The 144,179-nt window shown below is 42.8% G+C and overlaps 2 protein-coding genes across 5 annotated transcripts; both read right to left on the minus strand.

The window, feature by feature from the left end:
• Positions 1-5,281: 5,281 nt before the first annotated feature.
• Positions 5,282-23,053, minus strand: LOC122638828. The gene is made up of 4 exons (XM_043831674.1): positions 22,860-23,053; positions 19,506-19,646; positions 5,798-6,493; positions 5,282-5,573 (listed from the first exon to the last, which is right to left on the minus strand). Exons 1-4 carry the CDS (start codon positions 23,051-23,053, stop codon positions 5,282-5,284), a joined length of 1,323 nt encoding a protein of 440 aa, XP_043687609.1.
• Positions 18,632-103,497, minus strand: LOC122640902 (probable sugar phosphate/phosphate translocator At1g06470). 4 transcript variants are annotated; one of them, XM_043834187.1, is made up of 13 exons: positions 103,096-103,497; positions 102,666-102,996; positions 102,400-102,569; positions 76,921-77,006; positions 76,271-76,320; positions 55,762-55,829; positions 50,775-50,875; positions 50,616-50,628; positions 49,962-50,146; positions 49,646-49,732; positions 48,641-48,735; positions 40,107-40,267; positions 18,632-19,100 (listed from the first exon to the last, which is right to left on the minus strand). In XM_043834187.1, the coding sequence occupies exons 1-12, from the start codon at positions 103,193-103,195 to the stop codon at positions 40,147-40,149; spliced, it is 1,407 nt and encodes a 468-aa protein (XP_043690122.1). In that variant the 5' UTR covers positions 103,196-103,497; the 3' UTR covers positions 18,632-19,100; positions 40,107-40,146. The 4 variants fall into 4 exon arrangements, with proteins under 4 accessions (XP_043690122.1, XP_043690120.1, XP_043690121.1 ...); XM_043834185.1 differs by adding an exon at positions 40,046-40,055 and having other exon boundaries at positions 18,632-19,114; positions 40,127-40,267; positions 102,666-103,497; XM_043834186.1 differs by having other exon boundaries at positions 18,632-19,120; positions 40,119-40,267; positions 102,666-103,497.
• Between the last annotated feature and the right edge of the window lie 40,682 nt (positions 103,498-144,179).

The following is a 144,179-nucleotide window of genomic DNA, read 5'->3' on the forward strand; positions in this document are numbered from 1 at the left end:
GAGCATCTAGGATTGGCTTGAAGATCCTTGGCTGCACCATTGGAGGTTCAGAAGTCAACCCTGCCCCTGACTGACTGAAATCTTGACTGAAGGACAGGAACCCCTGACATGGCATCCAAGCACACTGTGGAGTATCACTCTAGTGATTGAATTTGATGAAGAAACCCTGAGGATGTCTTCCTACGTGCCTGCAAGAATATGGATTGCAGATCCCTGCAGTTGCATGACCCACAACTTAATGTACTGCTTAGACTCCAAGTATTCTCTCTCCTCTCCATAAATGTGGGTTCCACACCTGAAAATGAGTGCAAAAGACCCTGAGTGACATGTGGGTGCAAGACCCTAGGCCTGGGTCAAACCCCTATGTAAGCCCACAGAGATATAGCCTTGCTGAATTCTCTGGGTGACGCAGACATCACCCAGAGACATCGCCCAGAGTGGGAAAATGCAGTTTTTCCATGAATTGATCTGTGGGGACCACCCATATTGGACATGGGCACCCTCCATAGGTTGAGGGAAGTCGAGGGACCACCTCATACCCTTGGATCACGTGGACCCCACCGGGTGCCCAAAATGAATGTGAATGCAATCAAAAATCCATTTTCAAAAGGGGCCTTAACAACCAAATAGACCCTAGTTATGGGTTGGGCTATAAATAGGTGTAACATGCATGGGGAGAGGATCCATGCACTGCCCATGATCAAAACCCTTAGAATCTCAGCCTGGTTCCGATTTTACAATCTTTGGGCAATGCACTGGGCGATGCAGACATCACCCAGAGACATCGCCCAGTGAATGAAATTTCACTAAAATGCTGATCTGACCTGGGGATCTTCAACCATAGGCCATAAATCAGTGTTGGGAGGTGGTAAATGACCAAAACACCCCTCCCCACATCTGTCCACATGAATGAACACCTCAGGTACCCAAGTAGGCCCCACAGGGCTTGGAAACCCTATCTGTGATGGTCCTGCAACACTGTCAAGTTGGGGATTGTACTGTGAGACTAATATAACCTAGGAACATGTACCACTATGATAAATGACCATTCTTCCCCTAGGCCACAATCTCTGGATGATGCACCGGGACATAGACCTTAGGCCCAGTGCAAGGCCCAGAGAATTCCAAGTGATGACCAATTGTACACCAAGTCAACCTAGTGAGCTTAGGTCAACCCTAGGACATCCAAAAATAGTTTGGAATATTGAATGACAAATTTTTGATTTATATCCAGGATTTGATCCCGCGCTCGAGGCCTATAGCCAGACTGCAGCCGAAACTAAATTTAGAACTGAGTTCATAGAACCAGACCCAGGTGAGTGAAATATTATCATGTATGTACGTGTAACAGTATTATTATGCCGACAATTAAATTCTTTAATTATATTGCTTGTTACTTAATTAAATTCAATTTCTTAAATATTACACATCGTGTGAATGATGATCAATTTTGCTTGAATATATCATGATGATGACTGTGAGAGGCCGGTGGTAGCCCGTAGTATGGGATACGGTTGACACCGCCCGACTCATACGATGCCATATAGACATGGGGTTAGAGTTTTGTCACCCGTGCTACGTACCCTTGCCAACAGGGGTTAAGGTGTTGGATGACTGTGAGGACTATCATAAAACCTCGGGCGATTACGTCGGGAAGCCTCTGCACAGCTGGGATGCCCCAGGGCAAATATGTCGGGAAGCCTAGGGCTACAGGCTTAGGAAGCACCACTAGGTGAATCATGGCTATATTCCCAAATAAAATTTATCCTCGAATTACACGTCGGGAAGCACCGAAAGGTGAAATTATGTTGAGTCGATTACCTCACTAGTTCAATCCAGAGGGCCGATCGGGCTGTCCTGGGTAGGGAGATGCTGGAGCCGGCTGGTTCTCTCCGACAACTCAATAGGTGTATCGCGGGAAGGGGTAACAAAGCCCACACCAGGGATACATGTATTGAGGATTGTAGTAGCACTAACCTACCTTAGTTGTATTGTTAGGTGGCTAATTAAATAATCTGGACTTGCGTATCATATAGGATCATGTGGATTGTGGTTGCATATGCATGCATGATGATATGTTTTACTCATGGGCTCAGTGGGGCTCACACTCTGTTATATATGTTTTTCTTTCTAGATGATTGTGCAAATAGATGCCACGATGGCATGGAGGCTCGCTACGAGGAGGAGAGCCCTCGTGATTATGATGCTATTGGTATGGACTCCGACGGAGGTCGTGCTGATGATGCGTGCGTTCTCAGTGGTCATTGATGAAGACCAGTGAGGGGTGCACTTGATGCTTTTTGTCTTGGGGACTCCTTTTTGCTTTTGATAGGAGTTTATCCCCGTTCCTGCTTTTGTTTAGTTTTTAGTCTTTTCTTCTTTTGGGGTTGAGTTATCTCGCCCTGTACATATATGTATTTCCCTTTTGCTTATGTATTTGTCAGCTTTTCTTTTCAGTTTGTGGGTGCAATGGGGAATGTATCAAACTCACTTATGTATATATATCATCATCATTCCCGTATAGCTACGCTTTCTCTTTCTTTGTTATAATTATAGATTATCTACAACACTCTGATCTTACTTGTAGTAATGTTACGAATGTGGGACCGTGAATGTATTAACTGCTTCTAGATCCATGGGATTTGGTGGATTGTCGTTATGCAATTCGGCTCACCTACCTAATCCTTCCAGGGGGTGGTTTGGGGTGTGACAGAGCTTGGTATCAAAGCGTGAGGCTCTTCTTACATTCACGAGATGTAGAATAGGTATAATAAGCTACCAACATTAATACATGTAATAAAGTAAAAGTTACGGGGGAGGTAGATGTAATTAAAAGGTAAAGATGCATAATTACATTAATATAAAGCAAACTGTGGCTGAGCCACTACAGGAGGTTTGATTGAAAGTACTACTTTCAATTCACATAAGCAGACAAAAAAAAAATAAAAATAAATAAATAAATATATACACCACGAACAAAAATAAATAAATAAAAAACTGCATAATCTAAAAAAAAAAAAGTGAGATAAAAGTCAGAACTACATAATGTCAAGATAGGCTGAACATGTGAAAGCTGGCTGGATGCTACTCTGTCGGTGGTAAATCACTCTAAGGAGGCTGAGACTGGCGTGAGTCAACACGGTAGAAGGTATCCCAGAAGTCTAGACGCTGCTCTATAGATACCACTCTACTCTCTAGAGATGAGAACCCTCGATCCATCCTGGTCTCCACATCAGTGAGCTGGGTGTTGAGGCCTTGGAACTAAGACATCACCTGTGACCACTCAGATGACTCTGACACATGCGAGCTAGTGGCACCTGTCTCCTCATACGGGGGCAAATCTATGAACTGTGTACCAACCCCCTCAAAGTCGCCCTCCTCTCTCTGCTCCTCTCTCTGCTCATCTCTCTGCTCATCTCCTTGCATCTCTCTCTGCTCATCACTCTGTTGCTCATCGCCCTGCATCTCCATCTAATCATCCTCCTCTGGGTCACTCCTTGGCTCCCCTGGCACTTTCATCTTCAAGATCGAGGTCTTGTTGATGGGCCTAGACCTATCTCTCTCCATATACTCACCGCCCATGGGAACCTAGAAGTGTCTGAAAACCGAAGTAAGGAACTTCTCATATGGAAGGCTCCCATCTGAAGGGTTTTGGGCATGGTATAACATAGCCTGAAGCAATAAGTATGGGAGGTTTATCACTGGACCCCCTTGCCTGCTCCCAATAGGCAATAGGTAATATAGGCTCTCAGCATAGAAATACTGCCTCTGTTTCTACCCTTCGGGTAGATGTTATATGAGACACATCTACTAATAACTCGGGCACTGGGTTTATAGGAAGCCTCAGATTTAGGAGTACTCTCAGAACCAGTCAATGCTTTCAAGACCCTCCTCCTGGTCTCCAAAGAGAACATATCAGAAATGTCAACCTTGGGCTTGTAGTAACATCTCTCACCAGTATCTGGCAGCCCTAGGATCCCTGCTAAGGTGGTAGTGGTCAGTCTAATGTCCACCCCCTTGACTCTACTCTCCAATCTAAACTCCTGTGCCCCAGATGGTACTAGGTTACAGTAAAAATATCGAACCAAGTTGGGATAACATGGTTCAGTAGGTGATAGCATAGAGGTCCAACCCAAAATGTTGAACCTAGTGAACAAATTGTACTGGTGAAAGTCATCCACCCGTACTACCCTCCCATTAACAATCTTAAGGGACCTAAACTTGCTCCAGTCCCTAGCATGCTCGTACCTAGAGAATAGGAACCAATCGAAATCCGGCTCCTAGGATGATGAATCTTCCCTAGGAGAAGTAGGTGGCACAGAAGAGGATGAGGAATGCTCACTCTCGAACCATAGCCTCTTGTGTGCTACGGATTTCCTTGCCATTCTGTGGCTAGTAGACATGAGGCTGCAAAGAGAGAAGAAAAGGAATAGTTAGGGCATGGGAAAGTGAGAAAACCCTAGCCAAAACAAGAAAAACAAAGAAAATGACCTAAAGTTAGGAAAATAGGTAAAGAATCTTACCTAAAGTTGCGTAGAACCGCGGGGGACCCGTGGAAGTGGGAGGAATTGGTGTGGAAAAGGTCACACTAAGCTCCAAAGCTTTGCCCTAGGTGTTTAGGGAACTTTAGAAAAGAAATGAAGTGAAATGGGGCCCTCTCGGACTGTTATATCTGAGCCCCGATTCTCTGGGCGATAGCACTGGGCGATGCATCTAACGCCCAGAGGCATCGCCCAGAGATTAAAATTTTGCTGTTTTTGCATAACAGCTTATGGAAACTTGGATTTTGCCTAAAAACACTTCAATAAACATAAAACACATGAATTTTTATAAATATTCATATAAAGGGAATAACATGTATAAAAAAAAAGGGAAAATTACACTGCCACCCCCTGAGGTTTGTATTAAATACAGAGCAATCCCCTGTGTTTCTAAATTATACAACCACACCCCCTAAGGTTTGGTTAGTTGTTACAGATAGCCCCACTCTGTTATATCATTCCCGTTAAGTGGTACTGTGTTGGTAATTCATGATTTAAAATGACTAATATACCCCTAATTCTTAATTTTTTCCTTTTTACTAATTTTACTCTTGAAACAAACTTAATGGGACCCACCATCCCTCCTCCTCCTTCTTCTTCTTCTTCTCTGCAACCCCACTGGCCCCACCACTTGCTGCAACTCAATCCCACCCGCCCTACCCCCCTGCAACCTAACAACACCACACCCCACCCTCCCTGATGATCAATTCAACTAACTACTACTATTGGTAGCAGAAGACTCAAAGTCTCTGCGAGATCTGCAGGTTCAGATTAAAGGTGAATTTTTGTTCCTCATCTTCTTCACCATCACGCATGGTCGAGAGCGGTGAGTTTTCGTTCCTCATCTTCTCCACCATCTCCGGCGGCATTTCCCTGATCGGCCTACACTCGTAGGTGTCATAATCCACTTCCCAGAGCCCCAGTCCATGCAAGTCCTCAGGTTCCCCCATTAGCCCCATTAGAACCAGCTGGTCATCAAAAACGGTGAGCGTTACTCCCTCCAGGAGTCCATAGACCCCCAATACGAGGAAACTGGAAAGCATTTAAATAATGTTGGAGAAAAAGCTAAAAAACAAGAGAGCCATTATACAAATAAAATACAAGAATATAAAATCCAAGGCGAAGGAATGATGAGAGTGAATAATGGGCAAATGAAAAAAATTTAAAAGAAAGGGTCGCGACAAGCGAGCCAGAACAACCAGAGGTAGGAGACCTGGCCATTTTTTTTTATTTTTATTTTTTTTTCTAGTGGTCACCTCTGCATGGAACCGAGGCGGTCCAGACTCGAAGGATCGGCGGTGGGTGCAGCGCCACAGGCGACGGAAAGCAGTTGAGTGAGGGTGGTCATGGCTCTGACCTGCATCTCTAAGGCTGCTATGTAATCTGTGGCTTCCTCGAGAAGATCAAGGAAGGGGAGTTTTCGGCATCCTGGAACTAAGCTTCCGAGGACATGCACCTTCCGTTGAACCGTTGGCAACCTCTTGTCTTTCTTCAAGGCAAGGATGCTAATCCCCCTTCGTCTCTTGGATCTACAGTTGTCGGGGATAGTTACTCTCTGCTTCCTCTTCTTCTTGAACTTCAATTTGAGTCTGTTTGTCAGGATTGCTCGACTCCATCTCATTCGCCCCTTGGCTGCTATGGCTAAGACCCTGTCTGCTGCTTCTCTCACGGCATGGCCCCCGCGCAGGATAGATTTCGCTGGACAAGGAGAATCAAAAGTGGAAGAAGAAGATGCTGGTGCTAGTGAAGGTGAAGGATTACGGCGAACTTGACGCAAAGCTTCGATGAGCTTGGAGGAATAAATCTGTTGTTCGGCAGGGGATTTCCATCTTGTCTGGTTCTGATTCTGGCTCGGATTCGAAGGTTTCTTCTTCCTCTTCTTTTTGGACTCTCGGGATCTCTCGGTGTTGGTTTCGGGATTCAAGATCAGGGGCAACGCCACACAAGTGGCACTTTCACATGGTGCCAATTCAAGTGGAAGGGATCGAAGGAGAAAGAGAATCTGGTGGAGTGGGACAAAGGTTGCAGTGGTGGTGGGGTGGTGGTTGAAGAAGAACAAGAAAGAAGAAGAAGAAGAAATAGTAGTGGGTCCCACTTTTTATGTTAAAAAAAAGTGTGTGCATAAATATTTAATAGTGTGTGCATAAATATTTAATATTATGTGCCCAATACTATGCATATATGAACTGAGTGGTGTGATGCTATGCAAAATTTGAACATAGATAATTGGTATGTTGTAATATGTATCTATGAGGCTTAGGGAGCGTAGATCTTACCATACCCACAGCCTAGGCCAGCCAAGAATAGGATTCAATAGGTTGTCCAGTCAAGTTGAACCCCTAGATGCTAAGATGCCTCGAGCCAACCCATTTGTTTTCCCTGCTCATGATTACTTAAATTCCTATAACCATGTACTCAATTCTTTTAATTAAGTATTTATAGTAACTTGATGCCTAGAACCTCTTCATGATAGGACCTACTATCTCAGTCAAGCCTGGAGACCCTAGCATCATGCGATACATTAGGCAACTAAGGAGAAGACTGATCAAGATACTTGAGATATGAGCTCGTGCCGAGAACCAATTAGTAGTTTACTTAGCTCTTGCGGATGCTAGTGAACCCGTGGATCGAGCTACCTATCTGTCATTGGCTGACGAAGTTAGGAGTGACATAGAACACCTGCATGTACCAAAATGTATGCTCGGGAAGAAGTTGGAACTACTTGCCTGCTAGATTCAGGTACATAATTAAAAGATTCCTTATGTAAAAGGAAAAAAAATTAATTAAAGTTTATTATTTAGTATCATGCATAGTGAAACACCGCATAAAATACCTAAAGAACAAAAATACAAGTAAAAGGGACTCTACAAAAAAAAAAAAAAAAAAAACAAATATAAAGAAAAAATATGCATAATAATACACCTTGTTGGTATGACTACAAAATTTTACTGGAACTGTGGAATAGGTATGTACATGTCGTAACTAGGAATTAATCTGTTGACCTCAAAAGGAAGTGTTGGATTATTGAGTGTGTTGCACTTTTCAGAAAAGCAACCATGGTCAACACAAGAAGTTCTTGAGGTGGTCATAAAGGAAAACGCCCTCGTGTTATACCGGAGGTTGAACTGCCAAATGGGACTGAGGCCCAAAATTTTGAAGCATCGGCTGCTTCATTAGGGGCACCAGCGGCAGCTCAAGCCACTGCTGTAGCACCTCAGCCGGGTATGGCAGCCGGTGAGGCGAGTGTCTTCATGACTACTATGATGCGGACCATGCAACAACAACAAGAATTGTTGGGACAGATGTCTACGGAGTTTGCAACCATGATGCATGAGCGTGCAGACCACCTCCACCACCTAACCGGCCCGTACTTTTCCCACCACCTGTGCCTCAACACTTGGCGAAAAACTCTACCACTAAGGTAATGGAGAGATTTAAGAAACTCCAACCACCTGCATTCTCCAGGTTAAATTCCGAGGCAATGCAGCCAGAACGGTGGATTAGTGCACTAGAGAAGGCATTCGATGTGCTTGAGTGTACAGATGCGCAAAAGCTGATATGTGAGGGTTATCAGCTACAGAATGAGGCTGAAGCTTGGTGGAAGGCTACTAAGCCAAATCTGGAAGCCACTCATCCGAATCCCACGTGGGAGCAATTTAAAGAAGTCTTTTTCATGAACTACTTCCCAGAGAGTTTTAGGGATAGGAAAGAAGCCGAGTTCTTTGCACTGGTGCAAGGAACCAAGTCAGTGTTAGATTATCAACAACGGTTTGAGGACCTGTTCCACTTCGCTCTAGAACACCTGAAAGGGGAAGTTAGCAAGATGAAGAAGTTTGAGAAAGGACTCAAACCCGAGATTGGGTCGGTACTGTCAATAATGGACATCCGGGATTATGCTCAGATGGTCGATAAGGCGAAGGCCATGGAAGACAGATTTAAAGAGAAGGAAAAAGAGAAGACTACGACGTCGCCTGGGTTAAACAAAAGGCCAAATAATTTTCAGACCTTTGGATGGCCAAACAAGGTTTTTCGCGGAACCTGCTCAAACCTCAATCTGACTCAGTACCATAGGCCACAAGTGGGTCAGAACCCTTTCTGCCCCACCTTTAATCGACCTACTCAACAGGCTACGAGTCAAGCGACAACGACAGCTTCACCAGCCCTACCAGCCACAAGTCAAGTGAGCCAAGCCTCGATACCAGCTGTTCGACCTTATAAGTGCTACGTGTGCAACAAAGAAGGGAATATGGCCAAGGAATGTAGATTGTGTGGGTACGGAAATAACTCGCCGAACCAGTCCTATGCTAGACATTTTCAGCCATAGGACAATCAGACGCGAGGAAAGGTGTTTACAATGACAAACGAAGAAGCTGAGGCGAACCCCGATGTATTGACAGGTAAGTCCACTGAACACTGCTAAGTTGTAGGGAATAATCAGTGTATATTCATAACTCAAGTTGTATACAAACCCTAGATACCCTGAATGTCTCAACCATCCCTACACGAGTACTATTCGACTCGGGCGCATCCCACTCTTTTGTTTCTACAACCTTTGCGAGTAGGATGAAAGGTCAACCGAGAGACATCGGGCATGACTTAGTAGTCAGCACACCGACGGGTAGTGTCGTGACCTTAAAAGAAGTCTCTGACCCCTATCAGGTGAGAATTTGTGGGAAGAATTTGACCGCACGGCTAATAAAGCTAGATATGAAGGACTTTGAAGTGATATTAGGCATGGATTGGCTATCTGTCTATGAAGCAAATGTCATGTGTGCGGAAAAGAAGATAATATTCAAGTTGGAAGATGGGTCAGTCTTTACCTATCAAAGTGAACCAAAGAGGAAACCCAGAAGGATAACTTTATCCGCCCTACAGGCGCGAAAGTTACTGGATGAAGGATGTCAAGGCTTTTTGGCCACAGTGATAGACACCGAGGCAAAGATAAAGCCCTTGGAGGAACTTGACGTCGTCAGAGAATTTCCTGATGTTTTTCCAGAAGATCTGACCCAACTACTGCCTGATCATGAGACGGAGTTTGCAATTGATCTCACCCCTAGTGCAGGACCAGTATCCAAAGCACCATATCGAATGGCACCTATTGAATTGAAGGAGTTGCAGGTTCAATTGTAAGACCTGCTGAAGAAAGGAGTTATACAACCCAGCGTGTCTCCTTGGGGAGCACCCGTGTTGTTCATAAAGAAGAAGGATGGTAGCATGCGGCTGTGTATCGACTACCGTTAGCTGAATAAGCTGACCATAAAGAATCTACACCTATTACCGCGCATTGATGACCTATTTGATCAGCTGCAAGGAGCGAGAGTTTTCTCCAAGATCGATCTTAGATCCGGGTACCATCAATTGAAGATCGATACGGACATTATGAATTCCTGGTCTTGCTGTTCGGGTTAACCAACGCCCTGGTAGCGTTCATGGACATGATGAATAGAGTATTCCATGACATGTTGGATAAGTTCATCATCGTATTTATTGACGACATTCTGGTATACTCCAAGAGTGAGGAAGAGCACACTCGGCACCTTACCTTCATGCTGCAACGATTGCGGGAACACCAGCTTTATGCCAAGTTCAGCAAATGTGAATTTTGGCTTCACTAGATCGAATTCCTGGGACGCATCTTCACCAAAGACGGCATTCAAGTGGACCCAGATAAAGTGCAAGCGGTTCTCGAGTGGGAGACATCAAAGAGTGCCACTGAGATCCGAAGTTTCTTAGGTTTGGCCGGATATTACAGCAGGTTCATCAAAAATTTCTCGCGAATTTCGGCACCCATGACAAAACTTATAAAGAAAGGCGCCAAGTTTGAGTGGAATGAAGCATGCGAGAAAAGCTTTCAGGAGTTAACAAACCGGTTGGTGACGGCTCCAATTTTAACCATTCCGAATGGAACTGGAGGAATGGTAGTATACACTGACGCATCCAGAACAGGATTGGGTGGCATCCTGATGCAGAAAGGTAAAGTAGTCACCTATGCCTCAAGACAATTGAAGGAACACGAAAAGAACTACCCCACTCATGACTTAGAATTGGCAGCGGTAGTCTTTGCATTGAAAATATGGCGACGTTACCTATACGTTGAAAAGAGTGAAATCTTCAGCGATCACAAAAGTTTGAAGTATTTCTTCACCCAAAAGGAGCTGAATATCAGACAGAGGCGATGGTTAGAACTGGTAAAGGATTATGATTGTGAGATCCAGTACCACCCCAGCAAGGCCAACGTTGTAGCGGATGCGTTAAACAGAAAATCTTAGATGGCATTCCTCGCTTCTTTGATCGTAAGCGAACAGTTGTTAGAGGAAGCTCGAAAGTTTGATCTAGAACTCGTGATCGAAGGAACAGCTATACAATTAGCAGGTATGGATCTACAGCCATCGATACGAGAAGAAGTAATTGCGAAGCAACCATTGGACCCCGAGTTGGCCAAGATTATTTGGGAAGTACAACAAGGAGTCCACAAGGACCCAGATTTTTCATTAGCCCATGATGGTGCATTGAAGTTTTGAGACAGGTTGTGCATGCTTGATGATTATGATGTCCAAGACCAAATCCTTAAAGAGGCGCACAACTCACACTATACAATTCACCCCGGAAGCACGAAGATGTACAAGGACTTGAAGAAGTACTACTGGTGGATTGGAATGAAAGAAACCATAGCAATATACATGTCTAAGTGCCTCACCTGTCAGCAAATTAAAGCGGAGAGACACCACTCCCTACACTTGAATGGAAGTGGGAAAGGATTACTATGGACTTCGTGACAAATCTACCCAACACCAGGAAGGGGATGAATGCGATATGGGTAATTGTAGATGGACTGACGAAGGCAGCTCACTTCGTACCAATCAAGATAAGTTATTCAATGGAGAAGCTTGCCCAACTATATATAGAAAATATAGTCCGCTTACACGGAGTGCCTGTCAGCATAGTATCTGATAAAGATACTCGATTTACTTCAAGGTTTTGGAGAAGTTTACAAAAAGCATTGGGATCTTAACTAAATCTTAGTACGGCTTTCCATCAGCAGACGGACGGATAATCAGAAAGAACTATCCAGACTCTGGAGGATATGCTCAGAGCCTGTGTCTTAGAAATGAGTGATAGTTGGGATGCCCACATACCCTTAGTGGAATTTGCATACAACAATAGCCACCACTCCACAATTGGCATGGCACCATTTGAAGCTCTCTATGGTCAGAAGTGTCGAATCCTACTATACTGGAATGAAGTTGGTGAACGGAGATATCTCGAGCCAGAGATGATACAAGCAACTTGTTACAAGTTGGATGTCATTAGAGAGAAAATCAAGGTGGCCCAATCAAGACAGAGTTATGCAGATCATCGAAGGAAGGACATTGAATTCAGTGTCGGAGAAAAAGTATTCCTTCGAGTGTCTCCAACAAAAGGGTTGCTACGTTTCAATAAGAAGGGTAAACTGAGCCCAAGGTTCATTTGTCCATATGAAATTTTTAACAAAGTGGGACCCGTAGCATACCGATTGGCATTACCGCCATCTTTGCAAGGTGTCCATGAAGTTTTCCATGTGTCGATGCTAAGAAAATACATCAACAACCCGACACATGTACTCTCAACTGAACCTGAACAGTTAGACATGGACATGACTTACGAAGAACAGCCTACGGAGATATTGGACAAAAAAGAGCATAATCTTCGTAACCGCACGGTTGCCTTCGTAAAGGTTCAATGGGGAAACAATCCCATAGAAGAAGCTTCTTGCGAACGTGAGGAAGAAATGAAAGAAAAATATCCCCAACTCTTTAAGTTACAAGATAAGCATATTTCGGGGACGAAATTTTTGTAAGGTGGGGAGAAATGTCAAACCCTGCCCCTGACTAACTGGAATCTTGACTGAAGGACAGGAACCCCTGACATGGCATCCAAGCACATTGTGGAGTATCACTCCAGTGATTGAATTTGATGAAGAAACCCTGAGGATGTTTTCCTACATACCTGTCAGAATATGGATTGCAGATCCCTGCAGTTGCATGGCCCATAGCATAATGTACTGCTTAGACTCCAGGTATTCTCTCTCCTCTCCATAAATGTGGGTTCCACACCTGAAAATGAGTGCAAAAGACCCTGGGTGACATGTGGGTGCAAGACCCTAGGCCTGGGTCAAACCCTTGTGCAAGCCCACAGAGATACAGCCTTGCTAAATTCTCTGGGCGATGTAGACATCACCCAGAGTGGGAAAATGCAATTTTTCCATGAATTGATCTGTGGGGACCACCCATATTGGACATGGGCACCCTCCATAGGTTGAGGGAAGTCTGAGGGACCACCTCATACCCTTGGATCACTGTGGACCCCACCTGGGTGCCCAGAATGACTGAGAATGCAGTCAAAAATGCATTTTCAAAAGGGGCCTTAACAGCCAAATAGACCCTAGTTATGGGCTAGGCTATAAATAGGTGTGCCTTAGGCTCATTTAGAGCTCTTGGCACTATTGAAACCATGGAGGGAAGGAGAAGAAAGAAAAGAGAGAAAAGAGGAGAAGAAGAAGGAAAGAGAAGGAGGAGGAAGAGAGCAGCCCTGTCTCCAAGGCCCTGATTTGAGCAGCCCTAGACCAGTGCAGGTATAAAATCCCTGCCCTTACCTGCTGCCCTACTGTTTACCATTCTTCTCCATGGATTTCTGTAGTTTTGATGCATTTCTGGCCATTGGCAGCCCAGAACAGCTGGGGGCTGCCATGGACCATCTCAGATCCAACATGCAAACATGATGCATGAAGGATCTGAGCATTTTATGGTATTTTGCATATCTGTTTTACATCTGGAACCGAAACCTGGGCTGTGCCAGGCTGCACTGCCCTATTACACTAAGAATAGGCAGTTTGGGGTCCAGATTGTGTGCCCTGGCTGCATGAAACCTAACCCTAGGTTGTAGCAGCCATAGATTGCTATTTTAGACATGAATCCAGCCTTGCATGTAGTCAAAACCTTGATTTGCAACCAAAGATATGCTGGGTTACTATTCACTAGGTTGTCTGGGCGGCTTCTGGTAGCCAAGTAGTGGGCCCAAGTGAAAATCCACAAGGACCAGTGCAAAGTATACCCCTGGGGGTCCAAGATGACCTAACATGCATGGGGAGAGGATCCATGTACTGCCCATGATCAAAAACCTTGGAATCTCAGCCTGATTCAGATTTTACAATCTCTGGTCGATGCAGACATCACCCAGAGACATCGCCCAGTGAATGAAATTTCACTGAAATGCTGATCTGACCTGGGGATCTTCAACCATAGGCCATAAATCAGTGTTGAGAGGTGGTAAATGACCAAAACACCCGTCCTCACATCTGTCCACATGAATGAACACCTCGGGTACCCAAGTGGGCCCCGCAGGGCTTGGAAACCCTGTCTGTGATGGTCCTACAACACTGCCAAGTTGGGGATTGTACTGTGAGACTAATATAACCTAGGAACATGTACCACTATGATAAATGACCATTCTGTCCCTAGGCCACAATCTCTGGATGATGCACAGGGACATAGGCCTAAGGCCCAGTGCAAGGCCCATAGAATTCCAAGTGATGACCAATTGTACACCGAGTCAACCCAGTGAGCTTAGGTCAACCCTAGGACATCCAAAAATAGTTTGGAATATTGAATGACCAATTTCTGATTTATAGCTAGGATTTGATCCCGCGCTCGAGGCCTACAGCTAGACTGCAACCGGAACTGAATTTACAACTGAGTTCATAGAACCAGACCTAGGTGAGTGAAATATTATTGTGTATGTACGTGTAACAGTATTATTATGCCGGTAATTAAATTCTTTAATTATATTGCTTGTTACTTAATTAAATTCAATTTCTCAAATATTACACATCGTGTGATTGTTGATCAATTTTGCTTGAATATATCATGATGACTGTGAATGTTAGACTAGACGCCATCGTCGGCTTGGAAATGAGGTTGATGGTAGCCCATAGTATGGGATACGGTTGACACCGCCCGACTTATACGATGCCATATAGACATAGGGTTAGAGTTTCATCACCCGTGCTACGCACCCTTGCCAACAGGGATTAAGGTGTTGGATGACTATGAGGACTACCGTAAAACCTCAGGCGTTTACGCCAGGAAGCCTCAGCACAGCTGGGATGCCCCAGGGCAAATATGCCGGGAAGCCTCGGGCTACAAGCTTGGGAAACACCACTAGGTGAATCATGGCTATATGCCCAAATAAAGTTTATCCTCGAATTACACGTCGGGAAGCACCGAAAGGTGAAATTATGTTGAGTCGGTTACCTCACTAGTTCAATCCAGAGGGCCAATCGGGCTGTCCTGGGTAGGGAGATGCTGGAGCCGGCTGGTTCTCTCCGATAACTCAATGGGTGTATCGCGGGAAGGGGTAACCAAGCCCACACCAGGGATACATATATTTTGGATTGTAGTAGCACTAACCTGCCTTAGCTGTATTGTTAGGTGGCTAATTAAATAATCTGGACTTGCATATCATATAGGATTATGTGGATTGTGGTTGCATATGCATGCATGATGATAAGTTTTACTCACGGGTTCAGTGGGGCTCATATTCTGTTATATATTTTTTTCTTTCTAGATGATTGTGTAGATAGATGCCATTGTGGCATGGAGGCTCGTTACGAGGAGGAGAGCCCTCGTGATTATGATGCTATTGGTATGGACTCCGACGAGGTCGTGCCGATGATGTGTGCGTTCTTAGTGGTCATTGATGAAGACTAGTGAGGAGTGCACTTGATGCTTTTTGTCTTGGGGACTCCTTTTTGCTTTTGATAGGAGTTTTTCCCCGTTCCTGGTTTTGTTTAGTTTTTAGTCTTTTCTTCTTTTGGGGTTGAGTTATCTCGCCCTGTACATATATGTATTTCCCTTTCGCTTATGTATTTGTCAGCTTTTCTTTTCAGTTTGTGGGTATAATGGGGAATGTATCACACTCACTTATGTATATATATCATCATCATTCCCGTATCGCTACGCTTTCTCTTTCTTTGTTATAATTGTAGATTATCTGCAACACTCTGATCTTACTTGTAGTAATGTTACGAATGTGGGACCGTGAATGCATTAACTGCTTCTAGATCCGTGGGATTTGGCGGATTGCCGTTATGCGATTCGACTCACCTACCTAATCCTCCCAGGGGATGGTTTGGGGTGTGACATCAGATCTGTTTGCTTGGAGTGCTCATCGGAGGAAGAACTATTATCTATTGGAGGAGCAACACTTGAGGTTCATCAGGTTAGCAATTTTACTTTAATTCCTGTTGTTTTATTATATTGATTATTCATGGGATGTGAAAGTAACCCAAATCGATTGTTTTCCGCTGTGCATTCGGGTGTGGGATGGATCCCTCGATCCATGAGATGGAATAGGGATGATTATTCTCTATGACATGGATCCCAATAAATTTATGGGACGTCAAAGAGATGAACTGGGCATTGGTTTGTCATACCAAACCCTAGTAGGGTTCCTACAGGGCACCATGGGCGACCATGGGTGACCCTAAAATTGAAAATAGGATGCCCAAGCCAGATTAGGGTGCTCTAGGGCAAACCTAGGGTTCCCTAGGGACAACCTTAGAGTTTCCTAAAATAGGAAACTCAAAGTATAATGTATATTGGTTTACCAAGGTGAACCGCAATGATCCCATGGACTGTAGGATCGACCTACAGGTCCTAGCTTCAAAGTCGAGGCTAATGTGACCCTAAAAAGCACTCATTACTAGCAATAATATAGTGATTTTGGGTAATAAACTAATAATTTTGGGTTAGCTCAAAGATTTTATTATTATTATTTTTTTGGTAAGAGGTTAGCTCAAAGATGGAAAAATAGAATATTTTGAATTTCCAGAGAAAAAATGAAGGATGAAAGAAGAAAGAAAGAACAAAATCGTTGGGTAGTGGCAAATATTGACTTTCTTCTTTAAGCCCGATTGAATTATAACTGTAATTTTGGATTTTTTTTTCCTTTCACAACAAAGGGCGTATCTAGTGCTCAAGGCTCCCACAACTGCGGGGTCTGTGAAGGGTCATAATGTTCGCATCCTTACCCCCACTTCACAGAGAGGCTGTTTCCCATCTCGAACACAAGACCACAAGGTTGTAATGGAGCAACTAAATGTTGGCATAGTCATGGGATTATCTCTTGGGTTCACAAGAATTGGAAAGGTCAAAGTTGAAATCTTTGATCACCTCCATGGTTGCCCATGGGAAACCAATTAGGGTTTGGTAAAAATTTTTTACCAAATCATCTATTTTCTTGTCCCATAAATTTATGGAAAACAAACAAAAAAAGAAACACATCTTTTTTCCATCCCATGGAAAGAGAACCATTCCATACCCGAATGCGTAGTGGAAAGAGATCGATTTGGGTTTCTTTCACATCCCATGGTTACCAAATAATTAATTAAAATTAATACATAAAATAAACTTCAAGATCTGCTAACCTGTAGAACATCAAATGTTGCTCCTCCAATTAATGGGTCTTCCCCTAACGAGCACTTCAAGAAATCTCTAACTTTGATCTCTTTGATGCAGTAGACGATTCGCAAGCCAAACCAAAACTTTTTCAAGAATAGGATCTAATCCAAAAACCTAGGGTTTCCAAAACCCTAAAAAGCCTCACAACTCAAGAGAACAAGAGAGCAAAGGAGAAGAGAGAGAGGAGAGAGATGAATTCCTAGGGGGAGGGGGGGGGGGAAATTCGCCTAAGCACAGCTGGTCGTCCCCCCCTTGGTAGGTTTAAATAGATCGCGCTCTAAAGAGCCCCTTCATTCCTAGTGAGAGTCTGACACTCTCTCCTGTTTGACTTAAAATCCTAATGGACTTTTAATTAGTAAAGAAGCAGAATCCAAAAGGAAAATAAAATAATTAAAATTTTAATCTATAATGGACCTTTAATTAAAAATTGCATCAAGCTCATTTAAAATTAAACAAATTAATTATTAATTAGCAAATCCCAGAAAATACCCCTACATAACAATTATGCACCAATCCTCCATTAAACAACATTATCATCATGGAATCTAGGACATATACACTAGTACTGCTAAACCCCATTCCATGGTACATATCCATATTAGAGCATCTGTGTACGTGATCGAAATTTGCAAAACACGATTAAATCATTTAATCAAAACATAAATATATTATATCTTTTTACGTGAAAATATGTTTCCCAAAAATCATTTACAAAATGGTACAGGATCCTGATTCTAATCCGACCATCCACAGACCAACTCCCCTCGGTGTTCCTCATTCGAATAGTGAAGACCATGTTGAATGACTCTTTCACTCACATAATATTTACACATTTCCAGAACACCGGCTTTAGTTCTCTTGAACCTCAGTCATTGGTGAACTAAAGAAATGCAGTGACAAGATCTTTTCAGGTGCTGGGTTTTGGAGATGCATGTCTATCCCAAACCTATATCTGGTAGTAATACATAAGGGAATCAACAAAATAAGATTCTTCGTCAATACACACTCATGTGCGTACTCATATGCATACCTCAACATCAACATTTCTAGACATACCCAATGCGATGACCATATGATAAAGGTGCCCAACCCAAACCCTAGTCGTCATTACCAATTTAAAGTATAGCTTATGGGCATACATTGCTCAAAAATTTTATATCACATATGATCATATTAAACCAAAATGTATGAAATGTTTAATGCAAAATAAACTGGGTCAAACCGGATTGAACCGGGTTTGATGGACACATATCCAACACCTAATCGTCGATACATAATGGATATGTATTAAAAGGTAAAACATCACATCTGAGGAAGTTTAAGTTGAAGAAAAACGCTATTCAGAAAGTTCTGAAAAAGGAGGGGAATTGAGGAATCGGCATATTACTCTGGGTAATTAGAAGAAGTTGGTCCTATGCTAATATTGCATGAATTAATAATAAAAAAACAAAACAGAGTTCACTGAAAGTTCCTAATCAAAGTCAATAGATTTCACATGACGCAGAAACCTTAACGATATAAACAAAAAACGGAACATGAAAAACAATCCGTTGTATACTATCGTTACCCTGTACATCCATGAATCTTTTTTAATAATACAGAAAAATGGGTTTGTACAGAAAAACCACAAGAATAAAATTCAATTGAATTCCTTTTCCCTTTTTGGTACTCACAATTACATTCATGTACATTTATATTTGATCAACTGCAACTTGAGACAATTTCCAATAACAAATGCGTGTCTTCTGCTCAAAATTTTCCAATGTAAGAGGCCAATTTGCTTGTGATTTCAAACCATGGAATCTTCCCATTTCCACCGATGGTCTCATTGAGAAACCATAAAATCATATTGATAAAGTTTACATGAGCTAATACAAATGACCTGGTCAGGATTGGTAGAAACTGCATTTCTGAGGTTGGCCAAACAGTATTACTTCTAACAATTTTCTCCATGAGAACGTTAGTTTAGTAATCATCCACGAGGAAATCTACATACCCATTTTCTTATCCCCAGCTTGTCTCAACTCATGAGGTGAAGAGCTTCAACCTGGACATTGATCCACTGCATAAAATATGCAGATACTGAGATTCATAAGCTGATGCAAGAAGCAGAACAAAAGTAGTTTTAAGTGGTACAAACCTACATAACTATGCCTTCAATTCCCTTTCTAGAAATATATACACAGTTTTGATGGACTTCATTACACCAAGAAGACCATTACTGGGGAGTCATTTATAAGCAACTCATGTGAGCAATGGGGGAATAGTATTTGCTCTTTATATTTTTCTAGAGAGCTGCCCCTTCATCAACCTTGACTATTTAAGCATCTAATAGCAGAATCAATAATAGTTATTCATAATATTATTCACATTTTATGTTTAGCTGTCCATAGAAACAAGATTCAATCACTCACAGGCTTAGAATCAGTGTAAATAAAGGAGCAGCATGTTCCATATAGGCACATGCCTGAGAGTAATGATGTAAGTTCCATTTCCAAACATATCAGAGAGGTCAGTATTAATAATAGCTTCAAAGTCTTCTTCTCTCCTCCTATCATACGGACCTCTTAGGACTCTCAGGACAGGTATTCCTGTCTTCCCCTTCAATCTTACAAAAGAAAGAAATCATAAATGAATTACAGAAACAACATACACCATTTCAGTGTATTTGTTTGAAAGACTAGCATAGTATTCTAGTTCTCATGATCTTCTGTTCATTTTTAAAATGCATACAATGTTTTATTTGTGTTCTAAAATCATTTTTTTCACTAGACCAACACTAGAATCAATTCCTTACCTTCTTCCATTTTCTCATTGAGTTTTGATTCAATATTAACTATGGTTTAAAATTTCTAGTATTAGTGGTTGATCAAAGGTTCATAGGGCTTTGGTGCCTTTACAAATGCTTTTATTGGTTCATAGAGCCAAGTTATTAAGCATACTGCAATGGATTTAACTAGGAAGGAATAGCAGAAAGAGTATTTGTGTTGCTGATCCTGAATAGGTAAGGCTTAGTTGAGTTGAGTTTAAATAACTCAGTAAAATTTCTGAAAGTTCTTTCTTTCCTTCTCTTTCATGTTATGGATCTATTTTCCATGTAAAAGGTGGAAAAGGATTTTTTCCTGTAAAATAGGATTTCCCATTGTTTGTTCCGACATAAAATTAAAAAAAAAAATGATATTAAAAAATATCAAAAATTTACATGAGTTGAGATTTTCATATAAATTTCATTTGAACGGAAAACATTATGTTCCTTAAAAAATGGTAACACTATATTTCTTTAATATTCAGAACCGGAAAATGAGGGTCACCAGCACACTGGAATGTTTAGGCAAAATAAATGTGTATGAACGTAGACAATAAGTATATGCTGCTTAGAAATCCTATCTAGACAATAAATTCTTAGCACACTGATTTTAGATCGTGGATGAATGACTCTGACTGTTCAAAAGAAGGCTCCTTAACACTTAGATACAGGATTGCACCCAAATGATAATTAATATGTATCAGACCTTAGGTGGACAGGATTCAAATTCACCTGGTCTAATTGGAGAGTTTCTGATTCTAGGATCTCATGTTCTCATGTAAGTTAGATTATGTTCTTGTGAATGATAGATGACTTTCTTCCTTTCCTGTTTCCCAGGCTAATTTCAAGCCTCTTGGCATATCGGATCACAGTCCTGCCATTATCACTATTAGCCCTTATGTATCATTTGGCCCAAAGCCATTTAAATTTTTTGACATGTGGGCCAGTCCTGGTGATTTTCTCTCTCTTGTTAGTCAGGTTTGGGCTGCTCCTACTAAGGAAAAATATTGTCCCCTCATTACCTTTGCTCAAAAATTAAAATCTGTTAAGCAAGCTCTTAAAAATTGGGACAAAGATAGCTTTGGTAATATTTCCCAGGTCGTTGAGGATTGTAGGTCCCCTCTTATTGATATTCAAACCAAGCTTCAAGATGATCTTCTCAATTCAGGCTTAGCTGAGGAGAGGACTTTTTCTTCTAGGTTAGGTATCCTTCTTAAGAAGGAATAGAGCTTTTACCAGCAGAAGTCTAGAATTAATTTGTTTACTTTTGAGGACTCTATCACAGCTTATTTCCTCAAGTCTATGAGGGCCAGACAGAGTCTTAAACCCATCCATAGTCTTAGAAACCATGAGGGCTCCTTATTTTTTTGACCTGGAAGGGATTAAATCTGCTTTTGTTTCTCATTTCTCTAATCAGTTTAATCCTTCCATCCTTGGACCCATTGATCCTATTCTGGAAGATATTATTTTCTCTAAGGTCCTTCCTGACCTTCAGAGGAATTCTTTCTTTTATTCCTACTGAAGACTTGAAGAGGAGATTTTTGCTGCTATCAAGTCTCATAAAGCTCCTAGTCTGGATGGCTTTAGCTACAGTTTCTTCCTTGTTGCCTGGGACATTGTTAAAGAGGATCTTGTTAAGGCAGTTTGCAGTGTTTTTCCAAAAAGAAAAAAAAATAAAAAATAAAAAAAAACATAAAGAAATAAGACAGCAACAACCCAGCTTTATCCCAACTAAATGGGGTTGGCTACATGGATCCTTGCCCTCCAATCAGCTCTATTTGAGGTCATACTTGATATACAGCCTAAAGATATGCATGTCTTTCCTCACCACTTCTCCTAAGGTCATTTTAGGTCTACCCTAGGCTCTTTTAGGTCCTTCAATATGAATCAAATCACTTGTCAGGATTGTTAACAGGAATAAAACTAGAGTAAAGCTTGGAGGCTTGGATGACTAATGATCACCCCAAGCTCCAATTTATATTAATGAGAATAGGGGACAGAATTACAAGTGATCAATGCGGGACTAAACCCACATACGAATAAAATAGCAACATAAGAATAAAACAGTAAAAAAAGGTCCAGAATACCCCCCACGGTATTCTGGCTCATATAATCCAACACTCCCCCTCAAGTTGGAGCATATATGCCGTGCCCGCTCAACTTGACTAATATAGGAAGAAACACTTTGCCACTTAGTCCCTTGGTGAACACATCAGCTAACTGATCAGCAAACTTCACAGAGGGAACACAAATGAGTCCGGCTTCAAGCTTCTCCTTGATGAAATGTCGGTCAACCTCAACATGCTTAGTACGATCATGTTGGACAGGGTTATGAGCAATGCTAATGGCAGCTTTATTATCACAATAAAGCATCATGGGAAGATGGACAGCAATACCAATATCCTGCAAGCATAAGAAGAAGCCCTAGGATTAAGACCTGTTTGGAGCCTTAGATTATTTTCCCATACTTGAGTTTTTTTAGTTTAATTGTAAACTTAAATTGAACCGGTTCAGACCATGGTCAATTTAAGTGATTTATTTCTATTGGCTGTTAGGTGATTTATTTATATTGGTTGTTAAGGAATCTTTTAAGTTGTTTAGCTTTTTATTTAAGTTGTCCCACCCCTCCACAATTTTTGTTGAGGGAGTGACTTGTTTTTGTAATAGGAGTCATCTTTGGGATTCAAATTCCTAGGCTGACTAGGTGTTAGGCCATTGGCCTCCAAATTATAAATAATACAATTTGTGGAAGGCTCCCCCACAATTCAGATTTCCAAAACTAAGTTTTCTGCTTACTGCCGCTGCCTTATCTAGGACTACATTAATAGCACAGAGTGAAGATCCAATTGCTGAACACACTCGACTCAGGCATACAACCACCATCGAAGCATATCACGATCAATTTGAAGAACTCGCAAATCGAACCGAAGGACTGCCAGAGACCTTCTTTATCAGCTGCTTCATCGGTGGATTGAAGGAGGAGATCTGCAAGGCAGTGCAGATGTTAGCACCAACTTCGATGGCTCGCAATCTGGTGTTGGCTCAACTTCAGGAAGAGGCAGTTGAAGTAATGACGCGAAAACCAAATCAGCTTCGTCCTCGAGTTCCAAGCACAGCGATGGTACCATACAAAACTGCAATTCCACCGAAACCGCCAAATTCATCAGGAGTTTTGATGAAAAGAATTTCGCCGACAAAGATGGCGGCATGACGATTGCCGAGCACAAGGCCTATGCTATAACTGCGATGAGAAATATGTTCAAGGGCACAGATGCATGAAACAACAGTTTTGTTTAATGATTGCAGATGAGGAAACACAGGATGAACCAGAGCAGCTGCCAGAATCACCTCAGGAAATACATGAGACCGAAGAACAGGAAGGTATGGATATTCACATTTCTGATTATGCTCCCTCTGGAGGCTGGATCCCAATTTTACAACATTATGAAGATAAAAGGATTTATAAAGAAGCAGATGATCACTATCCTGATCGACACGGGTAGTACTCACAACTTTGTGGATGTCAATATGGTTAAATTGTTGGGCTGCAAGGTGCAGGAAACAAAGCCTCTGTGGGTATCGGTAGCAGATGGGAGTAAGCTATGTAGTACTGCTAAATGTTCGGTGTTTGAGTGGGTAATGCAAGGCCAGTTGTTCCAAACAGAGATTGGTTTCCACTGGGCGGTTGTGATGTAGTGCTGGGAATCCAGTGGTTAACCACTCTTGGACCTGTTCTATGGGATTTCGAAAAGCTTGGAATTTATGCTTCACGGGAAGAAAATCACACTCAGGGGAAGAAACTGCTTCATTGCAACAGTTCACTGGTAAGGCCCTTGGCAAATTCCATCGAAAGACCAATCACGGTTTCATGGCTCAACTATGCTCTATTACCACTGAAATTCAAACTCCAAGTGTTCCTTCCCAACTACAGCCATTGTTGGACAAGTTTGAGGATGTATTTGAAGTACCTAAGGGTCTTCTCCTCACCGAACCCACGATCATCGGATTCCACTGAACAAAGGAAGCTCTTCAGTCAATGTGCGCCCTTATCGGTACCCATACATACAAAAGAATGAGATTGAAAAGATCAGGCAAGAGATGTTGTTATCCGGAGTGGTAAGGAAGAGTTTCAGTCCTTTCTCCTCGCCCGTGCTGCTGGTGCAGAAAAAGGATGGGTAATGGCGGTTTTGTATTGAGTACAGAGCCCTCAACCAAGCCACCATTAAGGATAAATTTCCAATCCCACTCATTGATGAGCTTCTAGATGAATTGAATGGCGCGCGAGTCTTCTCCAAACTGGACCTCAGATCAGAATATCATCAAATCCGAGTTCATGAGGATGACATCCCTAAGACGGCTTTCCGGACTCACCAAGGTCACTACGAGTTTGTGTTATGCCATTCGGCTTAACCAATGCTCTGGCGACATTTCAAAGCCTCATGAATTAGATTTTTCAACACTACTTGAGGAAATTTATCTTGGTTTTCTTTGACGATATCCTTGTCTACAGCTCATCTTGGGAAGAGCATACCCATCATCTCCACACAACCCTCACTATCCTCCGAACCCACAAGCCGCATGCCAAGCTCAGTAAATGCGACTTTGGTAAAAGTGAGATTGACTATTTGGGCCACATAGTCTCAGGCCATGGCGTGGCAGCCAATGGGTCCAAGATTGCAGCTATGGTTCAATGGCCCATTCCAAAATCAGGAATTGAGAAGCTTCTTGGGACTAACGGGGTATTATAGAAGGTTTGTCAAAGGGTATGGGAACATCAGCAAGCCCCTTACCCGGTTGCTTCAGAAGGATAATTTCACATGGAACCGTATGGCAGAGCAAGTCTTTGTCCACTTGAAACAGGCCATGAGTAGTACACCAGTGCTAGCCCTTCCAGATTTCTCTAAGACCTTTGTACTTGAGTGTGACACCAGTGGGGAAGGCATTGGGGTTGTTCTCATGCAAGACAATAGAGTCAATAGACCCACTGCTTTCCTTAGCAAAAGTGCAAAACCCTGTCCCCCAAGCATTTGGGTCTATCGACCTATGAGAAAAAAATGCTTGCCATACTCCACGCAGTCCACAAATGGCATCACTACTTGACTGGGTGCCATTTTGTGATAAAGACCGACCATCAAAGTCTGAAACACCTCTTGGAACAGCGGGTGAATACTCTCATTCAGCAGAAATGGCTCACCAAGCTCAAGGGATACGACTATGAAATTGGTTACAAGGGTGGCAAGGAAAATACAGTTGCAGATGCTCTTTCCCGTATTCCTAAAGTCGTCGGAGAATACCAGGCCATCTCACAAGTTATTCCCATATGGTTGTCCAAAAATTCAACTCAATTGGGTGGATGATGACAATGTACAGCAGGTGGTCTCCAAATTATCTACTGATCCAAGGGCTGTTCCAAATTATGAATGGCACAACGGGTCACTGCGCTATAAAGGACGATTGGTCATCGGTAAGACCGGAACCTGTTGTAATATGGGTACAAGGGTAGAACTATCATAGGGGTATTTTGGTCTTGTACTCTATTCTGGAATGTTTCTCTATTCTATGATATATAAAGCTGGCCTGTGTCACTTTGACACAAGTCATTCTCTCCCAATTCCCGTGATTTCATCATTGTATCGCCAAGAAAAATTCTAGGGATTCGCATCATGTTTGAAACAGCCGCCTCTCATATCGCCGCAGCACCACCACCACCACCACCGTAGCTCCACCACCACTTCCGCCTTCTCCCTTCTATCTCGCCTCTCTCCTTTTTTCCGCGAGACTACAGCCCCTCTTTCTCGCCTCCTCCTTCTCGTTTTTTTCCCCCTCCTCTTTTTTCTGCCTCACTTCTCTCTTTCTGCCACACCAAAGCAGCAACCGCAGTTTTTTTTCCTGCTTTCCTTTTTCCGCCTCCCTTGGTGGTGAGTTTATCCCACCAAGGGCTTGCTACTTCATCTGAATGGAGATAAATCCCCTTCTTTCGTGGGATTTTTTTTATGAGTTGCTTCGTTGAGTGAAGCCTTGGGATTAATTTTTTTTCTCTACGGCAATGTCGGACGAAGAAAATTCTGCTATCTCTTCTGGACAAGGGGGAACCTTCGTGCATCATGAGAAGGATTTCCCTAGTTTCCAGACAAACTCTATCAAACTGGATGGCAATAATTACCTCATGTGGTCGAGGTCTGTTTCACTTGTCGTTGGTTCCCGTGGTTTGAAAGGCCATCTGACGGGTACCGCTATTCGTCCAACTGCTGCAGGGAAGCCCCAGAATAAATGGGATCTTGATGAGTGCTTGGTGATGTTGTTTCTACTCAGCTCTATTGATCCAGCGATTTCTCAGAGTTATCTTTTGTTGGAGATTGCTACCAATGTCTGGAGTGTTGCCAAAAAAACCTATTCTAAGGTTGGTAATGCTGCTCAGTGCTACAAACTCCGTCAGAGGATACATAAGAAGGAACAGAAGGATCTTACTCTTAGCCAGTACTACAATGCCATGAGAGGTATCTAGCAAACCTTGGATTTCTACGGGAAGTTTACTGCTACGTGCCAGGCTGACACTATTGCTTAACGTCAATGGCAAGAAAAGCTTCGGGTGTATGATTTTTTGGCCGGACTGAACATGGAATATGATCCCATTCATGCCCATGTCTTGAATAGGGGTCCTTTTCATACTCTTGCCCCGGCAAATACTATTATTGCCTCTGAAAAAAGCCGACGTGAGGCTATGATCCACCATCCTACCATAGAGCGTGCTGCACTCTATACTGCTCCCTCTAAAGGAGCTTTGCCTCCCTCTACGGCTTCTTCTACTGTTCAGAACCGTGGTCCTGCTGCCCCATCTGGGCGACCTCCTATCAACTGTGACTATTGTGGGAAAGAGCGTCACACTAAGGATCGTTGTTGGAAGCTTCTTGGTCGTCCACCTGAGTCCCGTGTGCATGGTCAGCCCAAATCTGGAGGAAGTGCTGCCCATTAGTTCGTCTCTAGGGATGATTATTCCAGTACCACCAGTACACCTTTCTCTACCGATGAGATGACCCACCTGCGGAGTTTGATGTCAAGGCTGGAATCTACTACTTCAGCACCTTCGGCCAATGCGAGTGTTGCCTCTGCCACTACAGCTCCTTCCTCTGCTAGTCCTTCTATAGGTATTTCGTTTTGTGGTCAGAGCTCCTCTGTCAAGTCCACTTCTTGAATTATTGACTCCGACACTACTGATCACATGACAAGTTCTCCAAAGCATTTTTCCCAGTATTATCCATTAGCTGGTAATAATAAAGTTCGAGTCGCTAATGGATCCTTTTTTCCTATATCTGACAAGGGAGTTATAAACTGTTCACCTTCCCTTTCTTTATCTTCTGTTCTTTATGTCCCACATTTTTCTACTAACCTGTTATCCATTAGTAGCATCACATGTGAGCTCAATTGTAAAGTGACTTTCTTTCCTTCTCACTGTGTATTTCAGGACTTGGAAACGGGCAATACGATTGCATGTGGTAACATGGAAGGTGCCCTGTACCTGTTAGAGCAGCCCCCTACTGCACTATCTACCGTGGCTTTTCTCCCAGGATCTAGATCTAAAGCACTTGCTGATTTACATACGTGGCATCGTCGATTAGGACACCTACCGCTAATAACTTATACTAGCTTATTTCCTAGTTTTTCTAAAGATTGTAATTTGAACAATTTTCATTATGATGCTTGCATTTTTGCAAAGCAAACCAGATCTACCTACCCAGTGTCAGATAATCGGAGTTTAATTCCTTTTAGTTTAGTTCATTCTGATGTGTGGGGCCCTATCCGCGTGGTTTCTTCTTCTGGTTTTTGATGGTTTGTGACTTTTATTGATTGTTTGAGTCGTACAACTTGGGTTTATTTATTGCACCAAAAAAGTGATTTTTTTCAATTTTTCAGCACTTTCATCACATGGTTTCAACGCAGTTTGATGCTAAAATCAGAATCTTACAGTCTGATAATGGCACTGAATTCGGTTAGGGCATTTCAGTCTTATTTTTCTGCCCATGGGATTGTTCACCAGACTTCCTGTGTTGACACTCCACCTCAAAATGGAGTGGCAAAGAGGAAGAACCGACATCTCCTTAAAGTTGCTTAGTCTTTGATGTTTGCTATGAATGTCCCTGTTCGGTTTTGGGGAGATGCTGTCACCATGGCAGCCTTTCTTACTGATAGGATGCCATCTCGTGTCCTAAATAATAAGAGCCCCATTGAGACTCTTCTAGGTAGTGTCACTTTCCCTGTTTCACCTAAGGTTTTTGGCTGCGTTGCTTTTGTTCGGAATCATCATGGGCATGGAAAATTAGACCCCAGGGTTCTTTGGTGTATTTTTTTGGGATACTCAGCTAACCATAAAGGGTATAAATGTTACCCTTCTTCTCGAAAATTTTTTGTTTCTATGCATGTTCTTGAGGATGGGATTACTAGTCAGGAACAGCAAAGTGAGATTTCTGTTCAGGGGGAGTCTCCTACTGTACCTCAGCCAAATAATCAGCCAGGTAATGGAAAAAAGGTTTAGGGAGGTAAGTCACTACTGACATATGGCAGGAAGGAAAATCTTGACCAAGATAGGCCTACTACCATCTTTCCACTAAAATTGACTGCAGAGGTTCCAAGTTCTACTAACTCTGAACTCTCTAGTAAGCTTCCATCTGTTCCTCCTAATTATGATCCTACTCTTGACCTTCCTATTGCTACTAGGAAAGGTAGATGTAGTTGTACTCAGCACCCAATTTCAAATTTTGTTTCTTATGACTCATTATCTCCCACTTTTCAGACCTTTCTTGCTTTCGTGTCTTCTGTGTCTCTTCCTAACTCTTGGCAGGAGGCAGTGGCACATTTGGATTGGAAAGAAGCTATGAAGGAAGAGATGAGAGCCCTTGATAAAAATAACACGTGGGATTTGGTTCAGCTTCCACCGGGAAAGAGAGTTGTAGGGTGTAAATGGGTGTTTGCAGTTAAACATAAGGCTAATGGGAGCATTGAATGATATAAAGCTAGGCTGGTTGCTAGAGGCTCCACCCAGACTTATGGAATTGACTATCACGAGACGTTTGCTCCAATGGCCAAGATGAACACTGTGAGGGTTCTCCTGTCTTATGCAGTAAATCAAGGATGGAACTTATTTCAACTTGATGTAAAAAAATGCATTTTTGGCATAGAGGTCTACATGGATATTCCACCAGGATTTGATTCTCCAAAGACTCGGGGAAAGGTGTGTAAGCTCAACCGAGCTCTCTATGGGTCGAAGCAGTCTCCTCGGGCATGGTTTGGTAGGTTTTATATAGCAATGATCTCCATTGGGTTCAAACAGAACAATGTAGATCACACGCTATTTATTAGGACTACCAAACATGTGACTATGTTGATGATATAATCATCACTAGGAGCTGCCAGGAGGAGCTTGATTCTTTGAAAAAATTTATGGGCATTGAGTTTGAAATCAAAGACCTGGGGATTCTTAGGTACTTCTTGGGTATTGAGGTTGCCTACTCTAACAAAGGAATCTCATTATCTCAAAAAAAGTACACATTGGATCTATTGTCTGAGACAGGTGTGTTGGGATGCAAGCCAGTAGACACCCGTATTGAACCTAATTGTCACCTTCTGTTAAAGGAAGGAGAACCTGTGAATAAGGAGCAGTACCAGCGACTGGTAGGATGTTTGATTTACTTGTCCCACACTCGTCCAGACATTGCCTTTGCAGTAAGTCTGGTTAGCCAGTACATGCATGACCCTTGTTCTAGACACTTGGATGTTGTCTACAGAATTTTGAGCTATTTAAAAGTTGCTCCAGGAAAAGGTTTCTATTTCTCCCTATGGTCACATGAAAATTGAAACATATACAGATGCAGACTGGGCTGGATCACCTGATGACATGTGTTCTACTTCTGGCTACTGCACTTATGTTGGGGGAATCTTGTCACCTGGAGAAGCAAGAAGCAAACTGTTGTGGCTCGTTCTAGTGCCAAGACCAAGTTTCAGGCTATGGCCCAGGGTATATGTGAGGCCATTTGGCTCTAAGGTTTATTGCAAGATCTTGGAATTGAGGTTGAGATGCCTATGTGGTTGTACTCTAATAGCAAAGCAGTAATCAGCATAGCTCATAATCCTGTACATCATGATCGAACAAAGCATGTGGAGATAGATCGTCACTTTATCAAGGAGAAACTTGATAGTGGTCAGATGTGCATTACATTCGTTCCTTCAGATGATCAGCTTGCAGATGTTCTTACCAAAGGGTTGAGTCCTAGGTTATTTGTTTCTATTGTTAGCAAGTTGGGCATGATAGATATATAAGCTCCAACTTAAGGGGGAGTGTTGTAATATGGGTACAAGGGTATCATAGGGGTATTTTGGTCTTGTACTGTATTCTGGAATGTTCCTCTATTCTATTATAAATAAAGCTGGCCTTGTCACTTTGACACAAGTCATTCTCTCCCAATTCCCGAGATTTCATCAAAACCCTTCGCCATACCCTGCTTCACAGCTTCTACTCTGATGGGTTTGGAGGCCATTCCAGCATCAGGGTACCGACAATAGGATTAGCCAGTACTTCTACTGGCCTAGACTTCCACTAGATGTGAAGCAATTTGTTGAAGAATGTGACACCTACCAGCACAATAAGATTGAAACGGTACCCTATCCCGGCCTCTTGCAACCTCTCCCCATTCCCAGCAGAGGGTGGAGTGACCATGGTTCAAGATTTCGCGAAATATAGCCAATATATCGGCATAGTTCGGAAATCTCGACACTATCGTGACGAAATGGCCATACAAAATGAAAAAAAGCACAAATTTCGGCGAAATTTCAAGATATTTCGGGATATTTCGTGATATTTTGGGATATTTCGGGATTTACATGGCAATTGTGGATGACTACACTCGTTTATTCTCTGAAACTATACCGTGGTCCACGTATGCCCTTCAGACAGAGAGCAATGGACATGGACTCCAACAGAGCATGAGTGGGGTCGATCCAGGAAGGCATAGCAATTATTACTAGGATTTGTTTTATGACATGTGAGTCTTGTGAGTTGTAGGTTGTGACTTTGTGTATTGACTATTGAGTATCGAACTAATGACTTTTATGGAGTTTCTTTAATGGAGTTTATGAGTTGACTTATGAACTTATGCACTTATGACTTTATGAGATTAAAGTTTAAACTAAAGGCTACATTTGACTTTACTTTAGTTTCATTACTTTGCTTAAATTTGTTATTATGTCTTTTAGTACTTATACAATGTGTATTTAACTATTTATACATCAGGGTCCGACCGTATACTATCAATCAAGGGTGCAAACCCAAAACACCACTTTGAGTTCACTTTTTTGCAATATGAAGGTTTAAATGTGTTTATTTAGCTTAAATAATGGTGTACATGAAGTATTAGGCCTTAATATGGACAAAAATCCACCGAGATGGACTGCCGAAATATGGCAGAAAAAATACCATATTTCGGCGAAATTTCAGTAAATTTCGGAAATCTCGACCTGCCTGAAATGGCGAGATGAGATGAGATCTTGAATTTATAATCGGACTTCCAAAGTCCTCGAGGAAGGAGGTCATCTTCGTGGTGGTTGACCGTTTTATGAAATATGCTCATTTCATGATCCTTGCCCATCCTTACACAGCAACCACCATCGCACAAGCCTTCTTTGACAATGTTTTCAAACTCCATGGGTTACCGACCTCCATTGTTAGTGACCACGATGCCATATTCACCAGCAAATTTTGGGAGGAGCTGTTCAAGTTGCAGGACACTTCGCTTCACCTAAGTTCTGCCTTTCACCCCCAATCCAATGGTCAGACAGAGATCCTTAACAAGTGCTATGCGAATTATCTCCGTTGTATGACGGGCGATCGACCCAAATGCTGGACCCAGTGGTTAGCTCTTGCTAAATTATGGTATAATACAACATTCCATTCCACCATCAAAATGTCACCTTTTGAGGCCCTGTATGGCCACAAAGCCCAACCCTTAGCTATGGGCACAACAACTCCTCCCTTTGTCGCAGAAGTGGCCGCTCACCTACAAGACCGCACGATCATGTTACAAGTGCTAATAAACAATTTGGACCAGGCCCGTAACAGGATGAAGCATTTCACCGATCACCACCGAACTGAAAGGGTGTTTCAGGTGGGTGATTGGGTTTACTTGCATTTGCAGCCATATTGTTAGACAACCCTCGCTCTGTGCCGAGATTTCAAGCTTGCACCTAGTTTCTATGGCCCCTATCAGATCCTAGAGAAGCTCGGAGATGTCGCCTACAAACTTCAGCTGCCGCCAACTTCCAAGATTCACCCCATATTTCATGTCTCTCTCCTCAAACGCAAATTGGGCTGCACCCCCGTTCCGTTTTCAACCCTACCATATATGGGTAACGAGGACCAACTTCTCATGGAACCGGTGGCAGTACTCAATTGGCGCATGGTTAATCGTGGCAACAAAGCGGTAACCCAGTCGCTGGTGTAGTGGATGAATGCGGTTCATGAGGATGCGACTTGGATCGATTAGCAGGAGCTAAAGGCTAGCTATCCCACTTTCAACCCTTGAGAACAAGGGTTTCGAAGGGAAGGGGAATGTCAGGATCCCTGAGTAATGGCCTAACTCGATCCACCAGTGGACTACTCAACAGGATGATGGGCTTAGCCGAGACCTTAATGGGCTTCTACCAAATAGTTCATCTTTTTCTTCCCGCTTATTTCATAACTGATTCTGTTAGAATGGGCAATGCCCTGATGTAACCACCCCTATACAATAGGGGGGAAATTGTAGTCCGGGCAACAAATTGGAATATAAGTCTGTTTTGGAGGATTCTTCCCCAGAAGGAAGACCATCAGATTGTTTGAAATCTCTTGATTCCTAACATCACTCCTCCATATTGGAGCATCCAAAGGCCTCCGTTGAACATGGCCATGCCACCGTAACTGACTTTCTTGTAGATTATCATGTATCGGAATTACTCCCAAATCAGCTTTGTTGAAAGTTTAGGGGTATTTTATCTTACAATTTGGGTTTTTGGGTTTCTATGTTATTTTCTTTTCTTTTTGTCCTTTCATGTAATTCTGGGATAATTAGGGGGTTAGGGATAATATCAAAACCCCAAACCAACTTCTTGTTTGGTGTTTTTATTATTAATACAAGGGGAGAGAGCCTCCTACGATAGAAAATACATTTACCTATTGCATGCTGCTCTCTCCCACCTTGCGGCTTGCTTCTCTTCTCCTTCTTCTCTCCTTCTTATCTTGATTTGTTTACCCAGATTCTGGTTTGTAACATGGCATCAGAGCATTGGTAAACAAGTCAAGATTTTTTTTTCATCTCTTCTGCTGATTGGTTCTTTGTTCTAAGGTGTGTGGTGTTCAGCCACCTCTTACTGCTCGTGATTATGTGTTAGGCCTCCCCGTATGATGAATGGAGTGCTCTTATTGTGTCTTCTTGATGGTGATCTGTTGGTGAATTGAAGATCTAAGTCTCTTCAGTGTTGTTTCTTCCTCTAGCAAAATTGACAAGGGGCCTCAGGTTTTTTGAATTTGAGACCGACATTGTTTTCTTCTGTTCTTAGTTGCTGCTGTTGGGTCCAAGGTTGCCAGTGGTTGTTCTACTATGGTTGCTGGCCCTTCGTTCTTCATTGGTGATGTTACTCTAAAACCCTGCCCATATCGATTTTGCCTTGTCCTTTGTTATTGGTTTGTTGGGTTGACCGATGCTGGTCCATTGTTCAATCTTGCCTTAATTCCTGCGATTTCACCTGCTTCTTTGAGGCCCTTACATTGCTGATTTGAGACTTTAGTTGTGGTGCTGCTTTTAGTTTATTGATTTGTTTTTTTTTTTAAAAACCCTGATGGTGGATCGATTTCTCTGAGGCTTAGTCTTTTGGCCTCCTTGCTGTGGTGGTTATTTCTGCCCTATTTTGGGTTGTTGATTGAAGTTTTTTTTTTTTTTTTTTTTTTTGCTGTGGTGGTTGTTACTGCTGGTTCCCGAGGGTTGTTCTTCGGTATTCTTCCTTGTCGATTGGGGTTGTTTTCTAAAGCCCTGAAACCTAATCGATAGGTCTGTTGGGTACTCAGTTGTTGGCACCTTGTTGCTGATTGTTACTAAGTTGAGTTTATGTCATGGCTGAAGACAATTCTACTACTATTACTACTGCTGCCCCATCTCATTCTGACACACTGAATGTTACTATTACTTCTATCAAGCTTAAAGGGAGTTCCAATTACTTCCAATGGGTACAGGCGTAAAAGTTTATATTATGGCCAGAGATAAGTTAAAATAAATTACCTTCGACTCTCCTGCATCTGATGATAGTACATACAGTGAGTGGCAGAAAGAGAATGCCATCACACTCATATGGTTATGAAATAGTATGGAGCCAGATATTGCTGCCAACGTTCTGTTCCACCCTACTGCCAAAGGTGTTTGGGATGATCTCCAGGACACAAACTCTCAAGAGAAGAATATGAACCGTATCTACGATTTATATGAAAAATTATTTCAGCTCCAGCAGTCCAATAAGCCTCTCCAAGACAATTACAGCTCCTTTAAAGGGTTGGTTGAAGAATTGAATGTTTTTCAGCCCCTCACTGCTGATATAGATAAACTCAAGGCTCAGCATAATGAATTCTTTGTGTCCAAGTTCCTTGCTGGTCTGAACACCGATCTAAAGGCTGTCAAGGGCCATATACTTGCTGGTGAGACAGTACCTACTCTTGCGGACACTTTCTCTCATCTCCAGCATGTTACTTCCTGTGAAACATGACTCCTCTCCCAAGGATAACTCTGTTTTTACTATCAGTCGTGGTCGTGGCCGTGGCTTAGGAGGACGTCGTGGTGGTGGTGGCCGAGGTTCTAGTCGACAGTTTGGTGACAAATCTAATCGGAAGTGCACTCATTATGGCAAATCTGGTCATATTGTTGATTACTGTTGGGACAAGCATGGCAAGCAAGATTGGGCAAACCAGTCAGCCAATCATGCAGTGTCTGATGGTGGTACTGATGGTGCTTCCACTGGTGATTCTCTACCGGGGGTTCGAAGACAGGTGGCAGCTCTTCTACAACTCCTCACCGTGATGATATCTCTCAGATATCATGGCGTTTACAAAGTCTGGAGGCATCCAGTAATACATCCTCGGGGCACTCATCCTCCTCTGCTACTCTAGCTCATGCAGGTACACCTGCTTTCTTTACCACTACTTCTCCACCCTGGATCATTGACTCTGGGGCTTCTGCTCATATGACTAGTAAGTCATCATTATTTACATCTTTTTCCAATACTAACCACTCTTCATCTATCATACTTGCAAATGGTTCTTCTACCTCTGCGTCTGAAATGGTATAGTATGTCCTACTTCCTCCCTTAATCTCTCCTCTGTATTGCATGTTCCTGAATTACCATTGAAATCTTCTTTCTGCGAGTCAACTTAGTAAAGCTTTACATTGTTCTATAACCTACCCATCGTGTTTTTCAGGATTTTCACAAAAAGAAGACGATTAGTGGAGGGTGTGAAAGGAAGGATTATACTATCTCCACGGTGGTGGTGCTACTTTTGCTGTTGCTGCTTCTGTTGGTGGTTTGACTCCTTTCAAGTGACACTGTCGGTTAGGTCATCTGTCTTTAGCTAGGTTAAAGTTGTTATTTCCTTCGTTTAAGTCCTTATCTAGATTAAAATGTGAAGCCTGTGAGTTGGTAAAACATCATCGTGTGTCCTTCCCTACTCGTTCTGTGGCTCGTAGTCCATCTTTATTTTCTCTAGTCCATTCGGACATTTGGGGTCCTTGTCGTGTCAAGAATAAGCATGGGTTTACATGATTGTATAGGTGGTGGAACGTAAAAATAGACATCTTCTCGAGGTAGCACATACTATAATGTTTCATATGCATGTTCCAAAGCAGTTTTGGTATGAGCGAGTACTAACCGCTTGTTATTTGATTAATCGCATGCCTTTATCTATTCTTGCCGATAAGTACCCATTTTCTGTTGTCTTTCCCGGTCTGTCTTCTTTTAGGGCCTGCATTATAACACTTCTGTTTCTTAGCCATGTTTCTATTCCAGAAATGACTTTTTTGTGATTCTGTTACTGGGCCAAATTTCTGGGCAAAAAAAGGTGTTTGCTAACACATAATATTTTGTATTCTGGGCCAGAAAAGAAACAAAAATGCGTTTGTTATGTACAATCATCTCTGTTTCTAGAACTTGTATAAAATTTCAATTATGCCATTAAATTACCAAAAATTTGGTGAAGGTGGTGGTGGAGGTAGAGGTGGTGGCGGTGGCGGTGGTGGTGGTGGTGGTGGTGGTGGTGGTAGTGGTAGTGGTAGTGGTGTAGAGGAGGTGGTGGCGGCGGAGTTGTAGTGGTGGTGGAGGTAGTGATGGCGGTGCTGGCGGAGGTGGTGGTGGTGGTGGTGGAGATGGTGGTGGCAATGGTGGAGGTGGAGGTGGAGGTGGTGGTGATGGTGGCAGTGGTGGTGGTAGTGGTGGTGGTGGTGGTGGTGGCGATGGAGGTGGCAGTAGCGGTGGAAGGAGGTGACGATAACGGTGGTGGAGGTGGTGGGGGTGACGGTGGTGGTGGTTGAAGTTGCATTGGAGATGGTGTTTTATTTTGAACATGAAATTACTGCTTTGCCCATCAAATTAACCATGTGATCAGTAAAGAGCAACTCTCCCCTTAATTTTTCCTTTTATTTCTGGGAAGTGGAGCTTCTTTTTTTCTATTTCTCAGCAACTTTTTTGTCTCAATTCATTCCTAGGAACAAAAAAATGAACCGGTATTAACAAACGGATTTCTCTTATTTTTATGTTCCCAGGAACAAAAAAACAAAGAAATAAAGAAACAAAAGTGTTATCATGTAGGCCCTTAGTTTACCGCCACGTGTTTTTGGATGTGTCTATTTTGTGTAAAAGTTACACATCCCCTCTAATAAGCTTTCACCGTGATCCACTAAATGCGTTTTCCTCAGATATTCTTGTACCCAAAAAGGGTATAAGTGTTATGATCCTATGTCCCACAAGTATTTTGTGAGTGCTGATGTCACCTTCTTTGAGGGAAGTTCTTACTTTCCTCCGTCTCCCACTATTTCTGGGGATGAGTGGACCGTTGTTGCTCCTCCTCCTGTTCCTTCCTTCGTTTCCTTTTCGGATCCAACACTATTACAGGTCTATCAGTGCCGAGACAAGACACTGCAACAGGCTGAGATTCCTACTGTTCCAACCGTTTCTCCACCTCTACTAGTTTCTTCCTCTGGTGACGATCCATCTACTTCGTCTGATGGCTTACCGATCTCCTTGCGTAAAGGTACATGTTAATGTACCTAACGGGCCAATGCGGTGTACCCTATTGATCGGTATGCTTCCGTCTCCCACTTACCCTCGTCCAATTTTGCCTTATCTTTATCTACTACCACTATCCCCAACAATTATATTGAGGCTCTTCATCTTCCAGGTTGGAAAAAATGTCATGGATGCGGAAATGGATGCCCTCTTAACCCGTAACACCTGGAGTTTAGTTAACCTGCCTCCTGGTAAGGACTTAGTTAAGTGTCGTTGGGTTTACACTATTAAATACCTACCTGATGGCTCTATTGAGTGGCTCAAGGCACGTCTGATTGCCAAGGGTTATACATAGACTTATGATGTTGATTACTTCGAGACTTTCTCTCTTGTTGCTCGGCTCAACTTTGTTCGGTTACTTATTTCTCTGGCTGTTAACTACGATTGGTCGCTATTTCAGCTGGACATTAAGAATGCATTTTTGTATGGTGATCTCCATGAGGAGATTTATATGGAGCAACCTCTAGGGTATGTTGCTTAAGATCGGGTTTGCAAATTGTGAAAGGCAATCTATGTCTCAAACAGTCGCTCGCCCAGAGCTTGGTTTGAAAAGTTCAGTGACATCGTGGTGTCTTGTAGGTTCTCACAATGCTACTCTGACCATTATGTATTCCTTCAACGATGTAGTGGTAAACTAGTTGTCTTGGTTGTTTATGTAGATGCCAATTCAATTAAGAATCAACTCTACAGGCATGATCTTAAACATGGTCAATAAATTCAGATTCAAGTAACAAATCACAGCAACCAATCATGACCAATCTTGAGGCTATGCAGAATTCTCCAAAAAACCCAGCTCGAGTAAACTGTTCTGCTGGATTTCCAGTCAGCAGGAACGGCAGTAGCTTCTCCACCCCTTTGGCACCAATCAATCATGGACTTCAGCCTATTATTCTTATGGATTTAAGTATCGCACCGTATCATCTCATAACGGCCGATAAGTAGCGGTATCACAGAATATCGATACGATACAATGAGATACGTCTCTTTTTTTTTGAAAAAAAATGGTATCGATCAGTATCGCATAGTATCGCCGATACAGCGCAATAAATTGTGATACATTGCAATACTATGCACATTAAAAGGCACATGTGACTTTAGAATTGTGATTCCAGAAACCAAAAAGCATCAACGACACCTGGATGGACAAGTTTTCACCCAAAACTTCAATTTTGTGACATCTTCTTTCAAATTTCATGTTTGGGGCTTTGATTCCTTGCTGAAAAACAATCCAATCAGGGAAACAAATTGCACTTTGGTTGAATCATGGAAACAAACTCCAATATTGCTTATTTATATTGTTTTTTGCTCCAAAAGAGTATTTCGATGTGTATCTTGACCATTTCCATGCGTATCTATAGCGTGCGATACGTATCTCTGATACGATACGATACGTCTCTTAAAATCACTCCCTCGATACGATACGCGATACTGATACTTTAAACCTTGATTATTTCTCCTTCGAATAATCTTCAACAGGTCTTCAAATTTCAGAATAGAATCTCACACAGAAATTGATTGAAAACAAAGAAAAGATAGAAGATGGAAGAAGATAGGATGGGTCGATTCTCTCACTCTTCCCTTGGGCCTCTTATCCTCTCACAGCATAAGCATGTCAACCCAATTGCATCTCACAGCCATTAATGGTTTCAAACCAAACTCAGCAAATTTATTTCTCTCAAAATTGTCATGGCTGTTTCAGCCTTTGCTCTTTATTTATAAACTTCAATTTGATTACATCAAAGGGGCCTTCCTTGTGTGGAAAGGAATCCCTCACAAATTGAAATTTATCCTAAATAGAAACTACTTACAAGGTATCCCAATCCCAATCTAATTAACAAACTAAAGAGTCCTGGAAAAGGAAACTACTACAACAACAACATCTCAGCCTTATCCCAACTAATAGGGGTCGGCTACATGGATTCTTGCCCTCCAATCAGCTCTATTCGAGGTCATACTTGATACAAGGGCTAAGCTATGCATGTCTTTCCTCACCACTTCTCCCGAGGCTACACAAGAAACCTATAAAATAGAAAGTGATCTTTAGCTAATAAACCCCTACACAAGGGATTATATCTTCCCTAAAATATAGGACCATGCAAGCTGGGAAAAGATCTTCCAAGCCTTCTCCCCTTATTCTCCATAGGAGTAAATAGGACCCACTCGTAATCTGGAAAAATCTTCCTTCAAGCTGCTGGTCGATAGCTAAACTTGGTCAGAGTATATGCTGGCTCGATGAGGTTGAACAAACCCAGAGTATGGACTAAATACATGCTGGCTCGATGGACTTAATTAAACCAGTAACATGGGCCAAGTATGAACCAAATTTGAAGCCCACTCGATGGACATTGTTAGCTATATGGCCAGAATACCGTGGGGGTATTCTGGTCCTCTTTCTTTTGTTATTTTATTTATTTCGTACATGTGGTTTAGTCCCACATTGCTAATGTACAATTGTTTCATTCTTCATTATGATTATAAATAAAGATGTGCTTGGGATGACTAAATCATCCAAGCCTTTCCCTAATTTAAGTCTCTCTACAGACATGTACTGCATCAGTTGGCCCAACCCTAGAGTTATCCTCCCTATGACGAATTTCTATCAACAGCCAAAAAAACAAAAGGAATCAAGATCCTGATATATCATGAATTGCAAGGGGCACAGTTATAAGGGAAAAATTAAGGACAAAGTTTTCCTCCACTCATAGAGGACAGTTCACCCATCATCCTAGGGTTCATAAACCCCTCCTAGGGTAGTATGTTCCAAAATACCCTCCTGAATCCTGATACCTATTCCCGCCCTCTTCTGCCCCTTGGGGGTGGAGGGAAACTCGGTCTAAAAATTAAAATAACAAGAAGGCTTCAAAATTCAGTTTTTGCAATTCCAGATGTTCATTTAAGGAAATATCATGCAAGACTTACATAAGCTCGTACAATTTGATCAAGGTGATCACAACAGAAATCAAGCGTCATCATCTTGATCTTCCATCTCCTCCAGGATAATATATCTTGCAGCAACATTGTTTGAGACAGACCCTGCTTCATCGTTTTCACCTTCTTGGTGCTTCTGTAGCTTTTGGTATCTGAAAATGACAAATGACACACACAGGCACATGAGACATCTCAGTCCTGTATTAGGGTAGCATCTTTAAGCCAAAAAATAGAGCACATTTTCAGAGAATTAAAGCAACTAAATGGTTAAATAATTATCCAAACATTCGGTATAAATACTTGAGAATGCTACTTGGTAATTATATAATTCAGCTCATGTTGATCTTTTCTGGTTTTTACATTCCTTATTCTTCTGCTTACTACCAAGGTTTGATGCCACTTGAACCTGTTATAGTTTTACAGTTTTAGAGACTTAAAAAGTTCAGCTTGACTAGGATCAATATGTTAAATAAACAAGGGCAGGAAAAGAATACTTGTGAGATTAAATATTCAATCTATCAAACAACCTGGAAGAGCTGAGCTACAAGGTCTATGCAATTGGCTGAGCCACTTAATGCTCATCTACTATCTAAAACACATGGGGAACTTCTACAGAGAAGATTTGCAGATCCAAAGATGATAATACGGGGCCTGCAATTTTTCTTTTTCTTTGGGTGTGTGTCTTTGTGTGTGTGTGTGAATAACAGAGGGCTCCGAAAATTTGTCCAGTAACTTAAAGGTTCAAAGTTAACATGATTTGATTGCATCAACGAAATTTCACGCGAAGAAGTGGCATCTACAGCTTCGAATGCAATCAGGGTATTCATCATCTAACAAATGTTAAAAAACGTAAGTAACCACTATCATGCTAATCAAGAACAGCAGAACCTCATAAACCTCAATGGATTCATCAAAACCTTAAAGTATTATTCTAGTACCACAGTAGCTGGACTCGAGACTAGCATATTTATAGTTTCAATTAAACAAACATATAGAGATGCAGAGAGGAATTTTTCCCTACCAAAAATTACCCTCTAGATCTCGAATACTGCAAGCAAAAAATCAGAATACAAAGTTTGCCCATAAACCAACTGCGACACATTATTGGTTAAAAAGGACAAATTTTCCACTGGGAAGGAAAACACAATTTCTTTGGTAAAATATGATTTCATATGTTACAATAATCAAGGGTAGTCTTGGATGTCACAGTGCATCTTGATAGCCCTGTTCCTAGTGAAGTGTTAAAATATGTGTTTGTAAGGGCAGATAGATCTTTTTACCTTTGTTTATTTTAGTTTTTCATTATGTTGGTTTATGTAGGGGCAATTCTGTACTAACAGTATTTGTTATTTTAATATAAATACAGTTATGACTGGCCTGCGATAGAACATTCTGTTCTACAGCAGGTCCCTTCCTCCATTGGGGTTTGTGTGGACTCCTGTTCTCTTTTCTTTTTCTTCTTCTTCTGCCTCTAGTCTGACTAACTAAGTTCCTGATATTATAACATGGTATCAGAGCGATCTTAATCAGATTGGAGTTTCCCCTCGATTTTCTGCTGATCTTTTTTTCCGATTTCCCCTTCTGGTGTGCAGCCAACCATGGCTGCTCCTATTATGTTTTAAATCCACTCCTATCAATAATTAATGGAGTGATTTTATTACTATCTACCTGCTCCTAGTTGCTGATTGGATGACTGCATCAACCACAATCCATGTTGCAAGGATCGATCTCAAGAGAAAACCCTGACAACTGTCGATCTCATATGGGAAGCTGGTTGTTGAAGCTCTGTCTTTGCACTAATTCTGATGGTCGATTGCTACTGCACTGTCCTAGTTTTGCAGCATATTTGAAAGCCCTGCTTTTCTTCTCCAAAGCCCTTACATCGATTTCCTTTCTTGTTGGCTGGCTTCCCCTGGTTGTGTGTTGCTGGTTGGTTACTGCTTGTTGACTGGCTTCTCTGCTGCAGACTGCAATTTTTTGATACTTTGAAGGTTGGTTTATTGCTGCTATTCCATTCCTTCTATCCTGAGTCGATTGCTGCCCCTTGGCTCAGCTTGTCTTCATTATCCATTCCTGAAGTGTGGGTTATACTATGGCTGATTCGAAGACTCTCCATGATACCTCCATTAAATTAAAGGGTAATTCCAACTATTTGCTTTGGGCACAAACTGTCTGTGTCTACATTATAGCTAAGGACAAACTTAGCTACATTACTTCTAATCCTCCACCATCCAATTCTAAGGATTACAGTACCTGGATGAAGGAGAATGCTATTATCTTGATTTGGTTATGGAACAGCATGGAGCCAGATATTGCTGCCAACGTCATGCTCCACACCACTGCCAAGGGAAATTGGGATGACCTAAAGGAGACATACTCTCAAGAGAAGAGTATGACCCGTATCTTTGACCTCTATGAGAAGTTATTCCAATTTTGGCAATCCAATAAATGTCTTCAGGAGTATTACAGTGCTTTAAAGGGCATGATGGATGAATTAAATGTGTTCCAGCTGCTTACTACTAATATTGAGAAGTTGAAGGCCCAAAGGAATGAGTTTTTTGTATCCAAGTTCTTGGCTGGTTTGAATCCTAGTTTGAAGAATGTCAAAGGGCATCTACTTGCTGGTGAGTCTGTCCCTACTTTGAATGACACCTACTCTAGGCTGCAGCGTTGTTTCCCCTAGTTCCAAACTTGACACCAATCCCAAGGAAAATTTTGTTTTTACTACATCTAAAGGCCGTGGTTTAGGGGGAGGACGAGGATTTGGTGGTCGTGGTTCTTGTGGACAGCATATGACAAGGCTGCCCCCAGCTGTGTTCTTATTGTGGGAAGACTAATCATACTATTGACACTTGCTGGTCCAAACATGGGAAGCCTGAATGGGCTCAAAACTTAGCCAATCGTGCAGCTCCTAAAGATGGTTCTGATTTTATTACACCTAGCGACACTAAATCTGGTTCAGGAGTGGGAGATTTATCCACTAATATTCGTGATGAGATGCAGCAGCTGAAGCGCCGTATCAAGAGTCTTGAGTCACCCACTTCCACTTCTAGGTCATCCACCTCCGCTACCACATTGGCCCATGCAGGTACACCTGCTGCCTTCTTTTCCACTACTTCCACACCCTAGATCATAGATTCGGAGGTTTCCGCTCACATGACTGGTAAGTCTTCCATTTTTAGATCTAGTTCATCTAACTCTCACACTCCTCCTGTTGTTGTGGCCAATGGCTCCTCCACCCTTGTTACTGGGCATGCCACTATTGTCTTAATTCTTACCTCTCCCTTTGCTATGTTACACGCTCCTCAATTTCCATTAAGTCTCCTTTTTGTCAGTCAACTTACTAAAAATTTAAACTGCTCAGTAACTTTCTTCACTTCTCACTGTATTTTTTTAGGATTTTCACACGAGGAAGACGATTGGTGGAGGGTGTGAGAAAGATGGACTATATCATCTGAATGTTGCTGCTCCATCTGCTTCAGCTGCTGCTACTACTATTGGTGGAGAGCCCTTTTCAATGGCATTGCAGGCTTGGACATTTATCCTTGTTTCGATTAAAGATTTTATTTCCGTAGTTTAAATCTTTAGATAGGTTAGAGTGTAAGGGTTGCGAGTTGGGTAAGCATCATCGTCCTACTTATCCCTCTCGTTTTATGCCCCGTAGTATGTCCTTATTTTCTTTATCACATAGCGATGTGTAGGGTCCTTGTCGTGCAAGTAATAGACATGGTTTTTGATATTTTTTCACTTTTGTAGATGACCATTTCCGAACTGCATGGTTGTATCTTTTGAAGGATCGGTCTGAATTTTTACATGTATTTCAAAGTTTTTGCAATGAAATAAAGACTCAGTTTAATATTTCTATTAAAATTTTTCAGTCTGATAATGCGTTAGAATTTGTACAAACTGAGATATCTTCTTTTTGTGTCATTAACGGAATGATTCATCAAACTAGTTGTTCCTATACGCCTCAACCAAATGGGGTAGCAGAACGGAAAAATAGGCATTTACTTGAGGTTGCTTGGGCTCTCATGCTACATATGCAAGTATCCAAACATTTTTGGTGTGATGCAGTTCTTACTGCTTGTTTCTTGATTAACTAGATGCCTTCGTCTGTCATTGCTGATAAATCTCCATTTTCGATTTTATTTCCTGGTGTTTCGATTTTCAGCCTGCCTCCTCAAGTTTTCAGGTGTGTCTGCTTTGTTCATAACCTTCACCTTCCTGGTAATAAATTGGACCCTCGATCAACCAAATGCATATTTTTGGGTTACTCTCGACCTCAAAAGGGATATAGGTGTTATGACCCTCTGACTCGCAGGTAGTTTGTTAGTACGGATGTAATCATCTTTGAAGGTACATCTTATTTTTCTGATCAACCTACCGTGCCTAGTGATCCATTAGCTGTGTCTGACTCTCCTCCTATTCCTGCTGTTGTCCCCATATCCACTTCTCCACTACAGGTGTCTCGGCGTAAGAGGCACATTGAGCAGCTCCATACAGATATTACTGGTCCCTCTACATCGCTTCCTGTACCGTCCTCAACCTTTGATGGAGATCCAACCTTACCTACTCTTCCTGACTTACTAGCTGATCTAGATCCTGATGACTTACCTATTGCCACTCGGAAAGGTAAATGCTTATGTACTAAAAAATCTTTAGTTGTCCATTGAGCAATTTGTTTCTGTATCTCATCTTCCATCCTGCCATCTTAGTCTTGCTACTTCCTTGTCCACTTATACCATTCCTTGCACCCACACTGAGACTCTTGCTATCCCTGCTTGGAAGCAAGCCATGGATGTGGAAATGGATGTCTTATTGACTTGCCATACATGGGAGTTGGTGGATTTACCTCCTGGTAAAGACCTGGTCAGTGCTGGTGGGTGTACACTATTAAGTATCATTCTGATGAATCTGTTTAGCGGCAAAAAGCCCGCCTTGTTACTAAGGGATACACCAAGACCTATGGGGTTGACTATTTTGAGACCTTCTCTCCTGTGGCTAGGCTGAATTCTGTTCACATCATTATTTCTATGGCTGTAAATTTTGATTGCCCCTTGTACCAGTTGGACATTAAAAATGCTTTTCTTTATGGTGACTTACTCGAAGAGGTCTATATGGAGCATCCTCCCTAGTATGTTGCTCAGGGGGAGAATAGTGGGCGTGTGTGTAGAGTGCACAAGGCCATTTATGGGCTGAAACAACCTCCCCGAGCATGGTTTGAGAAGTTGAGTTCCATTGTGATTGGTTTCGTGTTTCTCAATGCTTCTCAAACCATTCTGTTTTTGTTCACCGCCAAGGAGAGAAATTGGTCATTCTTGTTGTTTATGTTGATGACATCATTGTGTTAGGAAATGATGAGAGTGGGATCAAGGAGGTGAAAAATTATTTGCAGAAGCATTTTCAGATTAAAGATTTGGGCCAACTTCACTACTTCCTTGGGATTGAGGTTATCAGAAGTAAAAAGGGAATCACTCTGTCCCAAAGAAAGTATGCGTTAGACCTCTTGACCGAAACTGTTATGCTTGCTGCAAAACCAGTTGATATTCCTATGGATCCTAATCACAAGTTTGGCTCTGATGGTGGTAAGGGTCTTAAGGACGTTCACTCCTACAGAAATTTAGTTGGGAAGTTGTTATATTTGACAGTCACTAGACCAGACATATCTTATATTGTTGGGGTTCTCAGCCAGTTTATGCATTCCCCTTATAAGTCTCATTGGGATGCAGCCAATCGGGTTCTTCGGTATTTGAAGGGAACCCCCGGGAAGGGGCTGATTTATCGCCTAAATAAACATATGGAGCTTGTTGCCTACTTAGATGCAGATTAGGCAGGTTCGGCCAGCAACCGTCGATCTACTACAGGTTATTGTACGTTTGTTGGAGGAAATCTGGTTACGGGGCGAAGCAAGAAACAGACCTATTGGATTATATGGGCCAGAATACCGTGGGGGGGTATTCTAGACCTATTTTTACTGTTTTATTCTTATGTTTTTTTATGGGTTCAGTCCCACATTGATTACTTGTAATTTTGTCCCCTATTCTCATTAATATAAATTATGAGCTTGGGGTGATCATTAATCATCCAAGCCTCCAAGCTTTACTCTAGTTTTATTCTTATTAACAAAACCACAGTTGCCAGATCCAATGCTAAAGCAGAGTATAGAGATATGGCCCATACCACTGCGGAGTTGATGTGGATACTTGAGATGGGGTTTCCAGTTCAAACCTTATGAACATGTTTTGTGACAACCAAGTAGCATAGTTGTCAAAGCGTCGCCTAGACGCCACCTAGGCGTCCAGGCGCCTTGGTTGCCTACTTGGTGTCGCCTTGATTTTTTTACCCTCTCCATCACCTTGGGCCGCCTAACCGCCATGACAACTATGCCAGGCAGCCATCTATATTGTAGTAATCCCGTCTTTCATGAGACGACTAAGCATATAGAGGTGGATTGTCACTTTGTTCGCAGCACCGTCTTGAAGAAATTGGTTGAGACACCGTTTGTCACTTCATCTGATCAGATTGTTGATGTGTTCACAAAGTCCTTATTTGCTCCTAGTTTTCGGTCTTGTTGTAACAAGCTATATATGCTCCAGCTTAAGGGGGAGTGTTAAAATATGTGTTTATAAGGGCAGATAGGTCTTTTTAGCTTTGTTTATTTTAGCTTTTCATTACGTCGGTTTATGTAGGGGCAATTCTGTCCTAACAGTATTAGTTGTTTTAATATAAATATAGCTGTGACTGGCCTGTGATAGAGCATTCTGTTCTACCGCAGGTCCCTTCCTCCATTGGGGTTTGCGTACTCCTCTTCTCTTCTCTTCTCTTCTCTTCTCTTCTTTCTTCTTCTTTTTCTGCCTCTAGTCTGATTAACTAAGTTCCTGATATTACAACATGAAGGATTTGAAGTTTCTTTTGCCATGAATTTTGGTTCTTCTCATTGGGTCCCTGATAGAATGGAACCTATCATTGAAAATATTTTGCTTATGCTAATGATTTCATTACGCTGGGAAAGAAAAGCTAGGTGTTATCATCTCAAACATTGCAATAGTTGTGACACCCCATAAGTTTTATCCAGAAACCACTATATATAAGAAATGATTTCTAATTACATGACATAGTTCTATTGCCTGCTAAGTTGTATAAGTTGCGGCCACCATGCTAATCAAGAACAGAAAAGCTTCCTATAAACAGGAATTGAACACATCAAGACCCACAAAGTATCCATAGTTGTCGCTTGACATCGAGGTGGAGTCAAGGTGCCCAAGGGCAATGTCGTATTTGCCACGTTTGCCCATTCTGAATGTGTCTTCTTCTTCCTATTTTAACCCTTTTATCCCTAGATCTGGTCAACAAGCCCTGACACTCCAGCCTATTGGAAAGCCATGGGCAGCAGCAGTCATCTTGTCGCCTAGGGCATCACCTTAAGAACTACAAAAGTATTATTTTAGTGTGACAACAGCAGGCATTGGGACCTTGATAGTTTGTACTTTTAATTCAACACACATGAAAGTATGAAGATGAATATTTCCCTACCAAAGCATTACATTCCCTGAAGCAAACTCAAAAAGACAGAGGTACAAAGTTGACTCAGAAACTAGTTGACAGGTTTTCTTTTCAAATAGCAAGAGTTTTTAAACAGGTCCTTAAAATGGTTTTATATTTTAGAAGCAGCATGGTCAGTTTTTGGTCAGTAAGGAAAAGCGAGGGGACTTGCTTTCCTTCAAACAAAAGAATTGACTACATTTTGTATCACTTTTCTGTCAATACATAGTGGTATCTATCATTGAGAATCTTGTGCTAATGCTAACAAATACAATAAGGTGGGAAAGAAAGTATCCTAATGTCTTTCAATAAAGTGAAAGCTACAAGGTATTGTTATCTTACATATTGCAATTGGACCCTATATCCCTATATCCCTATCTAAAAAAGAGACCTAATTACATGATCTACATGACAGTTGCATTCCACTTCCACCCCCCCAATTCCCTTTCCGCCTGAAAAGCTAAGGATAAAGTAGTAACAAATAAGGCATGGCATTGACACTTGTTCACTCCATAGTTATCAAGGCGTCGCCATGGCGTCCAGACTCCTTGGTCGCCTTGGACGCCTTGGGCGCCATGGCGGGCGCCTTGCTGCCATGGCGGTGTCGCCTTGCTTTTTTACCCTCTAAAACGCCATGGTCGTCTTCCCGCCTTGATAACTATGGTTCACTCTTAATAAAACAGATCAGCATTCACAAGCTGAGAGCTGTGCCAGCAGAGTAACCTGTCCAATTTATAGTCCAAGCACCCGTGAGCACAATGTAAATAACGTCAAGATAGCTTTCCAAGATATTTTCTGAAATTGGTAAGTATTTGATGGACTGGACTCTTGCTACCAAAAAGTTCAAGGTAGTACACAAGTTGTAATTGCTTATTGGTTTATGTAGTTGTCGAATTCTAGTAAAGAAATAAAATGAGGTTCTGTTATTGCAGATAAAAAAGAAAAAAATATTTAGCATAGCGATTTGTGAGATGATAACTTACTTGAACCAGTTGAATAAACTAACACCAACCATGATTGTAACGAGTCCAATCCCTTTCAACCAGGTAAACTGATTGTGGAAATAAAACACTGCAACCTGAAAGTGCAATAATGAGAAATAGGAAGATTAGTTTCCTAGTAGAGAGAATCTTCCTTCGTTACTAGGTGGATACCACTCCTCTCAAAATTGATCCAAGAAAAGTACCCAGAATAAAACTTAACTGTTCTTGCTTCATTATAAGTAAAACACCATCATCACCACCACCACACCCCCCCACCCCCAAAAAAAAAAATTGATTATCCCCTAGTCACCCTACATCAGGTATTGGGAGGCATTTATAATTAATTGTGATAAAAGACAGAATTTGAGAGAATACTTGAATGATCGATGAGATCAGTCAAGCCTTATATTTATAATATGAGGTAGTACAACCAAAAGACAAAAATAGCCCTAGCATAACCAACATAGCTAGGAATACATGAAGAAATAAAAATAAAGCTGTAAAAGACCAGAATACCCCCACGGTATTCTGGTGCACCTTATTTAACACTCCCCCTCAAGTTGGAGGCTTGGAGCAAAAAAGTCACTCATGCCCAACTTGACTAAACTAGGATGAAAGACCTTTCCAGGCAGTCCCTTGGTGAACATATCAGCAAGCTGATGAGCAGACTTCACGTAAGGAACACAAATAAGGCCTTCTTCTAATTTTTCCTTGATGAAATGCCTATCAACCTCAACATGCTTGGTTCGAGCATGCTGTACCGGATTATGTGCAATGCTAATCAGATCTGCTCTGATACAATGTGGGTTTGGTGAATATGACTTGTGCCTAATGGGACATAGGCCAAATTTATTTATAATATGGAGGAGAACATCTAGAATGAGTACAAGACCAAAATACCCCTATAAGACAATTCTACCCTTGTACCCATATTACAACAATAAAAACTGCCAGCACATTGTAGAACATCAAAAAGCATGAAAATAACTAAAAGACAAGTCATACCAAGATGGTAACAGCCTCTTTAACAACCCCTGCAATCGTTACAGTCACTGCACTGGTTACTGAGACAAGTATATATTCTGTCAAAACCTGCAAAAGGAAGACAGGGAATGTACAGCAAAGAACTTAAGAGATAAGCTTTAAAGATGATACAGTATCACCCTGAGGGCAGAAATTTTAAAATGAGTTTTCAAAATGATAAAACCCATTAATAATCTGCAGAAACTCCAGAACTGTAAATTATACTTATCCAAATCATGGTGGTTAACATTCAGTCACTCACAATAGGAGGAAAAGAATACCAACACCAAACTATTACCATAAAATAGGCAAGGGTTCCACCAAAAAGCATTAGCAAGGTGCTCCGAAGAACATGCCATGAATTATTGAAGTAATTATTCTTTTTGAACTCATCCCAGGGATCCATTACAAGAGAGAGTAGAGCAGTTGATACAGCCATAACTGGAGTCACATAGCTCATCAACGTAAGGGGATTCTTTAAACCTGAAATACCCAAATAGAAGCCACTTATGAATTTTTCCTGTTGAAATTACATTCTACTGAATGTACAATTTGTGAAAAAAAGGGCGTACCCAGTGCACGAGGCTCCTGCCACTGCGGGGTGGGGAGGGTCATAATGTATGCAGCCTTACCCCTGTTTTCACAGAGAGGCTGTTTCCAGACTCGAACCCTTGACTACTTGGTCACAATGGAGCAACCTTACCATTGCACCAAGGCCCGCCCTCTTGAATGTACATTTTTTAATTAATAAAAAAATATTAAAGAGAGTTCATATTATCCTTTGATAACAAAAGGTCCAGTCTGAGTTGAAAATTGTGAAAACTAGATTTCCACAGACATGCGTTCACAATGGTGAACCAATAGGCACATGCATGCATCACCCAGTACTTTCCTTTCAAGAGTCATTGAACATGTATAACGGACATTAAAGGATGCAGAATCAACTGCTTACCATAGGCCTCTCTCTTCATGCCGAATTTCAATTAGTAGTGAGCACAGACACAATGAAATGTCAGGTTCCATACCAAAACATGAAATAGAGAAAATGATAAAATCTGACAGGGATATTTGAGATTAGAGAGATGGATGGAGAGAGCCGGAACATTGATACCTGCAAAAGAATCTGAGTCATGGACCATCGAAAGCCAGACATAACAGCAGCAAGCATGACAAAAATGAAACCCCATAGTTCAAATTCTGTCTCCCTTGCAACTGCCAGATAAATTTGAGTCAGTCAAGCCACATCAACAAGGCAATGAAGGTATCAGGCATGCTTGATAAGCACATCAAGTAGGCTTTTAGAATAAATCAGCAACAATAAGGAAAGAATTCATCTATCCAGACAGCATGCAAATTAACATAAACTAGGCACAAAACATGTAGCACAACTGAAGCAGTACTTTATGGTTCAGAGTGGGAAAAAAAAAAGATGATCTATCTAATCTGGTAACACGTAACAACTTCAACGCTGCCAGAACAAAAAATTAGAAGAAAAGAGAGCAAACAAAAACAGGAAGGTGAGAGAGGAGGACAATCGAGAAGGCTTCTTCTCAATAAGAAAGTGTATATGATCAAGATTGTGAACACTCTTGCTCTGAGTATCACATCATTTGTAGGATTCTATACTCTAACGATAGACTTCAAGAGTAAAAAAAAACAGTGTCCTTCATATGCCAGGAGTTTACATACGAAATGATAAAAGCCAAGTGCCAAAGACAGTTCAAGAAAATTCCAATGAAGAAAACAGAATCTGAAGTTGAAATACCACAAGAAGGAAGTGGAGATTCAATTCAAATTTGTCAGAACAACTTTACTAGTTTCATATTTCTTTTCTTTAAGAATGAAAACTCTAAAAGAGTTTGATTTTCAACATATCTGGAGTGGGAAGAAACAAAACATCAAAAGGAAATTTGATACAAGGTTTTCACCACAAGGAAAGAGTATGGCCTTTAATCTTTTTGAAGGAATATAAATGGGTATAATGGAGGGGGGACAGAAACTGGTTTACCACGGAACTCATAGTTTGATCATTGTATACACCATTGGAACCACCTTCCCCCCCCCCCCCTGGTGAATTAGAGGATGTTGTAATGCCCTTCAATGCACTTCCAAGACTTGTACGAGACACTAACAGACTTACCCAACTACCATATTACGTACACAAAAAATAAAGACACATTATTTCTCTCTTTTTAGAAGGTAAACCTCTTATCTAGCAGAATTAGTAAACTGGAACACTGGGAGTTTATTCCCAGGTAGAGCCCCAACAGAGCAGTAAAAGTCGAACTGAACACCCCCCCAACATACAATAAACAACGGATGGAATGGCTTAAGAACTAAGCCCATTGGGCTTATATAGAATATCTCCTTGCCCTACCTGTCAGGTGGGTATATTTAAAGGCAAAAAGATTCCAGCATGCCCTCACCGGAAGTAGATCAGCATGCAATGTGTTTTTTGCCACGTGGAAGGGGGATCTGGAAATCGAACTATTGAATGTAGAGAAAATAATGTGGATTGGCCACATGTCAAATTAGAGATCAAATCTCATATGTAGTCCTATACCCTCCCATGTATTTCCACGCACAAAACTGTAGTCCCTTGGTAATCCTTGATTTTTTCAATACCTTGTTTTTCCACTTGGCAAACTCAGATCGGAGTGAAACTTGACAAGTGAACAGAGGAACTTGGGGTCCACCTATACACAAAATATCAGCCCCACCCGAACTGCCACATGGATGTGCTATTCAACTTCTAGCTCCGGGTGAAGGCGTGCCGAGCCCCCCCCCCCCCCCCCTCCGCCCTCCCACATATTTAAAGTATTTGTTCAGATATTGGATGGTAATTTGGCCAGATTTTGGTTCACAGATTCATCATATTCCAGTTTTGAGTTATCTTTGTGTTTAAAGGGTTCTTCTAGGTGTCACAATGCCTAGTGAAGTATAACGCTTCACTATTTTCCACTTGGCATTACATGGGTTAGTCATGTGATAGAGGATCCCACATACATCTCAATGGTCAAATTTTAGCCCAAAAAAAGGGAAGTGGCTCAAACTCTAAATCAAGGTTTTAATAAAAATATCTAAATGCCATCCAATGGAAATGAATAAAAGAGCGTCCCAGTGGACGACGATCCCACTACTACAGGGTCTGGGAAATGAACATAGAATATAAAATGGCATCTTTTGTAATTTTAGCTACTTCAGCTACTCATTAGGATTTTGATTGTTTATTACTCTTTTATGGTGGCCCAGTTGAAAGCACGCCTACTGAGAAAGACTCCACAAGTATCCCAATGGATTATTTGATCCATATTGATGCAATGCGGCCAGATGAAGACGACTGGCGGGTACTAAATTAAGGAGGAGTAAATGATGGAGACTAAAAAAACGATTTAAGGTGGCATTGTCCACGGAGAAACCACCACAAAGCCAAGTCACTATGGTATCTCCTACTACAGGTATGGCGCTAGCTAAGCTTGTAATTACTGTAGCTCCCCAAAAGCTCATCTAACCCAATAACCTGTTTTAACTTCATGTTAATCATTTTGATATGTTGCTGCTAGTCCATCTTCATAACTTTGCCCTAGGATATTACCTTTAGTCCAACCTACCCAACCAGCCCTTGTAGGACCCCTAGTCCCTAGTGTTTCCCCTACATCACTAAGTCTCTCTTCATAGAGTTTCCACCATTATCTACCATGACCAGTCAATCAGGAGTAAACAAACCTAAGCTTCCGCCCCTCTGTTGGGTTGTACCAGTCAAAATATTCCTCTAGAGAATCCAACCAATCAAGGAAGAATAATAGATCCCTCTGGCCTCTATCCAGCATAGTAAGGAACTTCTGACTTCATCTTCCTTGAATTAACATCAACCCAGATAGGAGGTGATAGGCTCTGATACAAAATAATGTAGAAGCTAGTTCAACTAAGAACCACTCTATAGTAGGATCGATGATACGCAAATAGTAGGTTTCAGCAACAATGATCTCTAGTTGAATGATGAACAAATCAGTAGTATTTTCCAGTTTATAGATCTTCTAAACAGCCGCAACAATGAAGCTATGATTGTATCTTAGATGAAGATTAACTCATAGCACAATATTATAGAAAGTAAGAACAAAACAGAACAATAGAGAAGGGGAAGAAGAATGTATAGTTTGGATCTCACTCTCTCCCTTGGGCTTCCTTCTTCATTTAAGGCCTATGGACCCACAATATTGTTCATGTGGACAATACCTTGTGAACAGTAATTCGGGTACTGATCATGTGAACAAGAACTTTTTTTCTAAATTCTATATTTGTCCTGTTGTTCATGCTTTGATCTACATCAATCACAAGTTAGGAGAAGATTGTGGTCAATCCCCTATTGATGCAGGGAAGTACCAAAGACTAGTTGGGAAGCTGATCTATCCCTCTGACTCGCCCAATATCACCTACGCAGTTGGGGTAGTGAGTTAGTTTATGCATGCATCCAAGAGTGGGCACTTGGATGTTTATACCGCACGCATCCTCAAGAACTTGAAGTCTACCCCAGGAAAAGGGGTATTACATGCCTGGCACAACCATTTGAGGATAGAAGGCTACACTGATGTTGATTGGGCTGGTTTAGTTTCAGACAGACGGTCAACATCAGGCTATTGTACATTTGTGGGTAGCAACCTGGTCATATGGAGGAGCAATAAAACGCTTATTGTGGCTCGATCAAGTGCAAAGGCAGAATTAAGGGCTATGGCTCATGGAGTATGTGAACTCCTATAGTTGAAAAGTTGGTCCAAGAATTGGGATTTGATACTAAGGCAGGCACCTATGCGGCTCTATTATGATAACAAGGCTGCTATAAATATAGCTCACATTCTCGTGCAACAAAGCATATTGAGTGGACCTACATTTCATTAAGGAGAAGATTGACTCTAGCTATTTGCACCCCATTTGTGAGGACAGGCGACCAGTTGGCAGATATCTTCACCAAAGGGCTTATCTCTCACTAGTTCAGTACACTTCTATGAAAGCTAGGAATGTATGGCATTTATTCTCCAGCTTGTGGGGGAGTATTAGAGTTTATGTACTAAGTGTACTTTGGGTTCTAGTTTATTATTTTGTATTGTGTTTTTAACTTTTTACCTCCCTTCGCTATCTTATGTTAGCATGGGGGGAATGTATGTAATTTCCCCTTATAAGGCAAGTAAGTGAATCACTATAGGGGAGAGAAATCTACTCTCCTCAAGCAATTACCGCCATTTTATTTAGATGATTTAACAGCATCACCTTCTTTTATGTGAAAAGCAAGGGATTCAATCCCCTCCCTCCTCCCTTTTATGTGCCAAGAACAGGTACTCCATCCTTCATAATGGTTTCTCTCTCTACAGACAATCTTCTCCACCAGGCCTAAGTTTATTCTCCACCTCCGTGGGCATACACTAGCGTCGGAACCCTGAACTCAGAGATATCAACAGGTTCGTGTGATGGAATGTGTTAAGGGTTGAGTTACCCATCGTTCCACATTTCATACATTTAGAAAGCATTTGGGTTATTAAAAGTATAATTACAAAATTTACGCCAAATATGAGTGGGTGTGAAGAGAAGTAAGGATACAATTTTATTATGATACCTTAAGAGGTGTCAACCAGACAAACTCTTTATTTTATAACAAATTTTAATTTCAAATGTACAAGTCATTTAGCCAGCATTTAATGATCATTGATACAAAAAAACAATGGTTATAGTACTAAAAAGAAAGCAAGATTAGATTATAATGTTTCTTTAACTTGACATACCCCTGAAAAAAAAAGGATGTTACATAACTACAATATGAATTAAGTGTGTTATATACAACAACCTCGTTAAACCTCAGAAGTTATTGACACACACTGGGGATATAGGAGAAAACATGCACGCACACCAGATAATATTTATTGTACTAAGTAATAAAGCAAAAAGTAAGAGGGGAAAAAGGTTATTTATAATATTTTTATTTTAATACCATAATATCAAGAATTACTATAGCTTCCAAACCAAAACAAGAGGCATTTATTGAATGGAAAATTAAAGTTAGAAATAACCAATATGGAATAAATGAATGCAATGAAGGAGAAAAAAACCTGTCAATAGAATTCCAAAGGAGATGATTAATATAATGCCAAGAAGTTTGATGCTTGGAGTCTCCAGCCTACAAAATAAAATTGCATTTTTATATAACATGAAGCTAAATAAATGGATAAAAAAACGGGGTGTGACCAGAACCATTACTTGCAAGTATCTTGATGGTCAAAAATTCAGTAAATCTTTTAACCTCCCAATTCCTCACTCCTCCCAATCTTTTAAAGAAAGTTTCCATTATATATAACTCATCAAGATCAACAACAACAACTCAGCCTTATCCCAACTAAATGGGGTCGGATAAACAAATCGTTTCAAAAAAATAAAATAAGATTGTAATTAGCAATGGGAAATATCTTGAATCTAGGGTTGCAGGTGTTATACCCGCAGCCAAGACACTAATATTATATTATAATCCCATGTGTCTTGTAGATGGAGCTGAAGTCTATGCCAGTGAGTTGTTTGCGAGGGTCGTCAAACCGACCCACAAGATCATCGATCAATTCACGGGATTGGCAGCCGAGGATAGATTCCTCAACCGGGAGTGGGGAAAGTTTGTCGATGATGATTTCACCGACTACCATCCTAGTAGAAGTCCTGGGAGCGAGGAGTTCCGAAGGGAGCACCCGGTGTCTTGTCACATCGACACTTCATGCCCTAGTGAAGTAAGCATCGAGGTGAGAAAGCTCTTTGGGATCTGCGAAGACACACCTTGATGGGCGAGCAGACTACACAAAGGTGAGCTTTCAATCCGTATATATCATGTATACATGCATCCTTTGAAATCCTTGAAGTGTGGGCCAAGGACCGGAAGTGTTTGTAGTCTAAACAACCCTTTTTAGCATGGACGGTTTTTCATGTGGATGCAACTGCTGTCAAAACTGCCCTTGCAACCGCCCAGGCTAAAAATGCCCTAAGTGATGTGTATCTCGATAGAACCCACTTGCCTCGTGAATTATGCAAAAGTTTGGTGTTCCCGTACACTGTGGACCCCATCCACAACTTTCCTTTTTATGTGGGGTCATGTTGGTGGGCCCACAATACTCAGCTTAAACTTTAAATGAGTTTTGACTTTTATAACCTAACCAAACAGACCCTAACTAACCCTGAGTCTATAAATAGAAAGTTCTGGCCATTCACTGGCCTTTACTTCAGTCCACCTACCAGAATCGTGGGAGAGAAAGAAGGAAGAGAGAGAAGTAGAGGAGAGACCTTGGAGGTTTATTTACAGCAACTCTATATCTCTACCCCAACTCACTTTCATCAATCTGAAAACCCAATTCTTTAATAGGATATCATGCTCAACCTTTGCCCTTCCTCAATTTCTTAACAGTTCCAGCAGCACTGTTCTCTCCTTCTCTCAATCTTTAGGTAATTCTTCATCATTCTAAAATCCCAGCAACACAGATCCATCACATAGCATTTACAAATGCACCTACCATTTCCCAATTCTTTCTAGTCCTTGATAAGTTCACTTGAACCCTTCTTGAATCATAGTGACCTCTTGAAATTCAATGATTCAGGAACCAAGAAAATCATTGACCTCTCTTAATCATGTTGTCCAGCAGTCCCTGTTCCCTTTTTCTTTCTTTTATCTTCCCATCCTTCTTACTGTCTTCTTCTTTTCTTTCAATCCCTTCTTTCAAATCAGAACTCTAGCAACATAAAGCCCAGTTCTCCTTTCAATTTAGGAATCCAGCAGCAAACCCTTTTAAAATCTGAACTCCAGCTTCCTCTACTTCCTTCTTCTTTTTCTTCTTTCTTCTATAAGTTCCAGCAACTCCAACAACACATCTGAACTTCAGCTTCTCATCCTCTTCCTTTCTTCTTATTTTTCCTCTTCTTTTTCTTCTTTCTTTCTTCTTTTTCTCCAGTCCAGAATCGGTTCTGGTTTGTGAGTATCTAATCCCCTTTCTTTTATTCAATCATACCCTTATATCTAATTTCCTAATCGTTCACTTAAACCCATGTCTAATTACTGATTTATTAACTAATCAAACATATAACTCACTCAATTAACATTAACCACCAATCTAATTAATTAAACTACCTTATCATAGTCAAACCTCTATCCCAACTCAAGACACCTATTCCCCTTATGTGGCTGAAGTCCCAAGCCACCTCCTACTTCCCATGCTAGGTGGTTGGGCCGACTTTGCCACCACCTCCTTCTCCTTGTGGCTGCCACATATCAGCCACCTCCTCCTCTTAACCATGTGGCTGCTCCTCTTTGAATCTCCATAATCCAAACAAACCAATAGTTATCCATATTTGAACCACTTGGTTCAGCCAGACCAAACCAGACCAGACCAGACCAGATCAAGCCAAACCAAACCAAACCAAACCACCTCCTACTTGACTATTCACACCTACTTCACTATTCACTTAGTGTATTATACAATTACAAACTATATGTTATATCAATCATATATATACACATACATACACCATAGTATATTATATAATATAAAACTGGAGAGCCCTCCACCTTTGCCTCCCAACCCAAGCCTTCCTTATTCACCGTCACATCCATGTTTCCCCTACCTGCTCCCTTTGCTGGAACGGTCTTGAAGACATCCCCCACCTCTTCTTTGACTGCCCTTTCACCCCTACCATCTGGAAAAAAAGCCCTTTCATCCATTTGGCACCGTAGCAGAAGACCCCTCCCATTTGGTAGAGAATGGCCCTGGATGGCTAAGTCCTTCTCAAGGACTTCGATCTGTGACACCATCGGCAAGCTGATCTTTGGAGCTGCTCTACACCACATCTGGATGGAGCGTAACATTAGGAGATGGACTTCCAACTCTCGATCTTTCGATCTAATTTGGAAAGCCATCTCCTTTGATGTCTTTTCCAAGCTCAGCCTTATCCCTCTTCGCGCTATCAGAGACACCCCTAGGAATAGGCACATTGCAGTCTTTATTGTCTTGATCTGGCCTCTCTTTTTATTTCCACCTCTGTGTAGGTAGGCTTTTGTTTTCTCCCCTCCCCCCTTTCCTCCCTTGTATATTCCTTTCTCTTTCTCCCTGCCCCCCCGGGGTAAGGTAATACATATTTATTCACCCAAAAAAATAAAAAACTCATAATTCATATAACTTATATTAAAAATATTAAAATAATGCTCTTCATTTTTTTTTTAGTAGAAAAAAAAATAATTCTCTTCACATTATAATAATCTAGAACATTACACAATCCACTAATATAATACTAAAATAGAATATCAAGCAATAAAATACTCATAATTATTCAAATACTATTATAATATTCATAAAAGCATTAGAATATTATTGTTACACCCCCATCCCAAAAAAAAGATAAAATACAATAAAAGGGGGGTATGATTAGGATGACACGTGTCACCCCACACCGCCAAGATCTCGATGCAGTGGCTCGAATCACAGTCAACTCAATACAACTCATATGTACATCAGAGTGCGGGAAGAAATACATTTACAATAAAAGTAAATGTAGATGCAAAAGAATGGAAGCGTTTACAGTAATAAAAGCGTTCAAAAGTCTATGTGATAGACAAATAATATATTACATCCTTTCTCAAGAGGTTAAATAAAACTAAGAACAACAGTAATTATTAGAGAGTTTATACTATACAAATGATGAAACTAAAAAGGAATAAAGAAATAAGTGTCTCGATCCAAGTGCCCCATTGGCACAGTCATCAACATCCAATCAACATCATAGATATAAGTCACCGATTGTACGTCAACAACACTGAGCAAAACATATCCCAGAGAAAGAGTCACAAAGATTTCCACCAAAACATCACCTGCAACGCATCTAAAAAGGTTGTGCAAAGAGGGGTAAGCTCCATTGAGCCCAGTGAGGGGATGGGGAACATGCAAACAATAACACATAGTCCATGATGCATGAATTAATTAACAATATTAGCCACCTAGCAAACATGTCTAAGTCACTAGGTTCTTACTACTGCAAAAACTTGGGAAACATCATGGATCACTTATCTTATCACCACGATGAAACCCCAATAACCAATGATCATCCCTGACTTGGCCTCGTATCACTCCTCAAGCACACAGGGAGCCTTAGTTACCCAACACCTATACCCCTGTTGGTAAGGGTTGTAGCAAGGGGAACGTAACTATTACACCCGCGCCCGAAATTATTATTTAATAATGTTTTCTCTCTCGTCACGTGTAGATTCTGCTGTCGTGTATGCTGGTGAGCTGTATTCGTTTGTGGTCAAACCTAGTCACAAGATCATTGACCACATCACGGGTCTGCCTATGGAGGAGAGGTTCCTAAACCGACAGTGGGGAAGATTTATCGATGGTGATTTCGTCGATCATCCTCCCAGCACGAGTCCGCAAAGTGAGGAGTATCGAAAGGCTTACCCTGTGTCCCGGCAGTTAGATACCTCCTTTGGAGATGAACTTAGTATTCCGATCGGGAAGTTGTTCGGGATCACGAAGGGCATGTCGTGACGATCCAGGGGTAAGATTTAATCTTGTAAATAATACTGAGTCTTACTCTAGTCGACCCCGAAGCGTGGGTCAAAGCCCAACCCTTTTCCCTTATGTTTCTGCCCTTACAGCAGCAACGGACGCACGAACATACTCAATAGCACTGCATCCGATCGTTAGTCCGCCCGTGCTGTCTCAGGGTTTTGTGTGTTTTCTTGGTGAGGGACCCACACCTCGCACCTCAGACACTTTAGTTCAGCCTCCTGGACGAGGGTGGCCTCATCCTTGTCTCTCCTTGGGTTGTAGGTTGCCTTTGGGTGGACCCATAGGCTAAGTAAACCTTTTTAATAAGTTTTAACTCTTTAAGCCTTAAACCAAACAAGCCCTAAGGTGGGAGATTAGTATTAAACCTAAGACTTAATCTCTCAAACCCATTCACTTCTCTACCTACTCAAACCGTGGAGCTGAAATAGCATTGAAGGCTTGGAGAAGAAGGGACTTGAGAGGCTGTGGAGGTGGTGAACATCGATTGGTTCAACCTTAAGGTAATGACTTCACCTACCTCTTCCTCTCTTCCATTCCTAGGTTTGGAAATCCTATGAGGATCGATCCCAAGCATGAGGGTTCTCTTGAGAGTTCTTGGAACCTCATTGATTTCTCCCTTTTGAACCTCTATTCCCCCTCTTTAGTGCATTTATGATTTTTGAATGACCCTATGCGGTTTAAGCATTCTAAACCTAGCATAGGTTTGAAAGAAACCTTGGGAATGGATCTAAATCCATAAAACCCTAGGTGATTCTCGTTGGACTTCTTATGGTAGACCTCCAACGAAGGTTTGAGCTCACCTTCTCTACCCCAAAACCCTACTGGGTTCATAAATGAAGGGCTGGAGGTGCTGCTCTTCTCTGCTGAGCAAAAGAGGAGCAGTGGATGAACGACCAGACTCATTGTCGTGTATCCGTTCATTAGTCCGTTCAGCCTATTACGGCTTTCCCCTTGGGCGGAGTTACGAGCGGACCCACCTAAGATGAATCCGCTCGAAACCCAGAATCCTAAATTGTTCTCTGGCGTGTCTCAGGGTTGGGACGGATCTGCGAGCGGACTCACTTTCCGCATCTGCCCGTGAGTCCATTCCATATATTTTTTGGGCAAGGCCTGGGCGGATCCATGACCGGATTCACCCGTCTGGCTCCGTTCCTTCATCCGTTCCTGCTGTCTTGGCCCAAATCACATTCTTTTGTTGGATCTTTTGTGGAACCCATCTATACACTCCTAACATTATTTCCACGCATTCTCAGACATTGGATTATATACGGGGTTGCGTGCACCTGACCAAACTTCACCAAACAACAATCAAACAATCAGTGAGTGGGCTTTGGGTGATGTTTGGGATTGGCATATACATCTATAGGAATGCATTTATTAAATTTAAATATTGATTTCCATGTTTATACTCATTCTTAAAATATTACATCTTGCATATGAAATCTGTGATTACGAATTGATGACATGTGAGCATGATGTTTTATGTTGTGATATTGAATTTCGGTGCCGATCATGCTGGTACCGGAACCCCATTACTTTTATATAAATATAACGATTCCATGATTGCCATCCTGGTCTGTATGCGTCGTGCCGTGCTAGTACCCGGGTACTGGATGGAGTGGTACGTCGATGCACCCGGAATACCTCTTGGGACGATAGGAATTGTATATAGTATAACTGTGGTTAGGATGCTTGTTCCCTATGCTACGACCCTTGCCAACAGGGGGTTAGGTGTTGGATAGTCTGAGCACCTGTGGTCTGTGGAGGTGGGAGAGGCCAGGACAGGGGTAGTGATGGCTATCGGGGTCTGCCACTAGGTGGTCATGATGGCTTCTACCGGCGCAGGTCCCTAGTGATAATTGAGGTTTCACTGGGGCGATAGGATAAATGACCCTCAGTGTCTCCCGAGTTATCACAGTAGCATACGCCATGACTTAGATTACTTGCTAGGTGGAAAATATGAATTTAACATTTCATGCATCATAGACTATTTGTGATTGTTTGTATGTGCACTCCCCTTTCCCCTCACTGGCTCAATGGAGCTAACCCTCTGTGTACACAACTTTTAAGATTTTGATGCAGGTAATGGTTATTTGGCTGGCCTGGATGTACAGCCTACAGATTATGATGGTATTAGTGTAGAGGAACCTAGTTACGTGTCAGAGGAACACGGCAATGGTTGCCCTTGCGATGATTGTGCCTATGGGCACTGATACTTTCAAGGATATCTCCCTATCTTTTGATTCTTTTGGGGCGTCGAGCTTGTTATGAACCCTTTTTGTATTAATTTATTATAGTTTTGAGTAGTTATGTCGTAGTCAGCCAGCGCCAATACTATTATTATGTTATCACCTAGATGGCTGAACATATTGTAACTACTTATGTAATTAATGCTTCCGCTTATCATGACTCTGATAGTTATTGGAATTGTATTTCCTTTTTACTCAATGTAATTATTGGGTGGGGCTTTGGGTGTTTATCAGGCGCCAGGACACTGTGTCGTTGATCCTGGTAGGTTTGGGGTGACGTGTGCATCCTAATCACCCTCTTGACTGTGCTTGTGGCATAAGCTCGGGATAGGGGCGTGACAGCGTGGTATCAGAGCATGATGCTCTGCACTGGACCTGATTTACCAAGGCCTCTCGATTTACTCTACACCATATGGTCTAATTAAAAGCTTGTAACAGGCATAATTGGAATGTGTGTATAACATAGGAAGAAGACTAGCTAGGGAGTAACACGGAAACATAGCACATAATAGGAGAACATGGGAGTTAATGGAATATATATATATATATATGTTAATTTTAGTCCTACGCTCCAGCCAGTTTTGCTTTAAACCCCGGTAGAGGCAAGCAAACTACAAAAAGGATCCCAAAATAGAAAGTTAAGTTGCTAGCCAGTAGGACTATATATATACACATGATCATAAAAGAAATAAAAGAGAAACAAAATAGAAATATTGTTCATAGACTTCCTCCATACACACAGGAGCTAAGATCAGAAAGGGCCAACAGAACTTCATCTGACTTGGGGTCTAGTCCCCCATTCCACCATCATCCTCCTCCTCGTCATCACCACCATCATAGTAGAGGTATGCATTGATGTCATGAATGTCTTTCTCCATCCTCTCCAAGCGATGGTTGTATGATATAAATTGCCCATGGACACCTGCAAAGCCATCTAACATGTCTGAATTTAGCCGGGTCATGTTGAGGTTCATCTGGTTCAGGGTACCCAGAATTGCACTCATCTCTGAAGTCCCGGAACTGGAGGCACCGGCAGCGTACTGTATGGGCTCTTCTTCCTCATCATCATCACTAGCCTCTCCACCTATAGGAACCACCGGCTCCCCATCACTATTGGTGGTGACAGCAATCTTCATGCGAGCTAGGGAGTTTTTCCCAAAGGGCTCCTTAAAGCTTTCACAAGGTGGCTCATCATTTAGGTCAATCTGAAAGTGTTGGAAGATGCGGGTTAGAAGCCTCCCGTAAGGAAGAGTTTTCTCAATCCTGGATTTGAAAAGTACCTGCTCCATGTGCTTGATAATGGCAAAAGGGAGACTAAACTGCTGTCCCCGATACAGACAATACCCTAGAGTGGCGGCCATAAGAGAAGGCTCAGTAGCATGACCCTTTACCGGCATTAGGTTTGATTTGACTATCATAGTCAAAATCCTTTGGGAATAGCCAAACTTGGTCATGTTCACCCGACTTTTGTATTTATTTTTGGTCATGGTCTCGTATAGGTGTTCATACTCAGCCAAGGACATACAAGACAAGGGATCCCTGGCAGGTCGGTGATATACTCGGGTACCCATAGAGCTGATTCCTAAAATTGCCCCCAACTCCACCTTATTGAAGGTGATGTGGAACCCCTTCACAAAGGAATGTATCCTGAGCATTTCTATGTTTTCTTGCTCCACTGTTAAATTGGCATAGAAATGCCCAATCATCCTGGAATAGTAGTATCGGGGTAGAACCAACATGTTAGATCACCCTAGGTACTCAAACCTTGGTCCTACCTTAAAGGCCGCTAGTTCTTCAACGATGGCATCCCTACTTGTCTCGATCTTTCGTTTCCACAATACCTGAGTGTATAAAGCTTCGGCCTCTACAGACACGAAGAGGGTGGCATCGAAGGGTACTGGGTCTAGGGCCGGTGCTGGTGCTGCAGCAACTGTTGGAGCCTTGCTACTCCTTGTTTTGGGAGCCATCTTTTCTCACCTAAACACTTTGCACATGAACCAAAATAAGGAACAATGTGAGAGAAACTGTGACAATGTCAATAAAATAGAGAGATTTAAGGGCAATGTACGTAAATGCAACCAAGAAATTAGATATTCCTCCTTAGAGACAAATAGAAAATCATCCCAAATTTAAAAAAAAAAAAAAAAAGGGAAATGGCAACACTCTATGAGGAATTGAAATTTCTATGCGCCCAACCTATGTAAGGTAGGGAGAATAGATATCAAGTTCCATGCCTTAAAGACCAAACCATCAAAACAAATGGGAAAAATCGGTTTTTGGAAGGATTTGGCTAACCCTAGCCCAAATCAATGGGAATATATATGATTAGACATGTTGACCATGGATTGGTAGCAAATAGAACAAGAACATGATGCCTTTATATATTCACAATCAACCCAACACAATATAGGAGCATAAGGATGAAGAACTTAAACAAAAACCCTAGAAAAGAACTCCACAAATCCAAGAAGTTCAAAATGGGACAAGGAAGTTCATACCTTGAGATTGGGAGAGTGAAATTTGAAGTGGAAGGAGCCAAATCCACGATTTGAGGGCAAGAAGTGTGGGGCGGACGAAGCTTGGACACCCTTGTTCTACTCTTCCACTCCTAACCTCTCCTTCAAAATATATGAAAATGAATGGGGCGGTTTCAGTTTTTGTTAAAATCTGTCGAGCGGACGCATGACCGGAGTCACTTATCGTGAATCCGCTCGTGAAACCGCTGAGCCTTTAGACTCTGACCTTTCATCTTCTGCGCTGAGTGGACGAACGGACAGAACCACGACATAAGGATCCGCCCATTGATCCGTTCGACCCCTTCCCTCTCAGCCTTTGAACACCCTAAGAACGGATGAAGGAGCGGACTCACGTTCCGCATCCGCTCGTAAGGTCGGCCCAGTTTAAATTTTCGACCGGACTCACGACCGGACTCAGGGGAAATGATCTGCTCGTGGATCCGCTCGTGTTCTAAAGAGCCATTGGCCTATATTTTGGGCTTAGCCTCCTCCTTAGGACTCTTTTGCCTCCGTGTATTGGGACACATAACTTCGTATGTAATTTTATGGCTTTCCTCTAAATTGTGTTTATCCCTCTTGCTTGTACTAACATGTGAAGCATCTAATGAAATCAGGTGCTGAAACATGGTCAATACTCGCAACCGGAATCGTTCCCCTCCTAGGGATGACGTCGGTGATGTTTCTGAGGAAGGTTTGCCTGCACCTCCTCCGGTGAACACAAATGCCGATGTTGCAACACTCTTGGGAAACATTCTTCGTGATATGCGGAGAGAACAGCGAGATTCCCAAAATGAGCAGCGCACTTTTATGCGTGATGTGACTGCCCAGGTTCAAAATGCTGGTAGGGAAGGACCAAGGGTACCACCCCAGGTACATGGAGTCCCAAATCCTCCGGCTAATGCTACTCCTATCATCCCTCCCCCTGGGCTGGCTGCTAATGAAATTCCGGCAGCATAAGCGAACCAAGATCCACCTCCCCCTCCTCCGGCTGCCCTACCAATTAGAAATGTAATACCAGAATGGGTTGATGCCTCCAAACTCTCCGAGAGATTTTGAAAGCACCATCCTCCCACTTTTTATGAGCTGGTCCATGACTCAATGTTCCCAGCTACTTGGCTTAGGGATATTGAGAGAATCTTTGAAGTACTACAGTGCAATGATCTCGAGAAGATCCGGTGTGCTACTTTTCAACTCCGAGGCGACGTTGATGTATGGTGGCATTCCTTGAAGGAACATTTTTGGGCAAGATATCCCAATGCTACTTGGAATCAATTTAAGGAAGCTTTTCTCGAGAACTACTTTCCAAGAAACTTTCGGGAAAAGAAGGAAATTGAATTCATGAACCTCAACCAAGGATCTAAATCAATCCTTGAGTATCAGCAACTCTTTGAGGAGTACTTCTATTTTGCTCCGACTCATTTGAAGACTGAGGATGTGAAAGCAAGACGGTTCAAAAGAGGACTTAGACCCAGTCTGAGCACTGTAGTGGTGTTGCATAAGTACCCGACCTATGCTGAGGTGGTTGAAGCTGCCAAACTGGTAGAAGACCAACAGAGGGAGAATTATCGGGCCATCCAGGCAAGCAAGAGGCCGATATCATCCCATGACTCTAAGGGACTTGGCAAGTTCCAAAGAAGGGGATCTTATACCAATGCGGCTCCAATTCAATTCCGCAGGCCTGATTCAACTCAAGTGCCTAAACCTGTACCTGCTTCTCACTATGGGGCACAGACTCTCATATGTTACAACTGCAAGGAGTCTGGGCATATGGCCAAGGATTGTCCTCAATCACAATAATCGGGTTCATGGCCGGTAGCGACTTCCAAACCCTCCCCTGCAAGAACTCCTGGTCATCCACTTGCTCCTGGTCCCGTGAGCAAGACTCAGGGACGAGTCTATTCTGTCACCCATGAGGAAGCCCAGTCTGATCCTGATGTTATCACAGGTACTACACCTAACCACCCTAGTCAAATTTATTGATTTTGGTTCACCATATTTGGCTATTCGGTGTCTGTCAGGCATGATTTCTGTGTGCTCCTTAACTGCTTATGTATTATTTGATTCGGGGGCGTCACACACACTCCTTTATATCTCCCTCCTTTGCCGATAAGTTACCTATTGAACCGGTCTTACTGGAGCAAAGGTTAATGGTTAGTACGCCGACCGGAAGCAAGGTTGAGTTGGATCGATCTTTTCATTCTTGCCCTATTCGAGTGAGTGACCACGGACTCGAAGCCAGTTTGATCATCCTAGACATTAAAGATTTTGATGTGATTCTGGGAATGGACTGGCTATCCACGCATGGGGCTAGTCTGATTTGTGCAAAAAGGAAGATACTTTTCAGGACAGGAGAGGAAAGTGAGTTTACGTTTATAGGTAATAAAAGTAAGAAACCCAAGAACCCAATCATATCAGCTCTCCAGGTACAGAAGCTCTTAGCCCAAGGCTGTCAATATTACTTAGCCTCAGTAGTGGACATTGAAGCAAAGGTTACACCGATGGAAGAAATAAGTGTGGTAAGGGATTTCCCTGACGTCTTTCCAGAAGACCTTACACGCTTACCCCCGGATAGAGAGATAGAATTTATGATCGATCTGATACCCGGTGCGGCTCCGGTGTCTAAAGCGCCGTACAGAATGGCCCCATCTGAACTGAAAGAACTTCAAGGACAGCTTAATGATCTACTGAAGAAGGGTTTTATTAGGCCAAGTGCTTCCCTGTGGGGTGCACCTGTTCTATTTGTGAAGAAGAAGGATGGTAGTATGCGCCTGTGCATTGACTACCGTGAACTCAACAAGCTGACAATTAAGAATCGATACCCATTACCTCGGATCGATGATTTGTTTGACCAATTGCAAGGTGCTAGGCTTTTCTCTAAAATTGATCTCCGCTCGGGGTACCACCAGCTGAAGATCAAAGACAGTGACATCAGCAAGACCGCGTTTAGATCGCGATATGGTCATTATGAATTCTTGGTTATGTCTTTCGGGATAACCAACGCCCCAGCAGCTTTTATGGAGTTAATGAACAGGGTGTTTCATGATGTATTGGACAAATATGTTATTGTGTTTATTGATGACATCCTGGTCTACTCAAAGAGTGAAGAAGAGCACGATGACCATCTTCGATTTGTACTTCAGCGGTTGAGAGAAAAGAAATTATACGCAAAGTTCAGTAAGTGTGAGTTCTGGCTACAACAAGTGGCTTTCCTGGGCCATTTGGTATCTGCAAAGGGTATTGAAGTTGACCCCAGCAAGGTACAGTCGGTAGTTGATTGGGAGACACCTAAGAATGTGCCAGACATTCGTAGTTTTCTTTGTCTGGCCGCTTACTATAGGGGATTTATCGAGAATTTTTAAAAAATCTCTGCTCCTATGACTCGATTGACCCGAAAGGGAGTGAAATTCGAGTGGTCGGATGAATGTGAAAAGAATTTCCAGGATCTGAAGCAGCGACTGATCTCTGCTCCAGTACTTACTATACCAAATGGTACTGGAGGAATGGTAGTCTACTGTGATGCGTCAAAGTCGGGACTCGGTTGTGTGTTAATGCAAGGTGATAAAGATGTAGCCTACGCTTCTCGTCAATTGAAGGAATATGAGAGGAATTATCCAACTCATGATCTAGAGTTGGCAGCCGTGGTCTTCGCTCTGAAGATCTGGAGACACTACTTGTATGGAGAGAAAAGTGAGATTTACAGTGACCATAAAAGCCTCAAATATTTCTTTACTCAAAAGGAACTTAATATGAGATAAAGGCGTTGGTTGGAGCTCATGAAGGATTATGACTGTACTATTCATTACTACCCAGGCAAAGCAAATGTCGTACCAGACGCTCTCAGTCGAAAATCACAAACCTTATCTATCGCATCTCTAGCTGTCAGCAAGGAGCTGATAGAAGAAGCTAGAAAGATGGATTTGGAATTGTTGGTAGAGGGTGTTAATCTATCTTTGGCATCTTTAACAGTGCAATCAATTTTGGTTGACAAGATTAAAGCAGCTCAGGCTTCAGATGAACATTGTAAGGAAATTATTGAAGCTATCCAGGGCGACACACAGCGTGATCTGGACTTCACATTGACGGATGGTAATGTCCTCATGTTTAGAGATCGTCTATGTGTTCCCAAGGACGATCAGCTAAGAAAGGAAGTGTTGCTAGAGGCACATGAATCCCCTTACTCGATTCACCCAGGTAATACTAAGATGTACAGGGACCTGAAAGGACATTATTGATGGAGCGGGATGAAGAGGGATGTATCAGAATATGTAGCCCGGTGCCTCACTTGCCAACAAGTGAAGGCAGATAAACAACGTCCCCATGGACTATTGCAGTCATTACCTGTGCCGGAATGGAAACGGGAGCACGTGACTATGAACTTTGTCACCGGATTACCTCATACACCTAGGCGTGTTGATGCAATATAGGTCATCATGGACAGATTGACAAAGATAGCACATTTTATCCCCATCAAAGTTACCTACTCTATGGATAGATTGGACCGTTTGTACAATGATAACGTGGTTCGCCTACATGGAGTTCCAGTCAGCATTATCTCAGATCGGGACCCCAGGTTCACTTCCAAATTCTGGGGCGGGTTCCAAAGATCTATGGGTACTTTGTTGAGCTTTAGCACTGCCTTTCATCCTCAAACAGACGGTCAGTCGGAAAGGACAATACAAACATTGGAGGACATGCTTCGGGCTTGCGCCATTGATATGCAGGGTAGCTGGGATGAACACATTTCACTTATCGAGTTTGCCTATAACAACAGTTACCAAGCTACTATTGGGATGGCACCCTTTGAGGCACAGTATGGAAGGAAGTGCCGGACTCCCTTGTATTGGGGCGAAGTAGGTGAGCGGCGCATTCTTGGGCCGGAACTGATACAAGCAACTTGTGAAAAAGTAGATTTGATCCGGGAGAGAATTAAAGCTGCCCAGTCTAGGCAGAAGGGCTATGCCGATCAACGGCGAAAGGATCTAGAGTTCCTTGTTGGTGACAAGGCATTTCTCAAGGTGTCGCCTACAAAAGGCGTAATGCGGTTCAGTAAGAAGGGTAAACTAAGCCCGAGGTATATTGGGCCTTACGAGATTCTTGCAAAGGTTGGACCGGTGGCATATCGGTTAGCACTCCCACCATCTCTCGACGGCGTACACGACGTCTTTCACATATCTATGTTGCGGAAGTATGTACATGACCCCAGCCATATCCTGTCTAAGGATCCACCAGAGTTGGCGGCAGACATGTCATATAAGGAACAGCCCGAGAAAATCCTAGATAGTAAGGTAGTGAATCTCCGCAACCGACCTATTCATTATGTGAAGGTAAAGTGGCGCAATCACACGGAAGAAGAAGCCTCTTGGGAAGCCGAGGTGGAAATGCGAGTGAAATACCCTTCCCTGGGATTTCTACAAGGTACGACAATTTCGAGGACGAAATTCTTGTAAGGTGGGGAGGATGTTACACCCACGCATAGAATTATTATTTAATACTGTTTTCTGTCTCATGACGTGTAGATTATGCTGCCGTGTATACTGGTGAGCTGTATTCGCTTGTGGTCAAACCTAGTTACAAGATCATTGACCACATCACGGGTCTGCCTGTGGAGGAGAGGTTCCTAAACCGGTAGTGGGGAAGATTTATCGATGGTGATTTCGTCGATCATCCTCCCAGCGCGAGTCCACAAAGTGAGGAGTATCGAAAGGCTTACCCTGTGTCCCCGCAGTTAGATACCTCCTTTGGAGATGAGCTTAGTACTGTGATCGGGAAGTTGTTCGGAATCACGAAGGGCATGTCCTGACGATCCAGGGGTAAGATTTAATCTTGTAAATAATACTGAGTCTTACTCTAGTCGACCCCGAAGTGTGGGTCAAAGCCCGACACTTTTCCCTTATGTTTCTGCCCTTACAGCAGCAACGGACGCACGAACGGACTCAACAGCACTGCATCTTATCATTAGTCCGCCCATACTGTCTCAGGGTTTTGTGTGTTTTCTTGGTGAGGGACCCACACCTCACACCTCGGACACTTTAGCTCAGCCTCCTGAACGAGGGTGGCCTCATCCTTGTCTCTCCTTGGGTTGTAGGTTGCCTTTGGGTGGACCCATAGGCTAAGTAAACCTTTTTAATGAGTTTTAACTCTTTAAGCCTTAAACCAAACAAGCCCTAAGGTGGGAGATTAGTATTAAACCTAAGACTTAATCTCTCAAACCCATTCACTTCTCTACCTACTCAAACCGTAGAGCTGAGGGAGCATTGAAGGCTTGGAGAAGAAGGGGCTTGAGAGGCTGTGGAGATGGTGAACATCGATTGGTTCAACCTTAAGGTAATGACCTCACCTACCTCTTCCTCTCTTCCATTCCTAGGTTTGGAAATCCTATGAGGATCGATCCCAAGCATGAGGGTTCTCTTGAGAGTTCTTGGAACCTCATTGATTTCTCCCTTTTGAACCTCTATTCCCCCTCTTTAGTGCATTTATGACTTTTGAATGACCCTATGCTGTTCAAGCATTCTAAACCTAGCATAGGTTTGAAAGAAACCTTGGGAATGAATCTAAATCCATGACACCCTAGGTGATTCTCGTTGGACTTCGTGTGGTAGACCTCCAACGAAGGTCTAAGCTCACCTTCTCTACCCCAAAACCCTACTGGGTTCATAAATGAAGGGCTGGAGGTGTTACTCTTCTCTGCTGAGCAAAAGAGGAGCAGCGGACGAACGACCGGACTCACTATCGTGTATCCGTTTGTTAGTCCGTTCAGCCTATTACGGCTTTCCCCTTGGGCGGAGTTACGAGCGGACCCACCTAAAATGAATCTGCTCGAAACCCAGAATCCTAAATTGTTCTTGGGCGTGTCTCAGGCTTGGGACGGATTTACGAGCGGACTCACGTTCCTCATCCACTCGTGAGTCCGTTCCATATATTTTCTGGGCATGGCCTGGGTGGATCCACGACCAGATTCACCCGTCTGGCTCCATTCCTGCTGTCTTGGCCCAAATCACATTCTTTTATTGGGATCTTTTGTGGAACCCATCTATATACTCCTAACATTATTTCCAGGCATTCTCAAACATTGGATTATATACGGGGTTGCGTGCACCAGACCTCACCAAACAACAATCAAACAATCGGTGAGTGGGCTTTGGGTGATGTTTGGGATTGGCATATACATCTATAGGAATGCATTTATTAAATTTAAATATTGATTTCCATGTTTATACTCATTCTTGAAATATTACATCTTGCATGTGAAATCTGTGATTACGAATTAATGAAATGTGAGCATGATGTTTTATATTGTGATATTGGATTTTGGTGCCAGTCACGCTGGTACCGGAACCCCATTACTTTTATATAAATATAACGATTCCATGATTGCCATCCTGGTCTGTATGCGCCGTGCAGTGCTGGTACCCGGGTACTAGATGGAATGGGACGTTGATGCACCCAGAATACCTCTCGGGACAATAGAAATTGCATATAGTATAACTGTGGTTAGGATGCTTGTTCCTTATGCTACGACCCTTGCTAACAGGGGTTTAGGTGTTGGATAGTCTGAGCACCTGTGGTCTGTGGAGGTGGGAGAGGCCAGGACAGGGGTAGTAATGGCTATCGGGGTCTGCCACTGGGTGGTCATGATGACTTCTTCCAACACAGGTCCCGAGTAATAATTGAGGTTTCACTGGGGCGATAGGATAAGTGACTCTCAATGTCTCCCGAGTTATCACAATAGCATACGCCATGACTTAGATTGCTTGCTAGGTGGAAAATATGAATTTAACATTTCATGCATCATAGACTATTTGTGATTGTTTGTATGTGCACTCCCCTTTCCCCTCACTGGCTCAGTGGAGCTAATCCCCTGTGTACACAATTTTTTAGATTTTGATGCAGGTAATGGTTATTTGGCTGGCCTGGATGTACAGCCTACAGATTATGATTGTATTAGTGTAGAGGAACCTGGTTAGGTGTCGGAGGAACACGACGACGGTTGCCCTTGCGATGATTGTGCCTATGGGCACTGATACTTTCAGGGATATCTCCCTATCTTTTGATTCTTTTGGGGCGTCGAGCCCGTTATGAACCCTTTTTGTATTAATTTATTATAGTTTTCAGTAGTTAGGTCATGGTCAGCCAACGCCAGTACTATTATTATGTTATCACCTAGATGGCTGAACATATTGTAACTACTTATATAATTAATTCTTTCGCTTATCATGACTGATAGATATTGGAATTGTATTTCCTTTTTACTCAATGTAATTATTGGGTGTGGCTTTGGGTGTTTATTAGGTGCCAGGACACTGTGTCGTTGATCCTAGTAGGTTTTGGGTGACGTGTGCATCCTAATCACCCTCTTGACTGTGCTTGTGGCATATGCTCGGGATAGGGGCGTGACAGTAACCCTAACCATACTATATGAACTATCGTGTCAAGAGGTATTCCATGTGCATCAACGTCCCATATCATCCAGTACCCGGGTACCAGCACAACACGGCGCACGACAAACCATATAATAGCACTAACCATATGATGCAATATGATACTATCGTATCGAGAGGTATTCCAGGTGCATCAACGTCCCATACCATCTATCACCAGGGTACCAGCACGACACGGTGGATGACAGACCAATTATAAACATGATAAAGACATTAACAAGCCACATTCATAACGCATACATTCGTAATTTCCACAAACATAGTTATAATAATGCAAGAATGAGTATGCATGAAAAATGGCATACAAGCATAACATAATGCAAAACACTCCCAAATTAAATCAAATCCACACCCACTCACCTATTAGGTCGCGAATTCGTTTATTAGGGTTCATCGTCGATCAATGTATGATAAGCCTCACCGTAAGAGTAATGGTGCCTAAAGAAGCGTAACAAAGTGAGTTAGGTGAGGTAAGAGGAGTCTCAAAGTCTAGGCTTAAAGGTAACACAATAGAGTTTAGGTGGACTCTTGAGTGAAGGCACAGTGCCTGGGTCCACCCCGGGCAAAATACTCTAAAACCCAAGAACTGGACTCTTGGGTGGATCCTGGCCTGAGTCCATCTGCAGGCAGAGAAGGGGTGGACTCTGGTTGTGGTTTCTGGTCTGAGTCCACCACTGGGTCCAGCTGCAGGCAGAGAAGGGGTGAACTCTGGTTGTGGTTTCTGGTCTAAGTCCACCACAGGGTCCAGCACCCTGCAGAATCCGAAATGCACCACATGCAAGCTCCCAAACTCGATTTCTCTTGGGTTTCAGCCCACAAGGACTCGGGGAAAAGGTCTATAAGCCACCTAGGGTCATAATACCCTACCCTTATCATAGGGTTGCTGGGTTCAAAGGATAATTTCATCAAAACCCCAAATCTAGGGTTTCTCCACCAAGAACCCTAGATCCAAAAATTAAGATCCAGAAAAGGGAAGAGAATAGACTCAAGGCTAGCTTCAAGCCTCCAAGTAGGGAGGATACTAACCCAAAAACATCCTTGGGTTCCAAATGGAACCCTAGGTTCAAAACCCCCAACCTAAATGGCTTCATCTACAAACCCAAAAAGAAATTAAAGAAGAGAGAAAGAGAGAGAGAGAGAGAGAGAGATATACTCAAGGACCTACCTTGTCCAAGCAATAACTCCTAGGTAGAGTGGTTGCATAAGCCCAAGGATCTTCACTTCCTTCCTCCTCTTTTCTTCTTCCTCCCCTTTCCTTTCTCTTTTTCCTCTCTTTTCCTTTCTCTCCTCACCTCCACGGTTTTGCTAGGTTAGATGAGTTATGACCACTTAATGGTCATAACCCCAAGTGTAATAGCTAGTTAGTGGGTGCTTAGTGAATAGGTGAGTGGATAGATAGAATAACATTAAAGGCTTAGTGAGTGGATCTTTGATTAATCCACAAAACTCCAAAACCCTCAATTAGACTCTAGTGGGTCCCTAAGATATTTTAAGACCCCACACTAAAATATAAAAAGAGATAGTGGGGCCCACGACACCTTACCCACAATAAATCTTATGGCAAGTGTGGACTCACCCCCGTGGGTCCAGCTCAGGGTCCAATCCTGCATAAATAGGGTAAACCTAAGGTAATAAACTCCGGGCTTTGGCCCACCTTTTGAGGGTTAAGGGAGCACGTACACATGATATTTAAGGATTAAATGCTCACCTTCACGCGGTCACATCACCCATCACATCGAAATTCCACCCTTTTATTCCAGTTATCTCCTTAACTGTCATGACCCAAAGTCACAAGTGTTGACCGTTGGCAGCGCCGCAACATCTACCAATGAAAGTTCAAGGTGGCCCGAAGAATTAAGGTGTAGTTTGGGTGCGGGTATAACATTCCAGGACACCTAATATAAAAATAAAATATTCATGACCTGCATATGAGGTGTTACACATGTGGCTTCGACCGGGGCGGGCCCAAGGTAACAATTGAGGTTTCATCGTGGTGATAAGATAAGTGATCCGCGATGTTCCCCGAGTTGTTGCAGTAACATGAACCTAATGACTTAGATTGATTGGTAGGTGGCTAATTAAGTAATGAATCCATGCATCATAGACTATATGTTATTGTTTGTATATTCCCCATCCTCTCACTGGGCTCAGTGGAGCTTACCCATCTTTGTGTACACCATTTAGATGTGATTGCAAATGACGGATATGTGGCGAACCTTGAGATTCATTCTTCGGAGTATGACTCCGTTGTTTTTAAGACCCAGAGTTAGTGATTGAGGATCATGGCGACGGGTGCCCTTGTGATGATTGTGCCTACGGGGCATATTGATTCGAGGAGTTGCTCCTCTTTTGACTTACTTCTTTGTTCATATTTTTTTATGTATACACTTGTACTGTTATACATATTATTGAGTATTTATTAAATGGTCAGTCGAGATAAGCTGTAATAACTGTACTAGTTATCACTTAGACGATTGAACATTTTGTAACTATTATTAAACGCTTCCGCAACTTCCTTTATTGATGAAATGTAATATTTCTTCGTTCCGCACTTTGACATTTATGAGATTTATATGTTTGTTTGATTGTGATTCAAGCCACTGCATTCGAGATCCTAGTGATGTTGTAGGATGACATGTGTCGTCCTAGTCATACCCCGAGTTTATTATTATTTTATCTCTTCTTGAGATGGGGGTGTGACAGCAAGTCCCATACATGGGCTGGGGGGGCCCTATAATTAACAGTGTCTCTCATGTAGTGAAACTTTCATATGACATGGTTTGCAAATGGGATTTGTAGTAAATTCAATGGACAAGGAACTCACCTGAATGCAAAGGCAAATAGGAGGAGAAAAATAGGAGATGCAGATTTACACTGCAAAAAAGAGATTGAATTTAAGTTTTAAATAGAGTAGGAAATACATGAAATACAAAGTCTCATTTTCCATTAGTGCAAAAAGAGAACATTATAGACAATAGATACGTTATAATTTAGAGATACATTAAATGTAAAAAAAAAACACACACACACACACAAAATCTCATTTTCTATTGGGATTTTCTTATTGACACCTTTGTAACCTTACTTTTTTGCCCTTTTGGTATGACATACAATTTTTTTCAAATGAGGGTAATAGTATCATTTAAAATGCGTACCCGAAAAATATGCATGACAATGACACCTTTTGATAATGTCATAATGATATGTCACTTTCAATTTAATGTTGAAACCCCTTTTATACCCCCATCTTAAAAACCTTTTGAGAATAAGACAATGGACAATTAAATGGTGTCAAGTTCTAAATACACCTATAGATGTGTCATTCAGAAACTCCCTTTTCTATTAGTACAAAATGAAAAAAACATAAACAATAAATACATTTTAAATTACACAATGAAAATATAAAGTCCCATTTAAAACGAAAAGGACAATGAATCATTACACACCAAAAAAAAGGAAGGATGAACAACAAACCATAGTTGCAAATGTAACAGAGATGAAAACAAGAGAAGCATTGCTCAGGTTTATATCCAGTGCAGTCCCAAGAGCTGTTGGCACAACTGTGAAAGGCAAAGTCCATCTGTGGCATTAGTTGTTAGAGAAGTTAATAAAATAAGGAGCATTTGAATTTTTTTCGTGGCCAAAAAGTAAGAAGAAATATAGGAAATTAATTGTGATGTTGATAAAAAGAACAAAAAGTCCAGCAGCAAACCAGGCCATCAAACTGGACCAAGAATAGATTAATAGGCTTAATTTGAGTGCCCAATGGGTTGTATGGGCCATGGGCTTTATATTTTTGGGTTTACTATTGTAATGGCCCAATTCTATAAGCCCAAAAGGGATTTAAGTCATATAAGTGAAAGTAGTTAGTTTCTATATTGTAATGTTTTAGAATAGCTTCTATTCTGAGGAGAAACTTAAAGTTATAAGGGATTCTCCCTACCATACATAGGGGTTTCCTATTTTTCTTGTTTCCATGAAGTTATAAATTGTTGGAATATGTAATCCAGAATATCGTGGGGGTATTTTGGTCCGTTTGGGGTTAGTTTATTTATTATGTTATTAGGTACAGTCGACTATGTGGGTTTTAGTCCCACAACGCCTATTTTAGTCCCTTTGTAACTTTCCCCTCTATTATAAATAGAGGGGCTTACCTATCAATGAATCTAAGTCATTCCGTTTTCTCAATAGTCTTCTTCCATCTTTTCTCCTCTCTGAAGTTACTGGTTAGGGTTTTCTACATGGTATCAAAGCTAGGCAACTAGTGACTAATTCTCTTTAAGATTGCCGGTTTGAGAGTCGTTTCAAGGTTCTCTAATCTATGGAGAAACCCTAGTTCAGAGAAAGCAAAGAAGAACTAGGGTTTCCTACTTGTTTCATTCTTGTTTATTTATTTGGAAATCGTGTGTCAGTTTGTTCTGTTGATTGTTGCTGCTGCCCACTTGAATCGATCCCTGGTTCTCGATTTCCTCTTGTGGCTGGTTCTCAGTATTGATACCTTTGGCGGTGTAGCTGATTTGTTTTTCTCATTACGTGAAGGTCTTGTTTTCCTTGCTGGTTTACTTTATTTGACTCTCGTTTTCTAGCAGAAGCTACAGAACCACTATCATCTGTGTTAGATATATGGGCCAGAATACCGTGGGGGCTATTCTGGACTTTTTTCCCTTTATTTCCCTTTGTTTATTTATTTGGTGTGTATGTGGTTTAGTCCCACATTGTTTATGTACATATTTTTCTTCTTTTATTACTCTTATAAATAAAGAGGTGCTTGGGATGAATTGATCATCCAAGCCTTTCCCTAATTTTAAATCTCTCTACATGGTATCAGAGCAGATTTCGAATTAGGGACCAACCCCATCAATTTTTTTTCTCTCCTTCTCTTCTCCATCGTTTTCCCCCTTCTCTCCTTGATTCTCTCCTTGGTTCTCCCTCTTCCCTAAGGGCAGCACTACAAGAGGTGGTCGTATGACCTAGTTGCTGCCCCTCCCAACCTCTTTTTTCTGTTTTCCATGATTTAATCCCTGCTCAATAGCTGCTGGACCCTACCTGCTGTATTGAAGTCTTCAAGGTTTTTTCGAAGATCAACCCCTACCATTATTGCAGGCTGTTCTTCACTTATTGGAGCTTCTTCAGCACCCTCTCCAGCATCTATTCAGCATATCTTCTCCTTCATTGAAGACCTCCACTCCCAATCGATCTCCATCTTCAGGGTTTTTTCCAAAACCCTAACAATTGTCGACTTTGGGTGTGGGGCTGCTTGTTGCTGCTGCACTTTGGTTCTGCTTCTGCAGGACTGATTCTACACTTATAAGGACACACTCGACTGCAATTTGGGCTTCCACAGTTCAGTTTTGAAGACCTCTTTGAGATCGATACACCATCACAAGGTTTTTTCAAAAACCCTGACATCTATCGATCTTGGGGCTGCTGCTGCCTATTGGACCTGAATTTCTGCAGGTTATTTTCTCAATTATAAAGGGTCAATCGACTTCAGTTGCAGCCATTTATCTGCCGTTTTGTCCCTCTCTTGTCCCTTTATCGATTTCCACAATTCAGGGTTTTTCCAAAACCCTGACAATATCGATATAGGGTTCTTCCTGTGCTGCTGGTTCTGATTTTTGGAGAGGTGGTTCAGCCTTTAATTTGAGGATAATATTGGACTTATTTGCTGCCAGTATGGGTGATTCGATTAATTCTTCAACTACTTCAGATCAGTCACTTAATGATGGTCACAATAAGACAGACTACCACAGCTTCCCACCAAAACCTATTAAACTTGATGGCTCGAATTACCTCCTATGGTCCAGATCTGCCTCCTTTGCTATTGCAGGCCGTGGTCTCACCAGCCATATTAATGGCACTTGTGTTATGCCCACAGAACAAGGACCTGCTCAGGAAAAGTGGCTTGCCAATAATGGTGTTCTCATGTCTTATCTGATAGGCTCTATGACTTCAGATTTACAGCATAACTTTCTTCTTCTGGACAATGCCTCCCAGATTTGGGCTGCGTGCAAGGAAACATATGGGCAGCTTGGCAATGATGCCCAAGTATATGAACTCCAGAAGAAGGTCCTTCACACCACTCAGGGAGACCTTTCAGTTTCAAAATACTATGCTACTCTCCACAGTCTATGGCAACAGTTGGACCATTTCTCTGACTTCTACCCTACTACAGTGGCTGATATTGCTTCCCATAAGAAGCACGTGGACAAGATCAGAGTATATGATTTTTTGGCTGGCTTAAATGTGGAGTATGATCAAATCCGTGTTCAGGTGTTGGGTCATAAGCCTTTTCTCACACTTGAACAATCTTATGCATTGGTGTCTTCTGAGGAGAACCGGAGGGCTGCCATGTTACACCCTCCTATTACTGACAGATCAGCTCTCAAGGCTGCTGCCCCTGCCATTCCTGCCCCTAGTGGCACTGCTTCTCTTGGTGATTCTACTACAGGGACTATTGTTTGTGAGCATTGTCACAAACCCTATCACACCAAAGAAAAGTGTTGGAAACTTCATGGGAAACCGGCTGATTTTGAAGCTAAAAGGGCTACTAAGACAAAGACCAAGACAAAGACTAAGGCCCATCAGACTGAGACTGATACTACAGCCCCTGCTACTGACACTGGTCTATCCCAGGATGATCTATAGGCACTCCTACGTATGCTAAGGTCTTCCGCTGCTGCTGCCTCTACTAAATCAGCTACTGCCAATTCCTCTGCTCCTTCAGGTTCACACTTTGCCCGGTCAGGTATTCCATTTGGAGGTCATTATGCTTTTGTAGCTTCCCATCCTTGGATCGTAGATTCTGGAGCTACAGATCATATGACCGGCTCCTCTAGTTTGTTTCACAGATATTCTCCCACTTCTGGGAAAGACAAGGTCAAGGTGGCTGATGGTTCTCTTTCATCCATATCTGGAAAGGGAATCATCAACTGCACTTCCTCTCTTCCCTTGTCTTCTGTTTTGCACATTCCTAACTTTACTACTAACCTTCTTTCCATTAGTAGTAGTACTCGTGATCTTAACTGCAAAGTCACTTTCTTTCCTTCTCATTGTGTGTTTCAAGATCTGGACTCTGGGAAGACAATTGGATTGGGTAAAGTGCACGGTGGGCTATACCTGCTTGATGACGGTCGCTTCTCTCCACCACCATTGCCTGCTCCACCACACCAGAACTCCATAGTCTCTTCTGAACTCTACCAGTGGCACTCTAGGTTAGGTCACCCCCCTTTAGGAATTTTAGCTCATTTATTTCCTAGTTTGTCACCCTTCGTACTAAGGATGATTTTTTTTGTGAGGCTTGTGTTCTGGTTGGCCAGAACACGTATCAAGTATCCCATTTCTAATAAAAGGAGTTCTTTTTGTTTTAATTTGGTGCATTCTGATGTTTGGGGCCCTAGTTGTAAACCATCTATTTCTGGCCATCGTTGGTTTGTCTCTTTCATTGATTGTCATTCTAGGCATACCTGGGTGTATCTTTTACACACAAAAAATCAAGTTTTTTCATGTTTTCAGCATTTTCATAAAATGATTCAAACTCAGTTCCAGGCCACTCTCAAAGTCTTGAGAAGTGATAATGGAACAGAGTATACAAAATCACAATTTCAAAAATATTTGGCTGATCATGGCATTCTTCATCAAACTAGTTATGTTGATACCCCTGCCCAGAATGGTGTGGCAGAAAGGAAAAATCGTCACTTGTTAGAGATGGCCAGGGCTTTGATGTTTGCGAGGAATGTCCCATCTCAATATTGGGGGGATGCAGATCTCACTGCCGCCTATCTCATCAATAGGCTGCCTTCTAGGGTTCTTAACTCTCGTAGCCCCTCTGATGTTTTAATGGGACATTCCTCATTTATTGTGCCTCCCAAGGTGTTTGGTTGTGTATGTTATGCTAGGGATACTAGATCTCCTGGAAAACTTAAACCTAAGGGCCTTTGTTGTATTTTCTTGGGTTATTCTCCGACCCAGAAGGGTTATAAATGTTACCATCCCCCTTTCCGATGTACCATGGTTAGTATGGATGTTATTTTTCATGAGTCCCTTTCTTACTATTCTTCGCCACCTCTTCAGGGGGAGAGTTCTAGTGAAGATGTGCCTTTTGAGCTTCCTCTACCGGAGGCTCCTCAGGCTGCCCAGCCTACTTTACCTCCAACCCTGGCTACTGTCCAGCCTTCTTTAACACCCACGGCTGCTGCCCAGCCACTTTGGATGACCAACATCCTCTGGCTGTTCCTCCCTCACCTGATGGGAATCCTTTACAAGGGGAGACCATAGAAAATAGTGTTGCTAATGTTCCTATCCAGGAGGAGCTGACCCCAGTCCAGAGAACTATTGGTGAATTTCAGAAGAGAATTGACAACTCCAACATCATCACCTATACAAGGGGCAGATCCAACAGAGGGCAGTTGCAACCCACTTTAGCACAAATACCCATCCAATTGCCGGCTCCAGACCCGGATCCTTCATCTCTTGGTAATCCCTCCTCTTCCGACCTACCTATTGCTCATCGCAAAGGTACTAGGACTTGCACTTTACATCCCATATCTCGCTTTGTTTCTTATAGCTCTCTTTCTCCTTCTTTTTCGTGCTTTTGTATCTTTTCTTTCTTCTGTCTCTATTCCTAAAACTTGGCAGGAAGCATATACAGATGGAAAGTGGAAGGCAGCAATGTTGGAAGAGATGAGAGCACTACAAAAAAATAATACGTGGGATCTTGTGGCTCTTCCTCCAGGGAACAAATCAGTGGGATGTAAATGGGTCTTCGTGGTTAAACAGAAAGCTGATGGTTCAGTGGATCGGTATAAGGCACGTCTGATTGCAAAGGGGTTCACTCAGACTTATGGAATTGACTATCAAGAGACCTTTGCACCTGTGGCAAAACTCAACACTATCAGAGTGTTATTATCTTGTGTTGCAAATCTTGGGTGGGATCTTCAGCAGTTAGATGTAAAGAATGCTTTCCTCCATGGGGAGCTTGAGGAGGAGGTGTATATGGACATTCCACCAGGCTTCTCTGATGACAGGACTAGGGGCAGGGTCTGTAAGTTGAAATGTGCTCTCTATGGGCTGAAGCAATCCCCTAGGGCCTGGTTTGGCAAATTTCATAAGGCTATGATTTCAGCAGGTTATAAGCACAGCAATGCTGATCACACCTTGTTCATCAGACGAGTTGGTGACAAGGTTACTCTTCTCATAGTCTATGTGGATGATATCGTGGTGACTGGTAATGATGGTGCTGCTATCAGGGATCTAAAGCTTCTCCTTAGCCGTGAGTTTGAGGTCAAAGATCTAGGCCCTCCAAAATATTTTCTAGGGATAAAAGTTGCTCGCTCTTCAAAGGGCATCTTTCTTTCTCAAAGAAAATATGTCCTTGATCTATTGACTGAGACAGGGCTGCTAGGTTGTCATCCTTCAGATACTCCTATAGATGCTACTACAAAACTTAAGGAGAAAGAGGGTGAACCTGTTGACAAGGGTGGTTATCAGCGGTTGGTGGTCAAACTGATCTACCTTTCCCACACAAGACCTGATATTGCAATTGTTGTAAATATGGTGAGCCAGTTCATGCATGATCCCTATTCCTCTCATATGGATGCAGTCCGTCGTATTTTGAGGTATTTGAAGTCTGCTCCAGGAAAGGAAATCCTCTTATCTCCCAATGGTCACCTCAAGATTGAAGCTTATACTGATGCCGATTGGGCTGGTTCTACTGACAGGAAGTCTATCTCTGGCTATTGTTCCTTTGTGGGTGGGAACCTTGTCACATGGCGTAGCAAAAAGCAGAATGTTGTGGCAAGGTCCAGTGCTGAAGCCTAGTTTCGTGCGATGGCCCAAGGCATTTGTGAACTTCTATGGCTTAAAGGATTATTACAGGATATTGGTGTTGCTGTCCATCTTCCTATGAACAATAAGGCTGCCATTAGCATTGCTCATAACCCTGTCCAGCATGATAGCACTAAGCATGTAGAAGTTGACCGACATTTCATCAAAGAAAAGCTTGAAGCCGGCCTCATTTGTGTTCCTTTTGTGAAGACTACTGATCAACTTGCTGATGTGTTCACTAAAGGACCGAGTAACAAGTTGTTTCATCCTATCTTAGTCAAGTTGGGCATGCATGATATATATGCTCCAACTTGAGGGGGAGCATTAGATATATGGGTCAGAATACCGTGGGGGGTATTCTGGACTTTTTTCCCTTTATTTGCCTTTGTTTATTTATTTGTTGTGTATGTGGTTTAGTCCCACATTGCTTATGTACATATTTTTCTTCTTTTATTACTCTTATAAATAAAGAGGTGCTTGGGGTGAATTGATCATCCAAGCCTTTCCCTAATTTTAAATCTCTCTACAATCTGCTGCTAATCAATACTAGAGGATGATACTCTATTTTTTTTTGGGAGATTTTTCTTCCCATTGATTTCTGGTTTCCACCATGTTTGGCCAGCAGATCTGTTCCAACTATTGAGGCATCATTTCCCTCTATAAGAAAGTCACTCGGCTGGTATTTGGGGTCCATCTGACCCCCTGATATTTGGTGGTGCAAAATCACTTATGTTTTTTACTCTCGGCTGGTGTTTTTGGAAGATTTTCTCTGGTTTGATGCCCACTGCTGCTGTATTTGTTGATGATGTATGCTGCTGGTTTATGGTTTATGATCTCCCTGGTCTTCGGGTTGCTGCTATCTACTCAATCTACTGATAGATGGTATCTGCCCTAATCAATTTACTGATATATGTCCTTGTCGATGAATCTATCATGAGAATGGGTTTTTATGGTTCCACAATCACCACCTGGTATAGTAAGGAAGAAGAAATATTCTCCTTGTTCTCGTGCACTGGTTGTTACAGGTTGCAGATCACCGCCTCCGCCCGATCTTTTTCTCAGTTGCAAGGAGGAGAGTTTTGGAGTTGTGGCTGGGTTTCGTAAGGTTGAAGTCGATGAGCTGCCGCTGCCGCTGGTTCCTCTTCTTCCCTGGTTTCCGCTGCTGTTTGGAGCCTTGAGGTTGAAGACGATGGGCTTCTCCTTATTCAGGGATCATTCTCCCCTGTTAGCCTATTTGGTATTTAATGCTTCTATTACCCTACCTTAATTATTACCCATCCTTTTCATGTCTATTTACAACTTGCCATTTAGAGTTTGCTCCTTCCAAGTATGTCCCCCATCTATAACTCTAATTCCCTACATGACCCATTACTTTCCTATTTACCAAGGGCCCCTTGCAAAATTCTGGTTATTTACGGAATTGCCATTACTTTTTAATACATTCCCCTATTTGACTACCCAATTGATCCTTGAAAATTCTGGTTTATTACTAGTTTGCCCTTTGGCTTGGATTGTATTTAAAAGTGGATTTCCACCAAATTTAAGCCATGCCATCCTTTTTTCCAACACCGTTCCCTTTCAATAATTCTAATTCCCTCCATATCCCATACATTTGGCATATACCCAAAACCCCTTTGGAAGTTAATGGTATGGCTTTAATTTGCCATTTCTCCTTTTCCATTACCCTTAACACCTCTTGGAAAATTCTGGAATATTATGTTTTTGCTCTATCTCTTCCATCATCTCTGTTATGTCCATGTGTACTACACGTGAGGGGGGATTATGTACAGTACACCTGCAAACATTGTAGAAGCAGAACTTGTAGGAACACTTGGTGCAAAACATAGAAGATCAGAGTTTTCACCATTGCCAATGGGTATCTACTTTGTTATTGGGTTGAGTTTGCCGTAAGGGGGAGATTGAAGTATTGAAGAGTACTGAAGATATTTGGTTGTTGCCTATTTGAGGACTTTCAGTTGCGTTGATAAGTTTTTTTTTTTCACTGCCTGATTCAGTTTATTTTCGCTGCTTGCTGCTCTAGTTATTTAACTTCAAGATTCTATGTCACTATGACAATCTGAGATTCATCACTGGATAGCTATTGAAGATCGTTGAAAGCTACCTTTTTAGAAAAACATTCCAGTCCCGGGTTGCTGATCAAGTCTGTCCAGGTTTTGAAGATCAATTTTTCAAGTTCTTGAAGGTTTATTTGGGAGCTACATTCATCTGTCAAGCTGGATTCTGCTGCAACTTAGTTCTTTCCCATTTTGTTCAAGTTGGGCATTAGAACCTCGTATGCGCCAACTTGAGGGGGAGTGTTAGCATTATTAGGAGTTCTTTTTTCTTTAGTTCAAGCTGGATCTTCTTTCTTTACTCATTTGTATAATCCTACTTGAGGGGGAGTGTTGGAATATGTAATCCAGAATACCATGGGGGTATTCTGGTCCTTTTGGGGTTAGTTTATTTATTATGTTATTAGGTACAGTCGACCATGTGGGTTTTAGTCCCACATCGCCTATTTTAGTCCTGTAGAATACCTAGGACCTGTAACCAGTAACCTTAGAGTGGAGAAAAGAGAGAAGAAAGAAGAAGAGAAGAGTAGCTGCAAGGGGAGGAGCCGTATGTGTTAGTTTGCTTCCTCCCTCAAGTATCTTATTTATAATAAAACCATTACAATCATAAAAGGAAAAGGAAACTAAACCTAATCTAAAATAGGTAGCTAACTTAGACTAGGAAACTGACTCCTAACTCCTAACAATTAAGACATAAAACAATAAAGGAAACCATAATGGACTCAACCACAATAGGGACACTCCCCTTATCGTGGTACACTTCTCAACAAGTCCCTTTGTAACTTTCCCCTCTATTATAAATAGAGGGGCTTACCTATCAATGAATCTAAGTCATTCCGTTCTCTCAATAGTCTTCTTCCATCTTCTCTTCTCTCTTTTCTCCTCTCTGAAGTTACTGGTTAGGGTTTTCTACATAAATAAAGAGTAGGGGATCATACCCACTACCATTGATTTGAGAAATAATTTAACCTTGAGCTTGTAAGTTCCGTGAAAGACGGAGCATGGTTTTGTGGGATTCAAAAGTGCTCCATTATATGATGCAGTAGGAAAACCTTGGTGGGATGCCGTCTCTACAGTAGGTGAGACACCTACATATCCTTCTTCCTTCTTCTTCTCCTTGTTTCTGTTTTATTGCTACTGCAAGCTTGATCTCTGTGGAGCTGCCTGGTACCTGTCGTAGTAGCTGTGATCATTGTCTACTGTATTGTTGTGAAAGGAACTATTACTGTAAGGCCAGGTATTACTACACTAAACCCAAGTAGGATCACAATTACAGCCAAATATAGGTACTGGTTTCTGACCTATAATGGTAACAGAAAACTAAATTCAGACCTATAAACAGTAGATTATAATGACCTTTGAACTCCCAACAGTATCCCCCCAATACATGTTAAATAAGCCCAACTACAGGTAAACTAGGCAGCAGCCTATTACCCCTATCGCTGGTTCAAAACGGAACCTGTATTCCAGATTTAAACTTCAGTTTAAATAATACAGCAACAGTCAATGGATTAGGAAAGTTGCCATCGAATGGAGGAATTGCAAGTAGGAATCAGACCTCCAAATATCAGCTTCAGTTGATGGCTGATTCTGTATCTTCTGAACTTTCCTAATTTAGCACCCAATAGGAGAATTCTGATAACAGTCACAACAGGTTGTCAATCAACCTCAAACTCAGGTCGAGTGGAGGGATGCTGGTGTGGATTGATGCTCCAAAAACAAGCCACAACTGAGGCCTAGAAGCTGAGATAACGCAGGGTAATGAAAATAGAAACTACGTTCCAAAATATTAACTTAGTGAATATAGCCAGTTCAGAATCAGAGAATGAGAATGATGTGACTTGTCATAAATGACAGAGGTCTACTCTTATTTATAATGAGAATTACAAACCAAGGGGTAAAAAAATAATAAAACCCTAAATAATCTAAGGTAAAGAGATAATATTCCAATCCCACGGTTCTCAACACTCCCCCTCAAGTTGATGCAAATATATCAAACATGCCCAACTTGAAGACTAATGGGTGGAACACTTTACCATTCAAGCCCTTGGTGAAGACATCAGCTAGTTGATTATCAGAACTAACAATGGAATGCAAATGACTTCTTGTTCAAGCTTCTCTTTGATGAAGTGTCGGTCAATCTCAACATACTTTGTTTTGTCATGCTCGACAGGATTGTGAGCGATACTGATGGCAGCCTTGTTGTCACAGTAGAGATGCATAGGATCTTCAAAGTCAACATCCAAATCACTCAATAATCCCTTGAACCACATGAGTTCATAGATTCCTTGAGCCATAGCACAGAATTCGGCTTCCGCACTGGAGCCAGAGACTACAAACTGCCTCATGCTACGCCAAGTGACAAGAATCCCCCCAAGGAAGGAGCAATAACCAGAGGTGGATCGCCTATCATCAATGGATCCAGCCCAATCGACATCTATGAACATTTCCAGCCTTAGGTTCCCGTTGTTGGAGAAGAGAATTCCTTTCCCAGGGGCAGATTTTAAATACCTCAGTATACGATGCACTGCCTCAAGGTGATATGTCCTAGGATCATGGAGAAATCTACTAATGATGCCTATAGCGTAGGCAATATCAGGTCTAGTGTGTGACAGGTAACTCAGTCTTCCAACGAGTCTCTAGTATTGCCCGCGGTCAACAAGATCATCCATGTCACTACACATCTGATGGTTAACCTCAATAGGAGAATCTAAAGTCTTGCAACCCAATATGCCGGTTTCCTGGAGAAGGTCCAAAACATACTTCTGCTGGGAGATTAAGATGCCCTTTTCAGACCTTGCAACTTCTATTCTAAGAAAAAATCGAAGGGATCCCAGATCCTTAGTTTCAAATTCCTTTGCTACTAGAGACTTTAGATGAGAAATTTCATCATTGCTATTCTCTGTGATCACTATATCGTCAACATACACGATAAGGGCAGTAATCTGAGTTCCATCTCTCTTCACAAACAAGGTATGGTCCGCTTGACTCTGGCAATAACCAAACTTCTGCATGGCTTTCAAGAAACGACTGAACCAGGTTCTAGGGGACTGCTTGAGACTATATAGGGACTTTTTTAGCTTGCAAACATGACCAGCAGAAGATGGGAATGAAAAACCAGGAGGCAGGTCCATGTAGACGACTTCTTCAAGATCCCCATTCCAAAAGGCAATTTTGACATCCAACTGTTGCAAATCCCAACCCAAATTAGCAACATAGAATGGTAAAGCTCTCACCAAATTCATCTTTGCTACAGGAGCAAAGGTTTCTTGGTAGTCGATCCCATAGGTTTGGGTGAAGCCTTTTGCAACCAAATGTGCTTTGTATCTTTCAACAGTGCCATCTGTTTTATGCTTGACTGTAAATACCCATTTGCATATAACCAACTTCTTCCCTTCAGGCCGAGGAACAAGTTCTCAAGTACAGTTTTTATCCAAGGCTTGCATTTCTTCTAGCATGGCAGCCTTCCATTTTGGATCTTTGATGGCTTCTTTCCAATCCTATGGAATCGACATAGAAGACAAGGACGAAACAAAACCCGATAGGAAGGAGAAAAGAATTATAAGAGACAAAGTGGGAAATGGGATGTTGTGTGCAAGAACGAACGTCTTTTCTAAGGGCAATAGGACGGTCGTCACATAGAGCAGGATCTGACACGGAGTATATTCTCAACCCAAAAAGAAACTTCTCAATCATAGTTGTCACGGCAGTTAGGTGACCCAAGGCGTTGGAGAGGGTAAAAATCAAGGTGGCACCAAGCAGGCGACAAAGGCGTCCAAGGCGCCCGCCTAGGCGACCAAGTCGACCAAAGCGCTTGGACGCCTAGGCGACGCTTTGACTCAATACACACAAAAAAATTCCAGCGAGTGGGCAACCATAGAAACCTTGAAGGAAACCAACTCACATACACCCTTCATGATTTAGTTTCACTCCATGACAACATATAAGTTCCAAATGATGTAACTCATCATACAACGTATTTCGAGCAAAATGTAGGGCAAAAAACAAATCTGACGGTAACTGGCAGCTTGGAGGAGGATGAGTTGTGCTCCACAACCTCACCCCTTTAGTAATCAAAGCCTTGGGGAATTCTAGCAAGCTTCAAATACCATAACTCATCAACAGCAACCATCTATTAGCACAACTACATCACCCACAGCAGAAAAAGGCCCAACAATCCAGACAATGGCGGTAAAACTGGGTAGCAGACTTTGGAGTTGTAGAAGGAAATGGTGTAAAGAAACATAATATAACTCTCCAAAGCAGTCAATAGGTCCAACATAATATAACTCTCCAACAAAAAAGACCATTCAGCATATCGCGCAGACTTTTATGCAAAACAGGGGCTGAAAAATGAACCTGGCGGTACCTGTGAGACTGAGGGAGAATCGATTATGCTCCCATTTGAAAGCATATCAGCAACCAAGGCTCTAGGGACTTAAAAGAGAACTCCTGGGCAATTCTAGAGGACTAGGCCACACTCAAAATAGTGGCCTGATGAGAGAGAAATCCAAACTTGAAAGAGAAGCTGGCGGTAACACTGTGGAGGCTTTTCTGCTCTTAAATTCATCTTCACAGCTCCAAATCTTGCTCCATTAGGACATGTAAATGATGAAGAGACTCTATTAAGTCTTCTAAGAGTATTATCTTACATTGGTACATCCTACTTCGGATCCCTCTACTTTTATAGGGTTCCAAAGAGAGGTGAAAAAGAAGTAGAAGCTTGGTCGACTCTCTCCCCTATTTGATTCACTAATATAAAATAGTAATTACAACCACCTCCTAAGAAGGTAAAAGGTAAAACAAGAAAAAATACAACACAAGAAAATAAGATACGAAACTAGTACCCAAACTACCCTTATTACATAACTCTAACAATAAGGTATATATTGCAGCATACTAAAATATTGTAGCATAGTAAATAATGTTAGCAAAGGGGGGAAATAAAAAAAAATAACACTTGGGAGCGCCTTGTCGCCTAAGCGCTTAGACACCCCTCCACCGTCTTGGGTTGCCTTGCCGCCTTGACAACTATGCCATGGATACCTTCACTTTCCAAACTAGAGTTCATTTGCCCAATGGAAAGAATTCTTCCCTATTCATAGTTGAAGGGCATGGTGAAAGTCCAGTTTAAAAATCAGTGGTAGATATGTTGTCGACAACTAGTGAAATCATCATTAATTCTGATGGTGATATTTTCGTTGAGTTCTCTATTTGCACTTATTTCGATGGGCACAATGTCACCTGTTTCAACGCTCCTAAAAATGCCATTATAGTGGCTCAATCATGGTTTGAAGTTCGACAAGGTGTTCTCGATCCTAAATTTATGGACACTAAAGCCCTCTCATCTACATCAAACTATTGTCTTGAAAGGGCTGGAACGTGATAGCTCTTTAAAGCCGATCGAGAAAACATCAACGGTGCAGCCACAAAGGAATTGGAAGAGGTTTAAGAAGACGAAGAACTTGCTGTTTTACTGACCTTACTGAGGAAGTCCAATCCCTTCGAGCAAAAAACGAGCTTGTGAGATCCTATTACGACGAAAGTTGCTCCATATCATGAGTTCGTTCTTCCTCACATGTTTCAAGACACGGACTTTCAGTCGAAGCTTCATATTTTGGATTTTGTTCAAGTTGCAAACAAGAAGTTCCAAGCACCCATCATAGTGTTCTCATTCTTAACTTCCTACAAAACTTGGGAGGGTGAGTTTTTTTTTAACCAAGGGGGAATTGATGCAGTAGTGGTTAGGGAAACAGTATTCTGCCAGAAAGAAGAAAGAAAACCAGTTCTTGTGAGTTGGGTTGGTCTGGTTCAATTCTGAACCAGTTCTCTGATTTACACTTTGCTTAAGTACTGTTCATGCAGATTCTGTCTGGATTTTATTTTCTTATTCTTATGATTATATTTTAATAGTTAGGCTGGATTAGGTTATTATAAATCCAATCTTGTTTAGGTCAGTCCCCTTTTAGTCGCTTTGCATTTTGATTTGCTTCTATTCTTGAGTAGTTTCCATTTTAAATTTTATAATCAATTTAGGAAACCTCCATACAGTTTGCGATTGGAAATTGGGTCAATCTTTGTTTATATTTTTTATTTACTGATTTGAGTCTTTATAAAGTTATGTAGGCCTATGGCCAAACCGAACGATCGTTAATGGAATGAGTTACGGTTTAGTTTTAAGCGAAGGTTGGTGCCTCTCCTTTCTCTCTCTTCTCTCCCTTTTCTCCTCTCATTTTCTTCTAAAGTACTGTTCACAGGTACTGGTCACAATCCCGGAACAGCCCCTTATCTTCTTTCTTTTTTTTCTTATTCTCTCTCTTATGCCACCACAGGTAGATCCTTCTTTTGATCTAAATTATTTGTTATCAGAGGGGAACGAGTATGATCCAGATGTTTGAATAATTTTAAGACTAAAATAACCCAAGTAAATGGTTCCATCCCTCCGAAGTGGACAAATAGTGCACATCTTGGGCTGAAAAAAGAGGACAAGCTCAAATTCTATGGAAACTGTTAGAGTTGTGCTTAGCCACAGGAGCAAATGTCTCCTGATAGTCAATCCCATAGACTTGACTATACCACTTGGCCACCAACCTTGCTTTGTATCTCTCAACACTCAACAGTACCATCAGATTTATACTTGATTGTATAGACCCATCTGCATCTAACTGAGACACGTCCCTTGGGAAAATCCACCAATTACCAAGTACCATTTTTTTCAAGGACCATCATCTCCTCAGACATAGCTTGTCTCCACTTTGGGTCAGACATAGCATCAGTAACATTCCTGGGAATAGAAGTTGTAGAGAGAGCAATAATAAAGGCAAGACCTGTAGGAGAAAGAGCATCATAGGAAACAAACTGGGCTATAGGATTAGTACAAGCTCTTTTCCCTTTTCCAACAGCAATAGGAAGGTCTAAATCAGATGGAGGAGAAAGGATATCACCTGATTGAGGAGAATGAATCTCGGGATGTGGATCAAGATTCAAAGAGGACTCTTGGTAGGTCTTCTTTCCTTCATTATGCAAGTCTTCACGTCTCTTGTATTTATTGTGGTAATCCTTCTCCTTACCACTGTTAACCAAATCTATATTCACATCCACATCCACAGCTCTGTGCTTTCCAATGTCAAGCATAAAGGGAGAGATAGGTAGAGGATAATGAAGAAAATCAGCAGCCTGTTCATTTCCATAATTCTCCCCCTGAAGAGGATGCTGAGATGGTGCAAAGAAAGGGACAGACTCAAGGAAAGTGACATCTTTGGAGATTATGCACATGCGAGAAGATGGGTGATAACACTTGTAACCTTTGGTTGTAGAAGAGTATCCAAGAAAGAAATACTTGAGAGCTTTGGGATCAAGTTTAGTACGATATAATTTGTTAACATGCACATAACAAACACAGCCAAAGACTTTAGGAGGAAGAAAGAAAGCAAAAACCTGTGGAGATAAGATTTCTAAGGGTGATTTAAAATCAAGAAGTTTGGTAGACATGCAATTAATGAGAAAGGAAGCAGCGAGAAAAGCTGCACACCAGAAGGTCTTGGGAACATGCATGCAAACAAGAGACTACGGGTGACCTCCAATAAGCAACCCCATTTTGTTGGGGTGTGTCAATACACGCAAGCTGATGGATAATGCCAGTATTAATAAAGGCGGCTTGGAGGCCACCAAACATGTATTCTCCTCCTTTATCAGACCGAACAATTTTGATAAAAGTATCAAACTGAGTAAGAATCATCTGATAAAAATTCTGAAAGGCATCACAAACATCACTTTTATGTTTCATAAGCACAGTCCAAGTAGCACGAGAAAAATCATCAACAAATGATACAAAGTAACGATAGCCAAATAAAGAGGTAGTAGGGGAAGGTCCCCAAACATCAGTATGCACAATATGGAAAGGAGCAGCAGTTCTATTACCATGATATGGATAAGAAGAACGAAAATGTTTGGCAAACATACATAGTTCACATTGAAAAACATGAGAAGAAGCAACAGAAGAAAATAAGTGAGGCAACTGTTTCCTCATTACAATAAAAGATGGATGGCCAAAACGACGATGGCATAATATAACAGACTCCACAGAACTACTATCATTACGTCCATACACATAGGACTGAGCTGCAAAAAAGGGTCAAAAAGGTAAAGGCCTTGCTCCTCACGTCCACTACCAATAATCCTCATCGTCACCAAATCCTGAAAAAAGACAATGAGAAGGAAAAAATGTGACACAACAGTTCAGAGATTTAGTCAAGTGACTCACAGATAAAAGATTAAGTGTAAGGTTAGGGACATGAAGAACGGAAGTAAGGGAAATAGATGATGTAACAGGGATACTACCCGTACCAGATATGGAGGAAAGGAAGCCGTCACCTACCCTAACCTTATCCTTACTAGAGCAAATGTTATAAGAATCATAATAATGGGATGTACCAGTCATGTGGTCAGTGGCACCAGAGTCAATGACCCAAGACTAGGCTACAGTAGAAGCGGAGGTGGAGACCTGCAAAGCTGAGGATGAAGAAGAGCTGGCCACTATGGGTTCAGGAGATATGCTCAGCTGTAACCAAGGTCCGAAAACTCGGGTCTCGGAGCCATCTCGGCCCAGCCCAAAACCGAGTCGAGGCGAGTTTGTGTATTTTTTTTTTTTCCGACTCGAAAGCCCATCTCGGCGGGTTTTAGACCTCTTTTGGGTCTGAAATTTGGTATACAGCCTATTTTAGGCCATTTAAACACAATGGCATTATCAGAATTTGCAAAAACAAAGTCCAAATAGGACTTTTACATCAGACCCTAAGTTAGTAGGCGACGACGTACTAAAATACCATACTATATACATTAATGACATAATTTAATAATAGAAAGCTAGCAAAACATTCAATTAATAGTAAAACAACTTAATAAGCATTACAAATGTTAAAGTGAATAAATGATACATCAAATTGCTTAAGTTTAACAATGTTACAAGTTACAACTATCATCACATAAAATGAGATTGAATAACATATTCATTCCCCACTTGTCCCACATAGTCTTCCCATGACATAGTGTTGCTCCACTATTGCATATAGTTCTCCACAGCAGTCATATAAGAGTTATCATCTACATATCACAAGGCCCCTATCCTAAGGTATAGCTGCTGCACAGTGGCGTGAGACGGTTGCCATGAAGTGTGAGATCCACTACTTCTGCTACTATCATATTGAGGAATGTATGGGACTGGGAATGTGGACCCAATGCCAGACCCACTGCTTTGATAGTCATACTCATGTGTTGACTGGCCAAACTGACCATAGACACTATACTCAGAACCAGTGCTCTCCTGACCATAATCATAGTGATGATGAGGTTGAGATGAATGCCACGACTGATGCTCACTACCAGTATCCATACTCATGCTTCCAAAACTTGCTAGCATGGTGTTCATACTCGTGTCATCATGCTGAGGTTGGTTGTGTTTGCTACCCATCCTTCTCTTGTACGTTTTTCTGTGGCCACCATGGTCTTGATCTTGTGTGGCATGTGTAAACTGAGACTCACCTGTGAAAAGCACAGGGTCCTCCTACGTTCCCACATCATACTGGTATTGCTCGCGCATCCCTCATGACGATCATCATAATAACCACCACTCTGCATGCCACCACCACCACCACCACTACCACCAGCATCACCACCAGCAGGGTCATCACCATCACCATCACCATCACCATTACCACCATCATCACCATCACCACCACCATCATCATCATCATCAGGAGCAAATCTTGTTGCAGCCTCAAAAGGTCTCGGTGACTCTGAATGTGCACGCCCCTCTTGCGACATATAGTCGTCAATATCTGTATCGGTTACGGACGCAATAGTGGAGTCAGGCCTACCTCCAGGCTCATCCATCTCTGGTGCACCACGATCCCTCACCCACTGGAATAGGGGATCCTCATCATCATCAGAGTCCTCCTGGAATATGTTGGCTAGTTCAATAGGATCTTTGTCATTGGTCTCAAATTCTTCGCGTATGTGCCTCATCCTTAGTCTCATATTATAATGCACATACACCAGCTACTCCAGTCGTTGACTACCCAATCTATTCCGCCTCTTTTAGTGTATCAATGCGAATGTACTCCAGTTGCGCTCGCACCCAGAGGATGAACAAGTTTGTGAGAGCACTTTAACTGTTACCTTCCTTAGGTTGGGTGAACTTGTACCATAAAGCACCCACTGGTCAGCTGCATTATAAACATAGAATATTAAGAATATGTGCATTTTAAATGGATAAAATTATAATTTATAAATGTAATGTCATGCCACATTGCCACCTACCAGGGTCTGACTTTTGTCTACCCTCCACTGCAGCTTTTCAACTGAAACTTGCTGAGGCCTCTCTGAAGAATTTGATCTATTTTCATTTTAAATTTCAAACAGTGTTAGAGGCATTAGTATTTGCTATTTAGTAATTACATTCCTTTACTTACTACCAAAGTACCAAAGTCTCATACTCTTACCTCATCATTGCAGTCAGATTGTGTCTTGGCATTGACCTCCAACTTCTCAATGACAGTTTGAACTGCAATTAACAAATCCGTGTCTAGCCCAAGATTATGCGAGCACTGGTACTTTGGATTCAAATAGTATGCTAGTAAAGGGGAAACCACAAATATAAGTTGTTAGTGACTTAATACTATTGAGTTTTGAATATGTAAATGTAAAAACTCATATAAAGTTTAAAGTATGTTGAAGTGTTGAACTCACCAGCTTTATGCAATGGATGACTCAAGTGCTTCTCCCATCACTCATCAATGATGTTAATGTATGATCGAGCACTTTGGGGTATTGCAGCTCGGACCATTTCCTTCATCTTCTCCAGGGCAGCATATATGTGGGACAAGGTAGGTTTCTTCTCCGTGTCAACCATCCTTAGTACTGCCACCACTGGCTCTAATATGGCAACAACTTTATACAAGTCCTTCCAAAATTGATCACTTGCAATGGTCTGTTGTGCTGTCTTCCCTTCTTCTGCCCTAGAACCTTGCCAACCAAACCATTGTTCACTTGCAAACATTGACCTCAGACCTATCACTTTCGTCTGAAAGCTCTTCAATGCAATGTAATTGGTGGCAAATCGAGTAACACCAGGCCTCACTAAATCCCCCTTGCATTTTTCCCTCATCATGGCTAAAGCATAACCATGGTTATACACAAAGTTGGTTACTTGCCTTGCCCTATTGACCACACCAGCCACCAAAGCTTTTTACCCCATGTCCTTCAGCATTAAATCAATAGAATGGGCTGCACATGGAGTCCAAAAGAGGCGGATCCTCTTACTCTTCTTGTTCATCAATTTCTCTCCACCCTTCTTAAAATTAGAACCGTTATCCGTCACAATTTGGATAACGTACTTTGCTCCTATATCTTCCTCCACCACTTGCTTCAGTAGCTTATACAAATATGATGCATCCTTTACATGCTTTGACGCATCAACAGACTTCAAGAATACAGTCTTCCCATTACAACTCATCATGAAATTTATAATGGACTGTCTAGTAGGTCCAGTCCAACCATCAGCCATAAGAGTAACCCCATATGTGTCCCACCTTGGCTTCAGACCCTCTATGTACTCTTTCAACTCCTCTACCTCTTGAGGCAAATACACATTATATAACTCATATGGTGTAGGCCCCTTCCATCCTACGCCAGCCCTCCCTGCAGCATCAAGGAATGCATTATAATATGTTCCTTGTGCTACATTAGCTGGAATGCCATTGTATAGCATGAACTTGCTGAAGGCTTTCCGTGCTTTCTCTTGTTTACCACCAAACACTTGCAGGATGGTTGGCTGGAAGGCATTTTGTTGCCTAAAGGTAGATGGATCCTGCTCAAAAATGGTATCTGGGGAACGTGCTCGTGGTCGGGTTTGGGGCCATGGGATATCTCTTGTGCCAGTGCTTCTCCTCCTCTCATCTTCTTGCACTGGTGCAGCTGAGCTAGATCCACCAGCTCCTCTTACTTGCTCATATGCTCTTATATTCTCAAAATGAAAACTTTGCCTACTCTCTGCCAAAGTCTACTGGTAAATCCTCCATTCAGCCTCTGATTCGAAATCACCAGGTGGAGGCCTATATTCAGTATCATCTCCTACTCCTCCACGAATCTCTACACCAACCTCTCTAGAACTGCCTCATCAAAAGCTATTTGTTATCTTTCCCTCTCAGCTTTCTTTGTTTGTACTCCTCTCAAGTTTTGTGCCATTGCCAGTTTCACTTGGCTCGGAACATTTCGGCATGAGGCAACATCCTTGCCTGTACCAGACAAGCGTTGCATTAACCTAGTTGCTCCTCCAGAATTTAGAATCATTCCACAGTGGTTACACTTTGACTTCTTTTTGTCCTCAGACATCGGGACTCCATGTAGCCATGCTATATCCCCCATTGTGTAAGAAATATCTTATTTTTTACACTGTTACATAAAAAAACATGTATTAGTAACTATTACAAACTTAAAGTAAAGTATTAAACACTTAAAATATTGTATTCATAACTATTAAACATAATATGAAGCTACTAGAACAATCAAATACCTATCTCTTATTTATTCCCTAACCCTAGTATTTATTTATTAATTAAAAATAATTTTTATAATTTTTATTAAAAATAATTATACCTTCAAATATAAAATATTATAACATAATGATGTGTTTGACATCATTTGAAGTTGGACATTATGTACAAATGTTGTGCATAATTTTCCAACAAAAACAGGTATTTTTCCTTAATTTTATATATTTTTTAACTATTTAAATAATATTATTATTAAATCTGAAAAAAAATTTTTTTTTTTTAATGGGTGAAAAAAAAAAATGACTCCATGAGGCTGTAGAGCATGCAAACTTGTCTAACATATATCAAAATCACATCCAAACAATAAGTATTTATCCTATTTTTTTTTATTTTTTTTTTGAAAAAATTCATTTTTTTTTCCGGAAATTATAATAAAAAATTTAATAACCCAAAAAAATTCGGCCTCCATCAAGTGATAGATCGGCCAAAGTTGTATAACATAACTCAAAATCACATGAATGCATCAAGGTTTCATCAATTTTTTTTAAAAAAAATAGATTTAGAGAAAATGGGTTACCTTTCAAAAATCCTTCAAAAACTTGATCAATCTTGCAAAAGTGAGTTTCAATCTTCAGTTTGGCAGCAAAATCACCTTCCAAAGCTTTCAATCCATGCAAAAAATGAAGAGTAGAAGAGAGGATTTGAGAGAGTGCCCCATGACCCGAGATCTCGACGAGATTTTGAATATCTCTTCAGCCATTTGCATAGTCACCCGAAACTAGAAATTAACCGGGATCTCGGAGAGATCTCGATGCGAGATCTCGGCGAGATATTGTGTTTTTAACACTCGACAGGCATCTCGACTCGGTTTTTTGGAAAACCGAGAATCTCGGTGAGATCTCGTGAGATTTCGGACTATGGCTGTAACATGACCCTACGAAACACTGAATCTGCCAAAGTGGAGTCAACCTATGTAGTATCTGCCTCAGTCATCACAGAGTGTGCTCTAGCTCCCCCTCTATAGCCACCACGACCTCGTGTGCCAGAAGGACAACCATGAAAAGACGAACACCTATCCTTGGTGTGTCCAGTTCTCCCACAATGATCATACTTAAACCTGTCTCTCCCAAGTCCACTGGCACCAGCTGTCTCCACTGCTCTGTCTTCCTCACGGTTAGGCCTTTGGCCTCTATCACCTCCAGGGGTGTCGCGGAAAGAACTAGAATTGAGAGCTGACCTCTCAAGAGATGATGCTGGTGTTGGTTCCATAGCAACAAGCCGAGTCTCCTCACTCTGTAAATAACTACAGACCTCACTAAGAGATGGAAGGGGACACCTAAAATCTAGAGCCTGATTGGCTCATAGTCAGGGTTCAGACCACCAAGTAAAGTGAAGACACGCTCCTTTTCAAGAGTCCGATACACCTTTGCTTCATCCTCTAGGTTGGTCAAGTGAAGATCCCTGTAGTGGTCATACTCCTCCAAAAAACTAAGAAAAACATTATAGTTCACAGAAATGGTCCTGTCACCCTGCTTCATTGAGTTAATTTTTTGATGAAGCTGATAGACCTTAGCAGAGTCACCCACTCTATCAAAAGTCTGAGAGACACTGTCCCAGATTGCCTTAGCAATTTCTTTTCTTATAAACCTTCTCCCAATCTCGGGTGTCATAGAGAAAATTAGCCAAGTCATGACTGTAGACTTTTCGATCTCCCATTTGTCATAGGTAGGTGAACCAGGCTCTAGAGCTTTAATAGTACCAGTAATGTACCCAAGTTTCCCTTTGCTCCTAAGGGAAAGCTGCACAGAGTGTGACTATTCCAAGTAGTTAGTGCCATCAAGTTTCACAAAGGAAATCTGTGCATGTGTGCTCTCATAAACCAGCTGAGAAGCAGCTGGAGTGTGGATGTGAATCAACCGAACCAAGTCCAGATGTATCCGAATCAACCATATTGTATGGGAAACAACACTTAACCATAAACCAGATTACCAACAGCAAGCAGGGAGTACACACTCAACCCAAATAGAGGATTCTGATACAAAACAGAAATTCCAGCAAGGAAGAAGACAGGTATAAGCTGGTCATTAACACTTTCTAAGAGATAATACTAACTTAAACAAGCTCTAATATCTCAAACAAGGTGTCCACTATCATTCTTCCACCAAGAGAGAAGCCCATTGTACACCAAAAAAGCAAGAGCAAGAAATAAAGGTAATCTTCGTTTTACCTGGGAAGAAAAAGGAGCACCACAAAAATGAGCTATGCTTAAATAGGGCTCTCATCCATCAAGGGAAAACACAAGAGGCATAAAGAGGACCCTTGTACGATCCTAGTGAGTTACTCCAAGCCCCAAACACATGCCGAGAGAAGGAGAAGCAAAACCTACAACTTGTAGCTGGCAGTAACCCTAGCTGAGACTGGGTGAGCTTCAAAACAGCTCAAATAACACTTGCAAACACTTGAATAGGTTATATCAAACCTATTTCATGCTTCTTTAACAGCTTTCTTACATAGGAGTCTTCTCCTTGAAATCCTTTGTGAACTAGGATCTCAAAGAGAAGAAAAAGAATAGAAGAGAGGAGCAGAAAACGACTCTCAAACCTAAATGCTCTGATACCAAGTTAGATTTTAGGTTTAGGAATGTAAGTAAGAGAAGGAGAGGATGTTGGAGGAGGAAGAAGAAGAAGAAGGAGAAGACAAGAGAGAGGATTCGGTTGTAATGTGTTAAGAGTGTTATGACTCTACACTCAACACCTATATTACTTCATTACTAGAAATAAGAATATTACATACACCTCCCTAGGGAGGTAAAAGGTAAGAAAGGAGAAAAATAGAAAAATTACGTAATGGGGCAACTAGACAAAAGGCTAGTTCCCAAACTACTCTTACATAACTTCTCACAACTCTAACAGAGACTCATATGAGGCTTTCCGGCAGCCACTCATTGGAGCACATGGCTAGAAAGGAATAGAGGATCTATTATTTACTAGGAACATGCATATAGGGTATAGGATCAGTTCTTTCCTTGGGATCCAAATGCTGAAGAATTTACAGCTTCCAATAATTGTTTGAGGAACAGATTGCAGGATGTAATCTAATAATCCCTAATAGTGAAAGATCAGTCCTTGTAAAGTCTATTGCATGTCACAGCACAGACCTCAGAGCAAAACCCTCCTTCACTTCTCTCCTTCCCCGCCCCCCCTCTCCCCACCTAAAACCATCCAAAAAAAATCAGTTACATTGGGTTCTTTGTTTTGTTTTGAATTTTGAAACGCATATACAGTACATATGTTTATTAAGGGCTTCTGGCTCCACTCTTCTAATAATATTCATTCATTTAACTCAACAAAGCCTTATCCCAACTACTTGTTTTACAGCTACACAAATCCTGTTCACCATTTCACTCTATGTAGGACCATATGTTTTACTAATCTACAATCATTTATGTCTTTTCTCACAATTCCAGTCCAAGTCATTGTTTCTCTCCACCAGTCCTTTGCTTGCTTACCTTCAACTTGCATATCACATATTTTCATTAGTGTTGTCATAGGTCTTGGCAATAGAAAATTAGAATAAATTAATTGGATAACAGAAAGTACATTAATTGGATGAGTGCCAAGTCCACATTCCTAAATCCATACAATTACTCTAGACCAAACTCCAAACTGCCATGACTCAGTCACTGACATTAGGACCAATTGATAGAAAACAAATTGAGCACTGTTAAAAAGTTATAAATGACAATTATCTGATTGTCATTGTGAGGATCCTCAGATTTTGACCCTCCATCCTCCATGTCATCAAACAGTTATGCCAATAAGTAAGGAGAATTCATTAAAAGAGCAATCCTCTGCACCTGACAAGATTACTCTCTGTCAAATTATAGCCTATTTATGAATGGAAGTTTGAATAAGGAGTGGTCATTAAGTCAAACCAAAATCCTAATATTGCTATTTCTACTAATTTTTCGTCCAGGAAGGAATATAAGGCTAGATTAAAAAGAGAGGAAGGGGAAGTTGGGACGTGTGACAACACCTATATATATAGAAATATCCAAAAGAGAGAACCCACTGATTAAAAACCAATTTCCATAAGAATTATAGCTATGCTAACCTCAAAACAGTGATTAACTTAAAATGCTGATACTTACAGTTGGTGTTATACTAGGGGCAGTTTTGAACTTTTGGGAATTAGGGTTTCTCTATATGTAATGTCTAATGTTCAAGGGCATTTTTGTCCTCTATTTTTTAATCAATTGACTAAATAGGAGGTGTGGTGGTCTAATTGACCTGTTCAAGTAATATCCTTTTCTCTCCGTCTCACGTCTCTCTCTCGCAATCTCTCTTTTCTCTTTCGTGTCCCCCTTTGTCTTGCAGGTTTGAGAGTCTCTTGCTCTCACATCAACTTCAAACAAGAAAACATGTGGAGGATCTGTTCTGTGATAACACAGACAAATTTAACAACAAAAATTTGGACAAGAACGGGCATGAAGATGATGCTCTTACCTCGTATAAAGTAATCCTTCCATGACATTGCTACTCTGGGTCGAAACCTTTTGGCCCAAAACCATGTAATTGCATTGGACAGAACAGCTTGCATCCCAAAGTGGATAGTGTTCATCAACATTGGAGCAGGAAACTTTCCCAAATTATCTCCCAATAGTGTTTTGTTATATCTACAAAAACAAAAATAAGAAAAAATCAACCCAGAAGTGAAAAATAAGGCATAAATGAACTGAAACGAAGTATTGGCACAGTGTTCAACAACTTACAAAGTCAAACAAGTACTGAAGCCGTACCATACGACTATGAAAAACAAAGTCTTAAGAAGAACGACTACAGAAATAGGGCATTGAGTATCTGGTACTGTTTTATGTGTTCCTTGTGAAGTGGAGCCATCCACATCAATATTTGACACGGGTCGTTGGCTCTCAGAACCATTTTCAACATCAAAAGGCACATAGTTTCTCTCATTTCCATTCCCTTCAATACGGTAAGATGTATTATCCAAGGAATGACCTCCACTCATATACGTACTTCTCGGCTGAAACTTACTAACTTTCTGTCTATCCCCACCTAAACACCCATCTTCTGCCCCGTCTCCTTCAAGCAAAGGCAATTCAAAATCAGAATCTTCTATACTTAGATCAGCATTGTCTGAAGAACGAGCTGAATGAATGATCCCATTCTCATCACACCAACCTGAGAAAGAAGGCTCCCTGCGAAGACCCTGGCTTCCACCTTGAATATCACTAACACCCGTAGATGCAAACTTTTCTGTTTCTAAATTGCTTTCTACCATCTCCTTTTGCGTTCTAAGTTGAAGCCATCTACAAGCACACCCGCAACAGCTACTCAAAGGTCATAACGGAATTCAAATTTTCATCCAGTTCATACACCAATTTAACCAAAGCATGTGAAAGAATACGGAAAGAACTCCTACCTCAATACTACTGAAATAAATTATAAATTCCCCCAAATGATATCGGTTGCTGCTTCGAGAAAACATAGCTAGTGAAAAAAGTGCTCCAGAAACTCCTGAATTGATCTCGAGACTCGGTAAACCTCACAAACTCAACCGGGAACTACCAGATATCAGAATTGATATAGGTAACACAGCAATTGATCCCCACACAATGCGCCCACCTCTCAGAGAATCCACTTTAAATAAGTTGAAGAATCAACCAATGCAATCATTACCGGGAAGGAGAGAAGAGGCGCAAAACCATGCAGAAATCTTTCTTGAAGAACATATCGACTGAACAGAAAACCACAGAGATTGTTACCACGGAGATATCGCTCAAGATCTTCTGATTGTCGAAATGGAGAAGAGATCTGATTTTGGGGAGAGTTCTTATAGAGACGTTGGTCTGTCGCTGTTGGCTTTGTCGCAGTGCAAAGATTGGGACAAAGCGGGGAACTCGGAGTTCCTCACTTTTTATTTTTATTTTTATGAGAAAGAAGAAAATTAATTATATACACTCTAGCTGCGTACATTATGAGGCCCGCGTTGGGCTCCTCTATAGCGCGACAGGGAGTGTAGCGCACATCCAATGGCCCACTGTGTTTGGGCACGCAGCCCAACACCCTGCTTGTGTGTTGGGCTGCATGTCCGAGCATTGCATGTCACACCCCAAACCACCCCCTGAGAGGATATAAGCAAGTGACCGGATATCCTATGACATCCTCCAATCCCCAAGGATCAAAAAGTAGTACTTACACGTCACAAACCACACAATGAGGGTAAAAAGATAGTAAAAAAATATCATAGTGCAACGGAAGATCAGACTACGCACAGATGATTTATATCATCGATAATACAATCTCAAATACCTATGTTATACCATATACATATCCATTTATGTCCAATAAGTACATTATCTTGGTAATACACTTCTTGAAAGAAAGAAACTTAAATAATAACAAAATCGTCGCTAAGCAACAAGATGAGGAAGATCTGCAATTCCATCAACAGCTTCCTCGCCCATTGGCAAACCCGTTCCTGCAAAATCAACTAAAAGAGAATATACAAGAGTGTGAGCTTCACCGAGCCCTTGAATGAAATATAAACCATGCATGCACATGCAAGCACAACCAAATAAGTCTTACATGAGGTGCAGTTCATTTTATTTACTAGCCACCTAACATCACAACTAAGGCAGATTAGTGCTACTACAATCCCCAATACATGTATCCCTAGTGCGAGCTTGGTTACCCCTTCCGCGATACACCCATTGAGTTGTCGGAGAAGACCAGTCGGCTCCCGCAATCCTAGGTCAGCCCGACCAGCCCTCTGTGATTAACCTGTGGGATAACCGTTAGTTTTTTTTTAGCTCAATTCTTTTCCTTTTGTAATTGTGGCACAAAGCCCAGCATATAGCTCCTGACATTAATTGTGGCTTAAAGCCCGGCATATAGCTCCTGACATTAATTGTGGTGTAAAGCCCGACATATAGCTCCTGACATTAATTGTCGCTTAAAGCCTGGCATATAGCTCCTGACATTAATTGTGGCTCCCACAGGCATCCAACACCTTAACCCCCTGTTGGCAAGGGTGCGTAGCACAGGTGATGAAACTCTAGCCCTATGTCTATATGGCATCGTATGAGTCAGGCGGTGTCAACCGTATCCCATAATATGGGCTACCACTGGCCTCATTTCCAAGCCGACTACGACATCTAATCTAGCAATTCCACATACAAGCATTATCATCCATTTTCAATGTTCATCAGATAAGATTCAGAATTCAAATGAGAATATAAACAATTTAAAGTAATTAAAGACAGTAAATATTGTTGTTGTTGTCATGACCCATCAGTCATGTTACACCTACACTCATGGCGTAATTCCACTCACCTTGGTTTAATCCTACCAGTTCAATTGTTTGTTCAGTTCTGGCCGGTATTTGGCTGTGCACTTCGAGCACGAAAACAAATCCTAAAGTAATAAATTAGAAATGTGTTATTTTAATTATTCAAACTATTTTGGATAACCTAGTGTTGGTCTAGGCTCATTGGTCTGACTCGGTGCTCAATCCGAGATCACTTGGAATTCTCTGGGCCTTGCACTGGGCTTTAGGCCTATGTCCCGGTGCATCATCCGGAGAATGTGGCTTAGGGTCAATATGGTATTGTACCACTGTAATACATAGTTCTAGGTCACAATAATCTTACAACACAGTCCCTAAGTCAGCAGTGCTGCAAGACCAACACAGACAAGGTTTCCAAGCCCTGCGGGGCCCACTTAGGTACCCAAGGTGTTCATAATTATGGACAGATGTGAGGAGGGGTATTTTGGTCATTTTTCACCTCCTTACACTATTTATAGTCCATATGTCAAAGTCCCCAAACTCGAATTTGCAAAACAGTCCACTTTAATTCTCTGGGTGATTTCTCTGGGTGATGTCTCTGGGTGATGTGTGCATCGCCCAATGCTATCGCCCAGAGAATTCATATGCAGCATTTGTTTAGTTTGAAATGAAATTTCCATTTGTTTAGAGACCTAATTGGCTCATGGTTCCTTCTAAGAAAATGATCTCTATGAATCTAGTTTCAAGCAAAACTGAAATCAACTAAAATGAAGATTGGATTATGAAGATATGCAATTTTTATTATACAAAGGTCAATCTGTCAAAACAATAGGATCCGATTTTGACAGCAGCTTGTAATGAAGTTTTAACTAACTTAGAGACATAACTAGGTAATGGTGTCTTCTAACAAAATGCAGCCTTATGAGTCTAGTTTCTAAAAAAATTGGAACCAAGACAAACGAAGTTCATATGGTGGAGTTATATCATTTTAATTAAGAGAAGGTCAATCTGTAGAGTAGCAGAATTTGATATTTATGTTGGAATTTAACATGCATGTATGGATCCATGGCTCTATCCTACTATTCATGTTTTATGCATATGTTTTGGTATAAACTAAGCTATATTCATGGCTAGAACTGAGCTCTAAACAATTATGGGTTTGTAAGAATGTGGATGAAGAGCAGTAGCATAGAACCCATGGCATGCATGCAAGGATCCATGGTTCTGTCATACAAATCATGGCTTACATTCACAGTTTAACATGATGGTTAGCCAAATCATGGCTGGAACTTAAGTTCAGGTACTTTCCAAGTTTGAGAAGAAGGTAGGAGGTAGGAGAGAGAGGTTATGCAAGAGGATCATGTATCCTAGCTACCAATTTAAACATTTCATACATAGTAGCATGCAAGGTAGGAGTTTGGGTTCAATTCTGTAACTATTTTCCCAAAACAGAATTTTTTCAAGGAAGTTTATGAGATGAGAAGGTTGGATTCTATGGTGCTTACCTTGGCTCTTGAGAGCAAGAGGTGAGCAAGGCTCCTTTTTCTTCTTCTTCTCTTTCTCTTTCTCTTTCTCTTCTTCCTCTCTTCTTTTCTTTCTTTTCCTTCTCTTTCTCTTCTTCTTCTCTTCTTTTCAGTTTTGCTAAACTAAAACCAACGAATATGGGTTCCCTTTTATACTTGATTTTGTTTTATTTTATTTTTTATTTATGAGAATACCATTTTACTCCTTCTTTATCCTTGTATAACCAATATATTATTTTCTTTATTTAGTATCTTGGGTACCCATCTAAATGTGTAAGGACATGAATGTCCCCATACTTTAAATGAAAAGTCTCTAAGTCCTAAACCTATGAAATTCCAGTCCTACCCTTTCTTGCCTCCATTTTCCACTAATAGTGATTAGTTTTCTTCTTTGATTAAGGTACCCTTATAAAGTGAAAAGACTTGATTATCCATTAGTCTTATGTTTTATTTCAATTATATCTAGCCTATCCCAACTTGCCACCTATTTATTAATTTGATTTCTTAATTCTCACCAATAGGATCCTTCCACATGGAATGCCATGTGTCCTCCAACTATTGTATGCATGTTTAACATGCAACATATGTCCCTGCTTGAGTGTCTCACGTGGCTACCATTTTAGGTAGGCCCCACATACATATTTGTTTTAAAAATTGCCTTTCCACCTCACTACATGTCTTTTATTAAACTGATTTAAACTTTTATGTATATATGTAAAAATATACATGGGTGGGGATTTGAACCTACAACCTCCCTCTTAAATTCCAAAATAACAACCAGTTGGGCTAAGACCTTAATTTGTTATCTTTTGAAGAATAAATTACTTTATCCTTTTGTTCCTATTGTTTTATTCAAAATTTTGTCTAGGAAACCTGGAATTGACTTTCGTCAGTTGTATAGGTTTCGTTTTAAGGTTCTTCTCAATAATTTATTGATCCTAAGAATTATTTCACGTTGTCAAAACTTAATTTTTCATGAGTTGGTATAATTACCCTAATGCCCCTACATTACAAATATAAGTTGTTTTATTGTTTACCGATCGCCAGATTAAACTGGTGATGCACTAGTTGGCAACCAAAGTTAATGGGAAAAATTTTAAAACAAAGATGTGGGCATTACATTGCGTTATTTTTCTCGACCATTCGTTCAACGCTCCACAAGGTACTGGTGCCATTGACCTCGGATTTTGGACCTTCAACAAAATTTCAAATTAGCTCGTATTTTTGGGCACGGGTTTTACACTGCAGGCTGTTGGATGGTGCACTACAAACCCTGTCGTGCTATAGAGGACAAATCCCACCAAGCCCCACAATGGCAAGAGCCTCATGCACTGGGTATGCCCCTTTAGTAATGTTTACATTTGGACCATGATACAAAAAAGATAAATTTTCAACCATAGTAGTGTACGCCACATGGCGAATAAATGTGCACAAGATTGTTACTGAAGTGTACATAGAAAGATAAGTTTATAAATTCATTAGGAAGTTGTAGCATCAAAAGGAGAAGATTCCAAGGCCAAGATTCGTTAGAAGGAATCAAAAGCAATTGAGAAAGCTTCTGGTTACTGCACCAAACTTCCCATAATATTAGATTTGATTTTTTTGCTTGAACAATTCCTTCCAAAATACCATCTAGTTCAGCCTCCAACCAGTCTCCTGTTTTCAAAAATTCTGCAACTACCAAAACAAAATTTTGTAATACTAAAATCCAATTAGCCCAAGCAGAGATGTTTAGAGTTGGGTTAGCAACTCCTACGTAAATTAAGATAGGATAAGTAAAAATGGGAATGGGCCCAATAGGAGTACAAAACGAGTCATTAGATACATTATGAGAAAATACATCATAGGGGCTGAATATTAAGATCACAAATCCATCGAAAAACAGAATTAAAAACCAAATATGGGTCAGGCTTAGTTAACCCTTTAAGGACTTTGTTCCGAACATGCCATATAAAATAACAAGTTATAATAAACATAGAAAAAAACCATGAGAGAGATTGTTTGTTAAGAGTTCTTTTGTAGAGGAAAAAAACACAGATTTTCCATTGAGAAATGTGAGATGCATTCCATTTTCAATCCCAGAGGACCTACAACCCAAATAAGTTTAGATCATTCACAAGAGAGGAAGAGATGTCAGATTGATTTTGCACAAGAACCACAAAGAACACATTGTGGCTTGATCAATATCCATTTTAAGAGAGTGGCTTTGACTGGAAGTCCTGCACGTAAAACACGACAAAAAATAGTTTAAATTTTGGATGTAATTTTATTTTCCAAAGGAAACGCCACCACTATGAGTAATTAACATCTCTATTAGGGCCAATAGCTTGAGAAAGAAATTTAGCAGCTAATCTGGTGGAGAATGACCATCTTGAGATAAAGTGCCCCACCATCGATCCTCATTACCAGATAGATGGATAAGGACAATTTCATCAACAAAAGCCAAGGGGAGCAAGGAATTAAGCAAATGTTTGTTCCATTGTTGATGTGAAACCACATCACAAACCATAAGTTTATGGTTTATGGGATGTAACCCAAAAGGTAACGAAAATCCAGGGACAGAGAGAATCCAAGGGACAAACGAAAAATAAAAATTCATCTCATTACCAATCTTAATACGAACAATGTCCTTGAGGTTGGGGAGGATATTGACAATGCTATTCCAAGTCCATGAGCCTCTCTTGGCAATAACTTTTGGATCAAAGATAGAGGTATTGCAGAAATATCTTGCTTTCAAAACTTTGATCTAAAGAGTATTGCATTCATTGAGTAGTATCCATCCCAATTTCAATAATAAGGCCCTATTATGGCAAGACGATTTCCAAAGTCCCAGGCCTCCATCAGGAATAGGAGTACAGATTTTATCCCATCCAATTAAATGAGCTTTCTTTGAAACCCCAAAGTTACCATTCCAAAAGTTTAAACAAATAGAATCCAGACTTCGGCAAAGCAAGAAAAGAAAACAAGACATAAGGTAATATGGAATCGAGGATAACACAGATTGAATGAGAATTCTACGGCTTGCAAAGGATAAAAGCTTAGATTTCCAAGCAGAGAATCTGAATTTGACTCTATTAACAATGAAATCAAGATCCTTGACTTTGGATCTTAAGTGCAGTAACCTAGATCTAAGGTAGAGAGAGTCTCGAGACATCTCTTTAATCCCTATAAGAGAACATAGTTTTCTATGGTCAACAAGGGACACATTTCTCCTAAAAAAACAAGTTCACTTTTACCAAAGTTAATAATCTTGCCCAGATAGATGAGAGAATAAGTCAAGGATAGATTTGTTAGAAAGAATATCACTTTCAATAGCCCAACGAAAGATAAATGTGTCATCAGCAAACAGGAGATGGGAAATTTCAGGGGCATTTCTAGTGTAACACCCTCCCCCTACTAGGACCTACCCTTAACCTTGGGTAAGCAACTCAAGCCCTTGGTTCAACCATTAAGAGAGGTCCTTGACCCTTTAGGGCAGCCCATTTCATGTTTTTGGAGGTACCACAACCTTCTTGGGAACCCAAACCCTCACTGGGTTGAAGCTGGGATCACTGGTAGGCCTTGGGGCAATTCTGAGCACCCTGCAGAACCATCAGCCGCCTACCCTTGGGCACCCTCTTGTTGTATCAGCTGCCTGGTAGGCAGCAGTGTTGGATTTATGTGTCCATCAAACCCAATTCGGTCCCGTTCAATCCGGTTTTACTTTATATTGAACCTTTATATATTTTGGTTCAATATTCTCACATGCGATATAAACTTTTTGAGCATTATGTGTTTGTAAGTATTACTTAAAATGGTAGTCACGACTAGGGTTTGGGTTAGGCACCCTTATCATATGGTCGTCGTATTGGGTATGCCTAGACATGTGATGTAAGGGTACGAATGCGAGTATTCACTTGTTCAATGTGTGTATTGGCAAAGAATCAACATTGTCGATTCCCTCATGTATTACTGCCAGATGTAGAAAGGGATAGACATGAGTCACCAAGACCCTGTACCTGAGGGAACCCTGTCACTGCAAAGTATGACCACATTCTTTGGTTCATCAATGACTAAGACTCAAGTGAGTCAAAGCCGGTGTTCTGGGAATACGCGAATACTTTGTGAGTGAAGGAGTTACTCAACATGGTCACCACTGCCTAATTGGGGAACACCAAGATTGAGATTGTCTGTGAATGGTCGGATCGCAATCTGGATCCAGTGTCATTTTGGAAATGATTTTTACAAAACCTATTTTACATAAAATGATAGATTATGTATAGTTATTTGATTAAAGTGTTTTATCGAGTTTTACGGGACCCAATCAGATACACAGACACTCTTGTATGGACATGTACTATGGAATGGGGTTTGGCAGTACTAGTGTACATGCCCTGATTCCATAATGATGGTGTTGATTAGTGGGGGGGGGGTCGCACATGATAATTTATTATCATGTAGGGAGTTATTTGGAATTTGCTAAAATAATTAGTTATTTATTTAATTAATGGATATGATGCTAATTGTAATTATCCATAAATTAAAATAATTAATTAATTATACTATTCCCTATTAGATTCTGCTTCTTCACCAATTAGAAGTACTTTGAGTTTAAATAGGAAAGCCAACAAAGAGAGAGAGAGAGAGAGAGTCAGACTCTCATAGGGATTTTTCCCATCCAGGGTTTTAGAAACCCTGGCTTTATAAAAAACTAAAAACATAGAGGGGGGGGCAATGCTCCACGTTTTTGGCTGCTCCTGCCTCCTTTGGACGAATTTGGCTCTCCCCCTCTCTCTCTTATGATCTCTTCTCTTCCCTTCTTCTAGCTCTCTAGACTTTTGAGAGTTAGGGTTTTAGAAACCCAGATCTGTGACTAAGAAACTGAAGAGGATCTAGGATTGGCTTGTAGAACCTTGGCTACACCATTGGAGGTTCAGGTCTGTTTACTTGGAGTGCTCATTTGAGGAAGAACCATTTTCTATTGGAGGAGCAACACGTGAGGCTCATCAGGTTAGCAAATTTATGTTTTAATTCCTGTTGAATTAATTTTATGATTATTCATGGGATGTGAAAGTAACCCGAATCGATTGTTTTCCCCTGCGCATTCGAGTGTGGGATGGATCCCTCTTTCCATGGGATGGAATAGAGATGTGTTTTCTCTATGACATGAATCCCATTAATTTTATGGGACGTCAAATAGATGGACTGGGCATTAGTTTGTCATACCAAACCCTAATAGGGTTCCAGTAGGGCACCATGTTTGACCATGGAAAACCCTAAAATTGAAAATAGGATGCCCAAGCTAGTTTGGGGTGCCATAGGGCAACCCTAGGGTTCCCTAGGGACAACCCTGGAAATTCTAAGAGTTGGGAACTCGATAAATATCATTTATTGGTTTACCAAGGTGAACCACCATGATCCCATAGATCGTAGCATTGCATACATGCAGATCATCCATCAGCCGCCTATCTGCCTCTAAAACCCAAAAATGCCCAAAACAACATTTTCTTGTTATGGGACCCACCTTGATCTATAGCAACCTAACCTAAGGTAACCTAAAGATTGTGGGACCCTCATAAACTCTATCATACATTGTGGTACCATGGTGAAGGGTATGCTTGGTCAAAATGATGGTTTAATGTAGTTTTAGAATGGGTTTTCCATAGACCAACAAAACGAGCCTCAATTTAAGTTGTCTATTTAAGGAAATGAGCTTCTAAAACCCTTTTTTCTCAGACTCTTTGCCAAATTCATGGGAAGGAGCTAAGGAATGAGAAAGAAGGAGAGAAAGGAGGAGAAGAATGGAGGAGAAGCTTGGAAACTCAATTGGACCATCTCCTCTTGACCTAGATCTCCAAGGTTTGTTAGATTCACCCTACTCTTTCAATTCTTCCTTTGATTAGTTATTATTTTAGGGTTTTTAATTGGGGATTTCATGAAGATTAGCTTGATTACTTCAATAGTTGTTCTTAGTAATCTAATTGAAGATTTAGGCTCTACTCTACTTCTTTTAGCTGTGGGTATGCCTCACCTATAAATCAATTGAGATCCTCTACCTATTTGGGGCTTCTAAGCCTTAAATCCTTCATCTAAACCCTTTTCCCATCAATTGGTTTAGTTCTTATGTATATCTAGACCCAATAGAAGGTGTAGGAATCATTATAAAAGCTTTCATGAAGCTTGGGATGGCTTGCAACCAAGCTAAACTAAAAATACCGTGAAGCTGGCCCATGGTGCTTAAATTTTGGAGACAGATGGCCATAAGCCGCCTCCCATTTGCCACCTCCCCATTTTGGTTCATTGTTACACCTATGTAATGCCGATTATGCCCTTGATAATCCCCACACCTTGAGGGACCAATCCCTTGATCAATATTGGGCCTTCTTGGGGCATGATTTTGAGTTAATTGATAAGGAATCTTGTTAATAAAATGGTTCTTCTATAATTATTAATTAGGATTCCATTCAACTTCCAGTGAGGCCTAGCGGGTGCTATTGGGAGGTGAAGTGCAGGATTAAATCACCAAAGATAAGGAGATTGTAAGTGGATTAAACATCGATTTAATTTATGGAATATTTATGCCATTTTAGTTTTGTTTGATGCATGCTTGCATAGTATTCATCAAATTTCCTCATCATGCATGCTTAGGTTATTTGATTGAATAGGCATCATGTACCAGTACATATCATTGAATATCATTGTTGTACTTTATTTTAAACTCTTGTTTGAGACATATAGAAGGATTTCATTGGTTGTTTGCATATTATTTGATGGTATCATTGCTCGTAGGGCATCATGCATGTGGATTGGGATCCGGGAGCCAAGGGTAATGTCGGGCCTATGATTACCAAGTGGATAATAGCTTTGCACCTTGCATTAGGATGAGAACGGGATTACGGTGTGGCCGATGGGAATCCCAATACTGTAGTTGTCGTACTTTGGGTATGTTTATGTCACACCCCAAACCACCCCCTGGGAGGATTAGGTAGGTGACCCGAATTGCATAACGACAATCCGCCAAATCCCACGGATCTAGAAGTAGTTAATACATTCATAGACTCACATTCGTAACATTACCACAAGTAAGATCAGAGTGTTGCAGATAATCTACGATATAATAAAGAAAGAGAAAGCGTAGCGATACGGGAAGTGATAGTGATATATATACATATGTAAGTTTGTCCCATTCCCCATTACAACCCACAAACTGAAAAGTGAAAGCTGACATATACATACGCGGAAACAAAGTACATATATATATACAGGGCGAGATAACTCAACCCCAAAAAGAGAAAAGAAACTAAACAAGAAACAGGAATGGGGATAAACTACTATCGAAAGCAAAAAGGAGTCTCCAAGATAAAAAGCATCAAGAGCACCCCTCACTAGTCTTCGTCAATAATCACTGAGAATGCTTGCATCATCGACACGACCTCTGTCGGGGTCCATACCAATAGCATCATAATCACAAGGGCTCACCTCCTCGTAATGAGCCTCCATGCCACAGTGGCATCGATCTACACAATCATCTAGAAATAAAAACATTTATAACAGAGTGTGAGCCCCACTGAGCTTGTGAGTAAACATATCATCATGTATGCATATGTAACCACAATCCACATGATCCTACATGATATGCAAGTCCAGATTTAATTATTAGCCACCTAACAACACAGCTAAGTCAGGTTAGTGCTATTATAATCCCCAATACATGTATCCCTGGTGTGGGCTTGGTTACCCTTTCCCGCGATACACCCATTGAGTTGTCGGAGAGAACCAGTCGGCTCTAGCATCTCCCTACCCAGGTCAGCCTGAGCGGCCCTCTGGATTGAACTTGTGAGGTAACCGACTTAATATCAATTCGCCTTACCGATGCATAAACTTTGTTTGGCATATAGCCATGATTCACCTATTGGTGCTTCCCAAGCATGTAGCTCGAGGCTTACACGCATATTTGCCCTAGGGCATCCCAACTGAGCTGAGGCTTCCCAGCGTAAATGCTCGAGGTTTTACGGTAGTACTCACAGTCATCCAACACCTTAACCCTTGTTGGCAAGGGTGCATAGCACGGGTGATGAATCTCTAACCCCATGTCTATATGGCATCGCATGAGTCAGGCGGTGTCAACTGTATCCCATAATACAGGCTACCACATGCCTCATTTCCAAGCCGGCTACGACGTCTAGTCTAACATTCACATTCATCAGGATACATTCAAGCAAAGTTGATAAACAGCCACAAGATGTGTAATAATTATGAAAATTGTATTTGATTAAGTAACACAACATTATTATTAAAGAATTTAATTGTCGGCATAATAATATTGTTACACATACATACACGATAATATTTCACTCACCTGGGTTTGGTTCTATGAACTCAGTTATAGTTTCAGTTCCGGCTGTAGGTCTCGAGCGCGGGATCAAATCCTAGATATAAATCAGAAATACGTTACTTAACATTCCAAACTATTTTTGGATGTCCTAGGGTTGATCTAAGCTCACTGGGTTGACTCGGTGCACCATTGAATATCACTTGGAATTCTCTGGGCCTTAGGCCTATGTCCCGGTGCATCATCCAGAGGGTGTGGCTTAGGGGCAGAATGATCATTTACCATAGTAGTACATGATTCTAGGTCCTAATAACCTCACAACACTGATTCCAACTTAGCAGTGTTGCAGGACCAACACAGATAGGGTTTCCAATCCCTGTGGGGCCCACTTGGGTACCCGAGGTATCCATCATTATGGACAGATGTGGGGAGGGGTATTTTGGTCATTTAACACCTCCCTACACTGATTTATGGTCCATGGGTGAAGATCCCCAAGTCAGATCAGCAAAACTGCCAATTTTCATTCTCTGGGTGATATCTACATCGCCCAGAGCCTGTATAGAACGTGAACAGGCTGAGATTCCTAGGTTTTTGACCACGGGCAGTGCTTGGATCATCCCCCCATGCATGTTAGGTCATCATGGACCCCTTGGGGTGTAGTTCAAATTGGACACCATGGATTTTTACCTGGGCCCACCACTTAGCTGCCAGGAGCTGCCCAGACAGCCCAGTGAATAGTAACTCAGCATAGTCTCAGTTGCAAACCAAGGCTTTGGTTGCATGCAAGGCTTGATTTACGTATAATATAGTGATCTAAGGCTGTTACAACCCATGTCTAGGCTGCATGCAGCCAGGGCACACAGATCTGAGCCCCAGACTACCTGTTCTTGGTGTAACAGTGCAGTGCAGTCTAGCACCAGCTGGGTTTCGGTCTCAGGTGAAGAACAACCATGAAAAATACCATAAAATGCTCAGATCCTTCATGCATCATGTTTGCATGCTGGATCTGAGATGGTCCATGGCAGCCCCCAGTTGTTCTGAGCTGCCAATGGCCGAAAAAACTTTAAAAACATAGAGAAATAAGGTGGTGAATAGTAGCAGCAATAGAGCAGCTTCTTAGAGGTATGAATTTATACCTGGAATGTTCAGAGGGGCTGCTCGAACTAAGCCTTGGAGGCAGGGCTGCTTCTCTTCCTTCTCTCCTCTTCCTTCCCTTCCTTTCTTCTTCCCTTCCTTCTCCTTTCTCTCTTTTCTTTCTTCTTTCTCTCCTACAGGTTCAGTAGTGCCAAGAGCTCTAAAATGAGGCTAAGGCACCCCTATTTATAGGCCAACCTCTAACTGAGGCCTGTTTGGCTGCCTAAGCCTCTTTTGAAAATGGGTTTTTAACCTGATTCTCTGCCATTTTGGGCACTCAGGTGGGGTCCACAGGGGTCCAAGGGTATGAGGTGGTCCCTCTGACTTCCCTCAACCTATGGAGGGTGCCCATGTCCAATATGGGTGATCCCTACACATCTATACATTAAAATATTGCATTTTCCCACTCTGGGCGATGTCTCTGGGTGATGTGTGCATCGTCCAGAGATTACAGCAAGGTTGTTTCTCTGTGGGCTTGCACAGGGGTTTGACCCAAGGTTAGGGCCTTGCACCTACTACTACTCAAGGTCTTTTACACCCATTTCAAGGGGTGGGACCCACATTCATGGAGAGGAGAGAGAGTACTTGGAGTCCAAGCAGTACATTATGTTGTGGGCAGTGCAACTGCATGGATCTGCTATCCATCTTTTGACAGGTATGTAGGAGGACATCCTCGGGGGTTCTCCATTAAATCAACCACTGGAGTGATACTCCACAGTGTGCTTGGATGCCATGTCAGGGGTTCCTGTCCTTAAATCAAAATTTCCAATCAGTCAGGGGCAGGCTTGACCGTTTATGTCTATGGTAGGGGAGACGGGAGGATGGTGTGGCCGATGAGTGATTCAGGTACCATAATCTCGGCCCCTATGCATATATGTTTACATGCTACTCATTTCATATTAGATGCATAATGGTTAGATTGAAATGACCCTATGCTACAACCCTTTTCAACAAGGGTTCATGTGTTGGATAACCCTACGTGGTAAGCTTGATGAGATTTGTCAAGGTACCACATCCGTTGTACGATGATGATTTCTTCTGGAAGCGGACTGAGTTTGGGTTATGATCGTATCTTTGGGACTGAACGCTAGTACGGGGTTTGATGTGGGGTTTATGGATAATCTCTTAAGGAGTCTGGTACTACAGGCTCCCACCCACAACTTGGGTTTGTCATCGTTGGGTTCCACTGATTACGGACCAAGGATGCTACATAGGGTGTTGCAGTAGCATTATACCCATGACTTAGTATTGTTGCTAGGTGACTGCTAAATAAAATTAATCCATGCATTATGTGATATCATTCATGAATTGTTAGGTATGCTTATGTGGTTTGATTCTCTTACTGGGCTTAATGAAGCTCAAACCAAATGTACACCTTTTTTTTTTAGATGTTGATGCAGGTTATGCTATGCCGAAGGGCACTGACGGTGCTATTGATATGATGGATTATGGAGATGATTGGTCGATCCCCGAGTCCGACAGACACAATAACGATTGTGGATGTGATGATTGTGCCTATGAGGCTCAGTGATGTGATCGAGGATGGATTCCTCATGGACTCTTTATCTTTACTTTATTCTTGTCTTGAGATGTATTTGGTGTGAGCTTGGCCCCAACTTACTTAACAGTTTTACCCTGAGTTGTAATGACTTTGATATATTTACAGTTATGTCTGCTTGAGAACTTTGGGATGTTTATTGAATAAAACACAAACGATTATGTATATAATCTCATGATTCGCTTTGCACTCTGATTTACTCTTATATAATCTATTCCACTACTTGATGTTAGATGTGTTGGGCTAGGGATTGTGAGGGCTATCTACTACTTCCGTGATCATGGGTGTGTTTGGGTGCTTGTAGTGCATCCTAGTGACACTACCTTAGTTGTGGGGAAGTGGGGTGTGACAACTTGGTAGCAGAGCGAAAGTTCTGGTATAGCCTAAACTCACAGTCTAGGGACCCATAGTATACTCTGTGTTAGGACCGAACTAATAAAAACTTCAAGAAAACAATAAATACATAAGAAAGGGTAAATAGGTAATTTCATCTTGATAGTTATGAAGTCATTACATCATGTAGCACACATGTTACCTTGAGTTATATATTTCAAAACACTAAAAGAAAGAAATTACATAAGTAACTGGGGAGAGAGGGAAGTACATTGCTGGATTAGAAACTAACCTAAATGCATAATTTAAAGAAAATAAAACATTAAGAAACAAGTAGCTAAAACCTAAGCCTATGACTACTACTGCAGTGGTGGTGGCAATGAGTGCGGGGATGGGAGCCTGTAATGATCCACAATCCTCTGCATTTTGTTCTCGAGCTTTGCCATTTGCTTGTCCATGCTTGCAAAGCCCTCAACTATAACCCGATTCATATTCCCAAGGCTCTCTTCCATAATCCAAGTCACATGAACCTAGCTAGCCGGTTTAGGTAAGACCTTAGAACTGGAGGCCCTTGCTGCAAATGCAGGAGGAGTTGGAATTGACTCATGATTGTGTATACTCTTCTACGAAAGGTTATCCGCATCTTCAAAAACCTTCGTACTTTCTTGCTGCTCCTATTCCTCTTCCTCGGAATTTCCTCCTCATTGGCCCCTGCCCTAGCTATTTTCATCCTCTTCAATGATGTGCCATTGAAGGGTATGTCCCTAGGACCTATAACCTCCCCATCAATGTCGACACTGAAGTGGAAGAATAGTTTAGTAAGTAATTTAGCATAGGAGAGACTTTCATCTGTTAGGCTGGCTGCCCTAACCTCCATTATCTTCATGATAATATTGGCCAAGTTGATGCAGCGGCCGTCGTATAAGCATAGAATGATGAAACCCTATAGTGCAGAGACTTGGTGGAGGTGATCGACGGCATGCACTACATTTAGTTGCACTATTAGGCATTGCACCCTTGGGGTTGCCACGGGTTGTGCAGTCAACAACCGCCCTTTCTTGCTAGGACTTCTTAGTGCCTCAATCACGTTACATTTCTCTTGGGCACTAATGAAGCTCTTGGTTGTGGTTTGGGAAGAGGTAAACATCACCTCACCTTCGTCGTCGATGCTCAAGATCTCTGCCAATTGGGAAGCGGTGAATTTGAAGTTCACCCCTTTTACCTAGCTCATGATACAGAAGCTCTCATCTCCGTCGTAATTGGCATGTAGGTGACAATAAAAATATCACACCAAGCATGGGCAAAACAGCTTCACAAGCTGAAAAATGGGTGCCCAACCCATGGCATTAAACCTCTCCTCAACTTGGTAGGTGGTGAAGTCCTTCAACACTATATACCTCTTGCCTACTACCCCCACATAAGAGTACATAGGCTAATTCTCCTCATATCGATCGAAACCAAAATTGATTTCATTGGGGCACTTCGGGCTCTTGTGGGGCAGTACGACCTCTATAAGGTGCCATTGTGAGATGTCTACAGACACGAAACGACAATACATGGTTTCCAATAAATAAAGAGCATGATTCATGTGTTCGAAGCAATCAAATGTGTATGTTTGAAGATTTGTGCCCTAACCATTCTTGAAAACAAGGAAAGAAGCAAATTGAAATTTAAAACTGTTCGAAACTTACCTTGTACGCGTGGGAGTTTGGATTTGAGGCCAAAATTGTGAAGTCTTGGACCCATTTTTGTAAGTTTTTGTGTTTGGGGAAGTTAGAATGAGCCCTAGGGCCATTTTAAGCTAAGAAACTCGTGTAGGCGGTCAACTGCCTGGTACCCTGCAACTGCCGCTTGTTCTTGGGTTGTGCACATCCATCTGCCGCCTAGGGAAGCGGCTAATGGTGATCAGCTGCCTAGCTGCTGCATAACCCTGGCTGCATCCCTGCTATATCTACCACCTATTTTACGGTAGATGGCTTATCAGCTGCCCATCTGCCGCCTAGGTTTTTTGGGCCCTAATTGTTCCGATTTGCCCCTCTATGCCTTGGTTTGCATGCCCATGCATGAATGAAGCTTTTTCCCACAATAAAATGCATAAATTGGCATACTTTTGATGCATATTAATTTCATGATATGTGCACTATTAATCTTTGAATTTTGATTCCATTCTTTGCAGTCAATCATTGCACGGACTCGGTGCTAAGGTGTTGATGATTTGCCACCCGTAAATCAAGGAGCGGGGCCATCATACCCTCTACCTCTGGTAGTTCCACCCATATTGATGGCCCAAGATGTGACCAACATCATGGGGAATATGATGCAGGGATTTCAACAATAACAAGCCCAATTCTTGGCTCATGTGCAAGCCCAATTTCAAGTCGTGCCATAGGCTCCAGCTATGACACCCCCTACTACACCTATGAACCCTCCGGCACCAGCTATGCCCCAAGTTGCACCTATTATTTCTCTGGCACCGGCTGTGCCCCAAGCAGCACATGTTATTCCTCCAACACCGGTTGTGCCCCAAGTAGCACCTGTTATTCCCTAGCACTGCCTGCACCTAATGGACCCAATCCACCCCCACTTCATATGGAAACTCTAGTATGGGTTGATATATCCAAATTGATGGAGCAATTCCAATGGTTCCACCCTCCCAACTTCAAGGGCATAACCCGGTGTGAGGACAAATGACAATGACGGGGGATTGCCATGTGTCCTCCACCTTGTTCCCTCTTTGGGGAGAGAAGAGAGAGGTGAAAGTGAATGTTGGGAGTCGCCACCTAGAGGAGGGTCTAGGACCCAAAAATGAAAATGTAATGACTCTCATGTTATGCCCTTTCGGGGACAAATTGTTCGTTGGTCTGAGTACAGGTCAAGTTACGGTCCGAAGAAGGTAATAGGCACCCCAGTCCGCCCAGACTTGTTGATCTTTCTATTGTTAGGCTAGGTAGGGTACGGTCATAACATGATTTGGGAAGGAATGTAAAATACAAAAAAAAAAAAAAAAACTATAGGAAAGTAAAATATAAGGGAAGGTGGAGAAACACATACTCGGAGGTTTGACTGCAAGGCAAGAGTTAGTATAGAGAAAAAAGTAAGGAAAGGACTCAAAAACCTATGGGACCTAGGTATGAGGATCTGTTCCCGAAACCGCACGCGTTCCCTTGGCGCTTGGTTCGGATGGGGGGTTTAGGGTTATGCTCCTCGGTTGGAGAGAGAGAAGTAATGCATCTTCTCAAGGGTATGCTGATTTATCAGAGGATGGGGGTCATACAATTAAATAAAATGGAGTCGCCACCTAGGATTAGGGCCTAGGACCCATTGGTGTAGCCCTGTGAAGGGCTAGGAACTTCGTTTGGTCTGGTCAAAGATTTAGGGTAAGTGGTCAGGTTACGAGAGTGGGAAGGTGTTATGCACCCAGCTCGCCCGGGTAAACCGATCTTTTTACTAGATGCTAGTTTTTAAATATTCTCCCTTTATAAATGTCCTATTTCCACATGTATATCTAAAATGCTGCACAAACTGCTTAAAATTAAACTAATCTAAATTAACTACTGTACACTACACAAGTATAATTTAAAAGTCTACATTATTACGAAATTAAACTGTGATGAAAGAATTAATTACCTTTATGCTTTAAACCAATGTAATCATACTAGATGGATCACGTCCCCCAGCTTAGGTGGGGGCAAAAGACTTGCTTTGTCCTTCATCAGATAGAGTAACAACGTTAGAAAGTAATCGCCGGGATGTCGGAGAGAGCAACAATGTCAGAAAAATCTTTGGAGGGTGATCACCCTGATGTCGGGTAGAGTAACGGCGCACAAGTGTTGGCCACTAGGACCTTGGACAGAATAACAACATTGGAAAGCTTTGGAAAGTAAACTCTGGGTTGTCGGACAGAGTAACGGCTCATAAGTATCGGGCACTAAGACCTCGAAAAGAATAATGGCGTCAAAAAGCTTTGAAAACTAGGAATTAGGACATCGGGCAGGGTGACTAGCCCATGGGGAACTTTAGGGGTTTGGGCGAAAACGGACTAGGGAAGGTGGATCTGGGGGACTCAGACTCCAGACAGAAGGACGAGGCTCGAAGGCCCCAAAACTAGGAAAAAAGTGGTAAAAAGGAAAACTGGAGCTCTAGGGGTGCCTCCTCTCCTCAACTTGGAACTTGTTGAAATGGGAGGTGGAGGGTATTTATAGGAAAAAATCTCGTCTTGCGATGCCGGGGTGAAATCTGTGGCACCGCCGGGCAAAAACAATCACTTTTTGGGTTCCCGCGGCACCACCACGTGGATTTCTAGCATGCTTCCGTGTGGCACCGCAGCCAGGCCCAACACTTCCGGGTGGCGCCGCAGCCGGGTGTGACATTACCAAGTGGGGCTGTAGTCGGGCGCAATGCTACCGTGCAGCGGTGCAACCAAGCGCAACACTACCGTGCGGTGCCGCAACTCTGTGTAACACTATCGGGTTGTGGCTTTGGGCGGGGGCACCATACTGGGTCAAGGTCTTTTGTGCGAGGTGCCATGCAGGGTCGAGGGGGCCGTGGGTGCCTTCTAGGTGGAACAGGGGTTGTTTGGGTTACTCTGAAGAAAAATGGGTTTAGAGGGCATTGCTAGTCTTTCATGTCCGGTTGTCGTCATCGCCGGGGGGTGAGAAAATTCAGCTTCTACAGTTTTCCCCTCTTTTGCCGAGACCTGTGTCAACAGCCAAAGGGCAAAGATAAAAGACCGCTTGGTTTTGTAACCAAGAGCATGTGATGCCACCACTTTACTCAAAGGTGGTAGAGTTGAACGATAAAACCTAATTCGATAAATCGCTCGGTAAACCATTCGGCGAAACTTTTTTGAACTTGCAATGATAAAACCTATTTTGGTAAATCGTCCGATGAAATTATTTATTTTGAACGATGCAACCTATATCGGCAAATTGTTCAGTAGCAATGGGTGCTCAATCAGTCGATCTAGAGGTTCGGATGACATTGGGAGATCGAAGATCAAGTGGCTACGGACGATCCAAGGATCGGATGACAATGGATGATCAACAGATCAAATGGCAACGAGTGATCCAAGGATCTGATAACAACGGGTAATCAACAGATCAAATGGCAACAGGCAATCCAAGGATCAGATGACAACAGATGATTAGCATATCAAATGGCAATGGGCGATCCAAAGATCAGATAACAACGGGTAATTATGTTTTGAGCATCGCTCGATGGGGTTATGACTTTGGGCAATACTCAGTAGGAGTCTTTGGTTTTGATCAACGCTTAGCAAAGTTTTGAGTTGGAGCAATGCTCAATGGAGTTTTGGTCTTGAGCAATGCTCGACGAACATCTATTTTTGAGCATCGCTCGATTGGAAAGGCATCGTGACCATTTTTCTCTTGGATATGTACGATGAGACGGCATCGTAACCGATTTTTGAAAATGTACGATGAGATGACACCGTGACCTGATTTTTAGAAGATGTATGATGAGATGGCATCGTGACCAAATTTTTGAACCGTACGATGAGACGACATCATGACCGAACTTTAGAAATGTATGATGAGATGGCATCATGACCGAATTTTAGAAAATGTACGATGAGATGGCATCGTGACCCGATTTTTAGAAAATGTACGATGAGATGGCATCGTGACCAAAACATTTTGGAAATGTATGATGAGATGGCACTGTGATCGGATTTTTAGAAAATGTACGATGAGATGGCATCGTGACCAAAATTTGAAAACGTACGATGAGACGACATCGTGACCAAATTTTGGAAAATGTACAATGAGATGGCATCGTGACCAGATTTTGGAAAATGTACGATGAGATGGAATCATGACCAAATTTTGGAAATATACGATGAGATGGCACCGTGACTAGATTTTTGAAAATGTTCGATGAGATGGCATCATGACCAAATTTTTAGAAATGTACGATGAGACAGCATTGTGACCAAATTTTAAAAGATGTACGATGAGATGGCACCATGACCAGATTTTTTTAAATGTACGATGAGATGACATTGTGACCAAATTTTTATAAATGTATGATGAGATGGCATCGTGACCAAATTTTGGAAAATGTACGATGAGAGGCATCATGACCAGATTTTGACTACATACGATGAGATGGCACCATGACCATTTTGTACGATGAGATGGAATCGTAACAAATAATTTTTTTTGGCGGCGCTGCAGCACGGGGCTGCAGCTAAGGCCGCAGCATAGCCAGGCACGCACCCACGGCTCTGCGACATCGCCGGTGTGAAATTTCTATAAAAGGGGGGGTCCTCATTTCTCACTTCCCTCTTCTCTTCTTCTTGGGTTTTGCACTTAGAGCTCTACCCTCTCTCCTCTTTCTCTCTCTTCATTGCTCTTTTATCATTTTTCTCTTGTTTAGCCATTTGCCATGTCTTCATCAAAGCGGGGTAGGCCATCTTCGTCTTCCTCTGAGGTGACTGGCAACTTGAAAGCGAAGTGGTATCCTGGCAGCATCTTGGTGGACAATGCCCTCCACAAATGTTGTACTATTTGGGGCCAGGCCCTCAATAAGGTAAGTGGTACTTTCCTTCTCTTCCTTTTCATGCAGCGTATGTGTTACACCCGTACCCTAGATATCCCCTTATACCCGGGGCAGTTTAGACCTTTACCCAATGGGTAATGCCTTATGACCATAGTCAACCCTGATGACCTTGTACTAGAAATACCATAGAAAGATTCCCCTCGAAGACTTGGAAGTGTGGGCCAAAGCCCCACAACTTTCCTTGAAGTTTGGGCCATGATAGCAGCACTGGAGTCACGACTGGATCCACTATTGGTGAATCCGATCGATAATCCGCTCGTGCTGTCATCAGCCTTTTTGGGTTATTTTCCTATGGGACCCTCATACCCGTGTCCCAGACACCCTAGTTGAACCCTTGGACAATGTGGACCTGTACCCTTACCCTTGGTTGGTTAGGTGGGCCTTGAAAGTGGGACCCACAAGGCCAAACTCAAGTGAATAATGGGTTTTAATGACTTAACCTAAAACCAAACAGGCCCTAGTGGACAATTAAGTCCAATGGACTTAGGGTGAACCCCAAACAGGACCAAATTGGCTATATGGACCTAATGGTCTATGGCTTGAGCCAAACATGGCCTAATGCCTAACCCAAAACCTATTTTAAAGCCTAAGGACCTAAAACACATCCTAAAGGCCCCTAACCAAACACTCCCTAAGGTCCCTTCTACCCCCTTAAAACTAAAAGAACCCCTTTTATTCTCTCATCTCTCCCCCTCCCCAAAACTGTGGAGGAGAAGAGATAAGAGAAGGAGAAGGAGGAAGAAAGAGGGAAGAAGAAGGAGTGGAAGAGGAATGAGAGGGGAAGGGAAGAAGATGGGAGCTATGCCAAAATGGTTGGCTGCCCCACATCTCCTCCTCTTGTTGATTGGACCAAGAAAGAAGAAGAAGGTGAAGGAGAAGAGATGGAAAGGAAGGGAGAAGAGAAAGGGGGCTCACCTAGCCCTGGATCCCACCTCCCCATTAGAGCTCCTCCCCAAGGTAAGCTCCTCAAACCTAGTTCTCCCCTTTTTCCCTTTGATTCTAGTAGAACCTTTGAGCTTGGGTGACCTAGAGTTCTATTTGGGACTCAAGGTAGAGATCGGTCCCTAGTTGGAGCTCTAATGGAGCTGACCTAGGTCTGGTTTGAACCTGTTGGTGCTTCATCTGTAGCCATGGTTGTTGAACCTAGGTTTTGAGCTTTGAAACCCATCTTTGTGGACCAAATTGAGACCTAACCTTGTGGATCTTAAATCCATGAGCTTAAGCCTAGGTTCTAGTGACCTTAGGAATGCTTAGACACCCCTCCCCTATTCCTGAGATGCTATGGAGCTCCAAGCTCTAAGTTGGAGCTGAAACTCCTTGAAATCTCAGAAGAGACTGCCGACGGACGAACGATCGGATCCATCTATCTTGGTACCCCCATCAATCCGCCCAGTGTAAACCCTATGTTCTGGCCAAAGCGGACAAAGGCACGGATTCACTCTGTTTGCCTCCGCCTGGGGCCTGTGCTCTCGGGTCCTATCTCAGGAAATCGAACGGATGCAGGGGCGGACCCAAGATGCACATCCGCCCATGGATCCGCTCCCTTTTAGGATTGTCTCAGGTGTCGAATGGATCAACCACCGGACTCAAGTAAGAAGTTCCGCTCGTGGGTCCGCTCGATCTGACTTTACCTTTTGGCCTGAACGGAGTCAGGGATGGACTCACCTCTACTGAGACCGCCCGTGAGTCCTCTCCTGCTGTCTTGGTTGAAACCTGGTTTTACCCACTTGGGGCCTAGCATGGGACCCTCCTATACCTATTTTAATGTTTTCTTTTGTATGTTAGGTTGGTGCACCGGTGAGATTCATGTAAACCATGCTGGATGTCATCGGATGCCCGGGGAGATTCATGCTAATCACGCCCGGTGACACCTATGCCTGGTGAGTGGGTTCTGGGTGACTTTGTTGGGTTTGATTATTTTATAATTGTTAATATTAAGCATGCTATGGTATATTTATAAGCATGGTGCGCATTGCATTTTATTTAATTATGAACTGTTGAGAATGTGATAGTATAATGCTCACCATTGTATTAGGCTACGGTGTCGGGTGTGGCGGTATCCGAAGCCCAATTTATTTAAATTATGAAAACTGTTGTATTACATCCTGATCTGTATGTGCCGTGCCGTGCTGGTACCCAGGTACTAGATGGAATGGGATGTTGATGCACCCGAAATACCTCTCGGGACGATAGGACCCTTCATATAGTATATCTGCGGCTAGGATGCTTGTTCCCTAATGCTACGACCCTTGCCAACAGGGATTTATGTGTTGGATAGTCTGAGCACCTGCGGTTTATGGAGGTGGGAGAGGCCAAGGCAGGGGTAGTGATGGCTATCGGGGTTTGCCACTGGGTGGTCATAATGGCTTCTATTGGCGCAAGTCCCTTCGTGATAATTGAGGTCTCACTGGGGCGATAGGATAAGTGACCCTCAGTGTTTTTCGAGTTATCATAGTAGCATATACTTGACCGATAGAATTGTATGTTAGATGAAAAATGAATCTAACATTAGCATGCATCATTCTGTTTGATATTGATTGTGTGATGTGTGCGCATTTCCCTTTGCTCCCTTACTAGCTAGTGTAGCTAACCCTGTTGTACAACACCTTTTTAGTTTATATGCAGATAGCCTCTTGACGAACACCGATGGATGCGAATCAAGTGGAGTTGATGATGTGGCTTGGATGTAGATGTACACCCAAAGATTTTTGCCCTTGGGACAATTATTTATTATTTAATTCCTGTATTTATTCCACATCCATGTATAAACTGTATGTTATTTATAGGGAGAGTAATGAGTGGTTACTTATGTTAGAATTGCAATATATGTAATCATTAGAGAATCGATGCTCTATAATTTCACATAATTGAATCTAATTTTTGCTTCCGCTAACTCTGTATCTGGAACGGTTTATTCCTTATTCTACGTTCCTTTCTGTTATCAAGATCTGATGACAGGGTGGACTGTGACTCGGGACACTATATCTGCGATACTGGTAGGTGTTGGGATGATGTGTAACTGTCCCAGTCATACCCCTATGTGGCAATATATAGTACATCGGGATAGGGGCGGGACAGTATGTTCTATTTAGTACTTGATTTCTACCAATTATTAGGTAGGAGCTTTATTACTTCTCGTGTTATTCTTTTGACCACACTGACCATACTTTCCTTGCCTATTTCTTTGAAAATTTTGAGGAGGCAGACACCTTCGACTGGGGCGGGTCTGCTTATGCCCATTTCTTGAAGATGTTGGATCACAATGCTTTCAGTGCACCTGGCTTTATTGGTTGTGCCAATGTGCTTTGGGTATGCTTCGCTCCCTTGGCTTTCCTTTGGTCTTCAATCTTTCTTTGGTTCTTGATATCGCTTTCTTCTCTTATTGATAGGTATGGTGTTACAACGTCCTGGGGATTCATGCCCCTTGTCTTCTTGATGAAGCAGCTTCCTACATCCCCAGAGTGACTTGTTGGGGGAAGGCAGGGTGTTCCTTTATTGACGAGCTATAAGTGTGCCTCCAGCTCAATGACTTGACAGTCAACTGGGTAACATAAAAGAAACTTCTTTAGGCATTTCTATCTTTTTTGAATTGGTCCCCTTTTGCATTGGCTTTACTGAGTTTATTCTATTGGCAGATCCACTGACAGCCCTACAACGAGGAGCAGATCGATGATCCTAATGGCCAGGAGGAGTATCAGTATGTCTCCGGGCTTGTTCAGGGGCGGATAGCCTTCGAGGGTCCAACCAGGGTGGAGCCTTATCTCGTGGAGAGGGTAACCCTTCAAGGGCATTATGCTCAGGTAGTTCCTCGACCTCCTCCTTCTCATATGCATTCTCCTCTCCTATCACCTGATGTCGAGGACTTGAAGGTCAGGATTCCAGCATTGGAGATGACTGTGGCGGATCAGAACTATCAAGAATTTCTCTATCAGGAGACAGTCTGTGTTCACTTGACCCGGGAGGGTCTTGTGGTACTTTCTTGAACCTTGCCTCCCTTCGTGGTATTTTTTCTTCTTTTCTTGAAATTGACAATCTTGTCTCTTCTTTTTCTTTTCTGTAGTATCCAGGTCATCGTCTGATCCCTGGCGAGTAAGGAGTGCCCCCTTCGCACGGTTGTAGTGTGAATTCTCGCCCCTCCCATGCTATTGGTGTTGGTCTGCCTATTGCGCAAATGGGTGATCTCATTCTAGGATATTGGGGATGGACCATACCGTCTAGATTTGACACCAGTCTCTAGATAGTCCTCCCTGCTTGCCGGGCCTCTGATCATGATCTGGGACTCCTGATCCTTTTATTGGAGTATGTTACCTCTTTCTTTCCTTTCTTTTTATTAATTTCCTAGTCTTGGGGTTGAGTCAAAATCGAAGAGGGGTAAAGTCGACATCGAGTAGCTATTAATGAATAGCACTCGACATCGAAGGAAATGGATTGGCTATCGATGGTTAAATTTTGAATGTTGGGTTAAGTTAGACAGTAGGGTTATTTTGCCCAACAATCAAAGGGGATATGTCGATGTCGATGGAAGGAGGGGTCTATTGTGTGTGAAAACCTCTGTCGCCCTGTTCACCCACGGATGAGCCTGTAAAAACTGAGTGAGTGCAAGAGAGCTGGTGTGGCTCCGGCCTAGGACTCTCCGACGCTCAAGTCAGGCTCCAGTGCAACAGCGTAATAGCTAGTAAAAGTAAGATGAGCGTTTGAGCTCCATACCTGTGTATTTATAGGATGAGGTGAGGCGGTTGGAGGAGTCCTTGTATGGTAAGAGCCTCTGTTGGTAGGGCTCTTCCGCGCTGTGTGGAATGGAGAGTTACTTTCGGGGTTGGACTCTTATTAAGGTAAGAGTCCTAATGGGAGTGTGATTCGGTATCGTGGTGAGATCGTGGTTTGATCCTTATCCCGCTATACTCGGGCGGTGCTGATGTGGCACCGTGATCCCCGATGGAGCGTTATGGTAGCTTCTGTGGAGGAGGGCTCGGCCTCAGTGCTAGGCCTCGGGCGGCCGTGGCATGGGAGCTAGGCCTCGGACGGGCGTGGTTGGGGGTACTTGGCCTTCGGCCGTGGCCTCGGCATATGTGGCTGGGAGTTTCCCCTGGCCACGCTGGAGCTCGGCCGAATCATGGCGACCTGTATGGACTCGGCTCATGGCTTGGCTGGCTTGAGCCTTGGCCATGCTGAGGAGATCATTTACTTGCTTTGAACGAGGTATGGCACCGTGCATTGGGTGCTCGACCTAGTTCTCGGCGGGCTGAGTGGTCGGCCTATGTAATCGGCCAGGTCAGAAATGAAGTGTTGCTTCCTTCCGGGTGAACGGTTCGGCCCGATTTGGGTCGTGCTCGGCTCGGCCCAAGGCCTCGGTCTTAGCACACCCAAGTGGCAACCTCCGATTGGTGGGGAGATTTATGACTCATCACGGGCCCCCCACTCATCAAGGTTCGGCTCGGCCTTGATGAGTAGACCCTCTGCTGACTACTTTTTTTTCTCCCGAGGTAGAGTCCGAGCTCTTCTACTTCGTCGATTTGACGTTGTACGGACTGACATTTGGGGTGTCAGTGCCATGTCACTCGGCACGATAATGGTGCTCAGGAATTCGAATGCTTGATCTAGGCCGTTGAATCTTACTGAATCCTTCTTGACTGTCGGATCCTGTCTATACAGAGGCTATAAATAGGCGACTCGCTTTCAATCATTCTTCAGTGTTTCAAATCTTCAGAGTGCTCGATTAGCTCGGAGTCCTCGACTCTTCCATTGCTCGGTGCCTTCCAGCTTTCCAGCTTATCACGCGCTGAGCTTTTGTTCAGGCTTCAGCAACTAGTAAGTCCTCTCTCCTTGACATGTCAATTGGTAGTAGTCATGCGGGTGAGGTGTACGCTAGGGCAGCCGAGGGTGCGAGTCCGAGCCGAGAGCTCCCTGCTCGCTCCCCCATAATAGATCTATTGGGCTCGACCTCGAACGAGCCCATTATAGTGGAGCTTCGTTAGGCTGAATTCATCGAAGTCCCCCTGCCCATGGAGTCCGGCCATGAGGCCCAGCCGATCCACGAAGACCGAGCCAAGAGCTTGGGGTCGTCTTCCATAGACAACGATGAGTCAGCTAAGGAGAGGTCTTCTCAAGAGGGGGTCAGCTCGGTCGATTGTTCCAATGATGTTCCCGAGCTGAAGGAATGTAGCGTCGGCACGGTCCCAAGTACAGTTACCAAAGCTGACCTCCTGCACCTCAGAACCACTTACACCATTCCTGAGGAGATCAAGCTCCAAGCCCCCAGTCCTAGGGAGATGGCCTGCTTTATTCGGCCTGCAGAGGTGGCCTTGTACGAGATTACATTCAGGTACGCTTTCAGCCTTTTAATGCTCGACTTGGTGGATCAAATTTTAGACCACTTCCACCTATCCCTAGGTCAGCTGGTGCCAAACTCATGACTGACGTTGTACGGCTACCACGTCCTCTTCTGTGAGATGGGTCGAGCTACAATCGTGGCCCTTTTCTCGAGGCTTTACTTTTTGAAGAAGTCGTCGGAGAAGGGGTGGCACTATTTTACTCATCGAACTGGGAAGGGGTCGGCCTTGATCGACCATAAGTTTTTGGTCGGGATGCCAACCTCCAACAAGCATTGGAAGCCTCGGATATCCTACCAGGGGTCAGATTCCATCTTTGAAGAAACCCCTTATTCAAGAGCTGCAGGACATCGAAGGGCGGGTGCTGACGAATCAGATCAAGCTCGTTACTTGTAATTTTTCTTTTAGCTTGCTCTGATTTCTCTTTTTCTTTCTTTTGCAGTGGTCGGAAGCGTTCCTCCAATGGACACAGCTTGGCTCAGGGCCGAGACTCTCGCAGCGCGAAGGAGGAAAGCCACTGAGAAGAAGTCCTGAGGCGAGTCCTCCAAGGCACCTAAGGGCAAGGCTGTGCTACGGGGCCTAGCAGACACTGTGGTCGGCCTTGAGGCTGAGAAGAGCAAGTACCCGGCGAGGTCACCGAGGATGGGGAAAGGTCGGAGGGGCGAGAAGAGCCCACCAAGGGACCTGAAGCGGCCCAAGATCTCCATCAATCTTACGGGCGGTAACCTTCCTGGGGTTGGTTCGCCCCCGGAGATAGCTCGGCTGGTCTTGGGGAGGGCCTCGGCCAGCAATGTTCCCGTTCAGTCGAGCTGGCACCTTTTTCCTGGGGACTCGGCCCTGACCTCTATCGCGTACACCAAGGAGTGGCTCGACGCGGCTCAGCTTCCTAAGGATAGGGAGATGTTGGAGGGGTTGTGTGACCCTAAGCTCCTCTCCTCACTGTTCCAGGAGTTCAACATGGCGAGTTTCTGCCCGACCCCTACTGCAAGATCCGACCACTTGGGGTTAACCTCATTAACTCTTGGGTAATTTTGCAGGGGTTTTTCAAGGCAGTGGAGACCCTTCTTCGTTACGAGCGGCTCCTGATGGCAAATGCCTCCCTCGAGGTCCAATGAGAGAAGGCCAACCAGGACGCTCGCGAGGCAGTGTTGGCTCATTCCGAGACCGTGGAGAAGCTCCAGGTGGCCGAGGTCAAGGCCCAGAGCCTTAGGGAAGCGGTGACGAAGAGCAACAAGGAGATCATGGCCTTAAGGGGTCAGCTCGACCAAGCCAAGAAGAGGTCTGAGGCCGACCTGAAGTGTGCCCGAGCCAAGGCGGTGAGTGAGTACCCTATGTTTGAGGAGTACGCGGAGGTGTGCCACAGCTTGAGGAAGCCTTCTTATGCCGAGGGCTACGATGGGGGACGAGCAGACCTCCTCAAAGAGCTATGGGCCACCTATCCCAACCTTAATTTCTCTCAATTCGACGAGGATACGACCACCGTGGTCGAGGAGTTGGGCAAAGAGGACGGGGTGGAAGTCGTGCAGACGCTTCTAGTCGAGCACACCTCAATGGCTGAGTCTTCCCTCCCCGGCTAGGACCCCCAGGACCCTCCCGATGAGCACATTGTCATGGGCGTGACCGAGGACGTCGAGAAGGACCTCGCCGTGGAGACCGCCCCCTGAAGAACCCCTCTTTTTTTTCCTTTTTGATGTATACGTCCCCATGCTCGGGGTTTTGACAATTTCGTCTTCTATTTATTTTTTTTTGTATGTACCGAGCCGAATGGCTCTTTTTTGTATCGTGCCGAGCTTTCGGCCTTTAATGAATGCAATATTTTTCTTCCAAATTTGGCTAAGTGTATGAGCTCAGCAATTGTCTCTTTCCTTTTTGTTGACGTTATTCTATCCGCCCAAGCGCCAAGGCTGGGCAGCTCCCCTGGGCGAGGTCAGGAACTCGGCTGCTTCTAGCAATACTGGCTCGGGTGGTCGGCTCGACTTGGGCGTTCGACCATGCAATGCTTCATCGGACTAGGGTTGGGATCTTTGTCCGACCTTATATCCTTAGGAAGTTTCTCTTTTGGTTTCTAGTGACCAGCTCGGGTCAGTTGCCGTACTGATGGCAGTGCATCCGAGCTTAATGCCTTAGAAATTTTTGCTTGGTTTTAGGCTCTATTTGGCTCGGCCGTGGAGGGAGTTTAAGTTTCTCGGTCTGCCAGCCTATGAGGGCTGGTCTTATGGCATTGCTGCTGACCTATGACGGTCGGTCTTCAGACGTCGGCCAGTCTATGAGGACTGGTCTTACGACCTTGTTGCCAACCTATGAGGGTTGGTCTTCAGACGTCGGCCAGTCTATGAGGATTGGTCTTACGGCCTTGTTGCCGACTTATGAGGGTCAGTCTTCAGACATCAACCAATCTATGAGGACTGGTCTTATGACCTTGTTGCCGACCTATGAGGGTCGGTCTTCAGACGTCGGCCAGTCTACGAGGACTGGTCTTATGACCTTGTTGCCGACCTATGAGGGTCAATCTTCAGATGTAGGCTAGTCTATGAGGACTGGTCTTACGACCTTGTTGCCGACCTATGAGGGTCGGTCTTCAGACGTCGGTCCATCTATGAGGACTGGTCTTATGACCTTGTTGTCAACCTATAAGGGTCGGTCTTCATACGTCGGCCGGTCTATGGCGACTGGTCTTACGACTCAGCATTTTTAGGCTCAGAATGCATTTGTAAATGTGGGAGAAACTCAATTTATTGAATCATAAAGATGTTTGGCCGAAGCCAAATATATATGTGCTCGCTCATAGCCGGGCCGAGTTAAATACTTTACTGAAAAAATTTCTTTAAATTCTCCAAGTTCCAAGGCCTCGGTACCTTCTTGCCCCCCGGAGTCTGCAAGCGATGTCCCTGGGCGAATTTGCTTGGAGACTATGTACGGTCCTTCCCAATTTGGTGCTAACTTTCTTTGCTGAGCTTTCTGAGGATGTGGTCTCCTTGAAGAAAATGTCGCTACTTTACCCTCGAGTTATCGTACTTTTTCGTCTTTTGTTGGTAAGCTGTGTTCTGAAGCAAGGCATTCTCTCGGATTTCATCGAGAAAGTCGAGGTTGGCTCTAAGCCCATCTTCGTAGATCTTCTCATCAAAATTGAGCACTCTGTATGATGATGCTTTGACCTCAACGGGAGTGAGGGCTTCGGTTCTATATGCTAGCCGAAAAGGACTCTCCCCGATTGGTGTTCATATGGTTGTTCGATACTCCCATAGGACGTTCGACAGCTCTTCCACCCATCTTCCTTTGGCTTCATCCAATCTTCTTTTGATCCCCGTAAGTAGTGTTCAATTTGACACCTCCAATTGCCCATTGGCTTGTGGATGGGCTACCGAGACTGGGCAAAAATCAATGTAGAAGTGCTTGCAGAACTCCTGAAAGCTCGGATTATTGAACTGTGCACCATTGTCAGTGATGAGCACTTTGGGTAGTCCAAACCGATAGATCACCTTGTCTTGGAAGAATTTCTCCATGCTTTTCTCGATGATGGTGGCCAGGGGCTTGGCCTCAACTCACTTGGTGAAGTAATCGATGGCTACGACCACGTATTTTCGATTTTTGGAAGCCGGGGTAAAGTCTCCAAGAATATCCATCCCCCACATAGCGAAAGGAATTGGACTCAGCATAGAGGTCAACTTTGTTGCAGGTTGGCTCGGCACTGGTGTGAAGAGCTGACACTTCTTGCACGTCTTCACATACTTTATGGCCTCTTCTTGCATTCTTGGCCAGTAGAACCCTTGTCAAAGTATCTTATATGCTAGAGCTCGGCCGCCCATATGGCTCCCGCATATTCCTTCGTGCACTTCGGCAAAGGCATACTTGGCCCCTTTCGATCCAAGGCACCGGAGGAGAGGATCCGAGATTTCTTTCTTGTATAATACGCCGTCGATCATTGCATACTTCGCAGCTCGGATCTTAACTTTTCTTGTTTCATTACGATTCTCTTGGGGTTGATCATTCTCCAAATAGTTGACGATCGGGTCCATCCAGGTCGGCCCGTCTTCCTCAATGTGTTTGACACTTTCTTCTTGTAAGGAGGGCTTCTCAAAAATCTCTATGTATACCGATCGGCTCAGATTTGGGAGGTCGGCCTCGGCCAACCGCGAAAGGGAGTCAGCTACAACATTTTCTTGCCTTGGTACTCGGGTCATCTTAAAGTGTTCAAGCTCAGAGATCAGTGCTCGGGCTCGGCTCAGGTATGCCATCATTCTTTCATCTTTAGCCTCGTATTCACCATTGACTTGGATGAGCACAAGTTGGGAGTCGCTTCGAACTTTTAGTCGCTCAACGCCTACAACCTTGCTCACTCGAAGCCCAGCTAGGAGGGCTTCGTACTCGGCCTCATTGTTCGAGGCTGGGAACTTGAATCTTAGGGCGTATTGTATGCGAAAGCCCTCGGGGCTGACTAAGATCAGCCCAGCTCCACACCTGGCAGAATTACTCAAGCCGTCTACATTCATGACCCATGACTATTTGGCCTCGAGTTTGGCCTCAGCCTCTCCTGTTGGTTCGGCGTCCCGCTCCTCCGGGTCAAGTATTGTGCATTCCGCTATGAAGTCCGCAAGAGCTTGTCCCTTTATCGCCGTCCTCGGCCGGTAGCTTATGTCGTACTTGCTCAGCTCTACCGCCCACGCGATCAATCGGCCTGACACATCCGGTTTATGCAATATCTTTTTGAGTGGCTGGTCCTTCAACACGGCTATCGGATGAGCTTAGAAATAGGGCCTCATCTTTCTTATGGCCATTACTAGGGCAAAGGCCACCATCTCAAACTTGGAGTACCTTATCTCGGCGTCGACGAGGACATGACTGATGTAGTATATGGGCTTTTGTGCTCAGCCATCCTCCCTAACCAGCACCCTGCTAACCGCGATCGGGGTCACAGTGAGATAAACTTAGAGTTCTTCTTTAGGCTCGGGTTGGGAGAGTAGAGGTGGATTCTCCAAGTACTTCTTCAGGTCTTCAAAAGATTATTGGCAGTGGTCGGTCCATTTGAAATCCTTCGGGCTTCGAATGTTCTTCAAAGTTTTGAAAAATGGGAGACACTTGTCACCCGACCTCAATATGAACTGTGCTAGCACCGCGACTCTTCCATTCAGCCTTTGTACTTCTCAGATCATCTTCGGAGGGTTCATCTCTTGGATGGCCTTGATCTTCGCTGGGTTGGCCTCGATGCCCCGAATGGAGACCATGAAGCCAAGGAATTTTCCTGAGGTTACACCGAAAGCATACTTGGCAGGGTTCAGCTTCATTTGGTTTTTCCTGAGCACGCCGAAGGCCTCTTCCAAGTCGGCCAAATGATGCTCGGCCTTCAAGCTCTTCACCAGCATGTCGTCTACATAGACTTCCATGTTTCTGCCGATTCGTGCTCGTAATATGTAGTTTACCAACCACTGGTACGTTGCTTTGACGTTCTTCAACCCGAACGGCATGACCTTGTAGCAAAAATTTTCTTGGTCGGTTTGGAAAGCCGTGTAGGACTCGTCCTCTTTATGCATTAGAATTTGATTATAGCTAGAGTATGCATCCATAAAGTTTAGCATCTCATGCCCAATAGTGGCATCTATCAATAGGTCGATCCAAGGCAGTGGGTACTCATCTTTCTGGCACGCCTTGTTGAGGTCGGTGTAGTCGACACACATCCTCCACTTTCCATTTGGCTTGGGAACCATGACGATGTTTGCAAACCAAGTCAGGAACTTTTCTTCCCGGATGAACCCTGATCGTTGGAGCTTCTCCACTTCCTCTCTGATCGCAGCTTGTCGATCGAGAGCATAGTTCCTTCTCTTCTGTTGGATTGGCTTTCGGCTAGATCCACATGGAGTCGGTGCTCGACTACGTGTCTCGGTATGCCTGGTATGTCGGTGGCTGACCAGGCGAAGACGTCGGCATTCGCCTTTAAGAAGTTTTTGAGCTGATTCCTTTATTCTACGCTCAGCAATGATTCGAGTTGTACTGTCTTCGTTGGATCTTCGTCGCTAAGGGAGAATGGGATGAGGGCTTCCACGGGCCTTTCATGCCTTTCAGTGAGCTCATCCCGCTGGTCCTCAGGGAGTTGCTCGGCACACATTGCCATTCCTCAAACATTCCCCTTATTTTTCTTGACGAAGGCGGCGTAGCATTCCCGGGCTTTCTTTTGATCACCCCAAATTTCTTTGATGCCGTTCTCCGTGGGGAATTTCATCTTCAAATGCATCAGCGAGATTATGGCTTGGAGAGCGATCAGCGATGGGCGGCCGAGTATGGCATTGAACGCCACCACCAACCATACTGCCATGAATTTAACTTGGATCGTTGCATGACATGGAGCTTGGCCGAACATGACTAGTAGGTCAATTGAGCCTTTGATTGTGGCGGCGGCCCCTGAGAACCCATGGAGGGAAGTTCCTTCCAGCTTGAGTGCATCATTGCCAAAGCCAAATTATCGGTACGCGTCGAGTGACATAAGGTCCGCAGATGCCCCTGTGTCGACCAATACCCGATGGATGGGTCTCTTCGCAATTTCTACCTATACCACCAAAGCGTTATCGTGAGGAAAACATATACCTTCGAGGTCGGCTTCGGTGAAGGAGATTGTCGCCTCGGACTTTGGCTTTTTGCTTGGCATCTCCGTGACCCCCATGAATCGCTCACTCGCCTTGGCCTTTCGTGTGGATTCTTGTCCGGGGCCTCCAAGGATAGTGTATATGGGGGCTTCCTTGTCACTGCTCGGCCCGGATCCAACATCTTTCTTTTCGGTCCTATCTTTGGCCTCGTCGTGCTCGGCTCTTCGGCCATTTGTCCTCGGCTTAGCCTTTCTCTTGTCGCCATCCTCGGGTCACTGACCCCCACGTTCATCTCGTCCTCCTTTGACATATTGCTTCAGGTGCCCCGCCTTTATCAGCTCTTTGATTTCACTTTTCCGCTGATAACAATCCTCGATGTTGTGACCGGTGTCCTTGTGGTATTGACAATACTTGTTGGCATTCCAAGATGACCCGGCTTGCATTGGTCTGGGTCGGTGGATGTACCCGCCGTCCCATATTTACATCAAAATCTCCTTATGCGAGGTATTCAGTGGGGTGTAATCGGGGCTCCGAGCTTGGTCTGATCTCTCAGCTAGGCAATCAGTCTTGGGCCATTTTTCCTCCTTGTGGTCATCGGTCGTCGGCCTTTTCTTCTCGGCTTTGCCTTCGTTCCCCTTCTGGGCTTGGAACACCTCCGCCATATTTGCAAACTCATTGCACCTCTCTAAGAGGTCGGCCAGGTTTTTGGTCGGCTTCCGGGCCAAGTCCTTGATGAGGACCATGTCAGCGAGCCCATTGCTAATCGCAGTATGGGCTGTGGCCTCATCCAAATCCTTGATGCCTAAGGATTCTTTGTTGAAACGTGAGACGAACGCTCAGATTGACTCATCAGATCGTTGCTTTACACTGAGGAGGTTGACCGTCATCTTCTTGTATTTTATGCTACACTGAAAGCACGTGATGAAGGCTCCGCAGAGCTGTGCAAAGCTTGTTATGGAGTTCGGTGGCAACCAGGAGAACCATGAGGTTGTCGCACCCTTGAGAGATTCGGGGAAAGCCCGACAAGAGACAATCTCGGTTCCCCCATACATGGTCATCATCGCATTGAAGTAGTTGATATGATCCGTTGGGTCAGTCGTCTCGTCATATCGGTCGAAGGGAGGTGGCTTGAACCCGATCGGTAGTGGCGCGATCATGATCTAGCTAGGGAGGATAAGGGTGTCGTCTGACCAGGGAATAGGAGTCCGGGGTCGCCTATTTCTTCAATCCCTCCACCTGCTCGGCCAAGTCTCGTAGCCGCTTTTCTAGCTCAGTTTTAGGTGCTCGGCCATTCGGCTCATCCACCTAGTGCAAATTGTCCCGTTCATTCAGTCGAGGTAGACCATTTTGTCCTTCAGCTAGGGATCGGTTCGCTTGGTCATCCCGTTGAGGTCGGCCATTCTTGTCGGCTCGATCAGCATCAACCGTCCTTATTCTTCTTTCCATCTAGAAATTGGACCCACGGGTTTTCTTGGCTGCTCCTCTCGGAAAGGCCGGCTTCGGCGTCGGGGGGCTACCTCCTGTTGTTCTCAATATGCCCTCGGCTGTCCGTCTTCTCCGAGCTAGCCTAAAAATACCGATCTTCTCGCTACCGATGCTGTTGGTTCGATCTCTTGCCTGATCCTTGGGCTTCGACGATGCTCCTGCTCATCCCGTCGAGCACACTTGTTGGGACGTGGGGGAGGAGTTTTTTGACGGGGTAGATGAGACGACGCTGCTAGGATTGGCTCGGCCCGATGTTGACCACCATTCTGCTGTAAGTTTCCCTCGATGAGCACTGGTGCCGAGGGGGGTGCGACTGGTGGCTGGCCTAGCAACCCACCCTAGGCCATCTGTCCCATAAGAGTTTACAGCATCTCATTAATGTGCAGCAGTTAAAGCTGAATGTCCATAACTTATCGATTGTTCATCGGGGCTTCCGGATCCAAACTTCCTGGCACGGGTTGTGGGAGTGGTAAATTCAGGCCTGGATGGTTTGGATCGGCCCTCGGCTGTCCTTCTGCCATTGTGTCCAACACACTTTTGCCATTTCCACCATCCACCAGGGGAATCGGGTTGGCCGTGGCACCCGCGTTGGCCCGCGCTCCTTCCCCTCGTGGGGGTCTTCCGATCGTGCCTTGCTGTGATGTTTCAGGGGGTGGCGAGCATCTCGCCTGCCTATCCGATTGCGGAGCATCTCGCACCCGATGCTGTCCTGATCTTGTTTGCACCACCATTGTCTTCGCTCCTTGGATTGGCAGAAACAACGATGACTAGTTGACGTCGTTCCCACAGACGGCGTCAAATCTGTTGCGTGTGAAAACCTTCGTCATACCATTCCCCAATGGACGAGCCTATAAAAATCGAGTGAGTGCAAGAGAGTCGGTGTGGCTTCGGCCTAGGACTCTCTGACACTTAAGTCAGGTCTCCAGTACAACAGCGTTATAGATAGTAAAAGTAAGATGAGCATTTGAGCTCCATACCTGTGTATTTATAGGATGAGGTGAGGTGGTTGGAGGAGTCCTTGTATGGTAAGAGTCCTCTGTTGATAGGGCTCTTCCGCGCGAAGCGGAGTGGAGAGTTACTTTCGGGGTTGGACTCTTATTAAGGTAAGAGTCCTAATGGGAGTGTGATTCGGTATCGTGGTGAGATCATGGTTCGATCCTTATCTCCCGATACTCGGGTGGTGCTGACGTGGCACCGTGATCCCCGGTGGGGCGTTATGGTAGCTTCTATGGAGGAGGGCTCGGCCTCGGTGCTCGACCTTGGGTGGCCGTGGCATGGGCGCTCGGCCTCGGACGGGCGTGGTCGGGGTGCTTGGACTTCCACCGTGGCCTCAGTGCTCGGCCTCAGACTACCGTGGCCTCGACATATGTGGCTGGGAGTTTCCCCTGGCCGTGCTGGAGCCCGGCCAAATCATGGTGGCCAATCTTGGGCCGACTTGTATGGACTAGGCTCATGGCTCGGCTGGCTTGAGCCTCGGCCATGCTGAGGAGATCATTTACTTGCTTTGAACGAGGTATGGCGCTACGCATCGGGTGCTCGGCCTGGTCCTCCGCAGGCTGAGTGGTCGGCCTATGTATTTGGCCAGGTCAGAAATGAAGTGTTGCTTCCTTCTGGGTGAACGGTTTGGCCCGGTCTGGGTCGTGCTCGACTCTGCCCAAAGCCTCGGTCTCAGCACACGCACGTGGCAACCTCCGGTTGGTTGGGAGATTTATAACTCATCGGGGTCGATGTCGACTCAGGGTCTTTGAGTGTCGACCTGGGTTCGGTGTCGACAGGGATGAAATGGGCTGTTTGGGCCAGGTTCTATGCTAGGTTAGACTAGTTCCAAGGGGTTTGGGTCAGGGCTAGCCTTTCCAGAGGTTCTTGGAGGGTTTGGAGGCTCTGGAAAAATGAGGTGTCTGTAGAATGCCCCTCTTTGACTGAGGATGTGCAAAAGTTGTAGGTCAAAGAAGTGATTTTGTGAACATTTTATTTTGTTGAATTGAGTGAAAACTCGCCAGTGCCTTACTGAGGGACACTGGAGTATGGGGGATAGAGGTGTACCTGCATAGGTGGCTCCATTGGTTGAACTTGTAGTAATGCTCGGGCGGCCAATTGTACTGATTACGATTGCTGGGGTGACGAGACTTGTCGGTAGTATGGGCTCTTCTGTTGGGGTTGTGAACAATATCTGCCATGGTACGAGCATACTAGGAATTATTGCCCTTAATAGGGCAAGGTGTAGTTGAAGGATCACCATTAGTACGAGCGTTCTGGGGAGTAATTCACCGTTGTTAGGGCGTGATGCAGGGGTAGCCTCATAATTGCTGTAGATGGCTGTACAACTCTAGCCATGGTGAGGGAAGTCTAGGAATTTCATCGGTGCAAGGGATTGAGATCCCAAGTTGGGAATCACCAATTGTACAGACGTACGTGATTGGAGATTAGGTATCTCACTTGATCGCAAGCGTGGGCCACGTGTAAGGTGCGCATTGGCGTGCTAAGGGGTGCCAAGTCACCATGGGGGTGGACCCACTTGTTCAAATCATTAATTTTGCGGCAAAGTGCCTAGTTCGATAGTGAAAGAGGCTTCTTCAACATTGACAACCCACGTCGACATCAAAGTTCTCGGTTTGACAGTGCTTCAATGTCGAGGTACAAGTGGTTCAATGTCGATTCTAGGCAGAAATTGCTGTTATGAAATCAAAAGGTCTCCTTCCATTTTCATTTCTATCTCTTGCCATTTCGGATTTTTAGGGCTCCCTTAGAGATTTTGGAGTATTTGAGGCCGTGTGAAGTCATTTGGTTGGGTTGAATCTTGCATACTTGGACTCAAATCGATCGTCTCTTCCTCCTCTCCATTCCTATCCGAGTGATTTTGTGAGAGAAGTTTCCTTTTGGTGAGTTGCTTTGTTTTTCTTCATTCTTGGCCATGTCTAGGCAAGATAAGGGTAAGAGACTTATGCTCCCTGGGGATACACCAATTCCCAAACAATCGCGGAGCCAGGGCATTATGTTGAGAGAGGGAGACGATTTCGCTCATCGTTCAGAGATCGATCCAGATGAGGACGTGCTTAGTGATTGTGAGGAGACATCTAGGTCTCCGTGGTATGAGGGTCATCTCCTTAGGGACATACCAACACACATCTGTAGCAACGCGTGGAAGCTACCCAGGGTAAGAATTCAATCTTGAATTTCAATTCCTTTGTTGACTATGTGTATGCTTAGTATTTATTGCTCTCGGTGTAGTTGGATTGTTCCACCCATCTTGTTTGTATTCCATAATGATTGATTATTATTAGCCATGCCTGCTTGCTTTGATGCTTGTTCATGATTGACCGCATTCAGGATTTTTAGGTCCACTGGGGATTGGATTCTATGCCTTTGATGTCATGTTAATCACATTATACTTTTGTTGTGACTAATTGGAACTTGGAGAACCACTAGGGGAATAATTGTCTTTTATCGTTGTTCATTTTGGGGTGTTGTGTAACCCATTTTCGAACCTGTGTTTGGTGTTTACTTGATGATGCACTTGGTCAATGAAGAATTTCAATCCTGTCGCTTGGTTGCTTTCTTGCCATTTAACCGCTTTTAGCTTAGGTTCGTGTATGGGATAACCCATATATTTTTTCTTTTCTTCCTTTTTGTTAGAACCTTGGCTTGATGTGATGGCCTAGATTGCTTGTGTCTGACTCTTTGGGAAATTTAATATTGGCCTTGAATTCTGTCCTGTTTTGGTTTTTTGATGTGCAGGATCCTGTGACCTACCATAAGTATGGGTCACACACGATTGTCCTTAGTTGCAATAGCCAACTTTACGGTGCTATTCATCGATGGGTTACGACTGCTGGCTTCAAGGACTTGGCTCTTCTTTAGACCAGGTCCTTTGATACGACTCTGGCACACGCTTTGGCTGAGAGGTGGTGTCCCACTACTCACACCTTCCATCTGCCTGTGGGTGAGATGGTGATTATGCCTCTCTGCTACTTTCTATACATGGGTCTCTTGTTTGGTGGCGAGGTGGTGATGAGGCACCCTAGCGCCTGGGAATATTTGAAGGACGAGTTGGTGAAGTAGCTCAGATCTCTTACTCTTGATTTGACCATGGTGGTATAGTGGTTTTGTCATGAGTGGGAAGGGAAGACGGTGACTAACTTCTCCAGTTGTGACATAATGGATCAGCTGGCGAGGTGTTTCATCCTTTATCTCCTGGGGAACACCTTATTCAACACTAGTGGTATGAGGATCCACATCTCCATGGTGTGGTACCTTAGGGATCTATTGAAGGTGAAGACCTTCGACTGGGTTGGGGCAGGCTATGCCCATATGCTAAAGACATTATTCCTTGGCCTTATAGTGCACCCAGTACGTCGGCGACACTTGGTTTGTACCAGAGGTAATCCGTTTTTCCTTTCTCTTTCTTGTATTATCATGTGCTTTGCCTATATCTTTCTTGATCTATTGCCTGTACTGATGTTTTTTTGTCTTGATTGTAGTGTTGGTGTTATGACCATCGAGGGGTATGGCTCCCGGGTTGAGATCTCGGGATGATACTTACTTTTCGAGGGTGGAGATGTGGTTGGCTGATAATACTCATCCCAAGGAGAGGATTGTCTCAATGTCGGTCGTCAGGGAAATGTTGGATCAGTGTAGACACCTTATTTTGCCCTTTACCCCGAAGGTTTCACGTAACGATGATGAGCACCCTCTAAGGCCTAGAACTGGTGTATCTGTGGATGTAGTGTCAATGTGCACTATTTAAATCCATTCACCAATTGTCCATTCCCCTTTTTGGAGCCCAAACCAGAGCCTCCAAGCCTTCCAAGAACCCCTGGAAAGGTTAGGCCTGACCCAGACCCCTTGGAACCAGCCTGGTGTAGACGCTGAATTTTGTCACCCCCCCATCGATGATGATAATCAGATGCAAATGACTTGTGATGTCCTTTGAAACCCCTTTCCAAACACTGCAAAAATACCAAATAAGAACCCCATTTCACCCTGGAAGGCGCATAGCGAACGTACAATAGTACCACAGATGTGCGCTACTCGGCATTGGGACAAATGCAGCCCCACAGGCATGGCAAGACCTCGCCAAGCAGCGCCACAGCTTGTGTGGCCCCGGTTGCACCGCGGTCGCTATGCAGCCTCCCAAGGCAGAGTCGTGCGGC

Source organism: Telopea speciosissima, chromosome 9 (genome assembly GCF_018873765.1).
Source record: "Telopea speciosissima isolate NSW1024214 ecotype Mountain lineage chromosome 9, Tspe_v1, whole genome shotgun sequence".
NCBI classification, from domain to species: Eukaryota; Viridiplantae; Streptophyta; class Magnoliopsida; order Proteales; family Proteaceae; genus Telopea; species Telopea speciosissima.

Bases quoted from the DNA above. Each gene is read 5' to 3' on its own strand.
- LOC122638828 (XM_043831674.1), bottom strand. From the start codon at position 23,053: ATGCCGCCATCTTTGTCGGCGAAATTCTTTTCATCAAAACTCCTGATG. The intron at 6,494-19,505 runs GCATGTGCCTAT...ACCATGTGAAAG, and splicing joins ACTTACATCATTACTCTCAG to TGCCACTTGTGTGGCGTTGC. The intron at 5,574-5,797 runs GTGACCACTAGA...AATGCTTTCCAG, and splicing joins CGCCTCGGTTCCATGCAGAG to TTTCCTCGTATTGGGGGTCT.
- LOC122640902 (XM_043834185.1), bottom strand. From the start codon at position 103,195: ATGGTAGAAAGCAATTTAGAAACAGAAAAGTTTGCATCTACGGGTGTT. The intron at 77,007-102,399 runs GTAAGAGCATCA...TGCCTTTCACAG, and splicing joins GAAGGATTACTTTATACGAG to TTGTGCCAACAGCTCTTGGG. The intron at 49,733-49,961 runs GTAATAGTTTGG...TTCCTTTTGCAG, and splicing joins GAACCCTTGCCTATTTTATG to GTTTTGACAGAATATATACT.